We start from the raw sequence: 144,179 nt of genomic DNA on the forward strand, positions 1-144,179 counted from the left end.
AGTTTCATTTCAGAGGCGCAGAGGGGATTTTTCAAAGGGCAGAGGATTCGGGACCAATCTTTTAAACATCACGTAAAATTACAATATATAGATTATTCAAATGGAACTAAAATCAGTACAATTACAAAGTGGCGGCACTTTCCAAAAGATTGGTAAAGTGGGACTATTCAATAGATTTTAGTGCCATGGAATAGTGTCGTTTGAAATTGAAAATTTAAATCAATGAAAGAAAATCAAATTTGTTAAATACTTGCCTCAAAGAAGTCACTAGAAGTAAAACTCACGACAATTGTGCATCTATAGTGGCAGGTTTTAATGACAGTGTTGATGTCTCTGCCTGCTCTCATGGTTGACAAAAAGGGAAGCTTCCTGAAAATTGCTTGATAAATGAGGACTGAAAATTTCAATGCAAGGACATTGCCTTTGATGGTAACGTTGCCACCACCAAAGTCACTGAGGTGGGCACCTACCATGCGTAGTTGCATTGTGACAGTTGTAGCAATTTAGCAAATGCTCAGCCCGTTTCTTTAGTTACCACGAGACATTCACCTTCACGCATTTAGGTATCGCGTTATGACAGCACCTGCCAGTTTCCGGGTTTGCGTTCTGCTCAAGGTCATTCCGTTCTGTTCAATGTCAGCCTTATCTTTAAAACTGTCACGATTCGGTCTAACCGAATCAAGTTTTGGAACCCAAAAGTGTAGACGCCAGACAAGGTCTCCGAAGCAAAAAATATTTAATGTACAAAAATCGCACCGACAAAGTAGTAACATAAAGCGCTGGTCAAAACAAGGACCAGAGGGCACAAAAAACGAACAACAAAAAGCGCTTGCGCAAAAGGCAAGGGAGGAAAATAAGGATCGCGAAGACAAACAAAAACAATGTATCCAAAATACATGCAAGAGAAAGCCAATTCACAAAATAAAATCCAATACCGGTACTTACAAAACCATTGGTACCGAGAGTTCAAAAGCGAAACACGACGAGATCTATAGCAAGAATAGTCTATGGGCAAGGAGGCATCAAGGCATAACAATATTCCGACAACCAGCAGACAGATTGTTGGTCCTTAAATACATAGTTCCTTGATTGAAAGATTGGCAGCAGGTGTGCAGCCAGAAAGTCTGCTCAGTCTGCCACCTGGTGGCCAGGCTAAGGACAGGAACATGACAGTACCCCCCCCCCCCTCCCTCAACGGACGCCTCCTGGCGGACCACCCGGTTTTGAAGGGTGAGCAACGTGGAAAGCACGAAGAAGGGCCGGGTCCAAGATCCAGGAGCGGGGGACCCACTGCCGATCCTCCGGTCTGTAGCCCTCCCAGTCGACCAGGTACTGGAACCCCTTACCCCTGCGCCGAGAGTCCAGGATTTCCCTCACCGTGTACACCGGTTCACCGTCAACAATCCGCAGAGGAGGAGGCGAGGCGGGAGGAGGAGCCAGGGGACTGGTAGCCACCGGTTTAAGCAGGGAACCGTGGAAGACCGGGTGGACCTTCATGGTGGGCGGCAACCGGAGCTTGACCGAGACGGGGCTCAAGACAGACTCCACAACGAACGGTCCCATGAACCGAGGCCCCAACTTGCACAAGGTACCAGCCAGACGCAGATCCCTAGTCAACAGCCACAACTTCTGCCCCACCTGATAGCTTGGTGCCGGGCGACGTCTACGATCTGCAATCTGCTGGTTTCTGGTCGCGGTACGCGACAGTGCTGCCCTGGTCTCCCTCCACACGCGATGGGCCCGCTTGAGATGGTGCTGCACCGACGGGACTTCCACCTGCCCCTCCTGAGACGAAAAAGCGGAGGCTGATAGCCATAGGCAGACATGAAGGGAGACTGACCTGTGGCTGAGGAGACAAGAGTGTTATGCGCGTACTCCACCCAAGACAGGTGGACGGCCCAAGATGAGGGATGGTGGAGACATACGCATCGCAGAGCCACCTCCAGGTCCTGGTTCATACGTTCGGTCTGCCCGTTGGACTGTGGGTGGTAACCCGACGATAGGCTTGCTGTAGCCCCCATGGCACGACAGAACCGCTTCCACACCCTGGACACGAATTGGGGACCCCGGTCCGACACAATATCCAGCGGGATCCCATGGAGACGGAAGACGTGGTTGATGAGGTCAGCGGACGGCAGCTTGGACAATGGAATGAAATGGGCGGTTTTGGAGAAGCGATCCACAACGGTGAGGATTACGGACTTTCCCCGGGAGACAGGGAGGCCAGTGACAAAGTCCATTGAGATATGGGACCAAGGTCGAGGAGGAACAGGTAAGGGTCGTAGCAAGCCAGCCGGAGGCTGATGTGAGACCTTACTGCATGCACAGACGGAGCAGGCCTTGATGTAGTCCAAAATATCCCTTCTAAGCTCAGGCCACCAAAAACGCTGAGTGACTAGATGCAATGTGCAGTTAACCACAGGATGGCATGCCACCTTAGATGTGTGCCCCCACTGCAACACCTCCGCGCGCAGAGGTGGGGGCACAAATAGCCTTCCTGTGGGACATCCAGCCGGAACTTGGGTTCCCTCTTGGGCCTCCTGGACCCTCCGCTCAATCTCCCACCTAAGCGCTCCCATGATGCGGTGGTCCGGTAGGATGCTCTGGGGTACACTGCTCTCGGCCACTGGGTCATAGATCCGCGATAGTAGCGTGTAAACAGGAGCGCCTACCGGGCTTGACGTGGGTTCAGTCTTCTGGCCGAGCGAATGTATGCGAGGTTCTTGTGGTCAGTGAACACTGTGAAAGGCTCCTTAGTTCCTTCGAGCCAGTGTCTCCATTCTTGTAGGGCTAGCACAACGGCCAACAGTTCTCGATTTCCCACAACATAATTGGCTTCAGCAGGACTGAGACGACGTGAGAAGAAGGCGCAGGCTTCATCGCAGGTAGCCAGTTCATCTTTCAAAGAATGATTTAAACCGCAACAAAACAAACCACGAAGGGTGCGGTCCCCGTAACCACTTTGGGCGGCCAATATCCGAAAAGAAATGGCGTAATCGGCTACAGATTGCTTCCCTTGCCGACAATCTAATAACCGACCTTCAGCCTCTCTTCCCATGACCGGAGGGTGGAACACCCGACGGAACGCTGCCACAAATTCAGGGAAGGAAGACCGAAGCCCGGGTTGAGCATTGCTTACTTCCACCGCCCATGACGCCGCCTGACCAGTCAACAGGCTCATTATAAATGCCACCTTGGTCTGATCCTTTACATAGGTGGATGGTTGTTGGTCGAAAACTAGTGAGCATTGGTGTAGAAATTGTCCACACAACCCAGGTTCGCCACCATAACACGGTGGGTGTGGGATATCGGGTTCCCGCTCCACCGGTGAACCGAAAATTTCGAGTCGATGGGCCAGCAGGGAGACCGTGCCCCGGAGTTCCGCGAGCGCTTGTTCCTGCTGACCCACCAGTTGTCCTTGGCTGGTCAAGGCGGTCATAACCTTGTTGAGGTCTACGGGATCGATGTTGGTCGGAATATTCTGTCACGATTCGGTCTAACCGAATCAAGTTTTGGAACCCAAAATTGTAGACGCCAGACAAGGTCTCCGAAGCAAAAAATATTTAATGTACAAAAATCGCACCGACAAAGTAGTAACATAAAGCGCAGGTCAAAACAAGGACCAGAGGGCACAAAAAACGAACAACAAAAAGCGCTTGCACAAAAGGCAAGGGAGGAAAATAAGGATCGCTAAGACAAACAATAACAATGTATCCAAAATACACGCAAGAGAAAGAAAGCCAATTCACAAAATAAAATCCAATACTTACAAAACCATTGGTACAGAGAGTTCAAAAGCGAAACACGACGAGATCTATAGCAAGACTAGTCTATGGGCAAGTAGGCATCAAGGCATATTCCGACAACCAGCAGACAGATTGTTGGTCCTTAAATACACAGTTCCTTGATTGAAAGATTGGCAGCAGGTGTGCAGCCAGAAAGTCTGCTAAGTCTGCCACCTGCTGGCCAGGCCAAGGACAGGAACATGACAAACTCTTTTGTACAGTTTACCTCATCGGCGATTCCTTAAGCCCTCGAGTACAGGGTGACCCCAAAAAAAAAAAACGGCCCCAACTCTAATTAGGTCCTGTTTCTTAGTGCTTTGTCCGAATGAAATGAAACTTTGGCCATAACTAGTTTATTATATTCATAATGGTAATGGCTCTCATCAGATGGAGCAAGTTCTCACACCTCAAACCTGTCCCAAGATTGGCTGAAAGAGAACTTCGGAGGCCGAGTGATCAGTCTCAAGACCGATTTTGAGTGGGCACCCCATAGCCCGGACCTAAGCCCCCAGGATTTTTTTCTTTTTTTTCTCTTTGGGCCTATTTTAAGGACAGAGTCTACGCAGGGAAACCCAGAACCATCACGGAACTCAAGAAAGCCATTAGGGAGGAGACGAGAGCCATGACCAATTCAGTCTGTAAGAATGTCATGGACAACTTCGTGCTGCGCCTCAAGAAATGCACGGAGCTAAATGGAGGCCATCTAGTACATATGCTGTAGAACGGAGAAAAAAAGGCCAAAGACCGAAGTGTTTTGATGTGATGTTTTGAATATAATCAACTAGTTATGGCCAAAGTTTCATTTCATTCGGACAAAACACTAAGAAACGGGGCCTAATTAGAGTTCGGGCCCGTTTTTTTGGGGTCACCCTGTATATGACAAAACGTAAGTATAATGAAGTGTACTTGTCCTATTTAATCAGTTGCGGCTCATGTTCATGTGCAAGTAATTTCCCCATTGCGGGACAAATAAAGGATATCTTAAGTTTCCCACACTAATCCGTTAGCATCGGGCCAATGTCATCATGACATCAGCTGAGCAACGCTGTCTTGGGTGGCGATCGAGGGTCGGTCGAGTTAGAGACAGTGAGATGGTGGAAAGAAAAGCCACCGGGTCCAGGAAGTATTTGTTATTGTTAGATTCAGACGAGCATGGATGTTGCATTTCTAAAATGGCTACAAAACGGACCTTTGGCTGTCAAGCAGCTAAGACAAGAAGCGCTCCTACACTGAAGAGAGGGTAAAAGTGATCAAAATGAAAGACGGAACAAGCAAAATAAAAGACATTATCCAAGAAATTGATGTAAGTGAAAATGATTGCTGATCGCAATTTCTTTCCCTTTTTTTCTTTCTACTTTTCTTGTTTTGTGTTTTTTTAATAAGTTGGTACCTCTTAAATCATAGCTGCTTTCTCAAAGTTCGAAAAACTTCAGAATGTTTTGGCAGAGCAGGTTATTGTGTGCTTTGTCCATTAATTGGGCGATTTTAAAGTCAACCAGGTCATATTATTTCATCGTATTTAATTTGATAAATAGTGGATTTGTGGGTTCCGTATATTTTGATCTATTAATAATTCGAATTGCTTTTTTTGTTTGTTTGAGAATAGGGAGTGTGTTTGTTTTGCAGGCATTTCCCCATATTTCCACACAGTAGGTCATGAAAGGTAATAATAATGAAGTGTATAATGTGTACAAGGATCTCTTATTTAGCACTTCCTTGGTTTTGTAGAGGATCCCTACGGTCTTGGCTATTTTTCTTTTTACGTTATCGATATGTGGTTTCCAACATAGTTTTGAGTCTATTACTAATCCGAGAAACTTGGTTTCATACGCTCTATTTCAATTGAGTTTACCATAATTTTAGCTTGGTGTTTGATTGGTCTTGTGCCAAAAACAATTGACTTCGATTTTTTCAGGTCAAGTGACAATTTATTTCTGTCGAACCAGTTTTTTAATTTGTTTAATTCGTTTCCTACGGTTGTCAGGAGCTGTTTCAGATTTATTCCAGAACAGTAGAAAGTTGTATCATCAGCAAATAGGACACATTTAAATAGTTTTGAGACCTTGCAGATATCATTTATATATAAGATGAATAGTTTTGGACCAAGCACTGACCCCTGAGGTACTCCGTGAGTGATTTTCAGTTGATTCATTTTTTTTTATTGTTGAGTTGCACGTACTGATATCTGTTTTCTAAATAACATTTTATCCATTTATAAGCTACACCTCTAATGCCATATCTTTCTAGTTTTTTCAATAATATACTGTGATCTATTGTGTCAAAAGCTTTTTTTAGATCTAGGAAAACCCCAACAGTAAATTCTTTGTTGTCTATATTAGTGGCTATTGCTTCCACAAACTCCATAACTGCCATTGAGGTGGTCCGTTTTTCCCTGAAGCCATATTGATTCTCACTTAACAGCGCCTGCTTTTGTATAAAACTATCAAGTCTGCGAGAAAATAGTTTTTCTAATATTTTTGAAAATTGTGGTAGTGATATTGGTCTATAATTTGTAAACAGATGTTTTTCTCCACTTTTACAGATTGGAATAACTTGAGCAATTTTCATTTTTGATGGAAAGATACCAGCTTTGAATGACAGGTTGCATATGTGTGTGAAAGGTCGCACTACATATTCTATAATCTGCTTGATTATTGTCATATCAATATTAAAGCAATCAGTTGACTTTTTATTTTTAAAAGTTTTTATAATATTTGATACTTCTTCTTGTTTTACTGCAGTAAGGAACATCGTGGAGGAGTTTTTTTCTACGTATCTATCCACTTCAAACAGGTCTGTTGGATCAGGAATTTGTTTTGCTAGGTTACTGCCGATGTTGACAAAATACTCATTAAATTCAGTTGCTATTTCTGCAGTTTTTTCCAAAATAGTATTTTTGCCTTTGATAAAATACTCTGGATAATCCATTTTTTTAGGACTATTTCTGATTACTTGGTTAAGTATTTTCCATATTTCTTGTGTGTTACCTTTATTCTGCTCTAATAGTGCATGATAATGATCTCTTTTACTGGTTCTTATAATATTTCCTAGTTTATTTTTATTTTCCCCTCCGTGAGTCGTCACCTTACCGTGGTGGAGGGGTTTGTGTGTCCCAATGATCCTAGAAGCTAAGTTGTCTGGGGCTTTATGCCCCTGGCAGGGTCACCCATGGCAAACAGGTTCTAGGTGAGGGGCCAGACAAAGCACGGCTCAAAAGACCCCAATGATGATAAAAATAAATGGATCTAGGTTTCCCTTGCCCGGACGCGGGTCACCGGGGCCCCCCTCTGGAGCCAGGCCTGGAGGTGGGGCTCGTTGGCAGGTGCCTGGTGACCGGGCTTACACCCATGGGGCCCGGCCGGGCACAGCCCGAAGAGGCAACGTGGGTCCCCCTTCCCATGGGCTCACCACCCATGAGAGGGGCCAAAGGGGTCGGGTGCAATGCGAGCTGGGCGGCAGCCAAAGGCGGGGACCCTGGCGGTCCGATACTCAGCTGCAGAAGCTAGCTCTTGGGACATGGAATGTCACCTCTCTGGCAGGGAAGGAGCCCGAGCTGGTGTGTGAGGCAGAGAATTTCCGACTGGATATAGTCGGACTTGCCTCCACACACAGCCTGGGTTCTGGTACCAGTTCTCTCGAGAGGGGTTGGACTCTCTTCCACTCTGGAGTTGCTCACGGTGAGAGGCGCAGAGCAGGTGTGGGCATACTCATCCCCGGCTCAGTGCCTGTACATTGGGGTTCACACCAGTAGACGAGAGGGTTGCCTCGCTCCGCCTTCGGGTGGGTGGACGGGTCCTGACTGTTGTTTGTGCGTATGCACCAAACAGCAGCTCAGCATACCCACCCTTTTTGGAGTCCTTGGAGGGTGTGCTGGAGAGTACTCCTGCTGGGGACTCCATTGTTCTGCTGGGGGACTTCAATGCTCACGTGGGCAATGACAGTGATACCTGGAGGGGCGTGATTGGGAGGAACGGCCCCCCCGATCAAAACCCGAGTGGTGTTTTGTTATTGGACTTCTGTGCTCGTCACGGATTGTCCATAACGAACACCTTGTTCAAACATAAGGGTGTCCATATGTGCACTTGGCACCAGGACACCCGAGGCTGCAGTTCGATGATCGACTTTGTAGTTGTATCATCGGATTTGCGGCCGCATGTTCTGGACACTCGGGTGAAGAGAGGGGCGGAGCTGTCAACTGATCACCACCTGGTGGTGAGTAGGCTCCGATGGTGGGGGAAAATGCCGGTCCGTCCTGGCAGACCCAAACGTATAGTGAGGGTTTGTTGGGAGCGTCTGGCGGAATCCCCTGTCAGAAGGAGTTTCAACTCCCACCTCCGACAGAGCTTTTCCCATGTTCCGGGGAAGACGGGGGACATTGAGTCCGAGTGGACCATGTTCCGTGCCTCTATTGTTGAGGCGGCCAATCTGAGTTGTGGCCGTAAGGTGGTTGGTGCCTGTCGTGGCGGCAATCCCCGTACTCGCTGGTGGACACCAGCAGTAAGGGATGCCGTCAAGCTGAAGAAGGAGTCCTATCGAGCCTTTATGGCCTGTGGGACCCCAGAGGCAGCTGACGGGTATCGACTGGCCAAGCGGACCGCGGCTTCGGTGGTCGCCGAGGCAAAAACCTGAGCGTGGGAAGAGTTCGGTGAGGCCATGGAAGCCGACTTCCGGACGGCTTCGAGGAAATTCTGGTCCACCATTCAACGTCTCAGGAGGGGGAAGCAGTGCACCACTAACACTGTGTACAGTGGAGATGGGGCGCTCCTGACTTCGACTTGGGACGTTGTGAACCGGTGGGCAGAGTACTTCGAAGACCTCCTCAACTCCACCAACACGCCTTCCTTGGAGGAAGCAGAGCCTGGGGACTCTGAGGTGGGCTCTCCTATCTCTGTGGTTGAAGTCACCGATGTGATTAAAAAGCTCCGCCGATGGCAAGGCCCCAGGGGTGGATGAGATCCGCCCGGAGTTCCTCAAGGCTCTGGATGTTGTGGGGCTGTCCTGGTTGACATGCCTCTGCAACATCGCGTGGTCAACAGGGAGAGTGCCTCTGGATTGGCAGACCGGGGTGGTAGTCCCTCTTTTTAAAAAGGGGGACCGGAGGGTGTGTTCCAACTACAGAGGGATCACACTCCTCAGCCTCCCTGGTAAGGTCTATTCAGGGGTGCTGGAGAGGAGGGTCCGTCAGGAAGTCGAGCCTCAGATTGAGGAGGAGCAGTGTGGTTTTCGTCCCGGCCGTGGAACAGTGGACCAGCTCTACACCCTTAGCAGGGTCCTTGAGGGTATGTGGGAATTCGCCCAACCAGTCTACATGTGTTTTGTGGACTTGGAGAAGGCGTTTGACCGTGTCCCTCGGGGAGTTCTGTGGGGGGTGCTTCGTGGGTATGGGGTACCGAACCCGCTGATACGGGCTGTTCGGTCACTATACCACCGATGTCAGAGTTTGGTTCGCATTGCCGGCAGTAAGTCGGAATCGTTTCCAGTGGGGGTAGGACTCCGCCAAGGCTGCCCTTTGTCGCCGATTCTGTTCATAACCTTTATGGACAGAATTTCTAGGCGCAGCCGAAGCGTTGAGGGGGTCCGTTTTGGGGGCCTCAGTATTACATCCCTGCTTTTTGCAGATGATGTGGTGCTGTTGGCTCCTTCAAACGGGGCTCACCAACTCTCACTGGAGCGTTTCGCAGCCGAGCGTGAAGCGGTTGGGATGAAAATCAGCACCTCCAAATCTGAAACCATGGTCCTCAGTCGGAAAAGTGTGGAGTGCCCCCTCCGGGTCGGGGAGGAGATCTTACCCCAAGTGGAGGAGTTCAAGTATCTTGGGGTCTTGTTCACGAGTGGGGGTAGGAGGGAGCGGGAGATCGACAGGCGGATCGGTGCAGCGTCTGCTGTGATGCGGACGTTGTATCGGTCTGTCGTGGTGAAGAAGGAGCTGAGCCAAAGGGCGAAGCTCTCAATTTACCGGTCGATCTACGTCCCAACCCTCACCTATGGTCACGAGCTATGGGTCGTGACAGAAAGAACGAGATCCCGGATACAAGCGGCTGAAATGAGTTTTCTCCGCAGGGTGTCCGGGCTCTCCCTTAGAGATAAGGTGAGAAGCTCAGTCATCCGGGAGGGGCTCAGAGTCGAGCCGCTTCTCCTCCACATCGAGAGGAGCCAGATGAGGTGGCTTGGGCATCTGATTCGGATGCCTCCTGAGCACCTCCCCGGTGAGGTGTTCCGGTCATGTCCCACCGGGAGGAGACCCCGAGGAAGACCCAGGACACGCTGGAGAGACTATGTCACCCAGCTTGCCTGGGAACGACTCGGGATCCCCCGGGGAGAGCTGGAAGAAGTAGCTAGGGAGAGGGAAGTCTGGGCTTCCCTGCTGAAGCTGTTGCCCCCGCGACCCGGCCCCGGATAAGCGGTAGATGATGGATGGATGGATGGATGGTTTATTTTTATAGGTCTTATATTTTTTTTCTGCTTCTTCAGTTCTGAATTTTAAAAACAATTTATATAAATTGTTTTTCTTTTTACATGCGTTTTCTATGCCTTTCGTTATCCATGGCTTACTTGGGTCTTTATACTTTTTGGAAACTTTAGTTAATGGAAAATGTTTATCATATAAGGAGATTATGGTAGACTGAAATACTTTAAACGCTGTATTTGGGTCTTCGTTTGAGTAGACCTCGGTCCAGTTTTGTTTTTCTAGGTCTTGCTTAAAGGCATCGATGGAACGTTGGGTTCTTAGTCTTATTTCTGTTATACGAGTTGTTGATTTAGCTTTTCCATCGAAATAATTATGAAAAACTGCAAAAACAGGCAGGTGGTCACTTATGTCATTAATGAGAAGTCCACTTTCCATTTTATGATCAATCTTATTTATAAATATATTATCTATTAATGTGGCCGTGTCAACTGTTATTCTGCTAGGTTTCAGGATTACTGGGAAAAAGCTGTTGCTGTACATAGTATTTATGAAGTCTGTTGTTTTTTTGTGTCTATTTGGGTTTAATAAGTCAATGTTAAAGTCACCACATATTATTCGTGTTTTCTTATCGTTGTAGTAACTGAGCATATCTGTTAGTTTTTTATTGAATGTGTCAATACATGTTCCTGGTGTCCTATAGATGCAACTTATGATATTTGATGCCTTTTTATTGTGTATTTCAATGGTTAGACATTCCATTAGGTTTTCTATTGTGTTTGTCAATCTCTCGATTTTACTGCATTTAAGGGCTTTGTCTACATATATTGCAACCCCCCCTCCTTTTTTGTTTTCTCAATTAGTTGCAAACATTTCATAACCTTCTATTTCCATTTCAGTTGTTTTATCTTCATCAAGCCAAGTTTCTGATATGGCAATTATTTTAAATTTATTGAATTTAGTCAGGTATTCTTTAATTTTTGTGAAGTTTTTATAGAGACTTCTACTGTTTAAGTGTATTACCGAAAGTGCATTTTCCAATTTTATATTAGTGTTGAATTGTTCATCCAGGTAATAGTCAGAGTTTGTTACCCTTTGTTTGTTGTTGAAGAAGTTATTGTCTGGGTCCAAATTGTTCTCGGGATCGAATGGCTTATAGTCAATATCTTCAAAGGGTTGGAAGTTGATGTTTTTGGGATGTGAATTTCCCGCTCCCACACGGTCGTCGATGGCTCCCTCACGGCCGTCGTTGGTTTCCTCGCTGTCGTTGCTCGCTCTCTCGCCGTCATCACTGGGTCCCTCGTGGTCACTGGCTGCCTTGTGGTCGTCGCCGACTCCCTCACGCTCGCCGGCTGGCTGCCTCCCGGCTCTCTCACGCGCGCTGGCTGGTTGTCTCCCCGCTGCCTCAGGCTCGCCGTCTCCCGGCTCCCTCGCGGTCACTGGCTCCCTCGCGGTCACTGGCTCCCCTGCAGTCGTCGCTGGTTTCCTCTCGGTCGTCTCTGGCTCCCTTGCGGTCGTCGTTGGCTCCCTCACGGTGGTCGCAGGCTGGTTGTCTCCAGGCTTCTTCACGGTCGCTGGCTTCCCTGCAGTCGTCGCTGGCTTCCTCGCGGTCGTCACTGGCTCCCTCACGGTCGGTCGTCGCTGGCTGCCTCGCGGTCGGTCGGTCTTGAAAAAGTTATTGTCCGGGTCCAAGTTGTTCTCAGGGTCAAACGTCTTGTGGTCAGTAGGGTTGGAGGTCATCAAAGGGTTGGAAGGGTCATCAAAGGATTCAAAGTCCATGTTTTTTGGTATGTGAATTACCTGCTTCAGCAGGGTCAGAGTTTTTATTGTCGGGTGGTGAAAAATTCTCAGTATGCTGCTTGATGGTGTTGAACTCGAGCCTGTTGTGTTGGAGTACTGGTGCGGGGGTGGACAATAAGTTTGTTATGTCTTAAGATGATAGGTTTCTGATCACCGTCATGATTAAAAAAAAAACTGAAACGAGTGCATTCATATTAGCATTAGCAGCAGGCTTTGTTGCGTCATCGATCAGTGTGGGTTCACAATGGACGTGGTCATGGTCTGGGCCTGGACCAAACATTTGAATTTGGTCGCTGTAGTATTCTTAAGAAGGGTCTTGTATTTCTTTTTTAAATCACTTTATTGACAGCTCAGCACACCATATCCATCAGACATTATGCTTGATATCTTTCTTTTGAATTCTTATTTTCAAATCACAGTTTTACATGGTGCCCCCAAGGGTCCAGACTTAGACACCACAGTCGGATAAAAAGGTGCCTTTCCTACAGGGGCGCAGGGGCTACCTCTTGGCTACTGTCAAGGGTTACCAGTTTGATACACACTTCTGCAATAACACATTTGACAAATTTATCTTTAATGTCACTGCTATATTAACATTCATTAATTCATCTTCCGTACCGCTTGATCCTCACTAGGGTCGCGGGGGGTGCTGGAGCCCATCCCAACCGTCTCCGGGCAGTAGGCGGGGGACACCCTGAATCGGTTGCCAGCCAATCGCAGGGCACACATAGACGAACAACCATCCATGCTCACACTCACACCTAGGGACTATTTAGAGTGTTCAATCAGCCTGCCACGCATGTTTTTGGAATGTGGGAGGAAACCGGAGCACCCGGAGAAAACCCACGCAGGCCCGGGAAGAACATGCAAACTCCACACAGGGAGGCCGGAGCTGGAATCGAACACGGTACCTCTGCACTGTGAAGCCGACGTGCTAACCACTGGACTACCGGGCCGCCGCTATATTAACAATGAATCATAATTTATGTGATGACATTGATCATGTTATTGAGTTTTCACACGAACTGGGAAAAACAGATGAACATTGCAATGTCTAGAAATCTGCGCCAAATGTTGACTTTGTAAACTACTCAGTTGAAGAACATTCCGAAAAATCACAATGTCCCATCAGTGATGAGCTAGTTTCAGAACAAGCCCACAGGCTACTCATGTGGTCCTTGCAGCTACCTGGTGCCTCCTGGCACCACGTTGGTGAAGCCTGATTTAGAACTACCTGTAAATGACAAACCTTGGATAGTACAAGCCTGGTTTAACATTCAATGTTCCTAAATGTTACATGAAGAGACAAAGTTTATGCAGGAAAGTGGTTAAGAGTGCACGATTGTGTCTCGTGTTGTTTTTATTGTTTTTATTGTTAACTTTTCTTTTGATCGTGGCGCGGACACCCGCACCGGCTCCTCGTTTTATGTTGAGAGGGAAGAAATTTCATCTGTGCTGTATGTTACACATACAGTACATTTGACAATAAAGTTGATCCAATCCAAAAAAAACCAAAACACTGTTACATTCAATTGAACTCTTTGAACTTCACTTTTATTCCCTACAATCGCATACATAGTCTGATTGGGACTTAAGATATTAAGGTGGCAATTAACTCAAAATGCTGTATAGGGGCATACAAGGGACCAAAAAAAAGAAGTGATTTTATGCATTTTCTATTTTTTTTTTTTTTTATTTAATTAAATAGCAATGAATTAATCAGCATCTGTCTCAAAAAAATCTGTCGGGCCCTCATAATTACAGTAAATATTTGAAGGAATAACACACCTAAGACATGAATATAAAACAATCAAATAAAAAAAACATTAAATATAGTGGTAACTGAGCCACTTTTTGGTCTCAACAAGCCAGATGAAAATCACTGAGTTAGTGTGTTGCAAAGGCAACACACCCAGTGTGCAAAATGATGTTCAGTCAAAAAAAAAAAAAAAAAAAAAAACAGTGATGCAATAACATAATACACTGCTATACAAAGTACGCTGCTAATACAGCCATTTTGTCTTTAGGCTTTTTTGGGGGGCCACGACGTCCCCTGCCTCGCCCTCGTCTCGCACCTCCACCTCGGTGCATGGGGTGCCTCATGGTAGCGTGTTTAAGTTCCACAAGACCCTGGAAGACTGGATCACAGAAAACACAGCCGGTGTGTTGGGTCTCACCAGCAGGCAGTGGAGTGCGGGCTTTATTGAAGTCTACAGTGACCAAGGAGGCATTGCAGGCATTGCAATTCTCTTGAGCAACCTGCGCAAATAAGAAATGCAGTTTTCATCAAATCACAGGGACGACGCTCACTCGGCACCAAGGAGGAAAATAAGGCAAAATAGGCTATTTCTTCTCTATATCTCTGGATATAGAGAAGAAAAGACGATTCACAGGACAAGACAATATAAACACTTATGAAGTATATTACCTGCACTCTATGTGCATGTTCAAAGAAATGTACGACGACGTTGCATCTATTACAGGACATCTTCCATTTCGGCCCAGAGGTTGGATCCAGCACCAAAACTCCACTGTCACACTCTACACACTGGCCTATACCCAAAGAGTTGAGAGAGTGCTGGCAGGAAGGATGGGTGCATTCATTGCATCCTACATCTAGGCGAATGGGGTAGGAATACAGAAGATAACATGAATTAGGGACAATGTTCCAAATATATATATCCGTCCATCCATTTTCCGATCCACTTATCCTCACACGGGTCACGTTGGAGCGTATCCCAGCAGTAGGCGGGGGACACCCTGAAAAGGGTGCCAGCCAATCGGCCCACACTCACACCTAGGGACAATTTACAGTGTTCGATCATGCATGTTTTTGGAATGTGGGAGGAAACCGGAGTACCCGGAGAAAACCCCCGCAGGCCCGGGGAGAACATGCAAACGCCACACAGGCAGGCCGGAGCTGGAATTGAACCCGGTACCTCTGCACTGTGAGGTGTGTGTATATATATATTATATATATATATTATACTATACACACACAATTATTCATTCATTCATTCATCTTCCGAACCACTTTATCCTCGCTAGGGTTTTATATACATATATAAAACCTCAAATGTGAATATTTAAGAATCAGAAATGAAAGTCCTCCGGATTTTACCGGAATTCCGGATTTTCAAATTTTAATGAAAATTTCTCCGGAGAGTTGTGGAAAAAATGCCGACAATTAATCCGGATATTAGTTGACAACATTGAACGAACACGCGTTTGAGTTCGTTGTTTTGCTTTCACGAGCGTAGCTTTCACGTTAGTTGAGGCACGAACACTAGTAACAGAAAAGAGATTTTCGTCTCTTTATAAACACACTTGCAAAACCCCAGTGGAACGAATAAAAGACGCCATGGACAAAACAATAATAATAATACATCACATTTGTAAGCGCCTTTCACAACACTCAAGGACACTGTACAGCCAAAACCAATAGTAAAACACAGATAAAATAATAAATAAAGAAAGAAAGATTTAAGGCGGGTAGGCAAGTCTGAATAGGTGGGTTTTGAGCTGGGTTTTGAATAAGGAAAGAGAGTCAATATTACGAATGTTGGGAGGAAGTGAGTTCCAGAGTTTGGGGGCAGAGCGACTGAAGGCTCTGCACCCCATTGTACTGAGACGGGCAGAGGGTAGAAAAAGGTGGAGGGAGGATGAGGACCTGAGTGAGCGAGAGGGAATGGAGATTTGAAGATCTGACAGATAGGGGGGCGCAAGGTTATGGATGGCTTTGAATGTATAGAGAAGTATTTTGAAGTTGATTCTAAGTTTGACAGGAAGGCAGTGGAGCTGTCGGAGGATGGGGGTGATATGATGGAAGGAGGGGGTTCTCGTGATGATCCGGGCTGCTGAATCCTGAACAAGTTGAAGTTTATGGAGGAATTTTTGATGGACACCGAACAGGAGTGAGTTGCAGTAGTCAATACGGGAAGTGACGAGACTGTGAACAAGGATAGCGGTAGTGTGCGGAGTGAGTGAGGGACAGAGGCGGTTTATATTGCAAAGGTGGAAATCAGCGGACCGGGTAATGTTATTGATGTGGGAGTGAAAGGATAGTGAACTGTCAAGGATGACACCCAGACTCTTCACCTGGGGGGAAGGAGATATAGTGGCATTATCAATTGTGAGGGAGAAACTGTCGGCTTTGTTTAGAGTGGATTTGGTACTGACGAGTAGGAGTTCAGTTTTATTACTGTTTAGCTTGAGGAAATTGTGGGTGAACCAAGATTTGATTTCTGAGAGACAGTGAGAGAGGGACGAGGGTGGGAGAGAAGCGTCGGGTTTGCTGGAGAGATAGAGCTGGGTGTCATCCGCAAAGCAGTGAAAGTGTAAGCCAAATTTGCGGAAAATGTTTCCGAGTGGAAGGAGGTAGACAATGAAGAGGAGCGGACCGAGGACAGAACCCTGGGGAACACCAGAAGAAACGGGAGGGATTGTGAAGTAAAAGAATCAAGTTGAATGAACTGAGAGCGGCCAGTGAGATATGAGTGGAACCAATGTAGAGGGGTGTTGGTGATGCCTATGGTAGAGAGTCTATTGAGGAGGATGGGGTGAGAGATTGTGTCGAAGGCTGCACTCAGGTCAAGGAGGATGAGGATGGAGATAAGGCCAGAGTCTGCTGCCATGAGAAGATCGTTTGTGATTTTTATGAGGGCTGTTTCAGTACTGTGACGGGGACGGAAGCCGGACTGGAATTGTTCATAAAGACTATTGTCGGTGAGGTGGGAGTGGAGCTGAGAGGCGACAGTTTTCTCCAGAATTTTCGAGATGAAGGGAAGATGGGAAATGGGGCGTAGGTTATTGAAGTCATTGGGATCTGAACCAGTTTTTTTCAGGATTGGGGTGACAGCTGGAGTTTTGAAGAGCACAGGAACAATTCCAGTCGACAGAGAGGAATGGATAATGGCTGAGATGAAGGGAAGCAGAGAGGGTAGGCAGGATTTGACCAGAACTGTGGGGAGGCGATCAAGCTGACAGGAGGAAGTCTTGGATTTAATGATGAGGTCTGAAATTAATGAGAGATGGGGGAGTTCAAAAGAAGAGAACAGTTTGCAAGGGTTGAGAGGGTCAGATGAGGGGAAAGGTACAGAGGAGCCCAGATGCTGGTGGATTCTGTTGATTTTTTCATTGAAAAAGAGGAGAAGTGCGTTGCAGGTGTCACGAGAGTAAAAGTGAGGTGGTAGGGAGTCAGGAGGTTGAGTGATTCTGTTCCAAAGGGAAAAGAGAGTCTTAGTATTTCCAGCATTGGAGCAGATGAGTCCGGAGTAGTAATGTGATTTTGCTTGGGAGATGGAATCCTTGTTGAGGGATAGTTGAGCTGCATAGATGTCCTTGTGAGCAGTGAGGCCGGTTTTCCTATAAAGTCTCTCAAGCTGCCGGGTTTGGGATTTCAAGGAACATAGATGAGGGGTGAACCAAGGGGCAGACCGAGTAAAAAGGACAGAGCGGGACTTGACAGGGGCGAGTGTATTGAGGAGGCTGGTGAGACCAGAGTTATATTGGAAAACCAAATCATCAGGAGTGGAGTCAATGTCCGGAGTCAGGGTGGTCAGCCATGCAGTGAGAGAGTCAATGTTAATGTCTTTAATATTACGGTAAACAATGGTCCGGGGTGATTTGGCAGTTGAGAGCTGGAGTGTAATGTTGAATGAGATAAGGAAGTGGTCCGTTATTGGAAGTTCATCAGCAGTACAGTTGGAGGGGGAAATACCAGAGCAGATCAGATCAGATCCAGGGTGTGACCTTTGATGTGTGTGGGAAAATCTACAAATTGATCAAAACCAAGACTGTTAATTGAAGAAGTGAAGTCAATGGTGAGATGAAGAGCAGTGTTGTCCATATGTATATTAAAATCTCCCAGGATTATTATATTTGGTGACAGAGAGGAGAGATGGGTGAGGACAGTAGACACTTCATTTAAAAAGTCGCGGTGGGGTTTGGGGGAGCGGTACACTGTGGCAATAATCGTGGGGATGGGTCCGGATATTTGACAGGCAAGGCATTCAAAGGAGGAAAGTGGCGGGAGAGAAACCGGAAGTACTTTCCACTTCTCGCGGTATACTATCGCGAGACCTCCTCCGCGACCAGAATCGCGGGGCTTGGAAATGTAAACAAATCCCGGGGGAGTGGAATCGTTCAACTGTGAGAAGTCCCCGGGAGTTTGCCAGGTTTCATTCAAGCAAAGAATGTCAAGCTTACGGTCCGTGAGGATATCTTGAATGAGATTACCCTTCCCAGTAAGCGAAGGGATGTTAAGTAGCCCGAAGTTGACGGCGGCAGTCTCGCTGCTGCGGGGGCCGTTAGCCGACCTAGCCAAGCAGGCTAACGCACGATGGTCGATGGATCGGCCGGCGTTTCTGGATGGCCGACGGCAGGAAGACCAGAAGGAGATGATGGTGTTGGATCGGTTGAGGCAGAAGCCCCGACGAGACCCACGATGAATATATTTCCGGGAAGGAAAGCGAACGATGTCCGGGAGCCGGTGTAGAGCAGGAGGAGGGCCCAGCCATTGGAAGCGGAGCCAAAGGAGCTCGGCCAACGAGTACTGGAGCAGACCCTTGACAGGTCGATGGAGGAGCGACAGGTTGACAGGTAGGACACCGAGACGCCAGGACGAAACAGTCGAAGATAGTTGAGAGTGCGAGGCAGGCGTGAATGGGGGCTCGGTGGAATGACTGTGAGATGATGATCGTGATTCCATGCTAGACAGTAAAACAATCGAGCGTAAAAACACCGTAAAACACAAAAGTTTGTGGGAGAGCAGCGGCAGCCAAAACGCGCCAGCGTTCACTCTACCCGGAAGTCCCAGAATGCAACAGCACAGGTGTGTCAAGCATGTGTTGAACATGTAAGCCACAAAACAGTTGTTGTCATAAAAATATATATTTGGACAAAAAGGGAAACACACAGATTGACAGAAAAACGTGTCCGTCCGACTTTTGAGTGTTGTCTCGGCAAGCTTAGCTTAGCTGTTGTCGTGTGTGACGTCGGTTGCGTCGGCGCTAATTGGTTGAAATCAAAAGACGCACTTGTGTACATGTTCGTGCTGACGCACGCACAACAGAGAGCAGCGGACTATCTACTGCTGAGGCACGCTTCGCTCGAGTGGCGTCGCCACAACGTAATACCCTCGCCTCGCATTCTCATGGCCTCGCCATATCTCGAAGATTTCGGCGAGAACGGAAGCCACAAAGGGTATACGTGTGTACACAAAAGGAAGATTAATAATTGAATGTTGAGTATTTGAATAGTGTTTTTGTAAACTAATTCATGCGTGATCGGCCAGGTGTGTGAGTGTGTGTGTGTGTGTGTATACACATCTTCTTTTCAAGATAGAGAAATCTATGAACAAAATTGTATCGTGTTTAAAATTTCGGTTAATTTGGGCATACGTCATCAGGCGCCGACAGGTATGGCAGCCTCGGTCACACGCTCCCTAGTATTATCCCTGTTTTTGTCATTTTCGTTTGTTTTTGGCGACCCTGAGCGTCTTACTTACACGAGGGAAAAGTTGCTGCGCATTGGGGAGTCTACGCTCGGTCTTTTTTCACCAGCACACGAAAATCCACAAGGTTTTTCGGAGCTAATCGCGAGCGGAGCGGCTGCGCTGTACGGAGCATGGAGACGCCGCCGGAGGAGGGGGAAGCGAGCCGGCGTGCTCGTCAAGCTCAGGCAGCGCGGATTTCGAACCCCGCTCCCATCGATCCATCTTGCTAATCTACGATCTCTGCCAAACAAGATGGATGAACTTCTTCTCCTCACAAAGACCAACAAAACATTTGCACGTTCTGCTGCGCTCTGCTTCACTGAAACCTGGCTCAGTGACCGCCATCCAGATCCCGCGCTACATCTACCCGGCTTCCGCCTTCTCCGAGCCGACCGCGACACGGAGCTATCGGGGAAATCGAAAGGTGGTGGGATTTGCTTCTATATCAACGAAGAATGGTGCACTGATGTCACGAAGCTCGACGCACACTGCAGCCCGGACCTGGGGTCGCTGTCTTTAAACTGCAAGCCATTCTACTCGCCACGTGAGTTCACCTCCTTTTTACTAGTCGGTGTTTACATTGCGCCACAAGCTAACGCTAACACGGCGATACAAACGCTAGCCGAACAAGTAAACAAACTCGAACTAAAATACCCAGAGTCACCCCTGATCATTTTGGGCGATTTTAATAGAGCACATCTTAACCGTGAACTTCCCAGATATAAGCAGCACATAGACTGTTTCACCAGAGAAGGCAACATTCTAGATCACTGCTATACAACAATCAAAAATGCATACCGATCGGTCGCCCGCGCAGCATTGGGTCTTTCTGACCACAATTTAATCCACTTAATACCTACATACAGACAGAAACTCAAATGTGTTAAACTGGTTGTTAAGACTGTGAAAAAATGGACAGATGAAGCAAAGCTAGCTCTACAAGAATGCTTAGACTGCACTGATTGGGGCGTCTTTGAAACTTCAACGGGCACACTGGATGAATACACAGACACTGTAACATCATACATCAGTTTCTGTGAGGACATGTGTGTACCAACGAAGTCGTTCTGCTCCTTCAACAATAACAAGCCATGGTTTACTCCCAAACTCAGGCAACTCAGGAAAGAGAAAGAGGCCGCATTTAGAAGTGGAGATCGGGCACTGTACAAACATGCCCGAAACCAATTGACAAAGGAAATTAACATCGCAAAGAGAAGCTATGCAGAGAGGCTGAAAAACCAGTTCTCTGCTAACGACTCTGCATTTGTATGGAATGGCCTGAAAGCAATCACTAACTATAGAATGCCATCCCCCCAAACAGTGAACAATAAGGGTCTTGCTAATGAACTAAACATGTTTTTCTGCCGATTTGAAAAGGACACCCCCATTTCCCACACACACCCACCTCTACCAGAAACCACTCTACCTAGCCCCCCACCCTCTTTTTCTCCACTACAGATCCACGAACAGGACGTGAGACGGCTCTTCAAGCAGCAAAAGATCAAGAAAGCTCCGGGGCCCGACAAAGTGTCCCCCTCCTGCCTGAAAGTCTGCGCTGACCAGCTGGCTCCGGTCTTCACACAAATCTTCAACAGATCCCTGGAGCTGTGTGAGGTCCCATCCTGCTTCAAACAGTCTACCATCATCCCAGTTCCCAAGAAATCGGCAACATCGGAACTGAACGACTACAGGCCTGTCGCCCTGACGTCTGTGGTCATGAAGTCCTTTGAACGCCTTGTGCTGAATCACCTAAAGAACGTCACTGGACCCCTGCTGGACCCTCTCCAGTTTGCCTACCGGGCAAACAGGTCTGTGGAAGACGCAGTCAACATAGGTCTGCACTACATCCTCGAGCACCTCGACAGCACAGGGACCTACGCAAGGATTCTGTTTGTGGATTTCAGCTCTGCGTTCAACACCATCATCCCGGAACTCCTCACCCCCAAACTACTCCACCTCGGTGTGTCCCCTACGATCTGCCAGTGGATCCTCAGCTTCCTGACGGGACGGACACAACAGGTGAGACTGGGAGCAACAACATCATCAATACGCACTACCAGCACTGGTGCCCCACAGGGATGTGTCCTCTCGCCACTGCTCTTCTCTCTCTACACAAACGATTGCACCTCAACAGATCCAGCTGTCAAACTCATAAAGTTCGCAGACGACACCACGGTCATCGGTCTCATCAAAGACGGCGACGAGTCTGCGTACCGCCAACAAGTGGAGCAGCTGGAGCTTTGGTGCGGCCGACACAACCTCGGGCTGAACACGATCAAAACTGTAGAGATGATCGTGGACTTCAGGAAACATTCTTCTCCTCAGTTGCCCCTCACACTATCCAACTGCCCTGTGTCAACCGTCGAGACCTTCAAGTTCCTGGGAATCACAGTCTCCCAGGACATGAAGTGGGAAGTCAACACCATCTCCATCCTGAAAAGGGCCCGGCAGCGGATGTACTTCCTGAGGCTGCTGAGGAAGCATGGCCTGCCACAGGAGGTGCTACGACAGTTCTACACTGCAGTCATCGAATCAATCCTGTGTTCTTCCATCACGGTTTGGTTTGGGGCCGCCACAAAAAAGGACAAAATCCGACTTCAACGGACAGTTAGGACGGCAGAAAAAATCGTTGGCACCGCCCTACCCACTCTTGAGGACTTGCACACTGCAAGAATCAAGACAAGGGCACGGAAAATCCTCCTGGATCCCCCGCACCCTGCCCACCACCTTTTTCAGCCACTCCCCTCAGGCAGACGCTACAGATCCATGCGCACCAAATCCAGTAGACACTTGAACAGCTTCTTCCCTCTAGCCATTAACTCCTTAAACAGTCACTGACAGTCACTCTTCTTGCACCACAAAATGGTACTTCAAAACTAGTGGTTACTCTAAAATGGTTCAATGATTTTGTGGTTTACGATGATACTAGTGCAGCGTGTTACACCGGAGACAAATTCCTTGTGTGTTCTACATACTTGGCCAATAAAGATGATTCTGATTCTGTCTGGACATACTCAGCGCAGAGGTGTCGGCCGTTTGGGCGGAGGGCCTTTTCGCGAGTAATCACGTCAAAGCAAGGGGGGCGAAGGCTAGATTCATTCACAGAGTGGGAATAAACATATTGGGAACAAAGCCCAGGTGGACATTTGTCATCAGCAAAGTCTGTGACTTGTGTATTCGGGTAGATCAGATCACTACCGAGGGGCCGTACCGGGGGGCGCGGTATGCAAATCTGGGGGGCAGTGTCTTTCTTGTATTTTGCAATAAAAGTTCAAACCGGCGGAGAGGGAGCCGAATGTGTAATCATCGGAGCAACTAAACCGTCGTTCGTTCTCAGAGATCCGCTCCCGCCGATATTGAAGACAATTTTCCTGCGTGCCGAGTCATTTCTTTAACTTTGTCCGAGAAAATCTCTGACAATATATATATATACTAGCTGGTTCCCCGCCCTCCGGGCGGCTCATCAGCTAGTTCCTGCGGAAGGCTGGTAAGGTGGTGGTTCGCCGCCCTCCGGGCAGCTCATCAGCTAGTTCCTGCGGAAGGCTGGTAAGGTGGGCCTTCGGCCCACAAAAGTGTTGTTGCTTGGTTCAACTTTTTGTTCATCTTCATTGCTTATCGCGAAAATAAAGAGATGTTTAGTTCTACTAAATAACAATTTCATTGCAATGCTTGTGGGTAGACAAAATTTTTTCGCTAAGATGCCCGCGCGATCGTAGTGAGCCACTGCCTGTAGGTACGTTTTGAAAAGGGACAGACGGAAGGACAGACCGCGTGCGGGACGACGCGCAATATATATATAAAGATTTTTTCCCCCCCGGAATTTTCAGGAAAGTCCACTTTCATCTCTGAAGAATGTAAAAGTTTACTTCCAGAGGAGAATACCAAGTACGAATGCGTTTGACACTTGTCGTGTGAGAGCCACATTGAACCAGCCTAAGAGCCGCATGCGGCTCGCGAGCCGCGGGTTGGCCACCACTGACCTAAGCCCTCAGAAAACTTCTTCAGGTGTCATGATCCATACAGTGATGGATGTCAGGAGTGTACACGGTGAACATAATTTGAGAAAGACCAGTGCTCTTGTAATTGTGTTTTGTGTTGGGTCAAAGTGCTTTTGATTTTTGCAGTGCGACAGCACCCATTACATTCAAGATTTTCGAACTGAAATGATCCAGGAGTCCATCAAGTGAGTCCGCACTCACTATTGGTGACGTAACTATTAGCTTCTTTAAACTGAGCACTTGTTCCCTCATTACTGTACAGTACTTCTTCTTAACCAGCAGGGCAGAGGCTGTTTGAATACTCATAGAGATCAGTAATTCAAACAAAATACATAAAGTGGTCTGAACAAGGCTATGTCAGATTCGATTTTATTAAATGTTTTATTGTGTTCGGGTTTGAAGTTACTTTTGTTGAGTATTTATATAATTCAGGATGATTTTTATTCCTATTATTTCTATTTGGTTTTTTTGTTATAGCTGTTAACTGTTTACTGCGCATAAAGATTGTCAAATGGCATGTTGTAGTATGGTCTTGTATCTATGATTCATTAGGAATAAAGAAAGGTGGGGCAGCATGGGAGTGGGCTCCAAATAAAATCTTGCTTGGGGCTCCAATTTGTTTTTGGGCCGCCCGGCGTGGAGACATCATTCTTCTCCCATGTGCCAAGGGGTATTTCATGAAGGAATTGTGAAGTTGTTATCCTGTTGCGTGATTTGGTACAAGAGCGAGAAAAAAGTGATTCAACCCAATATGAAATTGATTCCAATTTTAGCCATAAATAACATGTATGTCCATGTCTGGAGCCATCGACCTGGAGAAGGACAGCTATTACTTATAGAAAAGGAAAACAATCAACTTCATTAACTCCACAGAATAAGCAATGCATATTCTTACTTTTTTTCATGTCCCTGAAAGGCGGGTTGCTAAAGCAGTAGGGGCACAGGGGGTAACTTTTGCCTCGGGTGCCAGAGGTCCACAGTACGAGCTCAAAGTCATCCAGCGGACAGCGAAGCTCCTTGTAGAGCTTGATGGCTCCATTCTGAGGTAGACTATATGTCTCATCACAGTGGGAGCAGTGCAGTCGACTGGGCTTGGCCTGCAAACATGTTAGGGCAATAATCAATCATAATACATTTTACTTCTGTCATGACTTTCGCTAGTCGCCTCGACACTTCTGTCATCATCATCAAGATGACACTGGTGTGCCTAAAAACGGAGCATGCAGTTTTTACATACACACACACACACACACACACACACACACACACACACACACACACACACACGCGCACACACACACAGACACACACACACACACACACACAGACACACACACACACACACACACACACACACACACACACACAGACACACACACACACACAGGTATCTACAATTCTGTTGACACACATTTATTGTCCAATGTGGCACTCTGCATCATTTAAGTTGACCACCCCTGGCCTAAATAATTCACCACATATTCAAATTACACAAATTACGGATATTCCCAGCAAGCCTGCGACCTTTTAAGTTGTTATAGCATCATGATGTCCATGATCATGATCATACCAGCTCACTTATGACCGTTGGAGCAAAAAATAACAGGGTTTCATTCAATCTTTCGTGACCTCATTTGTGGCAATGTCGTTGCAACCAAGGATTTGCTATTCTCTCTGAAGTATAAACCGCTACTTTTCCCACATTATGAACCCTGTGGCTTGTCACAGCTGACCAATGAAAGCGCCCGAATCCGCCCTGACATTGAATATCCATCCATCATTTGTGGTTGGAGTGCACACGTGTAAGGTAGGGGCAAGCTGCCTGTCAGAGAAATGCAGAAGTGTTTGTGCGAAGCGGTACGCGGCTGCGTAAGGAGCAATTGATAGCCAAGAGAATCATCTTGAGTTTAGTTTCATGATCATCAGGAATGAGTGCTATAAATACAGCCATCTCTGCACTGTAACACCGTCTCTCTGTTATTTGTTTGGTGATGACTCCCAACCTTGCTGGCAACGGACATGCTATCTCCAGGGGTACAGCAACTACGGCCACAGAGTGACATCCAAATCGTCTGAAAGATTGAGAAACGTTCTGGGATGCTACTGTATAACTAGTTGCCTTCAGCACTGTATTGGGAAGGGTCTTCTGGGAAGTGAATAAAAGTAAAAATAATAATAACAATTAACTTCGGATCGAATGTTTTTGTAATCTGATTCATCAATGAATGAAAAAAATAAGCGAGAGATCAATAGATTATTAAAATAAACCTTCATGAGCAGCACTAAAATTGAAAAATATGTGGCTAATCCATACCATTGGTATCGATCAATCTCACTCATGGACGAGTGCTTGAATTGGAAACATAAACCTCTGCAACTGAGCCTTTGCCACAGCCCTAGCTTTTTGGAAATGTGTAGCAAGAATCAACAAAATGAAGTATATTTGCAAATAAATAAATAAATAAATAAATAAATAAATAAATAAATTACCAGTCATCAATTTGAACATTAAGTAATTTGCCTTTGTAGTGCATTCACTTGGATATAGGTTGAAAAGGATTTGCAAATCCTTGATTTGTGTTTTATGTTAAACACAGAAATTGGGATTCTTACAACCTCAAACATTTTTAAATGACTACCTCTTGAACAGTGTCAATCAAAATTGAGTATTATGAGCTTTTTAGAGATCAGTTTTATCATAGTTAACCTATAGAATTCAGAAATAAACTCAGATATTATAATAATAATACATTTTATTTGTGGGCGCCTTTCTAAGAACTCAAGGACACCTTACAACAAGCAGTTAAGATCAAATAAAACTAAACAGAGACAACGGATTTATGGTTAGAGTGAATAAGCTTGTCTAAACAGATGTGTTTTGAGGCTGGATTTGAAAGGTGTTAATGAGTCTGTGTTACGAAGGTCAGCGGGGAGTGTGTTCCAGAGTTGGGGAGCAGAGCGACTGAAGGCTCTGTTTCCCATGGTGACGAGGCGAGCAGGGGGGACAGTGAGGAGGAAGAGCGAAGAGAGCGGACAGGTGTAGGAATATGGATGAGGTCAGACAGGTATGGAGGGGCAAGGTTATGGATGGCTTTGAATGTAAGGAGCAGGACTTTATATTGAATGCGGTGTATAATGGGGAGCCAGTGGAGATGTTGGAGGACAGGTGTAATATGGCTGATGGATGGTGTGAGCGTGATAATGTGAGCGGCTGAATTTTGGACCAGCTGAAGCTTATGGAGGTTTTTTTTAGGGAGAATGAGCAGGAGGGAGTGACAGTAGTCAAGTCAGGAGGTGACGAGGGTATGAACAAGTATAGCAGTGGAGTGAGGGGTGAGAGAAGAGTGGAGCCGGTGAATGTTTCTAAGATGATGATATGCAGAACGAGTGATGTTGTTGATATGTGAGGTGAAGGAGAGGGTTCTATCAAGGATGACTCCCAGACTCTTGACCTGAGGGGAGGGGGAGATGGAGGAGCTGTCAAAGGGAATGGAGAAATTGTTTATTTTGTTTAGGATGGATTTGGTGCCAATGAGGAGGAGTTCAGTTTTATTGCTGTTCAGTTTGAGGAAGTTTGAGGTGAACCATGATTTTAATTCCTGCAGACAGTTGGTTAGGGAGGATGGTGGAAGTATGGTGTTGGTTAGGGTCAGGTAGAGATGTAGAGCTGGGTGTCATCCGTGTAGCAGTGAACGTGAATGTGATGTTTCCTGAAGATATTACCAAGGGGGAGAAGATAGATTAGAAACAGCAAGAGGCCAAGGCCAGAACCTTGAGGAACACCTGAAGTGAGGGGAAAGGAGATCTTAAACATTTGAGCTGGATAAACTGGGTCAAGTTGACAAGTAGAGGTTTTGGACTTCTGAATTACGATGGAGATTTGGTGGACAGATGGGGAGGGGAATGTAGAGAACAGGTGGGTAGGAGCCGGGGAGAGTGGAGAAGGAGGGTTGGGAGCATGTGAGGGGGTGAGTTGCTGGTGGATAAATTGTATTTTGGATGTAAAAAAATGAGGCCAGAGTATTACAGAAATCGCTGGTATGGAGATGTGATGGAGGAGTGTCAGCAGGTTTAGTGAATTTAGAAATGAGTGAAGAGAGTGTTTTTGTGTTACCTTCATTGGAACTGATTAAACCAGAGTAGTACCGTATTTTCACGACTATAAGGCGCCATTAAAAGTCTTAAATTTTCTCCAAAATGGACAGGACGCCTTATGGTGCGGAGCGTCCTTTATATGCGCTGAGTTCCAAAATCTGACTGACAGCCGACACGCTGTTTATATAGAGAAAAGGCGGAAGTGACTGTGGCCAGGCATGCGGGAAAGAAGTCGGCCAATCAGGGAAGGGTGGGCGTGTATATATACATATATGGAGAGGGAGAGAGAGAGAGAGAGAGGGAGAGAGAGGACAGGCAAGCTAGTCCGCCAATGGTGAAGGGTGGGCGTGTAGGTGGACGCCTCAAGCCAGTACCAACACTTGTATAGAGTGTGGCAATGTGCATTGTTGCAAAACAACTCCGGTTTTGGTTTCTAAGAACCCCTGAAAATAAATTCGACAAAAAGACACGCCTACGAAGCTCAGTTCAAACTTAAAGCCACCGGTTATGCTTTTGGCATGCGTGCCCATCTCACAGCAGCGGTGAAAAACCAAGTCAAGCAAATGAACTCTGAGCTTGCCGTTATTCCCGGAGGCTTGACTAAAGAACTCCAACCGCTGGACATTGGCATCAACCGGGCGTTCAAAGTAAAGTTGCAAACGGCATGGGAACAATGGATGATTGGTGGCAAACACAACTTTACAAAGAGTGAGAGGCAGCGCTTGGCGAGTTACGCCACAATACGCAACAACGAGAGGGAACGCGGCGTTTTTGATGGATTACGGTACTTGCACAATTGTTCAATTCTTTCTACACACACACGTGCTGCCACCATGTTTCGCTCTGTTCTTTAATTTCAAATGTGGGAAAGCTTCACACGAGAGAAATGTTGACTTTGCTGTTGCTACTCCTTCTTTCCGCTCGGCAATGCGTAGCAACTCACACTAGCATGTGATGCGTTCAATGACAACTGGGATGTGCAGTCCTCTGCTTCTGATACAGAGGATGAGGACTTTGATGGATTTCTGGGTGATGATTGATCGAAAAACGTGAGAACATTGTACGATGGCTAAATAAAATACACCCGAACTCAGTTCTGCTTTCGTTGCCTTTTTAAAAACATGTTTTTATCTTATCTGTATGTCTTGGCATGCTACCGTATGCTTCAAGCTAACGTGTTAGAGTGCGCGCATGCATGCCGTATGTTTAAGCTGGCGTATGTTTTACCACTGTAAAACTGCGGCCATTCGTACGGTGCGTCCTGTGTATGTGTAAAATACAGAAATGTCACCCATTAATGAGACTGCAGCCATTAGTACGATGCGTCGAATAGTCGTGAAAATACGGTAGATTGATTTGGCTTTGGAAATTGAGCCCTTGTAATGGAGGAAGTGGGTAGTGTACATTTCTTTATGAACAGCGAGTCCGTTTTTTCTGTATAATCTTTCAAGTTGGCGGCCTTCTGATTTAAGTTGTCTGAGGGCGGGGGTAAACCAGGGTGCTGTTTGGTTGAAGGAGACAGTTTGGGTTTTGAGTGGGGGCAGGGTATTGAAAATTTTATGGAGGTTTGAGTTGTAGTACGTCAAAAACTCATCTGTTGTAGAAAGACAATCAGTACTGGGAAGGTTGTTGATAAGTGATACTAAATTGTCTGGGTTAATATCCTTGATTTTACGGAAATGCATAATGCGTTGTGGGTTGGATTTGAAAAAGGACAGGTTAACATTGAATGAAAGCAAGATCGATTTTACAGTTTGTTGGTGATAATCCTTAACAGCAGATTAAGTCCAGAATAAAAAACTGAAAGTGACTCACAGTAATTTATGTATTGTCGGCACATTGCACAAGCAAATGAAACTAATATTTCTGATACCAAATTGTTGATATATATTTGATACACTGTATATATACTTATACAGTATATCACCACAATATGATTAAAAGAACTACCGGTACAAATTACCGTATTTTCACGACTATAAGGGGCCATTAAAAGTCTTAAATTTTCTCCAAAATGGACAGGGCGCCTTATAATGCGGAGCGTCTAGTGTATGCACCGAGTTCCAAAGCCTGACTGAGAACCTTTGTCCGACACGCTGTTTATATAGAGAAAAGGCGGAGTGAGTGACGACAGGCATGCGGAAGTCCGGCAATGAGTGAAGGGTGGCCGTGTAGGAGGACGCTAAAGGCACGCCCGTCGCAGGTACCAGTCGCCAATGAGTGAAGGGAGGGGGTGCAAGAGGACGCTAAAGGCACGCCTCTCGCAGGTACCAGTCGCCAATGAGTGAAGGGGGGGCGTGTAAGAGGACGCTAAAGGCACGCCCCTAGCAGGTACCAGTCGCGTGAGTACATTGTAAAATGGCGAAATAAAGTACAACCAAACTCAGTTTTGCTTCCGTTGCCTTTCTAAAAACGTGTTTTTAGCGTGCGTGCATGCATGACGTATGTTTAAGCTGGCGTATGTTTTACTATACCTGGCTGCGCCCAATAATACAGTGCGTTTTGTGTATGTGTCAAATACAGAAATAGCACCCCTTAACTGAGACTGCGCCCAACAACACGGTGCGCCGAATGGTCGTGAAAATACGGGACTCTGGATTAATGTGAATCAAACACTACTTTCTAAGTATTTAACCTGGTGACATTTTTACTTCAAGAAATAACACTGGATCCTGAATTACATTCATTCATTCATTCATCTTCCGTACCGCTTGATCCTCACTAGGGTCGCGGGGGGTGCTGGAGCCCATCCCAGCCGTCTCTGGGCAGTAGGCGGGGGACACCCTGAATCAGTTGCCAGCCAATCGCAGGGCACACATAGACGAACAACCATCCACGCTCACACTCACACCGAGGGACAATTTAGAGTGTTCAATCAGCCTGCCATGCATATTTTTGGAATGTGGGAGGAAACCGGAGCACCCGGAGAAAACCCACGCAGGCCCGGGGAGAACATACAAACTCCACACAGGGAGGCTGGAGTTGGAATTGAACCCGGTACCTCTGAACTGTGAAGCCGACGTGCTAACCACTGGACTACCGGGCCGCCCATCCTGAATTACATTTCTGTGGAATTAAAAACAGTGGGCTTCTCACTTTACCTGGTCCCTACAAATAAGAGAGACAGCATCCTCTTGGCATGCAAGCACGACTAATATACAAACTATTTCTCACAATGAAAGCAAGTCGTCAAACTCCCACTAAAAAGCACATTCAAATCAACAATTTGGTATCAGAAATATTTGTTTCATTTGCTTGTGCAACGTGCCGAAAATATGTAAATAAATGACTGTGAGTCACTTCCATTTTTTTCCCCCCATGTCTTTCACAAAGCTTTTAAGCTACTTGACAATGACTACAAATGGCTATTCAGACCGGACATGTCCTAGTCAGTCAATAAGGACTAAAGGTACTTTAAATTCAAATGCAAGTGGCACAGAATCAATCTCCAACCAGGTCAGGGACACAAACTGAGTCAAATGTCCAGTTGTGTTTGAAATAAATGAATAAATAAATAAATAAATGACCATGAATTTATGTTTTGAAATAGCTCTGTTAAAATTATTGTCAGAGGTCCCACATTTGATTTCACATGGTTTGTGTATGCAAGTATGGAAAGTACAGAAAAGCATGGAATTTGATTGAATAAATATATCTGGAAAAGAATGGAAGCCTGTTACAATGGTTCTACCAGAGATTAAAATAGAGATTGATCTGTGTTTTTTGTTTTTTTTTTTTTGTTAATGTATACACTGCATTTTCCAGTTAGCAAGCTACCGGTCGCGATTGACGTAATGGGCACCCATGCGGTACAGTATCAATCTGCGTGTATAGTATCTATCTATCTATCTATCCATCCATCTATCTATCTATAAAACACATACACAGTGTTCCCTCACTTATCACGGTTGTTGGAGACTGGGATCTGCTGCAATAAGTGAAAAACTGCAAAGGAGGGTTGTGAATGTCTTCTCGAGGCTGGAGCAGAGAAAATTATTTTGTAGAACGCAACTGTTTTTTTTTTCGTCGTATGGGGGCAGTAGAATGGGAATGGTGTTAATGCATGAGGATTTTTTCACATTTGGGGTATTTTCTCCCATGTAGGTTTCGTTCTAGAGGAGTTTCACTGTAGTACTTCGGGGGAAAAAATGCGATGTAGTGAAGCCACGATAAATGAAGTGCGATATAGCGAGGGCTCACTCTATTTTGCTTACCTGGATGAATTTCATGAATCGACGGCACTTGCCACAGCGAGACATTGGCTTGCCTGCGTCCGCAATTGGTGAAAATGAGACTTCCATCAATTCATCCATGCCTGCAAATCAAGAGGACTTCATTGAATCAGAAAGTTTGCCTTGGTACATCAGTGCAATTGTGCACACACAAATTGCAATAAAATTATTGTGTGTCAGTCGCCTGTCTACAGTGACAAAATGTTGGAATCTGATGAAAAGCACAAAAAAATCCCAATATCACCGCCTTTTCTTTTTTGCATGGTTTTATATAGTAACAGAAACTGTGGTTTCAAGGCAGTCAATGTAGCATTTTTGGCTACGAAGGTATCCAAGAGGGGAGTATTTGGAACAACATTGAAATAACATTAATTTTGTTCAAACAATCTTGTTGCTAATCTTTGGCATGGCCAAACCTTTAAATACCACCAATATCCCATCACCTTAGTTTATTATATGGTAAATAATTGGCTTTTTGCATATTTTTCTTCAAGTATAAACATAGATTATTATTAGAGTTGTCAGTTTAGCGCTTTTTATTGGCATTAATTTAAATGAATTTTAACGGGATTACATTTTTTCTCGCAAGATTAACGCGGCACACGTCACAGCGGATGTTACGTTGCTCTAGAAATAAACCAGAAACAAAACAACAAGCGCGCTGCATAGGTCCACGCACGTTTGTTTTGCCAGCCACGGCAGCGCGAGACACCGAAAACTGATACTTACAGAGTTTATGAATGGAAAGTTTACTTTTAAAAAGTTGCCAGATTGTTCCACTGACAAGACCAAAGTTACCTGGATGATACAGGTACACGATGTATGCCACTGACTAAGGGTGTGGAAAATAATCGATATTAATCGATACATCGATGCGCACGGGCGCGATCCGAGTGCATCGGCTCTTTCACTGGGTACGACGCGATTGACGGGTAAAATCGCGATTCATCACGATGCATTGATGGGTATCGGTAAAATCGCGATTCAAGCGCCGTTTTATTCATGTTAAACGTCACATATTTGCCCTTTCCTATGCGCAATGAATGCACCATCATTGCTTTGCGTTTTGTGTTGAATACGGACGGTAGCCGTGCGTCACATACAGTCCAGTACACAACGGGCGAAACATTATGGAAGTTAGCGCACGCAGCAGCAAGGAAACTACTATATTTAATGCAGCCGCAACATTCAAATCTTACGTTTGGAAATACTACGGCTTCGAAAAGAAAGACGGAAAGCTTGATAAAACCTCCGTAATTTGCAAGGAATGTCGCACTAAGAAGCCATACAACGGCAGCACCACAAATATGCAGACCCACTTAAACCGATGGCACCAGATCACCGACAAGTTACCCTCCCGCTTCCCCGCCCAGTTCCTCGTCGGACACCGGAGAAACTCTTGGTAAACCAGGTCAGGATCAGAAAAAAATTGCCTCTTATTTTGGGAGTCCCCTTGCAACTCACCGTGACCGCGCAATGGCTATAACTAAGGCCACTGCTTATTTCATATGCAAAGACCTCCAGCCTTAGCGTGGTGGACAACAAGGGTTTCAGACAGCTCGTGCACGTTTTGGAACCCAGGTATAAAATACCAGACAGGTCTGTGTTCACTTACAAACATATTCCCGATGTGTACAACAAAGTGAGAAGTGAGATTACTGTGTCGCTGAACAGTGCGCAAAGAGTTGCACTTATAGTGGATGGGTGGACATCTTGCGCTATAGATTTATATACATATATATATATTATTATTATATTTCATATAAGACACTCAGTGAGAATAGTCTGTTTGTGTTTACACTATAGCAACAGCTGTGAGTCTCAGGTTCCAAATTGTTTACATTTTCTTTGCACAAAACCCAATTGTGAAAGGGCTTAAATAAGTTGTTTTACAAGTTCTACTCTTTATAAGGAATAAAGTGGCATCCTTTTTGTAATACCATACTGAATTCCATCTTTTTAAAAGCTTTTTTTCTTTGCTTATTTGCATCATGTTTAATTGCACAATATCGCAACAAATTGCATTGTATCGTATCGCATTGATTTGAACTTAATGTGTATCGAATCGTATCGCATCGTGAAGACGGTGAAACGTATCGCATCGTATCGCCAGAAAATTGCATGTATCGTTTAAGTATCGCATCGCTGGCAGTGGATCGTGATGTGTATCGAATCGTCCTCAGTGCTGAGATTCACATCCCTACCACTGACGCGATTGTTACTTGTTTGGAACTATTTTGTGTGGAAGGTTACAGTGTTCCGTGTCCATATAAATAGAGCGGGTGGAGCTTCTCTGTGTTCGTCTGACAGTGACGGTGAAGTTCAGTGATGCAGTGGTAGCGACCTAGCGAAAATAAAACGTCTTCAGTGTTGTCATCGAAGCAAGTGTAGTCATCCGAAATGATGTCTACACAAAACCGTAGAGAGACTTCCGCGCAAGAAGGACCAACAGAATCAACATAGCCTAAATGCTGTGCTCAAAGCAAACTTGAGAAAAACGAAAGATGCAACAATGGCTTAAATCCACTATAGGCTGAGTACTAGTTTACCTTAGATGTGCACTTTATAATGTTATATTGCTCTGTTTTGATTCCATAAAAAGAGCTGTTAAAGCAGCTGTTATGTGACAAAATATGTTTTTCACTGTTGTTGATGGACAGTAATATTGTGTGAGAGATTATGTGTGAATAACTGCTCCAAGTGAAAAATGTTCATGTAAAATTGAAAATCTAAATTGTTATTTCAGTAAATATTTACATTTTGCACATAGAAAACTGATTCATGATTCCATATTGATGAGGATTAAAATAGGGAAAAATAGGACAAAAATATAAAAACAACTTCAGAAACGATAAAAAATGCGTGAGTAATCACGATTATTTTTTCGTGAATTTGAGTTAATTATGACAATTGCATTTTTAATTAGATTAAATATTTTAATTGTTTGACAGCTCTAATTATTATACAAAACTTGTACTTAAGGGGATTAAACATGAATTCTTGTATTCTCCTTCTTCTCTCTGTTGCTCTAGTTCACATTTGTTACGTTTTCCACCCATAAAGAATATAAATAAATTTTAAAAAACACCAGTTTCAAACTCCAATGGATACAAAATAAATGAACTTCATCGGCATATTAATATCTAAGATAAAAGTGTACAAATTAAGTTAACCACTGTTAACATTAAATAATACAGTGAACCAAGACATAGTCATGATTCGGGATGCGTAAATTTGCCAATCACTGACTTTCCTTTAAAACGATCCTCCAGTCTTGAAAGACGCTTATAAATAAAATGTATTATTATTATTATTAAAATCACCTCCTGGTTGTTTCTGTGCTGTTTTTGTGACCCGGCCATAGCAGAGGCAAGCTGACCAAAAGGATATATTGTATTTTGGCGCTTGTGGCATCTTGGAGTCAATAAATAATATTAAGGTGCTGTGAGGAGTTTCACTGAGCCAAAAGTAGTGCTTTGCACATTGTTGATTATAAATCTTTTGGATACGGGCTTAGGGAAACACTTTAACACAGCAAGTCTCAAATTTAATAACAAAGCCATAACACGAAGATGAATTGTCACCAATGGCTTTAAGCATTTCACTTAACATTTGTCACTCAAGAGATAGATGACAGATACAGTAAAAGTTCTCATCCCATGAGCAAAAATTTATCATACTATTGATTAAATGACAATGAGAAAACAATACAATGTGGATAATTTTTTCATGTAAAGTCAGACATGGTTGGTTCAAAAATTTGGACAATATTTCTTTTTTTTTGCTTCCATGTGCAACTACAATGGATTTTAAATTAAATCAAGACGTGACTAAAAAGCATGCCTGATGGGAATGACATGTTTGTTCTGTATGATCTATTTGGTTGTTGATAAAACAATCCACCCATTTTCTGATCCGCTTAGCCTCACAAGGGTCGCAGGCATGCTGGAGCATATCCCAGCTGTCTTTGGGCAGTAGGCGGGGCACACCCTGAACTGGTTGCCAGCCAATCGCAGAGCACAGATAGACAAACGACCATTTGCGCTCACACTCACACCTCGGGACAATTGTGAGCATTCCATTAATATGCCATACACGTTGTTTTTGGCATGTTTGAGGAAACCAGAGTACCGTGGAATGTACAAAACCAATGAAGTGCTAAATAAGAGATCTTTGAACACATTATACACTTCATTATTATTACCATATATGACCTACTGTGTGGAAATATGGGGAAATGCCTGCAAAACAAACACACTCCCTATTCTCAAACTACAAAAAAAGCAATTCGAATTATTAATAGATCAAAATATACGGAACCCACATATCCACGATTTATCAAATTAAATACAATGAAATTTTATGACCTGGTTGACTTTAAAATCGCCCAATTAATGTACAAAGCACACAATAACCTGCTCTGCCAAAACATTCAGAAGTTTTTCGAAATTCGAGAAAGCAACTATGAATTAAGAGGTACCAACTTATTCAAAAAACTCAAAACAAGAACCAACATCAAGCAAAGAAGTGTATCTAGCAAAGGTGTTAATCTGTGGAATAATCTCGAAACGGACCTAAAAATGAGTAAATCGCTTGCCGAGTTCAAAAACAAATTTAAAAAAATAGTACAAACAACCTACCGGTACATCAATCAGAGTTAAAATGATAAATTCTACACATTAAATATAATGATAAATCAGAACTAAGTTGATAAATGGAGAAAGGTATTGAAATATCCATTATGAATACAAGAGAAAATTGACACAAGAGTGCCAGGGTGAGGATGTATATAATCCCGATACAAACCAAAAGTTGTAAAAATATCACGGTTAAGGGTAAAGTATGAGCCTTAATGGAGACTTCTTCTTACTTTTTCTTTTCTGATTGATATAAAAATGATTTAGTAGATATAAACACATAACGGGGTAGGACTAGATACGTTTTTTTACTTCATCCTACTCCCTTGAACATAACTGTGTTGAATGAAGACTGATTTCTTTCTTTTACTTTTTTATCTACCTTATTTTCTGTCAAATTATTACTGTTTATGTTCAATAAACAAACAAATGTGGAGGAATTGAACCCTGCACCTCTGTACTGTGAGGCGGATGTGCCAACTCGTCGACTGTGTGTGCACACACACACACACACTTCAAATGTGAGCACGGATGGTTGTCTATATGGAAATACTAGAAATGATTTGACAAATGTGATCATATAGTTATGTTACAACCAAACAAATCATATAGAGAGCAAAAAAACAACAGTTACGGTTCCTTTTAAATTTGGATTTTGAGTATTAAATTAAGCGTTAAACAAAAGCACTTTCACAAGAATGAGTACATGAATGGATACTGATTTTACACTTGCTGTATATTTTGTTCAGATCAGACCACATGTATGGAAGCACCATCATTTTTAACACGTGAATGACAATTCTTTGCACTCATCAACTGCCCGAAGTCTGGAATCTGAGAGCAATTTTCTACCGTGAAAAGTTTTATGTTATGTCATAGCAAACTTACCACAGATGGAATCCACAAAATAGTGAAACTTCCTCTTGAAGATATCCAATGCATGCTGGAGCACTTGCTGGAAGTGGGCTTTACCAAGTGCGATTAGATTGAGTTGCTTTTCAACAGCACTGCGAATGGTTGGTAGTACTAGTTCCGCATCTATGAATGAGATGCAAATGAATGACGACCATCACAGCTGCTGTTTTGAACTATTCAATGAACGACATAGATGCAATGTTTCACGTCTATCATGATGGATATGAGCCTCTGTGCAGTTTGAATGGTATGTAATGATGAGTGACAATATTTGACTAGACTCTTAATCTGCGAAAAAGACTTAAAAAAACAAAACAAACAACAAAAAATACAGTGCCGCTAAAAATTGTAATGCAATAAATTGCTTATTTGAAAAAATGTTAAATGGAAGTAGAAATAAACAAGTTACTTCTTTCTCCTCATGTTTGACCATTGCTACTTGGGTAATTTTAGTATTTGCTAGAGCCCAAACAACGACTGCTGCCAAGTTCCTATTGTTTTTTTTTTATTGTATAAAAAAAAAATTCTCTGCAATGGTTAACATTTTTGAGACCCTAAACATGCATGAAAACTCACCAAACTTCTCCACATTCATTGTCGGTGGTGAAAAATGTGATATTTTAAAGTAAAAACAGAATGGCTCTGTAGCACCACCAAATGCTGCCCCATTTTTGGCCTTTAATACATTTTTCACATTTTAACGCACTCCTAGTGATTTCATCGGTTGGTCTTGAAACTGTGGGTTCTTTGTCAAAAGACGTTCAAGATATGAAATAAAAGCAAATCCTTTTATTTCTGCTGCAGTGGGGATTTGAGCTCAGAAAAATGATGCCGATTTGGTGGTCTTAACATTTGTGAAAACATACGAAACTTGGCACACCAATCAATCTTTTGTGTCCACAAGAATTTTTTTAACGAAACAGCCCTGGTTGATTATTTCACCATAATCTAACCTAAAGTTGGAGGCATATGGACCAGCACTAGACATACTGTAATTTTTCACCTATTTGGTCTTCAAAATAAACTACAACATTCATTAAAAATTCAACGCAGAGCCCATTCAGTGAGACAACCAATCAAGCAAAGGCTCTCAATAAACCGAGGCCAGATACCTATCTTGTAATAGCCATGTACGAGGACAATTCCCAGGCTGGTCGGCTTCAACTTGCGTCCATTCTCGACTGTCACATAGTTTCTTTGACAGATGTTGTTTATGTGGACAGGAATACTGGCATCCGTACCTGCAAGAGCAAAAAAGGGGAGTCACTTGTCACGCCTTCATTTACAACGCCTGAATTTTAGTGAGGTGAGTACACACGCACACACACGCGCACACACACACAAAAACAATTTAATTGTGAGGGCGAAAGGTTGTCTATGTGTGCTCTACGATTGGCTGGCAACCAGTTCAGGGTGTACCGCTCCTACTACCCAAAAACAGTCAAGTTAAGTCAACAGTATTTATAGAGCACTTTCAAACAGCCATTGCTGCATACAAAGTGCTGTACATGGAGCAGTTTAACATGCACAATAAACAGTAAGACTAATCGGTAATAAAGGCGGTAGAAAGCACCAAACAGTAAAACCAAGAACAAATCTAAGTCATGCTGAGTCGAATGCCAAAGAATACAAGTGAGTTTTGAGGAGGGCTTTGAAGATGGGCATCGAGGAGGCTTGCCGAATGTTCAGTGGGAGGTCATTCCAGAGAGAGGGACCAGCATCAGAAAAGGCTCGATCCCCTCTAGGCTCCAGCATGCCCCGCGACCCTTATGAGGATAAGCGGATCAGAAAATGTATGGATGGCTCGACCCACGCTCCATTTCAGGAGGTGGCGGTAAGGCACCAAAAGTTATTTGCCGACGGCCAAAAAGAAGACCACAAAGACATCAGAGAAAAAGCACCGTCATGGCAACTTGGTTTCGGTTTGCGCAATGATTTAGGATGCACTTTAAACCACCAGGATTGTCCCGTTGGCAAATTTGCAATACGGGATTATGGTTAAGGTAAACAAAACTTTAAAGTAAACTTCTGTAAAAGTCTGCATTTTAGGAGTTTAAACGGTGGCAGGCAGCCACCTGCATGCTCCACAGTTCAATAGATTTGTCAAATAAGTATCCCAGTGATAATATTTGTTGGCTTTTTGCGACTAGATTATTGTCATGCTTCTGCAACAAATTGTAATTATTAGCAACATCAACAAAAGTCAACAAAGCTTATGTTACCATTTGTTAGAGCCAACGTCACACAAATGAATGAAAACAACATTTATCGCACACAGGTGGTTCTGAGATGTACCAATGCCGTGTTTCTCCATAAGAGTGATGAGTTCAGCCTCGGTCAAGTAGTCTGGAGGACTCGTCTGGTTTTCTACCAACCTGATCTCATCGACTGTAAAAATGTCTCCACTTTCACAGACGGGCAGGGCTTCTTCAAGCGGGATGCCCTGCCATGGCATCAAAGCTGTATAACCTGGGGATAAAACCATTTTTGTGTTTCCGGTAGATTTTTCAAACTAAGAGTCCAAGAGTCAAGCTGTCTTTGGTGAAAACACTTGTCTGTGTTGAATCTGTTACCTGGTGAGATCAGGGTTTTTCCACTGCAGGTGAAAGCTTCAGTTCCAATGCTGAAAGCAATGGTTGTCTGCAGATACTTGCAGTCCTGGCTGATTGTGGCAATAAAATGTCTTGTGATGTACTCATAAAGGCGCCAGCCATCACTTCCTTTGGAGAAAAAAAAAAAAAAAGAACATAGCTGATTCGCGAGGGGAAAACTGTTGAAAGCCGAACATGGGGGACAGAGCTCTTCGCTGATCTGCCACCGCTGATGGAACCCTTACCACCTAATGTAAGCAATGTGAATTACTCTTTCCAGATGCAGACCCAATACCTACTATTGAGAAAAGTTTATTCCATTTAACCTCATCCGTTTATTGTAGCTTAGCTTTGCTCACTTCAGCCTATTGCTAATTGTTTTTCACAGGCATTTATTGCATTATTTTGTTGTTTATGTTTTGTCCAGTGTCCTCGAGTACCCAGAAAGACCCCAATAAGTAATTGTTTTGTATATTGATCCAAAAATACCACAATATTCTGTAGCTTTTTAAGAATTTAAAAACCTGTAAATCAATCAAACAATTAAGTACATGAATTGATTTGAGTTTAAATTGTGGTTCGAATGGGTATGTGGGTCCCACATATTTTCATCAATAATTCATTAGCTCTGAGACTCACCCAATTCTTCTTCTGAGGCAGCACGCATGGGAGTTATAGGTGGATGATCGCCAACATCAACTCCTTTCTTGGGATGGTTTATTCCATTTGATAGAAGACTTTTCACCTGGTGATTAAAAACGCAGCCTCAATCAATTTGGATGACACAGTTATGTACAGTCGTATGAAAAATAACATACACATTTCACATTCCCGCCAGAAGCATAGGTAATTCCTTTAAATTTTCTGTAGACATTTTTATTTTACACAAATGATCGAGACATGACAGCTATGCAATGCGATATTTAGGTCTTTGTGTGTGGATCTGAGACAGAACAGTTCAAAGCATTTTAGCTGAGCAAACGTATTTGGAACAAACACTAAAAACAGATTTTCTTCCGCTCAGTTGGATCGCGAGGTAGCAGACTTCCTCTCCCTAGCCACTTCATCCAGCTCTTCTGTGAAAACCCCAAGACACTTCTTGGTCAGCCGGAAGATATATAGTTGTCTCTCCAGCGTGCCCAGCATTGTCCCCAGAGCTTCCTACTAATGAGATGTGCCCGGAAAACTTCCCCAGGGAGGTGTCCAGGGGCATCCTAATCAGACGAAGCAGCGGCTCTACTTCTGAATGACTGAGCTTTGGGGTTCAGCGGTCGCTCCGTAAGACTTTCTATAACTCGGTGGTGGCCTCGGCCATTGTCTGCTGGTCAGGCAGCATCTCTGCCCGGGACAGAAAGAGACTGGAGCGACTGGTCAGGAAGACCAGTTTTGTCCTGGGTTGCTCCCTTGACACTCTGGAGGAAGTGGGCAACAGAAAGATGCTCACTAAGCTAAAAGCTATGATGGCCAGTCCCTCCCACCTGCTCCAGCCCGCCCTGACAGCACTTGGTAGCTCCTTCAGCCAGAGACTGTTACACCCGCGCTGCAAGAAGGAGAGATACCGACGCTCGTTCCTACCGACTGCTGTCAGGCTGCTGAATAAAAATAACAACAATAATAATAATGATAATAATTAAATGATGTGAAAGACAATTGTAAATAGCACTGCGATTTATCCATTTTGTGTTTATATTGCACTTAATTGAACGGTGTTTGTTGTTTTTTCTTCTTTCTACCTACATTCTTGCTGCTGGAGGCTGTAAATTTCCCCAGTGTGGGACAAATAAAGGATATCTAATCTTCTTACGCTATCTTACGTTAACTCGTTTGAGTTGCGTGCATGCATACTTGTAGATTGATCATTAAAATTACATTTATTTCTAAAAAGCTCTCATATACATATTTTTTTTGTTTGTTTTATAGGAAAACATTGATACCCAGCCCAGATAAAGCTGAAAAAATGGATTAATGGACATAGTTTAATTTCATACATAAATATTTCAGCCTGAAAAAAAGTTTTGATCTTTGCTTTCATTCGAAAATTGAGTACTTATTACCGTAAATTCCGGGCTACAGACGGCACCTGTTTAACTCATTCACTCCCAAAGACGTTTTTAAACGTCTTTTCAGACTTGGTCTAAAATTGGCTGGTACTGAATGAGTTAAGAGCCGCATGCTCAGATTTATGAAGAAAAATAAATTTTGTCATTATATGCGCCGCGCCGCATCGTACTATAAACAGCTGGCCAATGAGAAGGCGGCGGTTCGCTTCTGCATCCCTGGCGCCGTGGGGCACCTCCGGGTGAGGCAAAATTTCTTGAGGTTAAAATAATCTCCATATTTCTATGAGCATGATAAATGCAATTGCACAACGAAATTACGCTGAGACACATATTAAGTGGCCAGACAAAGAGATCTTGATGTGCATTTGCGTAATTACGAGGAGAAATACTGCAGCCCACTAGGCTTTAAATTGAATAATGCAAATCATATTAATGGGAAAAGATGTATGAAATTATTTCAATAGTGAGCCGCTTAAAAATGATCATCGGTGGCAGCTTTAGGCCCGATGCTGCGCGGCTCAAAACACGGGTAAAATGTGTTCTTTCGTGGCCGCTTGTTTTCAGTATGACGGGGAGTCATCTTTTTTATTTACAGTCCGAGTGAGAGGCAAATCAAATGTCAGAGGGTCTTCGTCCATATTTATTATTTCATCTGGGCTGCTGGAATTCTCTATCTTTGTTTGTGTGAATGTGCAGAACGAAGCAAGTTTGTCCTCACAATTGGGAGGGAGCTGCTGACACAACGTCGTGCATGCCCTAATAGACAGGTTTCCATTTCATGAATCTATAACACCACGACGGCCCACCTTTAAAACCTTTGGTTGTCTTTTTACACTGGCTCAGTTCTTCTTGCCGGAGCCTCCACCTTCGCACCATCGACTCGTCTTTGCCAAGATTACGGGCAGCAGCTCAATTTCCTTCTTTAACTGCCAGAATGATCACTTTTAGTTTAAAATGCTTTTCGTCTAGTATTCTCCATGTTGATCAGGGTTAGAAGAAAGATTGAAATAAGGAAGTCGTGATTACCGGTAATCATACAATTTCATTGGACCCCTATGTACTACTCATTCATGTTATTGGTCGACTGTTGCATTGTAACGCATTTTTCCCCCGCTACGGCAAAAAGAGCGGAAGTTGTGATTAGTCATACAATGTCATTGGACCTCAGTGAAAGACTCATTCATTTTATTGGTCCATGTTTTTCACACGATGGAAAAAAAATATTAAAAAGCCCCTTCATATTACACGCCACAGTGTTGAAAGTGTGGAAAAAAAGTAGCGGCTTGCAATCCAGAATTTACGGTACTTTGTTATTATAGGTATTTTGGGGGCTGTTTATTCACCTCCACCAACAAACACGCTGGAGACACACTATTCATGTTTCCATCAGTCGTCAACGAAACAGGCATCCGTCAGTGACAGAGAGGTCTGTCAATACCTGACTGGGTTAGTGACAATTACACCAATGGCCGAAAATTCACTTCCATCATGCTTGGAAGTTTGTCTTCAATCAAATCGTCATTTGCCATCACCAAAATGGCCGTCCGTCAATGACGGACTGACGGACCTTCCGCCAGCACTGACGGAATGCCCACCTCTGTCTATATGTGGCCTTGAAATGAACATGTTTAGAAACCCTTGAGGTCGGACAAACTTGATCTTTCACCTCCTCTCCCCATAAATGACAGTTGGTCTGCTGCTTAAGGGTTCCCTTCAGGTCAAAGTTTTCTGGATAGTGGGTCGTTTCCGTCCGAGGATAGCTGATGTAGCCCTGCGTGTATAAACGCTCAGCAATCTGCATCGTGTACTGAGGACCCATGCCTATGAAATAAAAAAAAAAAGATATACAGTATATGTATCTAAGACCATTTATCTTCACATTTTTCTTTTAAAACCAAGCTACTTTGTTTACAAGCTGTCTCACAGTTGTCACTGGGGGGTACCACCGCACTACGGTTCACTTACATTACGAAATGTCTTTCCATACCTATTTGTCATGTCCTTGTTTATGATGATGATAATGCAGCGTGTTATACCGGGACAAATTCCTTGTGTGTTCTACATACTTGGCCAAAAAAGATTATTCTGATTCTGAGCTAAATCAGGGTTCCCACTCTTCCATTTGCTTTTTATTTCTGGACCTTTTAAGGACTTTTGAGGGCTAATTTAGCCATTTAGCCAAGGACTTTTCTCCATTCAACAGGGGATTCACTGTGGATTTAATGCACGCTCAGCAATATGCGGGCTGAACAGAAAGCCACCTATCACTGAGCTGATGTTCAAATCATTGCTACCAAAGGAAGGGCACATCTTTATTTTTAGGGGCAATCAGCTAACCCTCTATTTGACATACTGAATGTAAAATTGTCATTTTCCTAACTGTACCACAGGTAGGAAAATGAAGGAAAAAAAACCTGAATTCATTCTCAAATAAAGTACACTAAGAAAAAAAAATAATTTAGAAAACACAAAACGTAAATTTATTTTCGAATAAAAGTAATTTAAGGATTTTTATTGATTTTAGAAAAGCTTTCCCTGAAAATTAAGAACATAATTTTACAGCTTCTTTTTCTATGGATTTTTATGAACTTTAAGGACCAGTGGGAACCCTCTCAAAAAGTGTCAACATACCTAGGGAAGAGCTTGCCACTCTCAACATCTCGACAGTATTTAAAGCCAGAGGTCTCTGCTTAGTCTTCTCCTTCTTAGTCACTGACTCCACCTGTATTGGGAGTGAAGATTATGGTGTAGATCTGTACAAAGTTCTACCATAATTTAGCTCAACCTTAAGAGGTACATTTAGAGCAAGAAACACAATATAATGCATACTATTACAGGAAACATAAATTATAAATCACCTAGAATATGTTGTAGGTTTAGAAAAGTGGCAAACAGTGACCATAAAGCGCCAAATTTAAATGGACTATGTATGTTTATACTTGCCCGGGCTTCCTTGGATGTTTTGGCCAGGTTCACAAACATTTGGGCCACCTCTTTGTCGAAGACCTTTACCCGATTCCAATCAAGGGTCAATGGGTTGTCCTTCCCTTTGAACACCTGACAACAGAAAATGCTTCTCAATATACCACCACCACATTTAATAATGTTCAACGTTTGCAGGTGCCGTACCTTTGCATGTATAACCCAGTAGTTCTCTGGTTTGTAGGACTGGATTTTGTCATGGCGTTCCACACAAAAGCCAAGAGTTGGGGTTTGGCAGGGTCCAAATGATACTAAAGAAGAGTCCAGATTTCCATACTTTCCTTGGAAATATTTGGTTTGGAACCTAAAAACAATTTGGTATGCAGAAGGTAGGCTTAAGCCTCATATATTAAATTACTATCCTCAAAAGAGTGAAAGCACAAAAACAACTGCATTCATCAGCACATAGTGTTTTTAAATATATAGTAAGTCATGTAGTTAAAACAAATTTCATGTCAGATTTGTGTTATAGTTCATGTGTTAACCCTTTCATGCATGAAATAAGACAGTGTAGGTCAGGATTTTTGTTTTTGTCACTCTTCAGGCATGGCGAAAAAAAATGTTGAACAACAACATTTTTCACCATATATTTTTCGAGCAGTTTATGCCACGTCCACTAAGGTGGACAACAAGCGTTTACGACTGATGATTTGTTTAAACAGAAGATGGAGGCACACAAAGCAAAGCTCTATTGGAAAAGTGTACCGAGTGAAGGCGCAACCAATGCGTAAATCCAGTTCCTGACGCGCATCCACTGAAAGGGCTTCATTGCGGTTGGGCTCTCCAAGGTGATTCATAGCTTTCCAGATATCAGTGTCAGTAATGGAACTGAATTTGGCACGGTAAACGGTCTGCTCCCGAACGACCCCCTTCATCACTGGCTGTACAGCCTCCATAACCTTGAAAAAGATTTTCAAAAGTTAACTTTGTTCAAGTTACTCAACAATGACAGAAAACTATGTGTGCGGTCTCATTCACGGGTCATGGTTTTACAACAGAATAAAAACACACCTTGGGAGTGGCTCAAGCAAAACATTGTCCTATTCTAAAGCGGCCTTCTACAAAGTGTGAGCCTTGATCTAAATTCTATTGAACATCTGTCGGAGGACACATGCCAACTGGAGAAGGAACCTTCAAACCCGAGATAACAGGAGCAGCTAGCTCATGAAGAGTCGGACAAAATACCTGCTGAGAGGTTCCATTAATATCAATGAAAGTTTTTAAAAAATCATTTGATTGCAGTGATGATCTCAAAAGGACATGCAACAAGCATTTTTGTCCAGGTTACCAACTTAATTCATTCTGTGACGCCATTTGTTTGTTTGTTTTTGCATAATACTGGTGATACACAAAAAAACAAGTTTGGTTTTCAGAGATTAAAATTCATCACATTAGTTTTTTTTTTAAGTTTTGCTTTTGTAGTGTTTTCCCCCCCCCCTTCCTTAGCATAGGGGTACCAACAATTTCATTCATGTATGAATAGCAGACAACAAGGCTACGGAGTCAGTGCCACTTGATCCCATCAACTTAAGAAAGTGTCTGCAACAAAAGTGTGCATTTACTATACTGGCCCGAATATAAGACGCTGTTTTTGCATTGAAATAAGACTGAAAAAGTGGGGGTCGTCTTGTATTCGGGATCTAGACAATATAGCCATTCACGACGCTAGATGGCGCCAGATATCAATGAAGCGAATGCTGAACTTGACTCCCCAGGCCAAAGTGAACCCCTGCTACGAAGAATAAAAATAAAAATAGCGGTAACACAAAGAAGAAAAATAAAAAAATAGCGGTAAGAAGGAAAATAGAATAATAGAAGAGTTAACAGAAAATTGAGAAAGTAGCGACAATCTGGAGAAAGTGGGTCGAAGAACGGCCAGGTTAACCGGCAGCTGAGGAGAAGTTATGATGTAATTTACATTTCAAAAACCAGAAGCTATTCATTTACGAATGTCATTGCACTTTAGATTTGAATGAGGCAAAATAACATGCGTTTTCTCTCCAATATATTGTTAGAATCATTTGTTTCATATGTACTGTAATTATTTTCTGTATAAAAAGTGAGTTGGTGTTCAAAAAGTCTTTCTTCAAACTTGAGTCTTGAAAAAGAGGGGGTCATCTTATAATCAGGACCGTCTTATATTCGGGCCAATACGGTACTGTCGCCAGTTGAGACGCATTATTCCCGTACCTAAAATTCTAAATGCAAATCTACATTGAGTAGAATATTAAAAATTCACTTTTGAACAGGGCCGAGGTTCATCTAGTACAGAGGTTACCATCACCATGGCTGCAGGCTCCAGGGACCGCATGGGTAGTAAGGGTGTGGAAAATAATCGATATTAATCGATACATCGATGCGCGATCCGAGTGCATCGGCTCATTCACTGGGTATGACGCGATTGACGGGTGAAATTGCGATTCATCACGATGCATTGATGGGTATCGGTAAAATCCGATTCAAGCGCTGTTTTATTTATGTTAAATGTCACCTATCTGCCCTTTCCTAGAATGCACCATCATTGCTTTGCGTTTTGTGTTGAATACGGACGGTAGCCGTGCGTCACATACAGTCCAGTACACAACTAGCGAAACATTATGGAAGTTAGCGCAAGGGGAGGCGAGGAAACTACTATATTTAATGCAGCTGCAACATTCAAATCTGTTCAAATGTTTGGAAATACTACGGCTTCGAAAAGAAAGACGGAAAGCTTGATAAAACCTCCGTAATTTGCAAGGAATGTCGCACTAAGAAGCCATACAACGGCAGAACCACAAATATGCAGACCCACTTAAAACGATGGCACCAGATCACCGACAAGTTTCCCTCCCGCCCCCCCGCTTCCACGCCCAGTTCCTCGTCGGACACCGGAGAAACTCTTGGTAAACCAGGTCAGGATCAGAAAAAAATTGCCTCTTATTTTGGGAGTCCCCTTGCAACTCACTGTGACCTCGCAATGGCTATAACTAAGGTCACTGCTTATTTCATATGCAAAGACCTCCAGCCTTAGCGTGGTGGACAACGAGGGTTTCAGACAGCTCGTGCACGTTTTGGAACCCAGGTATAAAATACCAGACAGGCCTGTGTTCACTTACATATTCCCGATGTGTACAACAAAGTAAGAAGTGAGATTACTGTGTCGCTGAACAGTGCACAAAGAGTTGCACTTACAGTGGATGGATGGACATCTTGCGCTATAGATTCATATATATATATTATTATTATAGGCCAGTGGTTAGCACGTCGGCTTCACAGTGCAGAGGTACCGGGTTCGATTCCAGCTCCCTGTGTGGAGTTTGCATGTTCTCCCCGGGCCTGCGTGGGTTTTCTCCGGGTGCTCCGGTTTCCTCCCACATACCAAAAACATGCGTGGCAGGCTGATTGAACACTCTAAATTGTCTTTAGGTGTGTGTGTGAGTGTGAATGGTTGTTCGTTTCTGTGTGCCCTGCGATTGGCTGGCAACCGATTCAGGGTGTCCCCCGCCTACTGCCCGAAGACAGCTGGGATAGGCTCCAGCACCCCCCGCGACCCTAGTGAGGATCAAGCGGCTCGGAAGATGAATGAATGAATTATTATTATATTTCATATAAGACACTCAGTGAGAATAGTCTGTTTGTGTTTACACTATAGCAACAGCTGTGAGTCTCAGGTGCCAAATTGTTTACATTTTCTTTGCACAAAACCCAATTGTGAAAGGGCTTAAATAAGTTGTTTTACAAGTTCTACTGTTTATAAGGAATAAAGTGGTATCCTTTTTGTAATACCATACTGAATTCCATCTTTTTAAAAGCTTTTTTTCTTTTCTTATTCGCATCATGTTTAATTGCACAATATCGCAACAAATTGCATTGTATCGGATCGGATCGCATTGATTTGAACTACGAATAAAGGATATCTTATCTTAATGTGTATCGCATCGTGACGACGGTGAAACGTATCGCATCGTATCACCAGAAAATTCCATGTATCGTTTAAGCATCGCATCGCTGGCAGTGCATCGAGATGTGTATCGAATCGTCCTCAGTGCTGAGATTCACATCCCTAATGGGTAGCCCATTCTAAACTAGCTTATCAGTGATTACTTTACATGCAGTCGATAACCCTTTTAAAACTGTAATATTGGCAGTAGTCAGGCATAAAGGCCATGTAAATGCGTGCAAAAACCTGAATATTGGAATATGAAAACGCAAACATGTTCACGCGTCATCCTTGCCATAGAAAGTAGCAAGCGGAAATGGTGTCCATTTGCGTCACGACCCTCGTACGTCGTCAAATGCAGGAGTAACTCTGTCTGGTCGTTGATGCGAATGTGTCAGAAATCAGAACTGACCCGTATACTGACTGCAGGTAAAGGTAGTCGCTGGTGGGACAGTGACTGTGTAGGAATGTTTTAGAATGGATTATTTGATAACGTAAACACTGCAGAGGTTAAAAGAAACAAAGTGTTGTGTTGTCCGTTTCCTAGCATTCTGATAGTGTCTTCACATGAACGAATGTCATTCATCTTTAACATTATCACACAATAACATTAATAAAGGTAATTTGAGCAAATTTGTTCATCAAACTGGTAGCCCTTTGCATTACTCGTCCCCAAGAAGTAGCTCTCATTTTCAAACAGATTGGTGACCCCTGTCCTTGTGCCAGCCACGAACGCGTATGTTTTTCTCTACCGCTCCAAGCATACGATGTGAAAGAGCACAGAAAAACTGAACTGTCGCAAAAGAGTTTGTGGGATGAAGATGTTCTGACCTCAAAACAGATGTTCTCGCCTTCTTTATCACAGTCCAGCCATAAAACCAAGTAGTCACAGCCTCTGGCCTCAACCTAACATCAGGAGAATATGGCAAAGCGTCAAAGACACAAGGTGCAATACCCAGTCTCGAGTTTAAGAGCAGGATCCCACATTGAACATACCTGGAGGAATTTCACCATGTTGAGCTTGGGGTTGACCTCCTTTTTTTCTGTTGGGGCTTTGCTGAAAAGTTCTGCGGGGTCCACTTTATCCCAGTTGTTGTATTTAGCTGGAAAAACAAGGATTTTATTTTCAGTAGATGTTATCCTTCTCCCTAAAACACGGTCATTCTTGTTAACCCAGGGGTGTCCAAATATTTTCGTTTGAGGGCCACATGCACAAAAGTGGATGGACACAAAGGCCATTTTAATGTTATTCATTCATTCATTTTCCGATCCGCTTGATCCTCACAAGGGTTGCGGGGGGTGCTGGACCCTATCACAGCTGTCTTCAAGCAGTATGAGGGGGACACCCTGAACCGGTTGTCAGCCAATCGCAGGGCACACAGGACGAACAACCATCCACGCTCACACTCACACCTAGGGACAATTTGGAGTGTTCAATCAGCCTACCATGCATGTTTTTGGAATTGTGGGAGGAAACCGGAATATCCGAAGAAAACCCACGCAGGCATGGGGAGAACATGCAAGCTTCACACAGGAAGGCCGGAGCCGGGATCGAATCCACAACCTCTGCACTGTGAAGTCGACGTGCTAGCCACTGGACCACCGGGCTGCCCCACTTTCACATTATTCACCTTTAATTTATTAATCAATCATGCAAGTGTGTATTTTATGTTAATTTGATAAAGTGCCATACAACAGCCTTCTGTTGAAGGTTATAAGGCGAATAGTTTCCCCACGATTCTGGGGGACCCCACGAGACTAGATCCACCCTTGCATTGACATCCATTGACACGCTCCTTTCTCACTTTGACCATCTCCCGACATTTAACTTTTTATCTAATCTTGCGGGCACGTCAAATGTCAATCATAGGACGGGCTGCTCCTGAGCCATACATAGTTTGAGCACCCATGCGTTAACTGCACGCTAAAGAGCTGACCGAAGGAGTTAAACCTATAATCTTTAATACTAGGGCCTGTCAATCATAATGTATTAGGCAAACTTGTAAAATCCAATGCATTGCCAGAAGCAAAACATACTTGGGAAGCACCATGACCTTCAAACAAATTGGAGCTCTTTGAAAAGAGGGAAAGTATTCTCGCTACTTGGAAATAAAATAAAGAGAGTCTTCATTACAATGAGAATACATGTTGCAAGTCTGCTCAAATGAATGTGTTGTGACGATGCCGTAGAGAGCTGCACTCTTCTCCAGAAACACGGCTGAGATGGTAAAGAAGTCTTTCATCCGACACTCAAAGTTGGGCGGAGCAGTGCAAAACAGAGTTCGCAGATGCTGCATTAAAACGTCAAAATACAGCCGAGATCATAAATTGCAGCAAATGCATCACCCATGTCACCCATCTCATGCAAATAAAACAGACCCTCTCTGTCAGTGAGTTGCGCCAATATGAGCATGGGTTTGTGTAACTATGACAACGACTGATCTCAACTCCTGGGAGAAAAATGGCTCTATGTGCGGCACTCCTGCCAAACACAGAATGTTTGAATCAGAGTCAACCTAAGTGAGTCTCAGTGACAACTAAATTTTTAGTTTTGAACTTTGTCACTTTGCGGTTTATTTTAGAGAGTTGATATAAAAAGTCAGAAAAACCCCTGTCCAGGAGCCACATTGTTGTAGTATAAAACAAAAGAGATAAATTATTTGAACACGTCTTTCATCATTTTTGCGATCTACACTTGGATAACTTCAAATGGGAAGAAAAGGGACACCTTTTTGAGAGGGAAAGTAAAAATAAACAACTTCAAAAATGTGGTCGCCAAAGGGTGCAATCCCTCCCAGCTTCTAAATGGGGATGTTGCTGTGTCTTCATAATCAAACAATTACATTTCTACACACTGAATGGGAGTCATCTGCTGCCATTTGGAGTTATTGTACCATTCCAAAATGATGCCATTTTGTTTTCTTCTGTGGTGACAAAAAGAAAATGTCAACTAGATTGAAATCGTCTCCATTAAAATAGACGGTAACTAATAATATTTAAAACATCCAACGTGCAAAATAATGACAGATTTGTGATGATATCAGAACGAATAGCTTTTTTTTTTTAATCGTTTGATGAAGTAGCAACATCAGTGACCAGCATCCGTATTTCACCTTCATTTTTCCAGACTTCTTGTCAGACTTTTGTAGTTGGTAGGAGCCATCTGATGCTACCAATGTTGAGTCAATAATGCCAATTTTTAGGCTCCAGTAACTGGGACTCTGTAAACACTGTCCCAAAGTGTGCCCTTAACACTTCTACAAGAAGATTATCAGGTCAAAGGGCACAACTTAACGGTGTCTATAACTGTTTGACATAAATAAAAGTATAGCGGCTCTTCTGATGCTGGACTCGACAATGTTGCTTATGCCTCTAACGAATGAGTCAGTGATACATGTACACTCACAAACGTGTTTGAAACAGGTGGGTGTTAAAGTTTGTTCATTCATTATCCACGAACAATAAATAAAAGGCATCAATTTGAAATAATAAACGGATTTGGCACGATACAATAGGAATAATTACCCACCAATGAAATCCAGACTCATCACATGTCCACAAACAGAAGTCATCTTATAACGTGCTGTTTGGCCTTGGAAGCTGCCAGTGAACTCATGCACAAAGCATGATGCATTGAGCCCCTTTCGGCTTGTACAAGTTCCTGAATAGAGAAAAAGAGAAAGAACAGGCGTTGGTCTATTAATCAAAAATGCATTTTTGATTTTATAATGACGACCATATAAAGTATATTGACATGGTGCACTTAAAACCCCCGTTTCAGACAGGACAGTAAATGAAGTTAAAAGGCAACTACAGGCTATTATTTTTACGAATTACATTCATACAGTGTCGGGATTCTATTTGGTCGTAAAAATTTGCAATGTATGTAGCATAAGCATCCTCATTTTATGGACAGGGCATGCATTGAAGTGTTGTTTGATTCACATAGCACATTCTTGATCATTTATCATCTGAAACATGCATTCTCAATGTGACATTTTTATGCCCTTTGCATTTGAGCAAACGTACAAAGCAAATCATGCGTGTCAACCTCTGTGATCTAGTTAAAATCTGTCCTGAAAGCTAAAATTGTCATGTGTAAAAAACAAATTATGTTGGATTTCTGCAATCATTTTGTTATTTCCACACACTTGAACAACAATTGAGCAAACAACAAACAGTTGACTTGAGTGATTTCAAAACGAGTAACCCGTCAAATTGTTGTGTACAAGAAATAATGTGATAATTAAACATTTATTCGGTTTCACTGTTGTAACGGGCCTCCAAGGGAAGATGTAAATCCAAAGTGGGCCATGACAAAAATGAGTTTGACAGCCCTGTCATACAACACTGTAAAGGAGTCGCCATAACACAATTTAGCAAGAAAAAGATAGATAGGTGGATGGATAGATAGGGAGTCCACAGTCAGAAGTTGTTTCAGGTTCCAAGTATCAATCTTCCCATCAACACGGATTGGCTTTCAATTTAAATCATCATCCAACATGAAAAGTAACTGCCACCTCGTCACAGAAAAATTACCACAATAGGAACCTATGAACTAAACGACACAACCACATTTCTATTTGGTAAACACGTGTTGACTTTTAACAACGTAATGAAAAAAATATTTTATTGTACCTGTATATTAAGAACAGATATAAAATGGGTGATTCATTTGTAATTATTCGTGAGTTAACTGCGGAAATCATGCAATTAATTACAATTAACATCTTCAGCAGTGTGTGTGTGTGTGTGTGTGTGTGTGTGTGTGTGCGCGTGCGTAGTATGACGTGGTCATTAATTTTACATTGCATTAAGAAGTATTAGATTTGCTGATGCTAGGAGAAGCCCTGAGATATACACACACACACACACACACACACACACACACACACACACACACACAAACACACAAATGAAGTGACTCCATCGTCCCTCATTATGATGAACCAAGGCTGTTTTAGAGGTTTTTCAATAGATACTGCATGCGCGTATACTCGTTTCCTGGGTTGTGAGGGAGCAGTTGAAAGTGCTCTTTCCTTTGCTGAATTGTTGCATCCTCTGCGAATCAAATTATTCCCTCAAGGTTGACTATTAATTTACAAAGGAAGCAAAGATAAAATAGAGTGGCCTGTGTGTCCACTTCACCGCAATTTCAAACTTACTGAAGACAAATATGTTTTAAAAATTCATGCGGGTTGCACACATGTGCGCACGCACGCACACAGACAAATAAAAAGGGGAACAACAAGAACAGTTGTCAAAACTCCAGCCAAAGGATGCAGTGAAGACCAAAGAAACAACAGCATAAGGAACAAAATAAAAGCAGTTTTCAACATCTTCAACAAGGCTTAATCTTAGAGTGCCTTGTCCTGCCCCTGGAAAACACAAATGGAAAGGATTCAGGTATGTGACATTCATGTTTTCAACGATAAATGTTATTCTGTGCAGGCTTGTCGGACACTACAGCTAATACCGTATTACTAATCGACAAACCCAAATCTCGCTTCTATTTTTTTCTGTGTCCAGCTGCTGCGAGCATTTTTGCTCTGCCTGCTGTCTGTCCACTGGTGCCTGGCTATGCCCCTGCAGAGCCAATGTACCGATGAATCATTCTGCACATATAGCTTACATGATTACCACAGCCAGTTGGTCAATATGCCCAGTCACATCAATGAGCGCAGTCTTGCCCCCTGGAATTATATGTGAGTATTGGTCTCATCATGAAAGACTAAACTGATTTCTAACATTGGTCAACAAACTTTTCTTTTCCCTCTGTTTTTGCGCAAATTCCGAATGGGCGCTCGTCAAGACAGTTATTTTAAATCAGCGTCAAAAATACATTGAAAGCCATTAAAGACGCATAAAGCCAACTAATTCAACTTTGCTGTTGACCAGTGTAATTAACGACAGTGTGTGCAACATGCAATGGTATACAGCAACACAATCGAATGAGATGTGATGTGGCATTTGCATCTAGAACCCTGCCAAAGAAGATGCTTACTTTTGTTCTGGTTTCAGTGTTAGTCTCTTCGTTCTTACTTAGAGATCTGTCGTGTTGCATAAGTAAACACACCTGTATTTAATTTTTGGCTTTGCGGGTATGCCTAATTAAGTGGCTGACAGAGGCATGCCTGTGAGTATGCGAATGCTCACTACCTATTTCTGGTCTTACTCTGCTCCCTATACATAGTGAAAATATTGACTTGGACCGGGTACCTCAAGTGATACATGAAGCCAGTTGCCACACGAGCCACTCCTGCAGAGGGCTGGACAACGCTTTTGGTCTTGAGACCATACCTGTAGCCGTGAGAATGCCCGTCCTCAAGAAGAACCCCAACTGTTTCCCGACGGCAAGCTACTCCTTAGAATTTGAACTCATCACCATAGCATGTATATGTGCTATTTCCAGGCACAGTTAAACAGGGATGGTATTGTATTGTGACGCATGTGTCTGCTGGGAAGACACATGCAAAGTATGAAATTGACTTAGATTGAATTTATATTCATTAAGACATTCCAATTGACACTGAAAATATCAATTACTGTAAGTTCTTCATTATTTTCTCACACTTTAGTCCATGCCTATTGTCTGGTGTCAACCAGAAAAAAAAATAAAAATCTCGCTCAAACGTCTCACTTTTCTCTCCCTCAAAACAATGATTCCGCAATGGGTTACGGCAAATGTCATTACTCCTGCTGTCAATCATTTTTTCGATCCTGTATTTAACAGGATAAGCGCCGAGAAGTATAGAAAATGGATAAAAAATTTCATGACACAGGTACATGATCACAATTAATCAATAAAATGATACAATTATAATACCATAATCGATTAACAAACACAAAATTATTGTATGGATCACTGCATGTTGGGAGGGGGGGAGAGAGAGAGAGAGAGAGAGAGAGAGAGAGAGAGAGAGAGAGAGAGAGAGAGAGAGAGAGAGAGAGAGAGAGAGTACGAGAGAGATCGAGAGAGAGAGAGAGAGAGCTCAGTGGACCCCTGCTGGGCTAGTCTGCAAATAGCAAAAATCTATGTATACTTGGTCCTTATTGCACACTGGGGCAAAATTATTGTCCCCTTACCTAATGGAGGAAAATCCCACAGTGGTAACAGAAATAACATGAATCTGACAACATAATTAATAAAAAGATAATGAAAATTCATTAATTGTGGTTCAATTGAATTATTTCAAAATAATTTTTGAAATTTTTTAAACAACCTGAATAAAAATTATGGTACTCTGAGAAAAGATTGAAAAGAATTCAACAAAGGTGTGTCTTCTAATTAGCATCACGGGTTTCTTCAAAATTGTAAGCAATTAGATAGCGTATTTATGACCACGGGGAGCCGGGGGTTGTCTCGGTAGATCAAAAGAAAAAGTATAGACAGAGGCCTTAAAAGTAAAGACTACATGACAATCTCCATGCAGCATTATGTTCCTGTGACTGCAGTTGCACATATTATTCAGAAATTTAGGATTCTCATGAATGGAGTCAACATCCTTGAACGTAACAAAATTGAAGAGACCGAAAATGTGAATATTAACAAAGATCCCAGAAGAACCTCCAAATATATTAAAGGTAAACTATGAAATCAATGTACATCAGTATCAGATTGCAGCATTTGTCATTCGAGCCAAAGAGGAGATTATGGGAGATGAATGTTGAAAATAAGTTATATTAAAAAAAAATATTACAATCTGGGGCGGTCCGGTAGTCCAGTGGTTAGCACGTCGGCTTCACAGTGCAGAGGTACCGGGTTCGATTCCAGCTCCGGCCTCCCTGTGTGGAGCTTGCATGTTCTCCTCGGGCCTGTGTGGGTTTTCTCCGGGTGCTCCGGTTTCCTCCCACATTCCAAAAATATGCATGGCAGGCTGATTGAACACTCTAAATTGTCCCTAGGTGTGAGTGTGAGTGCGAATGGTTGTTCGTCTCTATGTGCCCTGCGATTGGCTGGCAACCGATTCAGGGTGTCCCCCGCCTACTGCCCGGAGACAGCTGGGATAGGCTCCAGCACCCCCCGCGACCCTAGTGAGGATCAAGCGGTTAGGAAAATGAATGAATGAATATTACAATCTGCATGTTCCCCATGTTGACAAGACACAAATCTTTTGGGATAATGTCTTATTGATGAGACAAAACTATAACTATTTGGCAAAACACATTTTCACAGACATAAAAATGAGGCATACGTTTCATACTTATCAAGAAAAGAGCACGCACGGTTCCAACAGTGAAACAAGGAAGAGGCTCGGTCATGTTCTGGGGCTGCTTTGCTAAATCTGGCACATGGTGTCTTTTATCTGCTCAGGGTACAATGAAATCTCAAAAATATCAAAGTATTCGAGAGAGAAATGTCCTATCCGGTGTCATAAAGCTTGGCCAGGGTCGAGCTCACATTTAAAATCCAAAATATTGTGCAGATCCCCTTTATATTATCACAGGTTTAAAAGAACAAGAAGAGGAATGTGCAGATGAATTTTGGTGGCAATGAATGACCATTTCAGACAGTGAGTGAGCCGAGATTGGGGGGGAAGGGGTGTCATCACAAAAAAGCTCTGACGGATTGTTGTAGGGGGTTGAATTTTAGTGTTAACATAATTTTTACACACAGACCGATTATAAATTCCAATGTTCAGTCCATTCTAATGTCCCTTTAAGGTATGTTACACGTGATTAAAATATGTAGGCCCACGCCTGGAAAAAAATGAAGCCATTCCTGCAAAAAAAACAACAGAGTACAAAGCTCGGAAGGCAGGTTTGCGACTAAATGTGATGCATGCAAGTGCACTTGCACCATGAACACAATTGCACCATAAACAAAACCCCTCTGAATCGGTGGATGATGCAAGTATGATGCAAGCATAGATAACGTTGATGCTTCAAAATGAAGTCTTCGATCGAGAACACGTTACAATCGTACGTTTCAAATCAAGTACTGAGAGAACAGAAAACCCGTATTTTCAGATTTTAGTCACATGGCGCATGGTACAGAATTGTAGACTTGTGTTCATTCAATATGAAACGCCTAACTTTGTAGCAGGAGACAAATTATGAAAACGTACCGACCTTTAGAAAGAATTTTGGCAATTGACTGAGCCAGAGAAGGTTTTTCTGCCACCATCAAAACCGTCTTCATTTTGTTGTACTCAGCACAAATTAAAATAAGTGCGATACAAATAGTTACTGGTTATATGTCATTACATCGAATTGATGGCTCTTCTTCGTCCCGTTCTTCCTCTAACTTCACTGGCAGTTGGCAGTTTCCTTAAAGATACATTACTTCCATCTGGTGGTCTGGAAGTATGGTACAATCTTTTTATTATTATTATTATTAAGACAAGATAAGATATCCTTTATTCGTCCCACACAGGGGAAATTTACAGCCTCCAGCAGCAAGAATGTATGTAGAAAGAAGAAAGAGAAAAAACAATTATCATCATCATCGAAAAATTATACAGAAAATAATTATAACACATGTCCATCTGTCGTGATGTATTGATTATTTACGAGGATCAATTCAACCCCATGCACTTAGGAGTTATTAAAACAATCCTTTCACCAAACAATAAAATTTTCAATTGGAGTGTTTTAGCAGAATTTCCATCCACGAACTCTCAAAACGTCCATTATCTGGCTGCATTCGAAAATACGCTCCAGGTTCACTACAACCGTGAGGAAAGTCAGTGTATTGCTCAAATTTCCCGTTCGGAAATTCATAGTGCCTGTGCGCGCACTAGGCGCTTCGACCCGTGACATGTTGCGCCAGTGCGTCAGGAAGATGGAACCATTTTAAGCAAGAGCAGCTGACTGGTTGAGACCATATCCTGATCTCGGAAATTACTGGGAACCCACTCTGCCTCTCCGAACAGCGACCCCCCCCCCCCCACACACACACACACACACGCGCGCAATGCACGGACGTCAGAGTTTGATGAAATAATACGAATACCGACACAGACAGCCTATGATCCCCACTCCGGCTTCTTGCCCCATTATTTGCATCCCGTGCACATTCTGTGTCATATGCGCATAGGTTCACTTCGCAAGGCAATTACACCAGGATAAAATATGCACGTGACTTGAAAAAAAAAGCTGGAATTGCAACAAATAAAATATATAAAGTATGTTAAATTTGCTATTTATTCGAAAAGGCGTTTGGTGCATTTAAAGGAATTCCACCGAACGTCGTCAGTTTCCCTATATTTGGGTCAAATCCGGATTGAGTTGTGGGTAAAACACTGCGTTTGAAGGAATTATGAATGAGGACGTCCAAAATTCACCGGATGTGTCCTCCGCAGGCCACATTTTCGGCCGCGCGACGCCAATTTCGGCGCAATTTGACGGCGCGTGGTTTCCAAATTCTACAAAGACAATTCGCAAGCTGGGTCCTTCCATACCTAAAATGGCTCCTTATCGTGTAGCCTCCATACATCGCATGAACCGTGGCGAATTAATGTGAATTTGGACACCATGTGCGGTCGAGTCGCTACAGAAGTGACATCATCTGGTCGAAACTGCCGCCTTCACAGTACTATTTGTGAATTTGGACACAGCCCAAGTGTGTAACAAGGGCTCAAAGGGGCTGGGCGACAAACACTTTGGAGAATTGGGACACCTCTCGTCACAGCTTCGACGGGAACACGACGTAATTGAGAGGTGGGCAGAGTGTGGCTATTGGGATTGGGCCAGAATGCCCGAACGCGTGCTGTGTTGCTGTAATGTAGCGCTCACTTCCTTGTTGTTGCATGTCACGCCAGGATTGGCTAAACCGAGCTATGATGTTTTAACTTGGTTGGTTTACGCTTTCTTGGCATTGGGCATTCGACTGTCGCATGAAGATGGAGAGTCGCAACGCAGTTCTTCTTAAACTTCTTGTATTTTTTGTGTTGTGGTCATATTTTGAGGGAAGAGAGACTGAGTATAAAGATGTCACCTGCGGTTCACTGGTAAAACTGATGAACACCAGACATAGCGTTCGTCTCCATTCCCACGATGTCAAATACGGGTCAGGTAATTGTTCTTCTTTATTGAGTTAAAGTACATTTAAACACAAAACATATTACACGTGAAAGTATATGGTTGAATTGCAGTTAACCCCGCATTTACTATGTTTTTTTAATTATTTAAATGACCGGTTGTCATTTTAAGATTACGATAGTTCATGATCAGTGTAACCAAGATTATGTTGTCTATTTCAACTCTTCCGTACCGTATAAATTCTACAATGTATCGATAATAGAATTAGATCCACCCCCCATTTTCTATTCTATGTTCAGTGTCACGAGTGGAGATCATAAATAGGTACATCGACGAGGTGTATTGAATGTTGCATATGATGCTGGAAGAAAATACGATATATCATAGCCTACTTCCTGCAGTTAGGCCAGTCGTCCACTCGAAAAGAGTCAAGCCAGGCTCACCAAAGGTTGATATCTCTCCCCTCTGTATTGCGGTAACACGGCGCAAATGCATAATTTGGAATGATACCAGTTCGAAGTACAACAATTTTAAAGTGTTTTAATTTTGAAATGCAAGATAAGATCTGAATGAAACTTTCCCTGTGGTGTCCTGCAGTAGACAAGTTTCTCAAAGGGATTGAAAGACTGTGTGATAAGAGGTATTATTTTTTTGTGATTTTTTTTTTTAATGAACTGTAAAAAGAATCAATTAAGCACATTTTAGAGGGCCATTATTTTGAAATGCAACATCACATCTTCATGAAACCCCATAGGTGCAAAACTGGGATAGTGTATGTAGTGTCTGTCAGACACGGACTGGTTGTGTGAATAAAGATAAGATGTATATTATGTTTCAATTTTGTTTTTGAAATGACAGTAAATGTAACGACAATGAAATGAGCAGATTTCAAATAACTATCATTTTGAAGTTCAACTGTGGTTCTTTATGAAACTTCATGGGTGGAATCTGAGATCTGAGTCTCGAAATAACACTAGTTGTGCAATGGTGGATTATTAGGGTGTTTTTTTTAATCAGATGTTAACCCATCTATTGTTTTTAAATTTAATATCAGGTTTGAACGAAACTTCCTGCGTACAATCCTTGGATAATTTAGTTTCTCTCAGAAGTGCAATGGTTGCTTGACAAGAGGAGTATGATTGATATACTTTTGAATACAATGCGTTTATGTCTAAATATTTATGGTTTAGGCATTTAATTTTAAATTGACAATCTTTGGGACTCGAGATTGGCCTGACCCCAGTACATGCTGTAGCTTCATAGTTCTGGTAGAAGTTTGTGTCGCACCATGGTCGTTACAGTTGTGCTTGTGTGTGTGTGTGTGTGTGCGTGTGCGTGTGTGTGTACGTACATGTTAGGAAGCGGACAGCAGTCTGTCACTGGAGTTGAGAACTCAGATGATGGCAACAGTTATTGGCAGATACGAGGAAAGGCCAACCATCCGTGTCAGCGTGGCACAGCAATTAAGTGTGGTCAGCCTATACGCTTCACACACATGAAGACTGGCCGAAACCTTCACACACACCACTTCAGCTCCCCCTTATCTAATAATCAGGTATGTAAAATGTGCACAAAGTCAGTAGCAGTGCTCTGTGAGATACAGTATATATCCATCCATCCATCCATCATCTACCGCTTATCCGGGGGCGGGTCGCGGGGGCAACAGCTTTAGCAGGGAAGCCCAGACTTCCCTCTCCCTAGCTACTTCGGCCAGCTCTCCCCGGGGGATCCCGAGTCATTCCCAGACAAGCTGGGTGACATAGTCTCTCCAGTGTGTCCTGGGTCTTCCTCGGGGTCTCCTCCCGGTGGGGCATGACCGGAACACCTCACCGGGGAGGCGCTCATGAGGCATCCGAATAAGATGCCCAAGCTACCTATATCCATCCATCAATCCATTTTCTGATCCGCTTACCCTCACAAGGGTTGTGGGTTTGCTGTAGTGTATCCCAGCTGACTTCAGGCAGTAGGCAGGGGGACACCCTGAACTGGTGGCCAATTTCGATTTTCAATTTTACATGAACATTTTTCACTTGGTGCAGTTATTCACACATAATCTCTCACACAATATTACTGTCCATCAATAACGGTGAAAAAAATTTTGTCACACAACAGCTGCTTTAACAGCTTTTTTTATGAAATCAAAACAGAACAATATAACATTATAAAGTGCACATCTAAGGTACACTAGTACTCAGCCTATAGTGGATTTAAACCATGGTTGCATACTTCGTTTTTGTCAAGTTTGCTTTCAACACAGCAGTCTGTTTCTGTATGTTTGTTGAAGAATAACGAGACACCGGACACCAGTGTTCATTATGTGCCGCTGTATTCGAAACTGATGGCCGTACAAACACACGCACTTCCCCCGTGTTGCAGGGGCAAACCATTCTGAAAGGGGTGGGGCAGTCAGGCTATGTTGATTGTGTTGGTCCTTCTTGCGCGGAAGTCTCTATAAGGTTTTGTGTAGACCTCATTTTGAATAACTACAATTCGTTCGATGACAACACTGGAGACGTTTTACTTTCGCTAGGTCGCTACCACCGTAGCGCACTGTCACTGTCAGACGAACACAGAGAAGCTCCACCCGCTCTATTTATATGGACACAGAATACTGTAACCTTCCACACAAAATAGTTCTAAACAAGTAACAATCGCGTCAGTGGCATACATCGTATACCTGTATGATACAGAGAGAGAGAGAGAGAAGAACAGATAACTTTGGTCTTGTCAGTGGAGCAATATGGCAACTATTTAAAAGTAAACTTTCCATTCATAAACTCTAAGTATCCCTTTTCGGTGTCTCGCGCTGCCGTGGCTGGCAAAACAGACATGGGCGTGGACTTCTGCAGCGCGCTTGTTGTTTTGTTTCTGGTGTATTTATAGAGCAACGTAACATCCGCTTGTGCCGTGTTTTAATCCCGTTAAAATTCATTTAAATAAATGCCAATAAAAACGCGCTAAACTGACAGCTCTAATATATATATATATATATATATATATATATATATATATACACACACACACACACATTTTCCTTGTCTCACCCCCCCCCCCCCCCTCGGGTGGTGTCCATCCCTCATTCAGCTCGGGTCCTCTACCAGAGGCCAGGAAGCTTGAGGGTTCTGCGCAGTATCCTTGCTGTTCCCAGCACTGCACATTTCTGGACTGAGATGTCCGATGTTGTTCCCGGGATTTGTTGCAACCACTCATCCAGTTTGGGGGCCACTGCCCCGAGTGCTCCGACCACAACAGGCATGACTGTCACCTTTACCTTACAGGCTCTCTCCGGCTCCTCTCTGAGCCCTTGGTAGTTTCTCGTGTTCCTTCTTCATGATGTTTCCATCACTTGGGACCACGACATCCACTACAACGGCTTTCCTCTGCCCTTTAGCTATGATCACGATATCTGGTTGCTTTGCCATTACCGTCTTGTCAGTCTGGATCTGGAAGTCCCACAGGATCTTCGCTCTGTCATTCTCCAATATATAATATTAAAATATATATATATATATATATATATATACAGTATATACTGTATTTTAGAGCTGTCAGTTTCGCGCGTTTTTATTGGCATTAATTCAAATGAATTTTAATGGGATTAAAAAAATTGAGAGATTAACGCGGCACACGTCACAGCGGATGTTATGTTGCTCTATAAATAAACCAGAAACAAAACAACAAGCGCGCTGCATAGGTCCACGCACGTTTGTTTTGCCAGCCACGGCAGCGCAAGACACCGAAAACGGATACTTAGAGTTTATGAATGGAAAGTTTACTTTAAAAAAATTGCCATATTGCTCCACTGACAAGACCAAAGTTATCTGTTCTTCTCTCTCTCTCTCTGTATCATGCAGGTATACGATGTATGCCACTGACGCGATTGTTACTTGTTTGGAACTATTTTGTGTGGAAGGTTACAGTGTTCCGTGTCCATATAAATAGAGCGTGTGGAGCTTCTCTGTGTTCGTCTGACGGTGAAGTTCAGCGGTGCAGTGGTAGCGACCTAGCGAAAATAAAACGTCTTCAGTGTTGTCATCGAAGCAAGTGTACCGGTAGTCTACAAAAACCGTAGAGAGACTTCGGCGCAAGAAGGACCAACACAATCAACATAGCCTGACTGCTGTGTTCAAAGCAAACTTGAGAAAAACGAATGCAACCATGGCTTAAATCCACTAGAGGCTGAGTACGAGTTTATCTTAGATGTGCACTTTATGATGTTGTATTGCTCTGTTTTGATTCCATAAAAAGAGCTGTTAAAGCAGCTGCTGTGTGACAAAATATTTTGTTGATGGACAGCAATGTTGTGTGAGAGATTTTGTGTGAATAACTGATCCAAGTGAAAAATGTTCACGTAAAATTGAAAATCGAAATTGTTTTAGTAAATATTTGCATTTTGCACTTAGAAAACTGATTCATGATTCCATATTGATGAGAGCATTAAAATGGGGGAAAATAGGACAAAAAAATATAAAAGGAAATTCAGAAACGATAAAAAAATGCATGAGTAATCACGATTAATTTTTCGTGAATTTGAGTTAATGACAGTTGCATTTTTAATTAGATTAAATATTTTAATCGTTTGACAGCTCTAATATATGTATATGTACAGGTATATATAATCACCAGTGGAATAATAATAGTCATACCTCGGTTTTCTACCATAATCCATTCCAGAAGGCTGTTCGATTACCAATTTGTTCGAAAATTGAAACCACGTTCTTTATTAAAAAAAAATCTTTATTGAACACGTCTGTTCACAATGGAATGCGACATGAGGAGGCGTCACTTCCTCATCTACCCGAGGAAGCGGCACTTCCTCGTGTAAAGAAGGCGGGAGGAGTCAAGTGACGCATTCAAGGGCGCTCAGTTTGTTCGAGAAACGAAATTCGGTCGTCATCCGAGGCATAAAAAATTGAAATTTTTGGTCAGGAACAGAGATGTTCGAAAACCGAGGTTTGACTGTATTCAAAATATCTGGTTGTCTAATTCAAATTCAAGTACGCATGCTGCAGTATTGTAGACCTTCATTCACTGTAGATACAATGTCATCGTCGCATCCAATGTAAAGAGCATCTCATTACTTTTTCGACACAAAAACTCACAAAGTCATGCACATTCAGAGGGTGAGTGTAAGACCCGATCCATCAAAGAATAGCCAAAAAGTTCTGATTTTTGGAAACTGAGATGTTTATTAACCCTTCCATCAAAATCCACAAAAATATTTTTGCTATCATGTTTTTTATGAGATTTTTTTGGGTGTCACATTATATTAAGCATTATGTAGATTACATGTGAAATGACAAGTTGGGGAAATCATATTTTAAACCTGCCATATCAAATTTGATAGATGATTTAATTGTGATATCAAGAACGAGTTAATAACTATGCATGTAGCAAAAAAGCTACGAATGGCATTATATTGTTTTGAAGTAGCTAACTGATAAGTATTTTCATTTTGTGCTAGATAATTCTTGTAACTGCTCTCTCTGCAGGAGGTCAGTGCATTCGGAGAGAATGGCGAGGGTGATGACCTGGACGTTTGGACAGTGCAGTGTGATGGTGTCCACTGGGAACGCAATGACGCCGTGCGATTCAAGCATGTCGGTACCAATGTTTTCCTGAGTGTGACGGGTGAGCAGTATGGCCCTCCCATCCGTGGCCAATGGGAAGTACACGGCATGACCTCACCAAACCAGCATAACTGGTGGCAGGTGATGGAAGGCGTCTTCATCCAGCCAAGCCAGGATCCACTCCACCAATCAGCTCATCACACTGAACTCTGAAATCAAAAGCAGTGAACTTGTCCATGGCTGTGCCGTGGTAAATTATTTCATTTGAGTGATGATTGATATCTTTTTGTCGGTTTTCTCAAGGAATTAGTTGTAGGTGGGGATCGTAGAGATGGGTTATCCAAAAGCGATACATTTTGACATTTTTGGTGATGTGGCCGCTGTATATGCTACATGCAAGGATCCATGAAAATTAAATTGATTGGGGGGGGGGGGGGGGTCATGTTTTTCTTCAGCTTGAGTGTTTTTTTTTCTTAGAAAGTACAACAGACTTGAGGATTGAGAACAGGTGTCCACCCCCTAGCTACGCCTCCGGTCGCCCTGGTCGCAAAGTCATGATTACGTTGACACACCAAGAAGTGGAGATGGGTAGATGAGCAGCGACTCGCTTTACATCAGCAAGGGTAGTCGGGTAAATCCCCACAAACATATTGCCGGCATCGGCTGAGACATCTATTTGTTGATATGCGACCTCCAACCGATGTGAGTAGGCCAGTGATGTGAAAAGTCCACAAGAGTAGAAAAGGTTCTGATACAATGAGTACTTGAAGTGTCACTGAAAACGGTTTGCTGCTCAGAAGGAAAAATAAAGCCCCAGTTTGAATGAGCAAGACTATGTCCCATTTATTTAATCTGTTTGAAGTCACTGGATCAAGTTCGCAGTTCGCCACGAACTGCAGTTCGGAGCTGATCACGCTGATTGAAAAAAGTAACAGGTCTTTCAAATGAGGATCTTCTGTTAACTAATTCTTGAGCCTTGGTATGTACTGCCTGATGCATGTTATAGTCACTTTATTAGGACACCTGGGAACAGAAAAAATGCTAACAGTGTGATTCTTTGGTGTGGACCTCATTTGCGTGTGTTTTAGAAAAATGAATAAACCTGTATGTAAATTTCAAATAGAACATCCATAGCTTATAAATGGATAAAAAATTATTTAGAAAACAGATATCAGTACGTGCAACTCAACAATAAAAAAACGAATCAACTGAAAATCACTCGCGTAGTTCCTCAGGGGTCAGTGCTTGGTCCAAAACTATTCATCTTATATATAAATGATATCTGCAAAGGCGGCCCGGCAGTCCAGTGGTTAGCACGTGGGTTTCACAGTGCAGAGGTACCGGGTTCGATTCCAGCTCCGGCCTCCCTGTGTGGAGTTTGCATGTTCTCCCCGGGCCTGCGTGGGTTTTCTCCGGGTGCTCCGGTTTCCTCCCACGTTCCAAAAACATGCGTGGCAGGCTGATTGAACACTCTAAATTGTCCCTAGGTCTGAGTGTGAGTGCGAATGGTTGTTCGTTTCTGTGTGCCCTGCGATTGGCTGGCAACCGATTCAGGGTGTCCCCCGCCTACTGCCCGAAGACAGCTGGGATAGGCTCCAGCACCCCCCGCGACCCTAGTGAGGATCAAGCGGCTCGGAAGATGAATGAATGAATGAATGATATCTGCAAAGTCTCAAAACTATTTAAATGTGTCCTATTTGCTGATGATACAACTTTCTACTGTTCTGGAATAAATCTGAAACGGCTCCTGATAACGGTAGAAAACGAATTAAACAAATTTAAAAACTGGTTCGACAGAAATAAATTGTCACTTAACCTGAAAAAAATCGAAGTCAATTGTTTTTGGCACAAGACCAATCAAACACCAAGCTAAAATTATGGTAAACTCAATTGAAATAGAGCGTATGAAACCAAGTTTCTCGGATTAGTAATAGACTCAAAACTATGTTGGAAACCACATATCGATAACGTAAAAAGAAAAATAGCCAAGACTGTAGGGATCCTCTACAAAACCAAGGAAGTGCTAAATAAAAGATCTTTGTACACATTATACACTTCATTATTATTACCATATATGACCTACTGTGTGGAAATATGGGGAAATGCCTGCAAAACAAACACACTCCCTATTCTCAAACTACAAAAAAAGCAATTCGAATTATTAATAGATCAAAATATACGGAACCCACAAATCCACTATTTATCAAATATAATACGATGAAATTTTATGACCTGGTTGACTTTAAAATCGCCCAATTAATGTACAAAGCACACAATAACCTGCTCTGCCAAAACATTTAGAAGTTTTTCGAAATTCGAGTAAGCAATTATGAATTAAGAGGTACCAACTTATTCAAAAAACTCAAAACAAGAACAAACATCAAGCAAAGAAGTGTATCTAGCAAAGGTTATCTGTGGAATAATCTCGAAACGGACCTAAAAATGAGTAAATCGCTTGCCGAGTTCAAAAACAAATTCAAAAAAATAGTACAAACAACCTACATCAATCAGAGTTAAAATGATAAATTCTAAACATTAAAAATAATGATAAATCAAAACTAAGTTGATAAATAGAGAAAGGTATTGAAATATCCATTATGAATACAAGAGAAAATTGACACAAGAGTGCCAGGGTGAGGATGTATATAATCCCAATACAAACCAAAAGCTGTAAAAATATCACGGTTAAGGGTAAAGTATGAGCCTTAATGGAGACTTCTTACTTTTTCTTTTCTGATTGATATAAAAATGATTTAGCAGATATAAACACATAACGGGGTAGGACAAGATAAGTTTTTTACTTCATCCTACTCCCTTGAACATAAAAACTGTGTTGAATGAAGACTGATTTCTTTCTTTTTACTTTTTTTATCTACCTTATTTTCTGTCAAATTATTACTGTATATGTTTTATGTTCAATGAACAAACAAAACAAACATAAAACAATAGTTTGTGAGATCATCTTATATTTTTTCCCAATTATGAAGCCAAAACTACGACATTTTCATTCTGTCACAATGATTTTTAGAATTTGACCAATGGCATGCAGTCAAGGCTTTCCATGCTGGGCAGAAGCATTGACCTCCATGAAAAATACAATACATCCTGATTTATAAAGTATTTTAACAACAGCTGCAGCTATAACAAAGCGCTTTACAAAACTGAACCTAAAATAAAATAACAAACACAACCCCTAACATCAAAACACGGAGAGGCGTGCATTCTTTTCCCTCATATGAAATGATAATTTATTTCCTGCAGTATTTGGTCTTAATTTAATTGTGCGTGCATTGGATGTGCAGATTCCAGTCGTTTGTGGCTTATTTTATTTGTCTTCTTTGTTTCCGTCCGGGGCGGCCCGGTAGTCCAGTGGTTAGCACGTCGGCTTCACAGTGCAGAGGTATCGGGTTCGATTCCAGCTCCGGCCTCCCTGTGTGGAGTTTGCATGTTCTCCCCGAGCCTGCGTGGGTTTTCTCCGGGTGCTCCGGTTTCCTCCCACATTCCAAAAACATGCATGGTAGGCTGATTGGACGCTCTGAATTGTCCCTAGGTGTGAGTGTGAGCGTGGATGGTTGTTCGTCTCTGTGTGCCCTGCGATTGGCTGGCAACTGATCCAGGGTGTCCCCCGCCTACTGCCCGAAGACGGCTGGGATAGGCTCCAGCACCCCCCGCGACCCTAGTGTGGATTAAGCGGTTCAGAAAATGGATGGTTGGATGGATGTTTCCGTCCGATAAGATTTTCATCTACTGTGTTCCTGTCATGATACTGTTCTTGTGCGTCTCCAGCAGGTGGCAGTCGAAGACCCTCCCTTCACTGCACACCTGCTGCCAATGTTTCGATCAATTGCTCTGTACTTAAGGCAAGGGTAGGGAAATCTGATTCCTCTTAAGCAGGGGTCGGGAAACTATGGCTCGCGAACCAGGTGTGGCTCTTTTGATGATTGCATCTGGCTCGCAGATAAAACAAAATATACTTACTTGTTTAATCCACCCATCGGTTTTTCACTGCTCATGTCCTGTTCAGGGCGGCATTTGGCGGCAGGAGCCATTTTAATTGGATGATACTGGACTACAGTTGCTGTTGCCGTGGAAACAGGTCAACGCCCCCTTTTGAATCAGTCCGCTCGGTCATTAGCTCAAAGCTAATCCTTCGATGAATAAGATGGTGAAAAGAAAAATAGATGACTAGTAAGGTACACTTCAGGATGAATGGAACGAAGCATTCGTCTTTGAGAGAACAGGTTCTGTGGTGTCTAATTTGCAATGACAAAATACCATCGATGAAACGGTCGAATATAAAGCTCCACTTTGACACGCGTCATGCTACTTTTGCAACAAAATACCCTGCTGTAGACAGCAGAAAGGAAGTGTGCAAGCTACTGAGCAGGGTGCAAGCTAACCAGCAGCAATTACGCGTATGGATCCGGCAAGCTTCCGCTCGCTTTGCTGAATCTTTTGCAATCGTGAGGAACTGAAAACCATTCCCATTAATGGTGAGTATTACAACTAAATTATTTAAAAGAATACTTTCAGAGGCTTAAATTTTGTTGAATTAACTTTTCAAATAGTTAAATGTGTATATATATATATATATATATATATATGTATGTATATGAGCACTCTCCCCACTGCTGTTCTGCATAGGACCGAACCCCCTAAGCCAAGTAATCCCCAAGACAGGCTATGGATACCGCCTCAGAAATGGAGCTACAATCAGTCACCTCCTCTACATGGATGACATAAAGCTGTATGCTAAGAGCGAAAGGGACATAGATTCCCTGATCCACACAACCAGGATGTACAGCAGCGAAATAGGGATGTCATTCTGGCTTGAGAAATGTAGTCGGATGGTGACTAAGAGAGGAAAGGTAGTCCGCACTGAAGCGGTTTCACTCCCTAAAGGAACAATAGCAGACATTGAGGACAGCTACAAGTACCTTGGTATACCACAAGCCAATGGCAACCTCGAACTGGCAACAAGGAAAGCGGCTACGGCCAAATACCTCCAGCGAGTGAGGCAAGTCCTAAGAAGCCAGCTCAATGGCAAGAATAAGACCCGGGCAATAAACAGCTATGCCCTGCCAGTGATCAGATACCCTGCAGGAATAATAAGGTGGCCAAAGGAAGAGATTCAGACCACGGACGTTGTTCAGTTATTTCCGTTTTTCACGGCCGTCGGAAAAGGGATCGTTGGCCAGCATGGAAGGATCACTCTTTCTGTACTTTCTTGATACATTTGAACATTTTGCAGCAAAAGTAGATGAAATGAAAGTAGTTGCAGTAGCAGTATCAAAAGCAGTAGCAGAAGCAGGTAATAACCTAAAGCACACAAATGCAGAATATATCTTGATAAGCACACATAAATGCAGAATATATCTTTCTGCATCACGGTGTAAATAAGTATAGAATTTACATAAATACTTTTATTTTAACAATACATTTAATAAATACTTTAATTAACCGTGATCTCACTATGTATCATTTTAAACGTAAGAAACCATATATCACAAACATATCAAGTCGACACGAACAAAAGAACTACAACTCCCAACGGCCCAAACCGGAAGTGGAGCGCCGGCATGATTAAGCCCAGCTGCAACGCGATGTACTTCGCTCAAAACCAAAGTACGGCTAGACAAACATGAAAACTGTGCATAATGACTTAAATAAAGACACCATCGTTTTAGCAACACTTTAGCCCACGCCGTTTACATTGCCGATTGCGAGCGGTAACTGACTATGATTACAAACAAAGCAGAACGGACATAATGCAAAGCAGACAAACAAAGCAACCGATCATGATCAATCTAAAGCTAACTTAAGATATCTGGTTAATAAAAGTACAAGCGTAGCTTACCATTCGGCCATGCCGACGACGAAGCGAGTGTATTCACTAACGCAACATAATGCGATTCTGCTTTTTATACCTCGCGCGAACGGTCGCCTGTCAGTGGCAGCCCCGCCCCTCTTAAAGCGCCAGGTGAATCCAACAGACGTTAAGACCCGAAAGCTCATAACCATGCATGGAGGGTGTCATCCCAAATCCAGCACCCTGAGACTGTACGCAAGCCGAAAGGAAGGAGGCCGGGGACTAGTGAGTGTGAGAACCACTGTCCAGGATGAAACATCCAAGCTCCATGAATACATCAAGGAGAAGGCTCCAACGGATGACGTACTCAGAGAATGTCTCAGACAATGGGGAACAGAAGATGAGGCGCTGGAAGAGGGACCATCATGGGAGGACAAGCCCCTACACGGGATGTACCACCGGATCAAAACTGAGGTGGCCGATCTCAAGAAGTCCTATCAGTGGCTAGAGAGGGCTGGCCTGAAGGACAGCACAGAGGCACTCATCCTGGCTGCTCAGGAGCAGGCCTTGAGCACCAGAGCCATTGAGGCCCAGATATACCACACCAGACAAGACCCAAGGTGTAGGTTGTGCAAAGAGGCACATGAGACGATCCAACACATAACTGCAGGGTGTAAGATGCTGGCAGAGAAAGCCTACATGGAACGCCATAACCAGGTGACTGGCATAGTCTACCGAAACATCTGTGCGGAGTATGGACTGGAAACCCCAAGGTCAAAATGGGAAACACCTCCGAAGGTGGTGGAGAATGACAGAGCGAAGATCCTGTGGGACTTCCAGATCCAGACTGACAAGATGGTAATGGCGAACCAACCAGATATCGTGATCATAGATAAAGGGCACAGGAAAGCCGTTGTAGTGGATGTAGCGTTCCCAAGTGATGGAAACATCAGGAAGAAGGAACATGAGAAACTCGAGAAATACCAAGGGCTCAGAGAGGAGCTGGAGAGAGCCTGGAAGGTAAAGGTGACAGTCGTGCCTGTGGTGGTCGGAGCACTCGGGGCAGTGACCCCCAAACTAGATGAGTGGTTGCAACAGATCCCGGGAACAACATGGGACATCTCAGTCCAGAAATGTGCAGTGCTGGGAACAGCAAGGATACTGCGCAGAACCCTCAAGCTTCCTGGCCTCTGGTAGAGGACCCGAGCTGAATGAGGGACGGACACCACCCGAGGGGTGAGATGAGGATTTTTTATATATCTACAGTATATATTAGTGATGGGTCCAGCAACACCGATGCGTCGACGCTGGTGTCAAGCTCACAGAGCAATCCCCGCATAGTGTGCTTACTGCTTCAAGACAATCACATGACCGATGTATGAACTGCATCGATACAGTCCAGGGGGCGTCGACGCCGCAAAAGCCCGGCAAACTGTGTTTATAAGGAAGTGCAACTGTCGACGCGATGCGCCTGCCGACGCGATGCGCCTGCCGACGCGATCCAAACCTCACCCTTGCTTGTGGAATTGCATACATATTATGGAGCAGCTCCTGGGGAAATGCAAATTGTCCGCTGTGTGGGACCATTTTGATCTGCTTTTGTAGAATAACGTATTTATTCATATCTCCTTGTCTCACAAAGTGCCTCTCAGATTTTTGACATGTCTTGTTCCATTCTAATTAAAATTAATTTCAAGGTAACTCTTAGATTACTATTCACATATTTTATTCAAGATGAGTTGTTGAATTTGCCATACAGAATTATCTTTTACCAACAAAAGCACCTCCTTTATGGTGAGGCATTATCGAGCCAAGCATGAGAATGAAGTTCCCATTACACCCAGGACAACTTCAGGTATAGAGCCATTCCCTTACCTTTTCACATTTGCTTTGTTGATGATTAATTGGCAATCAGTAATTATTGTTGGTTTACTCTCCACTTAATGTTTGACAATCAAACTTCCAGGAAGCAGCTGCTCGATCAGGCACTGCTGAACATCATTATCAAGGACTGCCAGTCCCTCAGCATTGTGGAGAGTGAAGGGTTCAAGGAACTGATTCAGGTCCTTGAACCCTCATATGTTTTGCCAACAAGAAAGGTCTGTGTGAAAGTTCCATAAAGTTGTAGCTGATGTAGATGAGCTGAATCGCCTATAATTTAAATGTATTATTTGCTTTTGGTTTAGTTTCCAGACCATCAAAAATGGTGTCCAACAAATACCCAGAGGAATGGGAAAAAGTGAAAATGGAAGTACAGCAAGCTGTGGCAGTGAGTATAACAACTGACGTGGACCTCTGCGAACATGGAGGCTTACTTGGCATTTACCTGTCACTACATTAATGCGAATCTGCAGTTGTGTTCATCAGTGTTGGGAGTACAATACTTTCCACAGAATCACCCTGCTGACAATTTGGCTCAGGTCAAAAGGGGCATGATGGAGGACTGGGCTTGTATCTACCCCGGTCAAGGATGACGCCTCGTACTGATGTCCAAAACGTTTAATCATGGAACACCGTGAAAACTAAAACACATTTCGAACAACAATCAAAATTATAATATCTTGAACAGGACATTAAATAAATAACACAAATGACATACCGTGTGCACCTTGGTAAACCGAAAGTAGATCAAATAACGATAAATCACGTAGATCACACGGTATCGTAGTTCTCTGACTCTCTCTCTCTCTCTCTGTCTCCCGTTGTCTTCTCGATCTTTCTCTCATTCCTCGCTATACACGGCACTTGACCCGGAAGTGATTATTAACAAACATTCCGAATAACATATTCAGAGGATTTAAGGAAAAACAAATATGAAAGTTCACATAGAAATATGAAATACTTTAGCTAAACAACAAGCCTAAAATAATGGCAACCAACAACTCAGTCTTGGCGCCAGTTACACTCCCACCAAATTACTGTTGGAGTAACATTTGTAAATGAAAAAATACTTTACACCCTTGAAAATAATCAACAGTAATTTCACCCTTGTTCTGATGTGTCCTTAAACGAGACAAATTTAATGTCATTCAAACAAACAATGGAATTTACATATTCCAAAAAATTGACCTATTCTAGGTTGAATATTTGACACCTTAACTTACAGCATCTGATGCCTTCTCCCTAGTTGCCTTCAACTAGAACCACTAACTTCTGTACGGCTCTTTGAACAACGGAAGGCTTATTGAGGCGCTCTCCCTTTCTCCCTAACTTTCGTTCTCCTATCTGTACGGTTACTTTTCGCACCAGTCCGTCATCATCTTGATTTGCTTCAATAACCTTAGCAAGTTTCCATTCGTTGCGAGGGACATCATCCTCTTTGATGATCACAACATCACCAACTACCATGTTGTGCCTTGGTGTAAGCCATCGTTGCCTCAGGGTAAGGTTTGCAAGGTATTCCTTCCTCCACCTGTGCCAGAATTGTTCGGAAAGATATTGAATCCTTCTCCACCGTTTTTTGGCGTAGAGATCTTCCTGGATAAACTTCCCAGGTCGGGGAAGTGGTAAAGAAGACTTCATTGTAATCAAATGATTTGGCGTGAGAGGTTCCAAACTTGTGGGATCACTGATGTTGTCAACAGTTAAGGGCCGGTTGTTTACAATGGACGTAGCTTCATAAAAGTCCTTAGGGAAGAGTCATTTAACCTTCCAGCGCTTAGGGCCAAGACAGTGCTCAGTACACTTCTCACTGTCCTGATTTGACGTTCCCATACCCCGCCAGTGTGACTAGAGTGTGGCGTGTTCATCTGAAAATCACATTGTTTGTCTGCAAGGTAGGAGGCTAATCTTTCTTGATTTAATTCTTTTAGCGCCTTTGCCATCTCATTTCTTGCTCCCACAAAATTAGTGCCTTGATCAGATCTTATATGTCTAACGGCTCCACGGACAGCTACAAAGCATCTCAAGGCATTGATGAAGGCATCGGTTGTCATATCTTCAAGCATTTCAATATGCACTGCCCTGGAGCACAGACACGTGAAGAGCAGGCCATACCATTTTTGCTCCTTCCTTCCCCGTTTGGTGTGGAAGGGGCCGAAGCAGTCCATACCACAGTAAGCGAATGGTGGTGTTGCATCAACACAGTCACTGGGTAAGTCTGCCATCCGCTGTTCCTCTGGTGGTGCGCGAATTCTTCTACATTGTACACACCGTCTGATGTGTTGAGCTACAGCTTTACTTCCACCAACAATCCAAAATCCATTACTCCGTAACTCATTGAGAGTTTGTCCTCTGCCTTGATGTTGTATTTTGTTGTGATGATGACTAATAATGAGGTTTGTGAGCGCACCGTCTTTAGGGAGTATGACTGGCTGTTTTAATTCAAGCGACACAGCTGCTTTTCTTAGTCTTCCTCCTAATCTCAATATGCCGTCTTGAAGGCACGGGTCAAGCTGATAAAGTTGATGGTTACAAGGCAGTTTTCCTGATTTCTCGCTAAGCATGCTCATCTCCTTTTGGAAGACATCCTTTTGTGTCAGTTTAACAAGGGTCAGTGTAGCTTGCCTTTTTTTCTTCTACGTTTACAGGTTTTGTGGTTTTGATTCTCTTGGCTAGCCGTTGGATGCGAGCAATGACGTTAAATGCTGTTGCCCATTTTGAAATCCGTGACAGAAGCTCTTGAATGTCAAATTGCCTTACAGCTTCTGTCTTTAACACTTCTACACACCTCCGGATCTCCCACCAGTAGCTCAGGTGTCACCTCGTTTATGGCTATATCTCTCTCCCATAAAAACCTTGGACCGGTGAGCCAATTTGAGTTGATGAGACCTGTCACGTTCAGTCCTCTGGAGGCATGGTCTGCAGGGTTGTCTACTTTCTCTGCATCACCATCTTTAATGATGCCCTCCATAAACTTCAGATAGTCACCTTTGAACTTGTGATCTCTGTCCAACTTCCTTTTCAATTGTTTCAGTCGCGCCAAAGGCAGGACCTTATTGTTTGGGAGGTGAGGTCGTGCTTTGAAAGGAAGTGGCATTTCGAGGTGACTGTGTTCATTTAGTTGGAAGCCTCCTTTTAATATTTGCAGAAAGAGAATGTCATCTTGAGATATGCTTTTTTCACCTGCTTTTGTGTCTGCAAAATCAGACTCAAGGGCTTTAATGACGGCTGATGGTGTTACAGGTGGCAACTCTTTGACAGATACTCGAAGACAAAGTCCAGTCACATCGCCTGCATTTACGCATTGTGCTACACCTCCCACAATACTCCAGCCAAGATCGGTTTTGACAGCGTAAGGCTCGTAGTCACCTCCAGTAATGACCTCTCTTGGAATCAAGGCTCGGGAGCAGTCACAGACAATCAATAATCCAACGCCACAATCCATTGGTGGGGGTATCTCTTGAGTTATGTTAACAAGATGTTTCCATGAAGTGGCTGTTTTGCGGGTAGGAATATGTGTCTGGTCAAGAGGAATGAAGTCTCTTGTGTAGGCCGGAGGTAGGTCAATTGAAATATTTGAGGAAAATCCTCTTACTTTAAGTCCACAAACTCTTTCGCCTTTTATCACCGAGTCCTTTCCCATCATCGTGGAGAGTTTCAGTTTAACTGGGTCCATGTCTACCTTAAGCTTTGCGCACAATTCTTGATCAACAAACGTGTGGCTACTTTGTGTGTCCAACAGCGCATAAGCTAGGGTCTCTGTCTCAGGTGCATTAGGTGCTGAGATCCAGACGGGCACAATCATTGATGTACTCACAACATCACTTCCCTTGACACAACAAGATAGTGAGGATGTGATTTCTTCAGTGGTGTTCTGTGCTGAGGCTGTCTCCGTTGGAGAACGATCTTCATGTAATGCGGTTGGATGACTCTTTAGGCATACTCCACACATGGCTCTATTTCTACATGCCTTAGAATTGTGACCCTTTCTCAGGCATGCAAAACATAGTTTATTTTCATAGATGTATTTTCTCTTTTCCTCTGAAGACATTTTCATAAGCTTCTTACATTTATGTATACAGTGTTCTTCTCCACAGCATAAACATATGCCTGGATTTTCGGCATCTCGTAAATCGTTTTCATTGGGGTCTTGATCGGCTGTAGAGGTTTGCGGATCTGGGATCCTCACCTTTGTAGCAAATGTGTTTGCTTTTGATTGCCTACCTCCCTTTACTGTCATCTCAGTAGATTGTCTTAATGCGTATAGAGACGACACCGGATTGCAAGCGATGCGTGCCTCTTTAGATATAAATGTTGCAAAGTTATGGAAACTTGGATAGTCTTTACCTTCATCTAGCTGCTCTGTGACATGACGGTTCCACCTGGATGTCACCCAATCTGGTAGTTTCACCAGCATTTTCTGGTTCTCCTCACAGTCGTTCAAAACTTGCAGACCCTTTATGTAAGGCATAGCGTTGCTACAAGTTTGTAGGAAATCGCTGAATTCTCTCAATTTGAAATATTCCCTCCCACCAATCTTTGGCCATCCGTTGAGTTTTTCTCTGAAAGCCCTCTGCACAATGAAGGAATTACCATATCTGGTGTTGAGTCGATCCCATGCTTGCTGATAGGCTTCTTCATCTCTTCTATAAAAACTGCCTTCAAGAGAAGATTTTGCCTCCCCTGCTATGTACTTTTGTAAATAAAACAACCTATCTGCAGGGTTTGAGCATCACCTCTCTATCAGAGCTTTGAAGTTTGTACTCCACTCTATAAAGTTCAGAGGATCACCTGAGAATACTGTAGGCTCTGGGTTTGGAAGGCGACTGAGTGCTAATGATTCCTGTAATATCTGAACCAAGGTTTCTCATTTTGTCTCATTTTGTACAGTTTGCTGTTCGTGACGTGGGGCATGGTGAGAAGAAGGAAATGCAACATTCTCTTTGGTGTGTACGGGGCTGCTCGTACCATTCCTTTCCTTAATTTCCTCTTCTTCATATACACTTAACTGTGCCTTAATTACTTCCATGTCTCTCTGATTTTCAAGTTTTTTCAACTGCTGACGTTGAGCTTCAATAGCCTCTTCCATGTTAATCTCAGCTTCTTTCGCAGCCAGAAGAGCAGCCATTTCGGCCCGCTTAACTGAAATGCTTGGTGATTCGGACGGGTGCCCGGAAGGCTTGGCACTGGGTGCTGTAACTATGGAGGCGGTGGAACCATATATGGACCTGGCATATTCGTTATCTAGCAGCATGTGTAATTTTGCGTTTTCTGCCACAGCATCAAAATCTTCTTCATCTTCTGTTAGACGGATTCTCATTACTTGCAGTAAGTCTGCTGTTGCCGCTACACATGAATCAACTTTTCGCCGTAATTCTTGACTTGGTGTTGTCCGGCTTCGGACACTGTCGTATATTTCTTTTATCTCACCCTCAAGCTTCTCAACTTCATCCATCATGTCGTACATGTCTTGCTCAGGGCACCATTGTTTTAACTTTCTTCGGGTTTCTCTAACATGACTTTTCCATTTCTCATAAGTTACATTCAACTTGCCTTCCTTTTGAATGAACTCTTTCTCCTTTAGTTCCTGCATTTTAGGTGTCAAATGTCTTAAACGAGAGGATTTTCTTATTTTTGCCTCAGCCTCCCTTTCCACATTTTCATGCTCTTGCATCTCATCACACTGTCACTATTTTGAGACATTTTTGGAGCTTTCAAACTTCAGAACCGGAGTTTTACAGAGCAATAATAACAATGATGCGCTTGTCAAACATTCAACAGATATTTTCACACATTCAAGAACTCACATTCATTAGTTCTCATTTATGATAATCTTCGCCTATGTTCTATCCATCTACTTTGTGAGCTACTGGAAGCTGTATAGGCCTTTGCCAACTCTGGTTAATGTCCACCGAAACCTTTTAGCTGCTACTGGATGAGAAGCACCGTTGCACGTTGAAATCTTGCCTTACTGTCGGTTGAGGAGCGACGATGCATGCTGAGGCCTGTAGCTTACTGCGGGTTGAGTGCGACGACGTTCGAAGTAGCTCGTGGATAGCTGCGTGGCACGCGGGTCGAGTGCGACGACGCTCGATGTAGCTCGTAGCTTGCTACGTGATGTGCGCCGAAGCCGATAGCTTGCCGTGGGGGAAGCACCTGCGCGCCGAAGCCTCCAGAAGGATGGATGAGGACACGTTTTCACTGTTTCTACCCCGGTCAAGGATGACGCCTCGTACTGATGTCCAAAACGTTTAATCATGGAACACCGTGAAAACTAAAACACATTTCGAACAACAATCAAAATTATAATATCTTGAACAGGACATTAAATAAATAACACAAATGACATACCGTGCGCACCTTGGTAAACCGAAAGTAGATCAAATAACGATAAATCACGTAGATCACACGGTATCGTAGTTCTCTGACTCTCTCTCTGTCTCCCGTTGTCTTCTCGATCTTTCTCTCATTCCTCGCTATACACGGCACTTGACCCGGAAGTGATTTTTAACAAACATTCCGAATAACATATTCAGAGGATTTAAGGAAAAACAAATATGAAAGTTCACATAGAAATATGAAATACTTTAGCTAAAGAACAAGCCTAAAATAAATTTTTTTTGTTGTCATGGCAACCAACAACTCAGTCTTGGCGCCAGTTACAGGGCTATAACCAACAAGTAAAGTGTCTTGTGAGTGACGCAGCACCAAATAATGATCGCATCCATTAGACACCTCCAAATTCGCCACTCAATTTGCATTGCACACAGTCTTAATTTATTAGTTAGAAAATCATGCGATCAGGCCCCTGCACTTACGGACATATGAAGAAAAGCTCGACACCTCGTCACATTTTTCCATTCAAGCACTACAGCCAAGGAGAAGCTCGCTCAGGTGCAGCAACAGATGGGACGGCCAACCAACCCTGAAACTCATCAACAAGGTGCCAACACGCTGGAACAGTATTTAAGAAATGCTGTCAAGGCCGCATAATGAGAGGGAACCAGTGTGGGTATCTTTGGCCTCCTTAAAGATAGATTTGACTCCACTGACAGCTGATGAGTTCACCATCATAAGAGAAACTGGTGTTTTCTCCATTCCATCAAGCTACAGCGGAGTTGTCTGAAGAGAGGCGAGTGTCTGGTTCAAAGGTCATCCCGATGATGAAAATGCTTTAACATGCAATTGAGCGTCACGCTTCAACCTTGCACACACAGGCAGCCATACAACTCCACAAACACTGAAAGCGTCGAATCACAGACACTGCTTCCAGTCTGGAGTTTATTAGTGTGTTCACCTTAGCAACACTTCTAGACCCCAGATTCCAATCACTTGGATTCCGCAGCGCCCCCAGGTGCAGGGAGGCCATATCCAGACTATGGTCTGACTGCGTGTGTCATCGGGTGCACAATTGAGGCGCAGCCCGGATCATCATCGCAGCCCTCTGCAACTACATCTGGCATGTTACTCATTATTACCGTAGTTTGTTTGGGGAAATTGTTCTAAATGCCAATTTTGTTGGATTTAGTTTTTTCGATGACCTGTGGCAGCATTTGGATGATGAGGTGGGGAGACTGGGAAGAAGTGCAACAGCAGATGCTCTATCTGAGGTCCAGCGGTACCTGGCAGAGGGGAATATTGTACGCAGTCGAGACCTGCTGTTGTATTGGAAGAACCAACACACGATTTTTCCTAACTGCCCTAGCAAATAATTATTAACCGAAAAAGCTGGGACAGGTACCAAAAAAAAAGAGTTTTAGGAAAATATTCCTCCGCATACAATTGCAAGGAATGTACGGATTTCATCATCTATGGCTCATAATATAATCAAAAAGTTCACAGAATCTGAAGAAAATGAAGAGGCAAGGCCGACCCCCACCAACCCCCATTAAATGCCCATGACATTTAACCCCTCAGGAGGCACTGGATTAAAAAAAAATAACGGCATCAACGTGTCAAGTCAACAGTATTTATAGAGCACTTTCAAACAGCCATCGCTGCATACAAAGTGCTGTACATAGCGCAATTTAACATGCACAATAAACAGTAAGACAAATCGGTAACAAAGGCGGTAGAAAGCACCAAACAGTAAAACCAAGAACAAAACTAATACAAGTGAGTTTTGAGGAGGGTTTTGAAGATGGGCAGCGAGGAGGCTTGCGAATGTTCAGTGGGAGGTCATTCCAGAGGGAGGGACCAGCAACAGAAAAGGCTCGATCCCCTCTGAGCCTCAGTTTAGTTCTTGGTACTTCTAATAATGTCTGGTCCACAGACCTGAGGCGCCGGGCAGGTGTGTAGGGGCGGATGAGCTCAGAGAGGTAAGGAGGTGCGAGATTATTCAGAGATTTGAAAACAAAGAGGAGGATCTTGAAAATAACTCTAGTTAGCTTTAATAAGGTCCGACAGATATTCTCTTTTGGCCTCTTTTACTGTGAGCTGGTAGTTACGCCAGCAGTCTTTCCAAATTTGATAAGAGACATGCAATTTGTCTTTTTTCCACTTGCGTTCAGCTTTGCGACACCCCTGCCTAGCTGCACGGGTAATGTCGTTAAACCATGGCTCGGGTTTAGGTTTTGGGAGCACAGTTTTTGAAGGAGCCACCAAATCCAGGATGGCACGGCATGACGAGTTGAACCAAGAGTGTCAAGGATGTCACCACATGGGCTCAAGAACACCTCAAAAAATCAATGTCAGCAAACACAGTTCAGCGTTACATCCATAAGTGCAACTTAAAACTTTACTGTGTAAAGCAAAAGCCATTTTTTACAACACCCAGAAATGTCACCATCTTCTATGGGCTATAAAACATCTAAGATGGTTGGTTGGAGGTAGTTTGAAAAATTCGGAGGAACGGATCTTAAGCCACGGGGCTGACCTTCCAAACAAGTGTGGATTTTTAAGGTGCAATCATTTAATATGCGGTGGCAAGGCATACCACCTGGATGTGGACTCGGAAAAAAGTCAGTCAAGCGAATTCTTCAAGATTTAAATTTAATCACTAACATCCTAGGAATGCATTGTGTTCATATCTTGGGGACTTATCGAATAAAAACAGACAGTATGCAGATAATTTAAAGTAACAGCTCATTTCCTCATAAGTGAGCAACGGCGAGGCTAATCAGTGTGGTAATTTCAGAAGTTGAAGTGGACATAAGTAGAGATGTCCACATAAATCTTGGTGCTGACTGATTGGCTATTATGGAAATTATTAGTGCTGTAAAAATTGTGCCCCAGACTTCATGCTTGGTTTGTAACATGCACCATCAGATGCATTTGCAAAACTGTGACCAAAAAACAAAACAAAACAAACAAACAAAATTTTCAAGTTCGTAAAACGGTATGTTGTGTGACACTGATAGACATTTGTCATCCCGCTCGTGTGTAGTTGCCATCCTGCTCACGATCTCTATATTAAATAATTTCAGGTTCCAGTTTCCAAGACCCAGCTCACGCTACAGAAGAGATTTGGTGGTTTAGGAAGACTTGCAGATGGCTGGCCTGAGAGCAGAAGATGCAGGGGATCAGGAATGAGAGAGGAGGTTGATTCGCTGTGACAATCCCTTGATAGGGTTAAGCCAAAAGGAAAAAGTAGATTAAGAAAATCAGCTCTTTAAACCTTTTCCAAAAGAAATGATTAGACCTTCCTAATGTGTGTCACATTGGCCTTCTATTCATACATTCTCTTCTTATAATTTATTTTCTTAACAATAAACAAGTACAGGGTGTGAAAGCTTAGATTTAGGCTGTATGATTAAAAATCCGAGTTCATGACAGTCAATGCAACAAAATTTGGAGGAACATTTTATTTCAGCGTAGTTAAAAATTACAATTAAAAACACATACAGTTGTCAAACAAATACTGTTTACGTGGGTTAAGCCATAAGGAAATGAAGGTAGAGTAAGAAAACCAGCTCCCTAAATCTTTTCCCCAAAAAATGATCTGTCGTATTCCATTTGCACATTCTATACTCATAATTTGTTTTCTTCATATGAGTTTTCTTAGTGGTTTTTAAATGTAATTTTCTATGAGTGTCAGTAACAAAAATAAAGGCAGTAGGCAGTAAAAACAAAGCTGAGAGCGAGCCAGTAAAAATCCAAGTTTATGACAAACAATACAACAAAATTTAGTGAAAACTTTCAATCCACTTCTGTTAAAAATGACAATTAAAAAACATGTACAATTGTAAATCAAATATTGCTTACAAGAGCTGGTCACTAATTTTAAATGCTGACTGCTTTTAAGAACGAATATTGCCTAAAAAAAGCATTATTCTTTAAATGCTACCTGAAATAAAATCGAATATCATCTTTGTACAGTCCATGCAAAATCTACATCTTATTGTTCTTCAAAGTTCATTAATTCAAAACACACAAAACCCAGCTACCTTAACTCTTACAGTATATTTTCTTTGTATAGGCTTGTGGCGAGTCTTGAAAAATGAGAAAATACACTGCGGACTTGCATCATTCCCTGATGAGCAACTTGAGATTCAAAGTCGATGGTCATAGTCACTGATCATCCTTTTGATGTGGGACAGCTTGGACCTGAGATATTTGCACCGCTTCCTATTGATCTGGTAATCTGAGGACTGAAATGAAAAGAAAGGCGACAATAAAAGCGAAACGTCATGTTATAAACAAAAAGCCCATCCGTGACATGTTAAAGGACTTACTTTCTTGAGATTCTTCAGTCCGGTGTACTGTTCCATGGCATCCTGAAAATAAAATTTGAAGAGCAAATGAATATAAACGGCAAACATAAGGAAAATAATTTGCGATTGGACAATTACACAAAAGTGTGTACAATGAAATTGCCAATTAACTAAAGTGCAGTATAATACCATGCACTAGTCAACATCATTCTCTTCATACACAAGTATTGCGCAACTGTATTTTATAATGGTAATTTTGCAGTAGCTACATTTATGGCTACTTGAATTTATTTCTATTTTGTGTGAAAAGAGGCTGCCTTTTTCAGCCACTAAGGTTCACTGGCATGATTTTCCTTTTTCAGTCCCCCTCAACCTTCTTTAAAAGGTATCGTACAGTGGCACCACATTGCGCACTGTACATTGCGCTGATGAACAAATTAAAAAAAAAATTAAAATTCACAAATGTACTACTTGTATTCAGGGTGAGTTACGAAATTTCTTGAGCGACTAAGCCCCCAACATTTGATCTTCTGTAGCAATGTTCCCTCAAAGCTACCCAACTGCACACTGGTTGCACACTCAGCGCACAAGGAAACCTATCCAGTCCAGTGAAAGGACGGCAAATGAATTAGATGTATAACTCTTTTTCTGTATCATTTTGCTGTGTAATTCAGTGAGTGACAGTTGTCCAGTCAATCATAAGATACGATGCAATGACGGTGTGCAGCCAATCATGGCTGCATAGCGTCCAATGACGGTACTTGCACATGTACGTCCAATGACGTACCAATGACGGTACTTGCACATGTGTTCTGCTCATACACGCTCCATAACAATAACAGTGCGGCAGAGATAAGTGACGCGAACGCTAACCCTTTATCACTGTGAAACGAGCGGGCAGTGAGTGTGATACTTCGACTCCCCAAACCAACAAAAATGAACTCCGGTTCATTTCAGTTGGAATGGCTGTCGGAGTACGTGCAAATAAAAGAACAAGCGGTGAAACATCCATCCATCCATCAAACAATCCACGCTCACACTCACACCTAGGGACAATTTTGAGGATTCACTTGAGCTACCATGCATGTTTTTGGAATGTGGGAGGAGACCCGAGTACCCGGAGAAAACCCACACAGACATGGGGAGAACATGCAAACTCCACACAGGGAGGCCGGAGCTGGAATCGAACCCTGCACCTCTGCACTGTGAGGTCGGCGTGCTGACCAGACGACTATCGGGCCACCGACTAATTTTCTCTTCTGGGTTCAATCAAAATACTAAATTATGGTAGTCCAGTTGGCAATGGCAGTGTTAAAAATGACTAACTAAACAAGTTGAATCTCTGGGAGAGTATGAGTCTGTTAATTAACTTGCTAATTTGGAGTAGTGTCTTGTGATTTACTAAACGGCATGTTATGTCAAATACCATAGCATTGATTAATGTTATGGCAGTGATGTAAGGTAAAATAGATTTCACCGTCTATTTACCCGGAATATCGTAATTATAGTCCAAAATAAAGCGTGTGTAAGAAATGTTCATCAAATCACATCAAATTAGAGCACGGTTCAGATGAAATTAGCATTGAATCCTGATTTTGAGAAGGACTGCAGTCGCCTTATTTTCACTCTCACCAGAAACTGTGGACTGCTATCTGGATATTTGTCCAATTCATCATCCAGATGAGCAAGTTTCTGGTTTATGTTGTCCAGCTCAGCTTGAATTCTCTTGTACTCATGGTAATCCCGTTCAAACTCTTGTTTGTAGGTCAGACGCTCCTCCTCATCCACAATGGAAGGAAACAGTCTACAGAGGGAAGGAAGTAAAACTATCTATCACATGGAAAGTAAACTGGCAATACCAAGAATAGGCTCCAAGCAATATCATTACTCGCAACAGTAAAGAATCAAATAAAAGCCATATTAACAGAGGTGGGCATTCCCTCCCGGATGGACTAAGCAAGGACAGAAGTGGGTTTTCGTATATCCATGTAATCGTCTCGACAGACACACATTTCACTGATGCCTGACAGAAGCATGGCCAACCTGTCCTGTGTAGGTAATCCGCCAATACACTACTTCAGACCGAATGTGTAATATCACGATGCGCTGCGTGTCTCGTGCCTGTTCACCGTGTTTGTATGCAGGATGGGTTGAATTAACTCTTCCTCTTCCCCCATCCAAAAACGTTTACACATTGCCACTTAGTCTGGTGAGTGACAGTGGTTGTGTTAGCAGCTAAATGCTATCTTGGTTGACACTTAAATAGTTGTGTAACAATTCAATCCAGCTGGAAAAAAAGCTGGCTGTGTTGTATGCCTCTCGGTCCCATCCCACACCATGTGTGCGTGTCTGTGTATGGATGTGACGTATTACATAGGTTTTCGACGCCGACGCAAGTTGGCCAAAATTTTATTTTAATGTATTCGAGCGAAATGGGCTTAGGACAAAAACTATCTTGGAACGTTTGAGACGAGCCCCTGGTAGCCTACCGCATGTACTGTATAGGGAAAGTCACCATTTTTTTTCAACAAATGGTGACATCACCCGGCCAAAGAGGACTGCCCTGGCAACGCCATCTTTGACAAGCTGGTCTTCCTCAAGAGGAGCATGTCCCAAATGGGGTGTCCCACCTACAAGGTGTAGTTTGAGGAGGAGAAGCAGCCGAGGGCCGATCATGGAAAAAAAGAACACATTTTTTTTAAGTTGTCCAAGCTGTTGGTCCACACTGTTTCACAACATATCCAATTTTGTGCCAGGTCTTCAAAGGGACAGAGGATGATTATTTTATGAATCAGGACGGAGGGACGTTGGCAGTAGGTGCCCAGGTCGCAGACAGAGGACGGCAAAATAGGAAGTACCCATCTCTGCATATTAACCAACCTATCAAAATAGAGTGTGATGTATGTACTTGCTGAAGTTCTCTTCCTCAAGGTCATCTCCTGAATCTGCTCCAGGGTCATAATCTTTGAATCTGCCGTTTAGCCCATCCAGGGTGCTGAAGATATCAGAACTCCTGCAAACAAATTTTACATGTACAGTATCTTTGAGTTTTCCACCCATCGCATTAAGAGAGTCATTTAAGCTTAAATTCTATTTGCGTTTGCCCCTATTGCCTCCTTAATCTGGATTGTTACTCATGAACATTGATACAAACATGCATGAAAAATTATGTTTACTATATATTGTATTGTTGGCGGCCCGGTAGTCCAGTGGTTAGCACGTCGGCTTCACAGTGCAGAGGTACTGGGTTCGAGTCCAGCTGCGGCCTCCCTGTGTGGAGTTTGCATGTTCTCCCGGGCCTGCGTGGGTTTTCTCCGGGTGCTCCGGTTTCCTCCGACATTCCAAAAACATGCATGGCAGGCTGATTGAACGCTCTAAATTGTCCCTAGGTGTGAGTGTGAGCGTGGATGGTTGTTCGTCTCTGTGTGCCCTGTGATTGGCTGGCAACCAATTCAGGGTGTCCCCCGCCTACTGCCCGAAGACAGCTGGGATAGGCTCCAGCACCCCCCGCGACCCTAGTGAGGATCAAGCGGTTCCGAAGATGAATGAATGAATGAATGTATTGTTCAAAATGTTTCTCAGAGTAAAAAAATCTATTTTATTATATAGCCAGACTAAAACATGAGGAGGTACACACGCTTTTTGACAGACTTTTGAAGAACTAAACCATGATCTGTATTGGATATACAAGGTCTACACACTGTTGTTCAAAGGTCAGGTTTTGATGATAAATAATTTCTAAACATTTTTCCACGATTAATGTGACCTATTACCTGTACAACTCATCATATTTCTCTCTTTGGGTCATTCGAAGTTGAGTCACGGGAAAGAGAAGACCTGGTACACCTCATTTTGACTGCTTGTAACTGGGATCTTATTATTTTAGTCACGACCCCCAGCTCGGGACCATACATGAGGGTAAAAACTGTCACGTTCTGCCCGAAGCGATAACGGATCGCTCCGTGCAGAACAAGGAAGTAAAGGGTTGGATCCCCGGAAAGCAGACAACGAAAAAATCTTGTCCAACAAAAGGTGTCTTTAATTGCAAAAAACAGAAAGAGCCCGACAGGGAAAAACGGTAACAAAAAACGCTGATCAAATAAGGACCAGGAGTAACAAAGAAGGAAAAAACAACTGAGAACGCTCGCGGAAAACAAAACACGAGGAGGGCCTGAATTGGCGAAAATACGATAAGTACAATTGTAGAGTCTAAACGCGAAATCACAAGAGTCTCGGCCGTAAGGCAAGGAGGCAACGAGTCAATAACGAATAGCGAAATAGAGCACGAGAGAATATGGCACGGCGTGGAATTCTCCGGCAGAGAATGAGCTGCCAGAGCCACTTGATAAAGGCCTGATAATCACCCTCGAATTAAGAACAGGTGTGCAGTAGGCAGAGGGAAAAACCCGCCACCTGCTGACAGTCACGGAACGTGACAAAAACAGATCGACCGGTAAATCGAGAGCTTCACTTCCCAGCTCAGCTCCCTTTTCACGACGGGGGGGTCGAGGGGTGGGGCAATACAGAGTCCAGATTAACAGTGTTGTTCTCGTCAACAATCTAACGAAATTATTTAATTAACACCCCTTGTTTTCATAATGATGACGAGCTAAACATGGCTCCTTTGATGACAAAAATATGTCATGATGTATGTGAGCTTTCCTTGACAAGATGAGACTGGACGAAAATTGTTAGCGTGTGGTCTGCCAGATGTTCAAAATACATGACATCTCTTCCTATTGTAATCTGTCTGTCAAAAAATATCAGCAATGCTTCTGCAACCTCTCCTTGTTTGGTCACGCCCATCACCTGGCTGACACACAGTGCACACGCACACACTGGCACAATACAGCACTTCTGCAGTCAATCGTCACACACACGGACACATTTTCCATTGATGGACCATGCTGGCAGAGTTAATTAAGAGGTTTGATGGTCGGAAACGAAGAAAAGACTTTCTGTACAACCCAGCTGAAAGAACAACACAATGCATTGCAGATGGTGGTAACCCAGAGGCTCACTGGAGCTTTTTCAAAAACTTTTGAAAATGGAAAAAGATGGGGGAGTGAAATATATATTTTTTGTTTCATTATGGTTTCAATTAGAGGACAAACATGACACAAACATTATTAATGTTTTCCAATGCTGTAAAAAAATGTGTCAAATAAATATGAATTCATTCACTCCCAAAGACGTTTTTAAACGTCTTTTCAGACTTGGTCTAGAATTGGCTGGTACTGAATGAGTTAAATTTCAACATTTCGTCAACGAGGATTTGCGTCATAGCCTGCGACACACGTTTCTATTTTTCTAGGGCGGGATGTCAGTCAGGAGGCTGTTGTGTTAGCACGCTGCAAAAGTGCGTTCCGTGCCTCATTCGTTTTAGCGGCCATTACGGCATGCGTGTGTAAGTGTGTGCGTATGCGCGCGTGTCTGGTAATGGGTCGATCGTGGGAGGTTGGTTGATCGAAAAGTAGATCTGACGTCAAAAAAAGGTTGGACACCCCTGCTCTACAGAATGAACTGCAGGGGGAAAAACATTTTATCATGAATGCTTGTGTATTTGTAGCTAACTTAGTCATGTTGATAGTAGGCTAATATCACTAATATAGATACATAAGCATGTGTTGAGTTCATAATAAGGCTTTTAATTTTTTGCGGCTCCAGACATGCTGTTTTTTTGTTTTTTGGTCCAATATGGCTCTTTCAACATTTTGAGTTGCCGACCCCTGAACTAGATGGAAAGAATACTACGAATCACAAGCGGCATCTTAAGGCTCACCACTCTGATATTTTTTCACAGCTAAGGAGCAACTAGTCCTGTTAATGTAACATACTGTAACTGAAACAAATTTATCGCCTTGAATGTTACTCGAGAGTAGGCTTGGAAGAAATTTCATTGTAAGCTTAAACTTTTCCAAGTAACTCCTGGCGCAAATGGGCCATCTTAAGGTTTAAGTTATTTTGGTTGAGCTAACGTTGTGGCTAATGTCAATGTCAAGGCTATGAACAGATTTGGCTCAAAAGGGCAACCTTGGTGGAGTCCAACGCCCACTGTAAACAAATGCGACTTACTGCTCGTAACATGGACCTAACTCTGATATTGGTTATACAGGAATTGAACAACCCGTACTATTGCATCCAATAAAGGCCTTCTTCCAGTCCACAAAAAACATGTACCGGTATATTGGTTGGGCGAACTCCCATGCACCCTCGAGAATCCTGCCAAATGTAAAGGGTTGGTCTACTGTTCCATGTCCTTGACGAAAACTACAGTGCTCCTCTTCAATCTGAGATTCAAGCACCCAATGGATCCTCCTATATAGCACCCTGAATAGACCTAACTAGTTAGGCTGAGGAGTGTGATCCCTCGCCTGTACAACTCAATTAAAAATATATTTCTGAAAGAGGAGATAAAAAAGAAACAACAGAATTACTTTTTATTTTTATCCAGACATTTTCTTCCGCTCATCAGAAGTCAGGTCATGGGCGCAGCAGCTTTGGCAGACTCTTCCCAACCACTTTGTCCAGCAGGGGCACCTGAGGTTTTCACATGCCGACCGGGAGACAGTCTCTTCAGCTTGTCCTGGGTCTTCCTCATTGCATCCTACAGCATGGCCGGAACACCTCACCAGAGGTGTCTAGGAGGTTTCTTAATCTAGGAGGTTTCTTAATCAAATGCCCGAGCCACCTCATCTGGCTTCTCTCACTGCAGTGGAGCAGCAACTCTACTCTGAGTCCCACTCCGATGACCAAACCTTTCTAAGGGAAAATCTGGATACACTGCAGAAAAAACTCATTTTGGCCGCTTGTATCCAGAATCTTGCCCTTTCGAGTCACAACTCACAGCTCGTGACCATAGTTGAGGGTAGGAACGTAGATCGACCAGTAAATTGAGAGCTTCACGCTCCTTATTCCTCACAGACTGATACAGAGTCCACATCACTAAATTGCAATAATCTGCCTGTCAATCTCCTGCTCCATTCTTTAGTCACTTGTGAACTCAACCGCAAATACCTATACTCCTCCAGTCGAGGCAGGATCTCCTTCACGATCTTGAAAAGGCACAACACTATTTTTCAACTGATTGACACAGTCTCAGATTTGAAGGTGCCAACTCACATCCCAACCCACTTCACACTCGGCAGCTAAACACTCAAGTGAGAGTTGGAGATCATGAGTTGATGAAGCTGACAGAGCCATCTCCGAAAAGCAGAAATGTAACCGTGAGGTCACCAAACCGAACCCCTCAACACCTTGGCTGTACCTAGAAATTCTGTCCATAAAGGTTGTTATCAGAATTTGTGCCAAAGAACAGCCTAAGCATAGCCCACTGGAAAGACATCCAATTTGCTGCCAGCAATAGGGACCAAACTCTGACAGCAGTCATACCGGGACCAAAATAGCCTGGACTCCAGAATAGCTCCGCTCCAGTCGTTACAATTCTTCTACGTTTCGATGCGATGATCTACACGACGTAAGTGAATAAAGTTAAAATCCTTCGCAATTACAGTAAAACGCACGCCAATAAAAAGTCGCTTACACGTCTTCGTTTCGAATCTGATGAACGAAAACGGCGAAGCGAACACGTTTCTTCGGTGATGTCGAGTGGGTGCTGCTTTTAAGCTAGTGCCGCGTTCTCCAGGACGTAAGTGAATAACGTTAAATTACACAATTACAGTAAAACGCACGGCAATAAAAACTCACCTGCACGTCGTCGTTTAGAATCTGATGATCGAAAAACGCGAAGTGAAAACTTGTTTCAGCGTTGTGTCTTTTCCATCGCATTGGGTGGGCGTTGCGTGTATTTAAGCTCCCGCGGCATTACACCTCCATCCGGGTCACGGGTAGTGGAATTTCCGCTTACGCAAATTCCAGTAACACGTAATATCGTAGTCAAAATGTTAATGCATAGGTTTTTATTCCGGGTGAAGGATATTCCTTTCCATAGAATTCCAGGAATGGGAAAAAAATTTCCACCATGATTTGCAATTAATTCTTTAAAAATCAAACAATGTAATTTTCTGAGGTTTTTTTCCCACATTCTGTCTCTCATGGTTGAGCTTTACCCATGTTGACAATTACAGGCCTCTCCAATCTTTTCAAGTAGGAGAACTTGCACAATTGGTGGTTGACTAAATACTTATTTGCCCCACTGATACATATCTGCATTGTAACAAAACCTTTCAAACATGGAAAAATAAATTATGGTACAATGAAACCCAAGTGGAACTTTTTGGCCAAAATTCCAAATGGTAACATTTGCATTATAGAGTTAACTGACAATGAGTAAAGGCTTGATTTTTAAAATTTATTTTCATATGTACATGGTTGATGAATATGAATTGGAATGACTTAAATATTTACATCTGATGATACATTTTGCTGGATGAAAATAAAAAAAACAAGAATTATAAATGGGAAGATAGGCAAGTAAAGTCCATCGTGATCTATAACATACGTCTTATTTTTGTTGCCACAACGTTTTTTTTTTCAGTTGAACACCAATATTAAATAATTATGGGGTGCTTCAAGGTTACATTAACGTGTACTTGCATGTTAGGCTGGAGGCATGATTCTTACTCACCATTCTAGTTCTTCAGCGCATCAACAGATTTAATATGAATCACTGATACCATTCGGATATGGAAAATATTGTTTGCCTTTTCACTTTGTTCATGATGATGCATGGCTTACCCCGGTATGTAAATTGGCTTGTTTTGGTCCATTTGGTCTCTGTAGCCCTGAGGTGCTCCAACTTGATCGTTATAATCATTCACCAGTGTTTCTGGCTCACCAGACACATTTTTTACCTGTTGAAGAAGACAGTGTCACACACTTGTTGATACTACAGCATTTTTTTTCCTCAGAAGATGTTAGAAAGGTTGTTCGGCAAGTCAAACTTGTTCGACTGCTCCCTGCATGCCTGCATGCCTCACAAAAAGGTAGCCAAAGACAGCCATTACAGAAATGCGAATGTCAACTTTTAAGTCTTTGGTTGGGGATGACAAATCAACCAGTAAGAATGATTACATGAATGGAAGGTTTATACTTGCTTGGAGCAATATGTTTTACACAGTTACGAGACACTTGGATTTATTTACATGCCCACACACTTAACAAAAATAATTCTCAATTGACCACACCCAGAAACTACTCCTGAAACTCAACTTTTACGTCACTGTGTGAAAAACAATTGCGTTTCACAAAACAAAGCATATTGTCTGGACCGAAAAGTATCACAGAAATATAAAAGCAGTCTGAAAATTTGATATGATATGTGAATATACCTGACTGAATCAAAAAACATTTAAGACATAAGAAATGGGTTTAAAAAAACAACAACAACAACAATGTCACTGTATAAATTCTCACTAAGAAATGATTTGAATTTAGGCCAGGAGGAAACAAATACAAATGGGTTAAGATCACGAATAGATACATTGGTCTTCAATGCAGAACAGAAAATAAGATAAAGCACAAAATCCTTCGACAATTTTTCTCATTTGGTGTACACGTTTATTTTCACCTTCACCAACAAAAAAGGTTGTGTCTCCGGTTTGGTTGTTGTACAATAATCACACATTGTTTACCTTTATTCATTCCTTTGTTGATGTTATATTGGCATTCTACATAATATCATTTCCCATTTCAAACTATAAAGTTCAAAATAAAAGTACTCCGCTCCTGACACATAACAGTAATACAGGCATTTATTTGTTGTGGAAATATACACCCTTATATTAAGGAATGTTTTTTGATTAATACTCATCAAACTTGTTATTTATATTTTAAAATGAGGTGTCTGCTTTTTTTTTAACTGACTATGAATGTTATCTTGCCACACTATACTGTATGCCATTCAGAATCTACCATATGAAAATATGCACTCACCCACTCTCCAATGCTGCGACTATCGTTGATAACCTTAACCTCCTCCCACAGAATACGGTCTCTGCCCCAGCGCCTGATACTGGAGCGTGTCTTAACAGCAAACACCAGAAGAATGATGAGGGCTATAAACACCAGGAAGCCCAAGACGATTGCAATGGCCTGTAAAGAACGGAAGACCAATTGTCAGTGTTGTGCCGATTTTAGGCCACAAACCAGAAATTCTTAAGATCTTGCACAACATGAAATATCTGTATTCATCAGTATCAGTGAATAACTTTTCTGTTCACTTTCATAGGATGTTCTCTCAAACCAGTATTTGTATTTTATTTTATTTTTTTTGTTTTCTAGTGACCAGAGGGGACGATATACTCAACTACTAGACAGGTAGAGTATTCAAGGGAGGCCACTGATTGAGAAAAGGCAGAGCCACACAAATTCCAAAAAGCACAAACTCTAAACTAATAAATGGGGTGGGACTTGATTTTAAAAAATCATTTTATCAATTAGTGGCTTTGTAATGAATTAATCTTTAGTAATCACATTTTAATCAACACATTTTTAAATTATGTAAATGTATTTTAGTGGACAATTGAAACAAAGACTATTTTTAAAAATGCACTTCACGAATAGACAGTAGAAAATAATACTCATTTATTTAAAAAATATATTTTTGGTTTCCTTATTGTGATTGTACAGCATTGTGTGCATCAATGTCCAAGCATCCAAGTGTCATTTCAGTATTTGTGAAGTCCACAAATGGTGAAATGTGCTGATACGCTTCAGTGGGGGCAACCACTGAGGTTCGCCTACATAGCTCAAGGAGGCATGTCTTGTTTAATTATTCTTCATGTCTATTGTACCAGAGGGTTGAACCACTCCAGTGGAATGCAAACTCCTTTTTGCACAAAACCACACTTTTATTAAGGCTTCAATCAGGTAGTTAAATTTAAATTTGCCTCCCATTAATCCTACCACTGCGGTTTGATCTGATTCCTCCATTTTAATAGCCGCTGGTTGCATGTTTAGCTGTACGCTGATGTGTGCATTAGTGTATCAGGGAATTGGCTCTGGGTCAATTAAAATGCCTTATTTTTTTTCAATCATTGATTCTTTTGTAATTAATTGATCATAATTAACGCATTAAAGTCCCACTCCATCATTTTAATACTAATGTGAATTTTAAAAAATGTAAGCAAACATATTCAACAAAGAATATGAGGGTATTTACAAAGGCTGAAGCTCAATGCCACTAAGGTTGGTATCTCACCTCTTGGGGTTCCACCACACAGTAATGGTACAGGTATTGGTTGAGGAAGATACCCTGGGCCTGGTTCTGGTTTTGATACTGAGCACACAGCTGGCGAACTTGATTGTAGTAAATGGACCCTGAGGACTGGGCGGTTGGGTTTACGGCTACCAGGTACACAATAGTGGCGATGATCATTAAAAATGCCAAGATGGCACAGATGATGATTGTTGCCAAGTAGAACTTTGATGAGCGGGCAGCACGTTGTCTTGACACAACCAGCACAAAAATGATGAGCACAGCTATGAAGGTGATGGCAGCAATGGCAATGATGAAGCCTTTTCCAGCTCGAGGATCCAGTTGTGTTGTTCCTCCATAGCCACCGTAGCCACTATAGGAACTGCCAATGCCTCCATATGCACCACCATAACCGCCACCGTATGCGCTTCCATATGACCCACTATAGGAGCCATAGCCTGGTACCAAGCCGGAGCTACCACCCAGACCGATGGCATTGATATCATAGTCCCAGGCAAGTGTGGAGGCCACACAGGCAAACACAGCCACACACATGATGATGATCAAGATACAAAGGATCTTCATCACACCCGGTGGTGAACTCCAGCGATAGAAGTGAAGCATCTTGTCTGTTGGGTGGTATGAAAACGCTGGATTGGACATTAGCTCGCTATGCCTGTGTCTGCTGTGACTGCAAAAAACAACAACAACAGGAATTTAGATTTAGATCTTTGTTTTATTAAAAACTCAGGGTTTATCTCACACACGCACCAGAAAAGTGAAATGCCTACGTCTACCGACACACGTTTCGGACAGTGAGTGATATTAACAGTACAGTATTTCTTTTTTTTATGTGTCACAGTAAAAAGGAATCCATAACCGTTGTCCTCAACTTATGTGGGTCTGGGTTTTTGGGGCAGCAGTAGATGGATTCATCTATTTGGACTGGAATGACGCCTATATATCCATCCATCCATTCATTTATTATCTGAACCGCTTGATCCTCACGAGGGTCGCGGGCATGCTGGAGCCAATCCCAACTGACTTGGGACAGTAGGCTGACATTGAACCGGTTCATTTGAATGAGGTGTGGTGCAACAGGGAGACTAGGAAAACATGCAGGACAGCGGCCCTGCAGGACCTGAGTTTGACACCTTTGCTCAACATCATTAGAATTGAAATTCAAAGTATGTCAAAACCTCCGGGAAAAGACGAGATCGTCAAATGTGACCGTAGTCGGACGCACCAGCAAGAAAGAAACCAGAGACCAGTGATGAGATGATACACACCACCACAATAATGATGGACGGGAAGCGAATGCATTTTATCATCAAATTCAAATCTATAATACTTGTCAAGTTGGTCCCAACCCTCATCAATGGTCACGAGCTATGGGTCGTGACCGAAAGAACGAGATCCCGGATACAAGCGGCCGAAATGAGTTTTCTCTGCAGGGTGTCCAGGCTCTCCCTTAGACATAAGGTGAGAAGCTCGGTCATCCGGGAGGGGCTCAGAGTAGAGCCGCTTCTCCTCCACATCGAGAGGAGCCAGACGAGGTGGCTCGGGCATCTGATTAGGATGCCTCCTGAGCGCCTCCCCGGTGAGGTGTTCCGGTCATGTTCCACCGGGAGGAGACCCCGAGGAAGACCCAGGACACGCTGGAGAGACTATGTCACCCAGCTTGCCTGGGAATGACTCGGGATCCCCCGGGGAGAGCTGGAAGAAGTAGCTAGGGAGAGGGAAGTCTGGGCTTCCCTGCTAAAGCTGTTGCCCCCGCGACCCAGCCCCGGATAAGCGGTAGATGATGGATGGATGGATGGATGCATGGATGGATGGATGTGTTAGCACTACCTCCGTGCTAAATAGTTAGGTCTGTCTCATTCAAAGGCCGACAGCTTCGGAGCACCTGGACTATAGCTTGAATACACATGTAAAACACGGATGTAAACAATCTGCCGCTGCTCCTTCTTTCGTGCTGCTGAATACACATTTAAACAGAGAAACAACACGCCAGTGTGACTGTCATTGCAGCCTGTACTTTTTTTCTGTTTTGAATAAAACTGATATTTTGGGGGAAATACCTGATGCAGCCCAGCCTCACCCTGACCCTAGCTGCAGTGGCCCTCAGGTAAATTGAGTTTGAGACCCCTGCCCTAGGGCATGCAGCAGGGGGTTTCGAAGGGACGGTGGTCCTTGGTAGCCCCCACTCCCGTGTAAAAAAAAATTGTCATTGGGCAGCAAAACATCTTTGGCCAGGTATTACGCCCGAAGCATGTGTATCAACTAGCCAAATATTCCATCTGCACCTGCCACCCCCAGACTCAGGGCATGTGTCTTCAACGACAAACAAAATTCCATCATAATATATTAAATATAAGTACACTCACTGTTTGCTGCCACTTGGCTGGTATGGAGGGATGCTGTTTTTGTCACGCGGCATAGTGAAGTCCACTTAGAATGGAACTCTACAACAAAATCACACATGTTCACTTAAAGGGTAACTCAGGACAAAACTTTTCTTCACAAAAACATATTCTATTTTATGTGCCCACACTAGTCTAAACACAGTTTTCTCATTAATATGGCATTTATGGAATAAAAATTAAGCAGATTTTTGTCCATTTTCATTAGTCCCAGGGCTTTGCCTTTTTATTCAGTACCGCTCTCTGCTGTCAAGTGAAATTGATGTCACATGACCAAACCCAGAAAACAGGTGAGCAGTGACATCAAGAATAAGAGCCTAAGGGCACTTATATGTCAGTTTCAGGTACATAGGATATATCGTTGCAATGATTCTTTTTTGCAATGAATTCCCTTTTAAAAGATGAAAAAACAAAGACTTTCACGACATCGAACAAACTAGTTGATGAGCGTCTCCACTATTAATGAGCTATGCTCTACATGTCCCTTTTGTCAACAAATGAATAGCCATAAAATCAGAGATAAATGGCTGTTGTTCAATATTTTGACTCTCATCTAACAAACAGAAAAACATCATATTAAATAGAAGTGTCAATACAATGCAGCCCAGTTTGACACTCATGTAAACTACCACCTCAATAACAAACCGTTCCAAGACTGTGAAACCATACAATGTGAGTGACGTAAACCAATACAATACAATACAATACATGCTGATTTATATAGCGCTTTCACAACAGCGGCAGCTGTAACAAAGCGCTTTACAAAACAGTTAACATAAAGTAAAATAATAAACACAACACATAACATAAAACACGGACAGTCATGTAGGTCTAACCACTTTTCCATCACACGCTTTGTTGTTTGAAGCCGTTTGAGATGAAAGAGGAGAGAATCAAAGTGTCCTTTAAGCAGTGGATCAGAGACGTCATGCTCAAAATGAGCAAACGTCGGCTATAAGCTAAGTTTCAAAGTCAACAATCTTTGGTAGCGCAGATTAATCATCACAGGTTCATGCCCTATTTTGACTTTAAGTAGTGTCAAGTCAAGTCAAGTCAACAGTATTTATAGAGCACTTTCGAACAGCCATCGCTGCATACAAAGTGCTGTACATGGAGTGGTTTAACATACACAATAAACAGTAAGACGAATCGGTAATAAAGGCGGTGGAAAGCACCAAGCAGTAAAATCAAGAACAAATCATGCCGAGTCGAACGCCAAAGAATACAAGTGAGTTTTGAGGAGGGCTTTAAAGATGGGCAGCGAGGAGGCTTGCCGAATGTTCAGTGGGAGGTCATTCCAGAGAGAGGGACCCGCAACAGAAAAGGCTCGATCCCCTCTGAGCCTCAGTTTAGCTCTTGGTCCCTCTAACAAAGACTGGTCCACAGACCTGAGGCGCCGGGCAGGTGTGTAGGGGCGGATGAGCTCAGAGAGGTAAGGTGGCGCGAGATTATTCAGAGATTTGAAAACAAAGAGGAGGATCTTGAAATAGTGTTAGAATAGTGTATAGCATTATTTGATGATGCAAAGCACAAATTAATGTTAGGTCGTTTTCCCCAATTAGTCTCTGGAATTTGCTTCATTGCAATCTTTTAACATGGACAACAGACTTATGTCGAGATTTTAATTTTATTTTACTAGGTTTAGCAGGGATGAAAAGAGAAAGAAGATTTGGGGGACGGGGAGGTTGAAACTGAGGTTATCAAACAACGGTACCTGAAGCATGTACATTATTTGAATGAATGGTTGGAATCCATGGCTGACTGTTTTGCTTTCTCGCAACGAATCACACATTCCAGTTAATGGTAGTCATGTCGATTTGGTGTCTTACTGCCAATTTTAAAATGATGAGACAAAGCAATGGTTCGTGTTCTGTATACAGGGATGTCACCATCCTTTCAAAACTGGGGGAGGGACTGGGTATTGTTCAGCAGTCAGCCAACTTTAATGAGAAAACAACCATCCGCTCACATTCAACTGCTCCTCTTGATTGTGAACCAACAAACAAAATAAACAAACTGTCAAACTCAAGTTGAGGTAAAACACTGACAGTAAAGCATGAATAGGTCATTAAATGTCCAATGGAAACACTGTATATAAAAATTGAGGAAAACATAATTCTTGCCAGCAAGCTTTCTGGACACGAAATGAGAATGAAGTGAAAACGTTTGAAACCCCACAAACAAAACAAACAAAAAAAAACAAATTTTGTTTGCGAAAGTCAAAATGTTCTAGTTTTTGTCTCTCAAACGTGAATACCTTTTGATTTCCCAAGTCCTCCATGAAAGCAGACAAATTGTCTTTTAAGCAAAAAAAACAAAACAAAACAAAAAAAGCCATTCATGGACATCAGCTTTGACTTTGAAAAATGAAACGTTTTAGCCTTTCTGACATTTTACCCTCGTCAGTCCTAAAACTCAGAGAGTCCCATATTCCAGTCATAACTCGGAAAAATTTGAAAAATTTTCTGAAGCCCATCAAAACCTCAAACCAAGAGACTAGGGTAAAAAAAAATCCCAAATATATTGTTTTCAATGTGTCTGAACACGGGGCAATAATAATAATAATCAACTTTGCTGCTTCCAAATTCAAGTTGAGAGTTTTCTGCTTGGCTCTCGACGAAGGCGGACGCTTTTTGCACAGCTCCCCTGCCCTCCCACCTTTTTCCCTGCTCGCCACTTAGTCTTTTGTGCTGTCTTTGTCTAACTTTTTCCCTAGCCTCCTACCGTGTTTTCATCCGAAGAACTAACCATGGAATTAGTTGGGTGGTCTCTCGATGTAATCGACAAAATTTTTTCGACGAAAAGAGCAGGCAGTGGGGAGCCTGCTTGCCCTCCGGGGACATTTACTGACGGATACGCCCTGGATCCATGGAGAAAGTGGAGACCGGTGTGCCTGCCAATACTGTCCGTGGAGGATGTGGAAGACATCTACATTACTGGACTTTTGATTACAGGTATGCTGCTGTTTGGTGTTGGCAGCTTTCTGTTCTATCGCAAAATTCGACCGACGGGAGCGGCTTTATTGGAAGTGAAGTAGCTGCCGGTCATCCTGGATGGTTTGGCGCGAATGTCCAACACTCAGACTCAAGCGCTGACTTAGCTCAAGCGCAAAATTGATGCGGTTTTGGAGCGACTCCGCGCGATTAACAACACCATGGAGAGGTTGGAATCCATGCTGCGGAAAGAGTTTTTGAATTCAGCTGATGGGCGCCAGTGAAGACATACAGGCCACGGACTCAAGGCTGTCTGAAATTGTTGGCGGCCGTCCCTTCAAAACAAACAACGCTATCTGGCCTTTCCCCTGGATGGAAGTACGCATGGAATCTAGGGCCCCCACCATGACCCCCTCCTTCTCAGCCATGGACTGATAAGCCAGGACTGTCTTCATGATGAGCAGACCTCGACGAAGCAGCTATGACCTGTATACTCATACACATACACAACTGGACAACCACACGCGCAAACACATCCTTGTTATCACCGTCTTCAGCGCTCCGATTCTTTTTCCCCCGTGACGTGGTCCGATATTCAGAGCGCAACGGGGACCGTGCAGCTGGTCATTTCGGCCGCGGTTACCGCCCCCCCTACCACCTTCCCATTCATCCTCCCCCCTTATTACATGTTATGTCTTGTGACTTGTTGTAACTGTCATATGCTTATTATGTGCTGGGGTCTTTTTTATCCTGGACTTAAATTATCCTTGGAAGAGGATAGTTTGAGCGTGTTTTTTTTCCCCTCTCCCTACACAGCGTTTTCCTTTCTGAATTCTGATTGTAATTTCCCCATTGCGGGACAAACAAAGGATATCTTAAATGAAAACGTATTCATGGATGTGCTTTTATCAACCAACATAAATGGACTAATAATTAAAATATTGAAATACAGTACTGTACTACGAACTAGAAATATAACCATTAATTTACTACAGATATTTCAAAACATCATTTTAATATTTTCCAATCAATCACAGTCTTATAATTCTTAGACCACAGGTGTCAAAGTCAAGGCCCGCGGGCCAGATCCGGCCACCCATGTCATTTTATGTGGCCAGCGGGAGCAAATCATGTGTGTCAACAATGATCCTTGCTGGAATCTGTGCCGAAATGTCAAATTGTCAATGGTAATAAATAACGTTAAGATTTTAAACTGGCCCTCCGAGGGAAGCCGTAACTCCGAAGTGGCCCGCGCCAAAAAATAAGTTTGACACTCCTGTCTTAGACAAAAAAATGGTGGAAAGTACATGCTCTTTAAATACTAGATTAAAAATGTGCAAACCAATGAGCACAAATTCCAATCAGAAAATTATGATTGGATTAAGATAGTGAACTCACACTTTCGTTTTGCCATTTTATCCAGGTGGTACATTTTCACTTGGCACGTACTAAGTATAGACTTGTGATGTCTTATTCTTATGCACTGTAGGAATGTCTAATCAATAAACAATTACGCAACTGCGTGAAATACTTAAAAGTTCAATTTCCCACAATTTTAATTTTTTTATTCTTAGTACAACTATCTATGCAACATCCAACAATGGTCCTTGTCTTTCTTCACATGACCGTTAGCCGAGACGAATGAGTAAAGATCAATCATTTTGGAGGCGTTCACCTAATCCTAAATTAGCAAACAGCTGATTAAACAATCTACGAAGAGCCCGTTCAACAAATTGACTATCGCCTGCTGATACGAGTCGCTTTATGTTTCTGTGAAGTGGAGATTTTCTGCGGGTAACGTCATCTAACAGGTTTGAAAATATGATTGTAAAACTCACCTTCCGCCGCTCTATATCCGAATCCCAATGTCGTCGCGAAGAATGATACTTCTGCTGTGTACCTGGGGGAGAAAAAAAGCGGGTTTAAAGGCGTGTACTCATGACACTTGCTCCTCCTTAATGCTACTGGACTAACCTGTTCATCCCTGTCTCATCGACACAACAGCACAGTGATCCCTGTTTGACATGAAACAGAAAAGTCAATGTGATGTTTTGCATTCCACCCACTGTTCTATTGTTCACGTTTTGTTTTGTTTTCCCCACAAAACGGTTCCCAATAATTGAGGTCTATTAAAAAAATAACGACATAATCATCAACAACAACAACAACAACAACAACAACAACAACAACAACAACAATGCCTCATTTGGCATTTGTTGTGGACAAATACTTGAGAACATCAACGCAAAATTTGAAAAACCAGGAAGAGGCTCGATTAAAAAATTATAATACTGAAGTCAGCTAGATATACAACCAGTACTAAGGGCCAACCTCTAGTGGTTGGAGATAAACAAGCCGTATGATAGTCATCAAGCTACATTTTTGTTTTTCAGTTTTTCTTTCTATATCATCCAGTAAAAACCAATTTGTTGTGACTGGTTGTTCTTTGATGTGTCAATTGCTGTGCAGTTGCTATGCAGTTGCTGTGGGCCTGCTTTGGTCCTCCCAGACTATTTTCTACAGCTTATCCGGGGAGGTCACGGAGGCAGCAGCTTTAGCAGGGAAGCTCACACTTCCCTCTCCCCTGCCACATTTTCCAACTCTTCTGAGGGACCCCAAACCTCACTGGGAACGAACCAAACTTTGACAGCAGTGGTTGGAATAGCCCATATCAATGGGTTCGGGACCCCATTCTCCCGAAGCACCGTCCACAGAACTCCCCGATGGATGGACGGATGGATGGATGGATGGTGATTTAATGTTTCCAATTTCTACATATTGGTATCTATTTTGTAAGTAGCTAGTTATCTTTGTCAGTGCTGTCCATCGAATGCCATATATATATTTTTTTTTTCAGTTTTCGGAGTAATATTTTGTGATTTAAGGTATCAAATGCTGCTTTTTTTGTTCTAAAAATACCCCTATTGTGTACCGGTACTTTTTGTTTTCTGATGCAGTTGGGATTTCTATAACAAATACTGCTTATTTTGTTATTATGTTATGCTTTTAACAGTTGTCATATCAAGATCAGTATTGTATGTTGACTTCTTACTCTTGAGATTTCTTTACAGTGTCAATGATTTCATCAGTTCCTCCTATGGTTATTGTTTATTTGACATATACTGTATATCCCCATATATATTCCTCCCACATTCTTAAAACATGCGTAGGTTTATTGAAGACTCTAAATCATAGGTATCAAACTCAGGTCCTAGAGGGCTGCCGTCATGGATGTTTTCCAAGTCTCCCTGTTGCAACACACCTGATTCAAAGGAACGGGTTCAATGTCAGGCTTCTGCAGAGCTTGCTGATGATCTCATCATTTGAATCAGGTGTGTTGCAACAGGGAGACTTGGAAAACATGCAGGGCAGCGGCCCTCCAGGACCTGAGTTTGACACCTATGCTCTAAAATCTAAAATCTAAATTGTCCCCAGTGTGACTAGTATGTCTACGATTGGCTGGCAACCTGAAACAGCTGGGATCGGCTCTAGCACGCCCACAACCCTCTACTGGTCGTAACCTCAGAAATGATTAACGCTACTTTACTTGCTTTTCTTGGAGTTAAATCCAAAGACCGACTCATTTCCTATCCTTGTGTTTAGCGCCCTCTCCCGTGTTGTCTGGGGGTTTGTCTTGTTTATGTGCCTTCGAAGCGGAGGGGAATCTCGTTTCGCAGTTCACGTTTCGCACGGACTATAAACATGAAGCACCAATTGTTGAACTGAATGAGCACGCTCAAGAAATGGACAGGAGATGAAAACACACTCTTGGATTTAGGCGCTTTGTCGGATTGTAGGTACGTTCGTTGTTGTGTTTTTTCGTCACCAGAAGGAATTGAATTACAATAGATGGAGAAATTCTTTAGTTCGAAGACAGGGATTAAAATGTTCAATATCTGAACAAGCGACTCCAAAGATTCACCTTACCTAATTACTTACAAAAGGCTTGCTTTTTATTTGGCTCTATAATTTTAGTGGCGCAGCACTGCTTGAATTTATAGTTTAGCATCAGTGGTAGCTTACTCCGGGACTTTTTCACTTTAGGATATTGCAAACCAGCACAACATTGAATAGCCAGAGAGGCATATGATTTTCAGTGATGGAGAAACTGCATTGCATCACCCTGAGAGGTGTTAATAAAGCTTTGACAACTCAGTTGAGCTCTGTATGAGGGAAAAACATATGATAAGCCCCTCGCAAATACATATGCAACTGTACACATTGGTTTGTTTTTGTGTGTCCAAACTGTTTTTTTTTTACTCCAAAATTATTGATACGTCTCCTGAACTGGATTGCTGTACATTGTGCATGTAAGTGCACCTCTGACACCTTATTAAAGATGAGAAAAATAGTTGAATGACAGCTAAAACATTCAAATAGACTTATCAGGGTTGGACATTAACAGTGGCCTGATGGTCCGTGGCCACCAGTAAAAATTACCGGTACTAGGCAAATTTATTCATTGACCTGTTTTATTACAGTTATGTATTTCAACCATTTACAGCAGCCCAACCTTTAATTATTTGCCTAAATTGTTAATTATGATTAAGTCATACGTAGCTAATAGTATAATGACATATCGTTGATTTGATCAATCAATTATGTCATTCAAGACTCGGTACATCTTTTTCAAAAGCAATGCAAATTGATTGGAACCCGGCTGCCATTATTTTACACACAAGCTAGTCAAAAAACATATGTTAAAGATACCTGTCAACCATTCAAATACTGGTAACACAAACACACATGACAACTATTAATGCTTAGAGAGATTAATAAAGTATCTATCTCTCTGTCTGTTGTCCGTCTGTCAGTGGTCAAATGGTTGTGTTAAACTTTATAAACATCAAAGAACATTCATTCATTCATCTTCCGAGCCGCTTGATCCTCACTAGGGTCGCGGGGGGTGCTGGAGCCTATCCCAGCCGTCTCCGGGCAATAGGCGGGGGACACATCAAAGAACAGTCTTGATAATTTGGAATTTATTGCAAGTAAACATAATATTTACAGAGAAGTGTCAATTTCACAATTGCGACTGCTTTTTTTTTATTTTTTTTTTAGTGAGAATATCAATCATAATGGATGAAGAACCAGAGAGAACTAAACGCTGGGAAGGTGGTTATGAGAGGACATGGTAAGACCTACATTGGGAGACAATTTTTCAATAGGTTTGTTCATGCTTTTTTTTTTTTAATCCAGGGAAATTTTGAAAGAGGATGAATCGGGATCACTCAAAGCCACAGTTGAGGAGATCCTGTTCCAGTCCAAAAGGGAAAGGTATGTTTTTGAGTTCCACTGACCCACCAAACCTTTATGCCAATTGCAAAATGTGTTTTATATTAACATTTGCGAATGAATTTTAGTATGACTCACAGTGAGTCTGTAAATTTTGCCGGGCAGTCATTATTTCAGGCCGGCGCAGTCCGTCAGTCTGTCATTCTGTCATTGTTGTTTTGACTGCTCTTCCGTCATTGCTAAATTACATTTTGTCATCGCTATTTTAGGACCGTCACAAAAACAAACTTGACATGGGTAGAAGCGCATAATTGTATTCATTCGGAAACAGTTTGAACCACTTGAAACAAAAAGACAAAAAAAACCCAGATTCAACCTAATGTCATTTTGCTCTGCTCCTTTTTGTTATTGTTGATTTTTAAAATGTAATTTATTTATTCAATTCCTTTTTTAAAGTTGTTTGTTTAAATATAGTTAACATATTGTATGGTGTCTTTGAGTGCCAAGGAAGGTGCCTTTAAATGAAAATCATTATTGTTGTTATTATCCATCCATCCATTTTCCGATCCGCTTATCCTCACAAGGGTCGCGGGGGGAGTTGGAGCCTATTCCAGCCGACTTCGGGCAGTTGGCGAGGGACACCCTGAACTGGTTGCCAGCCAATCGCAGGGCACACAGAGACGAACCACCATCCCCGCTCACACTCACACCTAGGGACAATTTAGAGTGTTCAATCAGCCTGTCATGCATGTTTTTGGAATGTGGGAGAAAACCCACGCATGCAAACTCCACACAGGGAGGCCGGAGCTGGAATTAAACCTGGTACCTCTGCACTGTGAGGTTGACACATGAGCCATTATTGTTTTATTATTACAGTGAAACTCCTACAACGAAACCTACATGTGCAAAAATACCCGCAAGTGTGAAAAAATCTTCACGCATTAGTCATTCCCTCTTTTCTGCTTCCCCCTACAACGAAAAGCCCCTCTGTTGCATAATACAAAGTCCTTTTCTCCATCGTTGCCTCGCAATGAGGTTCACTACAAAAAAAACAATCCTTCCGTAAAAGTCTAAGCTAACCTCAGCCTGCCACCGCTACTGCTTTGCTTCGAAAAAAGCAACCACCACTCTTGTTTACACATTTGCAGTCGTAGAGAAAGTATTTGTTATTGTTAGTGACAGACGCAGCACGAACATTGCATTGCTAAAATGGCTACAAAACGGACCTTTGCAGACCAAGGAGTTAAGAAAAGAAAATCTCTAACGCTGGAAGACAGGATAAAAGTAATAAAAATGAAAGATGGAGGAAGCAAAGTAAAATACATTATGCAAGAAATTGATGTACCGTATTTTCACGACCATTCGCCGCACCGTATGGTTGGGCGCAGTCTCATTAATGGGTGCTATTTCTGTATTTTACACATGGAGAAAACGCACTGTATTAATGGCCGCAGTTTTAAAGTGGTAAAACACACGCCAGTTTATAAACATACGGCATGCATGCGCGCACGCTAAAAACACGTTTTTAAAAAGGCAACGGAAGCAAAACTGAGTTCCGTTGTATTTTATTTAGCCATCGTACAATGTACTCACGTTTTTCGATCAATCATCACCCAGAAATCCAAAGTCCTCATCCTCTGTATCAGAATCGAACAATTGTGCAAGTACCGGTAATCCATCAAAAACGCTGTGTTCCCTCTCGTTGTCAGAGTCACTCTCATTGCCATGTGGCTCCACGGAAATGTGCCGGCTTTGCCAAAAACTCGAACAACAGTGCAAGCAGACACGTTCGTCCAAGCAGTCACAATCCATTCGCAAATTGTGGCATAACTCGCCCAGCGCTGCCTCTCACTCTTTGTAAAGTTGTGTTTGCCATCGATCATTCATTGTTCCCATGCCGTTCGCAACTTTACTTTGAACGCCCGGTCGCAACTTTACCTAAGAACGCCCAGTTGATGCCGATGTCCAGCGGTTGGAGTTCTTTAGTCAAGCCTCCGGGAATAACGGCAAGCTCAGAGTTCATTTGCTTGACTTGATTTTTCACCACTGCTGTGAGATGGGCACGCATGCCAAAAGCATAACCGATGGCTTGAAGTTTGAACTGAGCTTCGTAGGCGTGTCTCTTTGAAGAATTTATTTTCGGGGGTTCATAGAAACCAAAACCGAAGTTGTTTTGCAACAATGCACATTGCCACACTCTATACAGGTGTTGGTACCTGCTTGGGGCGTCCCTTTAGCGTCCACTTACACGCCCACCCTTCACCATTGGCGGACTGCTTCCCAGCTTGCCTGTCCTCTCTCTCTCTCTCTCCCTCTCCATATATGTATATATACACGCCCACCCTTCCCTGATTGGCCGACTTCTTTGCTGCATGCCTGTCCACATTCACTTCCGCCTTTTCTCTATATAAACGGCGTGTCGGCTGTCAGTCAGATTTTGGAACTCGGCGCATACACAAGATGCTCCGCATCATAAGGCGTCCTGTCCATTTTGGAGAAAATTTAAGAATTTTAATGGCGCCTTATAGTCGTGAAAATACTGTAAGTGAAAGTGAATGCTGATCTTTTCGCAATTTCTTTCCCATTTTTTCTTTCTACACTGGTTATATTAAGTGTCAAATAGGTGTATGCTCATGCTTATGCACTACAAGTATTGGAATAAAATTAAAGAGGACACACGTGCGTATGCGTGTGCGTTTACATCTGAGATCAAATTTGCTAGAGTGAAAAGTCCCCTGTGGTGAAAAATTTCTTGCTGCAAACATGATTTCGTTGTAGAGGAATTTCACTGTATAATTATTAAAGGGGAAGCCCCCTCCTGCAAATTTCTACAATAATATGTACTAAACAGTACCACTAGTCTAAGCATTCTGATTAATGTTGCATTTGTGGAATAGGGGTTAAGCAGTAAAATTCAACCGTTTTTGTACCACTGAGAAGGTGGCCATTTTGCCCCTTGCCGTCGACTGAAAACAGTTGTTTTGGGCTCAGATAACAATCTATCATTGCTTAGCTTCAGAAAACAGGGTGTGATTGGTTGTTACCTGAGCCCTGCGCAACTGTGCTGTCATTTTCAGTTGACAGAAAGTGGCAAAATGTGCCCCCACCCCTTCCAAACAAGTACAAATGGGTGGATTTTACTGTTAACTTGTATTCCACAAACACAATATTAATCAAAATGCCCTGTTTAGACTAATGCACCAAGAACATATGTTTGTTCCGTATTTTCCACACTATAAGCATTCATTTTTCTCAAAAGCCGACAGTGCAAACTATAATCCGATGCGCCTTATATATGGTCTCTTTATGTTCCTCATTGAGTTGTTTCCCTGTTCATGTTGCTATCTAGTGGTGATTATTAGCAGGAAACAATTGTAATGTAATAATAATAATACATTTTATTTATAAGCGCCTTTCAAGACACCCAAGGACACTTTACAATAACAATGTAAAAGGCTTCTGCCCAACACCAATCGCCAACACACATTCAAACAACTACCGTATTTTCACGACTATAAGGCACCATTAAAAGTCTTACATTTTCTCCAAACTGGACAGGACGCCTTATAATGCGGAGCGTCTAGTGTATGCACAGAGTTTCACAGAGAAAATGGATGTGTGATCGCCTGTTAGTGGAACAAACAAACCAAACCAGAAACAAACATACCAAGGAGTGTTACCCGAGTAGAGTGACTAATGAGCACACCTGAGCCCGGTAGCTCCAATCAAGAGGCCGAGGGACTGCCCCAGCAGGACACGGGAGGGGCCGTGACACCCCCGCCTTAAAAAAATGGTTCACCCCTCCGCCCAAATAAAGCCAAGACTACAAAGAAACTGAACTAACTGTCTCCATTCGTCAACCAACTATCCATCTGCCACCTTACAGCTTTGGTACCTGAGGAACTATTTAAGAGAAGGAGGAATAGACCATGGCAGAGGTTAGCATAGCAACAACAACAACTAACATGGTGGATCACAGGAAAGGGCTTCCGCAGTAACATTATATTTACCACTGATGTGTTTTATGCCTAGGTTGTAAGGCTGCCAAAACGGAGCCCAACCCATTAGCTGTTGATTGGAATTCTGTACTTCTTATTTTATTTTATTTTAAGAGCACAACTCCAAAGCCAGTTTGACTACCATTGACCTTTAACTTGAAAGAACACAAGAGTGCCTTAACTGCCTCAAAGGTTGCCTGGCACCGTGTCGACCAGATTATCTCCACCTTAGCCTTTACTAGATCGGTCAGGGTGGTATACTACATCGGAAAGGTTTTGACAGAAAGCACAATGGTACCCAGCCATGCCCAGGAAGCGTCTAAGTTCTTTCTTTGTGGATGGCTGCGAAAATTGCATCAATCTCTGCATCATTGCTCCCACTGGACAAACAAAACTCTGACCTACAAAGTTGCTGGGGAGGGGTAAGTCTGGGGTTCCTTGTGATCCGGCCCCATATAAGCAATAGAAAGTGGAAAGGTGACTAATTGAAGTGGTATTTATTTTAATTACATCCAATTTATTTCTTCACAGGGTAATAAAAAGCTCTGGCCAAATAAGACTTGGTATGGTGAGTTCACCCTTTTCATTATATTTTTATGGTTCATGAGAATCTTTCAAATTAAGATGGACATTATTTTAACTTTTTGATAACATAGTGTCTAGTCGTGGAACTTCTTTACGGTTCTTCACAATTGCAAATCTTGTTCATGCCTTCAATTTTAATTTTAATTTGTTTCTCCTTTGGCAACATAACTGATATTTCTTCGTAAATGATGCCCTTTTTTTTTTTTACATCTGAAGGGTGAGTGGCAGTCTGATATAGCTTTGAAGTGATGGGGGGAAAAATAATTGATTCTTAGACCATTATGCATTATACTCGCTGACATCCAAACAATGTCTTTTTCATGGACACTCTGCTTAGTTCAGCAAGAAAATGCCAAACCACATTCTGCATGTGGTACAACAGTGTGCATGTATTAGACTGGCCTGCCTGCAGTCCAGACCTGTCTCCCAGTGAATATTTGTGGCGTATAATGAAGCCTAAAATACAACAACGGAGACTCCAGACTGTTGAACAGCTGAAGCTCTACATCTTGCAAGAATGCGAAAATGTTTTGCCTTCAAAGCTTCAATCATGAGTGTTCAGTTCTCCAACGTTTATTGAATGTTAAAAGAAAAGGTCAGGTAACACAGTGGTGAACGTGAATCTGTCCTAGCCTTTTGGAAGGTTTGCAGCCATAAATTTATAACTTAATGATAAACACAAATAAGTGTTTATCATTGATCATTACATATTTTCTCTTTGTCGTGTATTCAATTGAATGTAGCTTCAACATGATTTGCAAATCATTGTATTGTTTTTGTTTATATTTAACACAATGTCCCAACGGTTCATTGTAAGAGGTTGAAGACGACCAGGAAAAGCAAATCTTTTTATTTTGCCGAATGTAGTTGATGTGGCGACGCTGATTTTGATGGGCTTACTCCCCACATTTGAGAAAACCTGAAACTTGGCACACTCATCACACTTGGCCCATTAGTATTTTGAGTTAATTTTGCTTGAAAAGGCTCAGTTGCCCCCTCTCCAATTTTTATGGAAATAGCCCCGATTGAACATTTCACTGAGACCTACCGAAATTTCTTCTTTAATCTGACGTACTTCATTCCAATCCCAACATGACATATATACTTTTTCTTTCTAAAGAAAAACAGCACTAGGTTAGCCAATTAATGGGTGTTCATGAACATGCTTTACGCACTTGATGCATAATTGTATTTTCTTGAGGTTTTCAAAAATAAAACTTGTGAAAAATTCAAAATTCTATTTTTAACCAGTCTATGAAGGTTTGACATTCATACACAGGTTAAAAATACATTTGAGAAACTCATTGTAAAGTTCACAAACGGTAAAAAGGTCATGAAATTTAAAAAAGTTCATACGATCTCATCCCAGAAATGTCTCTGGTTGACTCCCTGTTTTTAATGTATTTTTAAAGAATGGGAATGAAGGATTGCAAGGAACTGGATTCGTCCAAATTCAAATCATGCCCAATATTCGTAAATGAAAATGAAAGTGTTTTAACTGAAAATTATTAAATAAACAATTCCTCACTGGTAATCGTTTTGTGTTTTTATGATCCAAATGTATCTCTTGTCTTGTAGATGCGGCATCTTTTTGTGGTGATTGACTGTTCTAGAAGTATGGAGGATCAAGACTTAAAACCAAACCGCCTAAGTGCAACTCTAAAGGTTGAGTAATGGTGATGTTTTCTTCACACATTTCTCCAGTGACTCAAATGACTCATTTAACTTCATGTCCTTCTTCTTGCTTCAGCTGATGGAAGCTTTTGTTGATGAATATTTTGATCAGAATCCCATCAGCCAGGTGAGTGGTGATGATAAAATTGACAGCTCTATTAAAATTATATATAATATATATATATAATTTATATTTTTATAATTATAATATACATAATAAAACATTAAATTAGGAAGGTCAACCAGTACATAACAATTACTACAACTATTGCTGACAACATGGCACTGTGAGAAGCGGCAGCTTGGAGAAAATTTGCTCACAACAATGTTTAGATTTTTATTTTATTTTTTTACGTGCACAGAACGCTATGGTAATGTGTTCCGTGTCTGTGTATCAAATGACTATTGGGCAAATGACTTTCCAACTATGACTTGTACCGTATTTTCACGACTATTCGACGCACCGTACGGTTGGGCGCAGTCTCATTAATGGGTGACATTTCTGTATTTTACACATAGACGGACCGCACTGTACCAATGGGCGCAGTTTTACAGTGGTAAAACATACGCCAGCTTAAACATACGGCATGCATGCACGCACGCTAACACGTTAGTTTGAAGCATACGGTAGCATGCCAAGACATACAGATACAAGCTAAAAACACATTTTTAAAAAGGCAACGAAAGCAGAACTGAGTTCGGGTGTATTTTATTTAGCCATCGTACAATGTTCTCACCTTTTTCGATCAATAATCACCCAGAAATCCATCAAAGTCCTCATCCTCTGTATCAGAAGCAGAGGACTGCACATCCCCATCATTGAATGCTAGTGTGAGTTGCTACGCATTGCCGAGCGGAAAGAAGGAGCAGCAACAGCAAAGTCAACATTTCTCTTGTGTGAAGCTTTCCCACATTTGAAAGTAAAGAACTGAGCGAAACATGGTGGCAGCGCGTGTGTGTGTAGAAAAAATTGAAAAATTGTGCAAGTACTGTAATCCATCAAAAAGGCCGCGTTCCCTCTCGTTGTTGCGTATTGTGGCGTAACTCGCCCAGCGCTGCCTCTCACTCTTTGTAAAGTTGTGTTTGCCATCGATCATCCATTGTTCCCATGCCGTTCGCAACTTTACTTTGAACGCCCGGTTGATGCCAATGTCCAGCGGTTGGAGTTCTTTAGTCAAGCCTCCGGGAATAACGGCAAGCTCAGAGTTCATTTGCTTGACTTGGTTTTTCACCGCTGCTATGAGATGGGCACGCATGCCAAAAGCGTGGCTTTAAGTTTGAACTGAGCTTTGTAGGCGTGTCTCTGTCGAATTTATTTTCAGGGGTTCTTAGAAACCAAAACCGGAGTTGTTTTGCAACAATGCACATTGCCACACTCTATACAGGTGTTGGTACCTGCTTGGGGCGACCCTTTAGCGTCCACTTACACGCACACCCTTCACCCATTGGCAGACTGCTCCCCAGCATGCCTGTCCTCTCTCTCTCTCTCTCCATATATGTATGTATACACGCCCACCCTTCACTGATTGGCCGACTTCTTTCCCGCATGCCTGGCCACAGTCACTTCCACCTTTTCTCTATATAAACAGCGTGTCGGCTGTCAGTCAGATTTTGGAACTCAGCACATACAAAGGACGCTCTGCACCATAAGGCGTCCTGTCCATTTTGGAGAAAATGTAGGACTTTTAATGGCGCCTTATAGTCGTGAAAATACGGTACCTCCGTTTTTTTGCACAACTGTTTTACGAGGATTTGCGGCACAGACACTTCGTGCAACCAACTGTGACTGTGGAATAATGGTAATAATAATAATAATACATCACATTTGTAAGCGCCTTTCATAACACTCAAGGACACTACAACCAAGAGAAATAGTAACACAGATAAAATAATAAATAAAGAAAGAAAGATTTAAGGCGGGTAGGCAAGTCTGAATAGGTGGGTTTTGAGCTGGGTTTTGAATATGGAAAGATTAATATTACGAATGTTGGGAGGAAGTGAGTTCCAGAGTTTGGGGGCAGAGCGACTGAAGGCTCTGTACCCCATTGTACCTGAGACGGGCAGAGGGTAGAAAAAGGTGGAGGGAGGATGAGGACCTGAGTGAGCGAGAGGGAATGGAGATTTGAAGAAGATCTGACAGATAGGGGGGGCGCAAGGTTATGGATGGCTTTGAATGTATAGAGAAGTATTTTGAAGTTGATTCTAAGTTTGACAGGAAGCCAGTGGAGCTGTCGGAGGATGGGGGTGATATGATGGAAGGAGGGGGTTCTCGTGATGATCCGGGCTGCTGAATTCTGAACAAGTTGAAGTTTATGGAGGAATTTTTGATGGACACCGAAGAGGAGTGAGTTGCAGGAGTCAATACGGGAAGTGACGAGACTGTGAACAAGGATAGCGGTGGTGTGCGGAGTGAGTGAGGGACTGAGGCGGTTTATATTGCGAAGGTGGAAATGAGCGGACCGGGTAATGTTATTGATGTGGGAGTGAAAGGATAGTGAACTGTCAAGGATGACACCCAGACTCTTCACCTGGGGGGAAGGAGATATAGTGGCATTATCAATTATGAGGGAAAAACTGTCGGCTTTGTTTAGAGTGGATTTGGTACCGACGAGTAGGAGTTCAGTTTAATTGCTGTTTAGCTTGAGGAAATTATGGGTGAATCAAGACTTGGTTTCTGAGAGACAGTGAGAGAGGGATGAGGGTGGGAGGGAAGCGTCGGGTTTGCTGGAGAGATAGAGCTGGGTGTCATCCGCAAAGCAGTGAAAGTGTAAGCCAAATTTGCGGAAAATGTTTCCGAGCGGAAGGAAGTAGCCAATGAAGAGGAGCGGAACGAGGACAGAACCCTGGGGAACACCAGAAGAAATGGGGAGGGATTGTGAAGTAAAAGAATCAAGTTGAATGAACTGAGAGCGGCCAGTGAGATATGAGTGGAACCAACGTAGAGGGGTGTTGGTGATGCCTATGGTAGAGAGTCTATTGAGGAGGATGGGGTGAGAGATTGTGTCGAAGGCTGCACTCAGGTCAAGGAGGATTAGGACAGAGATTAGGCCAGAGTCTGCTGCCATGAGAAGATCGTTTGTGATTTTTATGAGGGCTGTTTCAGTACTGTGACGGGGACGGAAGCCGGACTGGAATTGTTCATAAAGACTATTGTCGGTGAGGTGGGAGTGGTGCTGAGAGGCGACAGTTTTCTCCAGAATTTTCGAAATGAAGGGAAGATGGGAAATGGGGCATAGGTTATTGAAGTCATTGGGATCTGAAACCGTTTTTTTCAGGATTGGGGTGACAGCTGCAGTTTTGAAGAGCACAGAAACAATTCCAGTCGACAGAGAGGAATGGATAATGGCTGAGATGAAGGGAAGCAGAGAGGGTAGGCAGGATTTGACCAGAACTGTGGGGAGGGGATCGAGCTGACAGGAGGAGGAAGTCTTGGATTTAATGATGAGGTCTGAAATTAATGAGAGATGGGGGAGTTCAAAAGAAGAGAACAGTTTGCAAGGGGTGAGAAGGTCAGAGGAGGGGAAAGGTACAGAGGAGCCCAGATGCTGGTGGATTCTGTTGATTTTTTTTCATTGAAAAAGAGAAGTACGTTGCAGGTGTCACGAGAATAAAAGTGAGGTGGTAGGGAGTCAGGAGGTTGAGTGATTCTGTTCCAAAGGGAAAAGAGAGTCTTAGTATTTCCAGCATTGGAGCAGATGAGTCCGGAGTAGTAATGCGGTTTTGCTTGAGAGATGGAATCCTTGTAGAGGGATAGTTGAGCTGCATAGATGTCCTTGTGAGCAGTGAGACCGGTTTTCCTGTAAAGTCTCTCAAGCTGCCGGGTTTGGGATTTCAAGGAACGGAGATGAGGGGTGAACCAAGGGGCAGACCGAGTAAAAAGGACAGAGCGGGACTTGACAGGGGCGAGCGTATTGAGGATGCTGGTGAGACCAGAGTTATATCGGAAAACCAAATCATCAGGAGTGGAATCAATGTCCGGAGTCAGGGTGGTCAGCAATGCAGTGAGAGAGTCAATGTTAATGTCTTTAATATTACGGTAAACAATGGACCGGGGTGATTTGGCAGTTTAGAGCTGGAGCGTAATATTGAATGAGATAAGGAAGTGGTCCGTTATTGGAAGTTCGTCAACAGTACAGTTGGAGGGGGAAATACCAGAGCAGCAGATCAGATCCAGGGTGTGACCGATGATGTGTGTGGGAAAATCGACAAAGTGATCAAAACCAAAACTGTTAATTGAAGAAGTGAAATCAATGGTGAGAGGAAGAGCAGTGTTGTCCATATGTATATTAAAATCACCAAACGTAATAATCTTACATTTGGTGACAGAGAGGAGAGATGGGTGAGGACAGTAGACGCTTCATTTAAAAAGTCGCGGTGGGGTTTGGGGGAGCGGTGCACTGTGGCAATAATCGTGGGAATGGGTCCGGATATTCGACAGGCAAGGCATTCAAAGGAGGAAAGTGGCGGGAGAGAAACCGGAAGTATTTTCCACTTCTCGCGGTATACTATCGCGACACCTCCTCCACGACCAGAATCGCGGGGCTTGGAAATGTAAACAAATCCCGGGGGACACCAAAAAGCAGGCAGGAGGGAGGAGCAGGGTATATTTGAAGAATTGTATTTAAAACAAAGAAAACTAAATCCCAAACACACAAAGTATCAAACAAAAACCATGACTAAAGCTAAAACATAACAATGAACTAAACATGACAGAAACTAAGAGCAAACAGCAACACACCTGACAGTAGCAAGAAGCAACAATGACCCGACACTGAGTGTTCGGGCTGGCAGTCCTTTTAAGGCCCTAATTACTTATGACCAACAGGTGTGCAGCTGCTGGGGGAGCCCTACAGTGCCACCTGTTGGTCCCTAAACCAAATCATGACAAAAATTCACCGTCATTTTGAAACCAGCATGCACAATATTGTATACTTTGTACATCGAACGAAAGACTGCTTAAACTGAGATAAATTGTACTTCGGGTGCCATTCATTCACCCTCTGCATTGGAATTGGCCAATCATTGGAGCTGATAGTCAGGTACTGCTCTTCCTGCTCGGATGCAATTGGACATCCTACCTGGATGCACCATCCAATCATATTGCTGCGGGGTAGATGCAGCAGCCGATCATATTGCAGTGAGGCTTGTCCTGCAACTCAAGTAGCCCACCCCTGAGCACCAAAAATATGCTGGCAGCTGTGACGGTAAAGTGCATGTAGATGGAGCTAATGGTGTCAAAATGCCTGAGGGGGTAAATGACAGTGTTGTGTCCAAGGACCTGCAACGCAAGGCCAAGGACTTGACTCCGAGGCCAAGGCCAAGGACCAAGGATTTGCCTCCGAGGCCAAGGCCAAGGACCAAGGACTGATTTTGAAGCTGAGGCCGAGCCGAGGACATGTATAAAACAATGCTATCATACCACTTGGCAGGTCTTCATGATTTGCAACACCCCTCCATCATAACCGCATCCACTCCCTAACGCTTGAATGAAGTGTTTTTATTCAATGAGTAGAATAGTCAGGGTACGTGTTATTTATACTGAGAAAAACAAAATAAAAGCACATGATATACAGTACATTTATGAATCAATGTTTTAGTGCAGTAGTTTCTTAATATGAAGTAATTCAGCACTCAACAGGCATGACATGGCACGGAAGACAAGTTGAGAAATGACTTTGCATAGAAGTCAATCACTGAGTGCAGAAAAAGCGGTAATCTCTCAGTGATAATTTTACAGTTTACCGGCAGCGAGGACTCGCTGATCAGAAAAGTATGAGTCCTGTTATGCATTGAGAGAGTCCCAAATTTCGAATTGTGAAATGGTCTACCTATTCAATTGCATATGATAATAACGCAAACAACAACATATACATACAATTATAAACAAATGCTGCAAAAATTTAAATAATTCAGGAGCAGGCCTGAGGATTTCGGAAATTCATGGTAACCGTTTTTCCGTTCCGTCGGATTACCCAATGGGAAACCACGTTAACTAATGTTGGGTTCCGTAAATGTTCATCATGGGAACCCATTTTTCTGTTTTGACTGATATTCATAATCAAAATTCTGACACTCAAAAGGATAATGTTTTACGGGTAAATGTTTGAAAACTATACATTAACAATGAACATTACATCAGCAGCTGTGTACTCCAGGTTTATACCAAAAAATAAATGGATCAACAACTGGTGTACTCATGTGGCATCATCAGAGTATTTTTTCCAATCTCACACTGCAAAGATTAATTGAGTGGTAATCATTAATACAGGTAAGTATTGATGTGGCTTGACATCTTCTTCCCAAGACGATGCACGTGTAATCTACGATCAATTTGACGAAAGAATTTAACACACGTCATCATGAGTTCTACCAACAGTTAACATTAGCCTTACTACACCTTGTGACGAATGTTTTATTCATAAAGTTACCATGCTACAACCAGTCGATTATAGAATAACCAATACTGTTTCATAATATTTTTCATAACGATTAGCCTACAAATCTAATGACCAATTTGCCTCGTAATCGTGACTCTCGTCGTATCTCGCTCTCGTGTTCTGTGCATACGTCACAGGTGAGTTTAGTGATACGCCCTTTGGACGATTCATATGAAAAATCAGACTGGCATTCCCATTTCTTAAATGTCGTAATTAGTAGACCTTTGTGAGTTTTTTTTCGCCGCCATCCACACGATTCCTCAGTTTGCGGACTAAAATAACAACCCGCATGCGCACATAAATCTGTTGCAACCCCCCGCCCCCCAAAAACTGAATCCAAAACAAAATGAAAGTAAATTAGAAGTAAGGCACTCACACACCACACCGCAAACTCGCATACAGGCACAGTGAAATCGCGTTGATCACACAGTCAACTAGTGTGCGGTGACTTTTATGGTTAAACTATTTTTCGGTACTGTTAAAATGACGCCACGGAAATGACACGCTACCGGTAACTATTGTTACCGTGAAATCCTCAGGCATGCCGTAGTTTTTTTTTTGTTTATTTGTTTTGACTGAGAAATTTCCTTGCGTCCCAAAAACGCACAATATTTGGAACTGTGCGTCCCGTGGGAAAATTATGCGTCGAGGACGCGGGACGCAGAGGTAACGAGATGGCTGAATCTCTAAACATTATCCGAGTACTACAATGATTACCACTACCACTAATACTACATTAATTAATTTAATACCTAAATACCTAATACATAACTTCAAAATAATAATAAATAATTAAATCACCCATGATTTAAACGTATCAATATTCATTATTCCAAACATGAGAAAGCATTTAGCAAACATAACTGGAATCGAGCAAAAGGACTCCAAATCCCAAAGGCCAAACCCGGAAGTGAACTGCCGACATTATTGACTCCAGCTGTAACGCAAATTACTTGGTTCAAACAAAAATTCTAGTGCCACCGCACAAACGTGACGACTGCAAAAATAACAAAATAAAAGACACCACTGTTACAGAAAGGCTTTACCCGTTATTTAAACTGCCGATCATGAACGGAACGAACCGTGATTGAAATTAACTGTGATGCTGCTCTTTACACGTTGTACTGACTGTCAGTGGAAGCCCAGTCTCTCTTAAAGTCATCAACATGGGTTTCCCTGGATGGATCTTGTTTGATTTTGATTATTTTTGCGGTCCTCTGGCCCACCTTATATCTCTGGGATATCTTTAATCCCTTGTTATGTCCGAGGCCCGGCAACCCGAGGCCAAGGCCAAGGCCAAGGACTTGACTCCGAGGCAAAGGCCCAGGACCAAGGACCGCCCTTCGGTCCTCGAGGATCGGCTCGAGGAACACATCACTGGTAAATGACAAGAAAATGTGGGCAGCAATGAGTATTCGTTTATTATACTTTTTTTTTTAATGGCTTAGTCACACCTTCTACAAGTTTTTAACAAAACGGCAACGTTTCCCCAAAGTTTTACCAAAAGTTAAAGGCACACGTAAAAGGCCATGACCTACCAAATTTCTCTGAAGCACTATTCTACACTCAACAGGAAGTTGGCCATTTCACATTTCCTTCCAAATGTTGCCCAATTTCTGGCCTTTTATAGTAGTCAAATTTGATCAAACTAGTTTTCAATCTGATGTACGGTACTTTGTTTAACAGAAATTGCATTTCCAATGTACCGGTACCCCAACGTGGCCAAGGCTGCTCGCTGCTCTGGTTTTTGATAAATCAGCAGAGAAAAAGAAAAATAGGTGATTGGCCCTCTTAGATGTTTCCTCTAACGATTAGACTCTAACCGTTAGAGTATAACCAAAGTAAAGTTCTCACTCCTTGCTTGTCCTGGTTGTCAGCAAGACTACCGGTAATTATTTTCAGATGACACTGCTTACTACTTTGCTTTCCTCATGGAAAATGGAAATAATTTTTTCTCAGCATTTTATTTCACCATAAGGCACGCACACAAAAATGCCACTGTCCACTTTGGAAACAGTTGAAGAGCGGTATCGCTGCAATTCCTAGTTCTTTTTTGAAATATTGTTCATTTTTCATGGCAAGGTGCAACTTTTCTATTTGCGGTAAACTGTTTAAACCAGGGGTCTCAAACTCAAGTCCCGAAGGGGCGCTGTCCTGCATGTTTTCCAAGTCTCCCTGTTGCAACACACCTGATTCAAATGATGAGATCATCAGCAAGCTCTGCGGAAGCCTGATATTGAACCTGTTCATTTGAATCAGGTGTGTTGCAATGGGGAGACTTGGAAAACATGCAGGACAGCGGCCCTCCAGGACCTAAGTTTGTGACCCCTGGTTTAAACAGTTTACTGCAAATAGGAAAGTTAAACATACCCACCAATATGTGTGTTATTGCTTATGTGTTATTTCCAGGTGGGAATTATCATTACAAAGAATAAAAGAGCCGAGAAGCTCACTGACCTATCAGGTAAGGCCAGCGTGTGTGCAAAGACGCCAAGTGTAATTTGTTCATTTGATGAACAATTGGGGATTAAAAAAAAAAAGTAAAAATGAAAAAAATCTTGGCTTTTATAAAATTATGAATTTCAAATGAAAAACAAAAATTTCTTGATTTTAATATTTCATGATTCATGCAGTTTTAAAAACTGAGAGAGCATCTACCTGTTACATGGCATAAGTGATCCAAAAGTGATCCACCTACTTTCGCTATCGTACACCCAGTAAATCAGGAGTGACCAACATGGTGACCGCGGGCACCTTATAGCCCCCAAAGACTACATGAGTAGGCTGTTCTAATCATCGCTCACCAGTGATGGGACATAGTGAGTTTCTAGGAATAGTGTAGAACAGGGGTGTGAAACTCCGAGTGTTTTGTCGCGGGCCATGTTATACTGGTGTTTCCCTTGGAGGGCCATTATGACTGAAATTTGTGAAACCATATAAATATTTGACCACCTCCACATATTACATACACAGACTTTAGCAAGCATCATGGAAATTGACATGCTTGAACAGCTTACGCGGGCCACATAAAATGATGTGGCAGGCCAGATCTGCCCCCCGAGCCTTGATTTTGACACCGGTGTTGTAGATTGATCATTTGAAAAGGTAAATAATGGTCAAGATTTATGGGAATAGTGTTGCATGTAATGTTATCTGTGTGTTAATTATTGTGAGAAATCATTAACATGATCAGTGTCCACATACAAATAAAATTGAACCCCAACGAATACCACGGTCAAAAGGGGTGTTCACACGGCACACATTTGCTCCGGTGCTGCACCAATGTATTTTGTTCCGATATATCTTACACCGGAGCAAATTGTGGGGTGGGTTAAATTTGCTCTGGAGTAAGCTGTTTTCAGGGGATACACCGGTGTAACTTTGCATGTGTAAACGCTCTACTGGGGTAGCCCGGTGGAGCACCGGAGCAAATATTGCTGTGTGAACACCCCGTGTGAAAACAGCCCACAACAGGGTCTGCACGATGTACACTAAACAACCTAAACGGGTAGCGCTCGTAACAGGCTGCTATCTCAGAGGCGCCAACTTGAAAATATTTCATTTAAGCATGTAATTAAAAGTATGAAAACTAAACACGTTTTTTTTTCTCCAACCGACATTCCTGAAGTTTATTCTGTGTACACTTTTTCTTTGTATATCTAACACATTTAGATTCTAAGTACATGCTTTGATTGAGATTTTTTAAAAAAAGTTTTCCCAGCACAGTGTTATTCTCAACAGACTCACAAACACAAAGGTTGGGTAAAATTTAGACTGAATCACATACAAAAGTATTTCTACAATCAAAAGTTGGCATTAAATTTTTCCCACTCCACTTTTGGAGTTTTGGGATAAATGTCAGATTATATTTTTTCCCCTCTACGTTTATCCAAACAAATTAATTTTTGGACATGACTAAAAGGATACTTGTTACCCTGTGTGAAAATGGTCTGCTTAATTTTGGGTAAAACTGTTCATTACTTTCATTTATGTTCTCAAGCCAAAACAGATCTTGATGTGAATGGACAACTGACTTGCCATAATTTATATATTTGATCAACAAACAGGGAACCCAAAGAAGCATATTGCTGTTTTGAAGAAAGCAGTGGACACTGTGTGTCTTGGAGAGCCATCCCTGTACAATTCCCTGAACCTGGCCTTACAGACCCTGAAGTAGGTTGAGTAATTCTATGTGTGTGTGTGTGCGTGCGTGTGCATGTGCATGTGCGTGTCCGTGTGTGTGTGCGTGTGTGTGTGTGTGCGCGCTCGCATGTGTGAGTGTGAGAGAGAATGAGATCTTGTGATGTAATTTATAAATTAGCACCTTTTTTTTAAATGAAGACACATGCCTGGACACACAAGTCGGGAGATTTTGATCATCCTCAGCAGCCTTACCACGTGCGACCCAGCCAACATCTATGAGATGATTCAGGTGATATCATACTGTACACTTTGCTCTTTAAGTGTCCTCAGTTATTCCCAGCTGATGAGCACTTTAGTTCTTAATCAACTTGTACCATGTTTTCTGCACTATCAGGCACTCGTGATTATACGGTCCACCTTCAATGAATGACCTATTTTAAAACCTTTTTCATATATAAGGTGCACTGCATTATAAGTTGCATAGAATAGAAGATACAATAGAGGCTGTGGTTGCATCCACTAGATGGACCTATGTTAAAGGGAATACAATACAGCTTTATTTCCATAGAGCCTTCAAAACTGCTGCAGCTGTTACAAAACCATGGGAACTGGTTACCAACACGCACATGAAAAATATCAATACAAATGGCATTACAAAACAGTAAAAGACAAAAGTTATAAAGACAATTGAAAAAGGTACACAAACTTTGTTGGCTCACATCCACAAGGGACTAAATATCATAAGAGGTCTTGCTTGCCTCCTTCCTTCGTTTAGTCAGTAGTTAACTATGCTTTTAGTATTATCTTCGCTTCATAATGGCTGTGCAGTGCTCACAGAGTGGTTGTCTGTTTGAGTCTGTCATGGCGAATGCACCTGTCAATTAATGTCGGGTAGAACCCTATTATGATACAATTGTTTCCTGCTAATGATCACCACCAAATGGCAGAAGAACACTAACAGGTAAACAACTCAATGGGGAATATAAAGAGACTGTAACGCCACATATAAGGCACATCGGATTATCGGGTGAACTGTTGGATTTGGGGAAAATTGACTGCTTTTAGGTGTGCCTTATACTGTGGAAAATAGGGTACTTTTATAGTGAAGGGTTGCATTTACATCTGCATTCACTTAATGTAATTTTATGTAATAAAACTCAATACAACACGAGGAGAACTTCATGAGTGGAGTACGAATTGAATCTATAAACTGTAAATGTCAAGCGCACCCCACGAAAACTCCTGTTTTTTTCCCCATCACAGTTTTTAATTGCTGTTTCTTGCAATTGTCAGACCATGAAATCATTGAAGGTGCGAGTGTCTGTAATCGGCCTTTCTGCGGAGGTTCGGGTGTGTACCATGTTGACCAGGGAGACTGGTGGGTCGTACCATGTCATCTTGGATGAGAGCCATTTCAAAGAACTGCTGCTGACGCTGCATGTGAAACCTCCCCCTGCCAGCTCCTCATCTGAATGCTCTTTAATACGGATGGGTCAGTATGTTGATGTTTACCTTTGTTCATCATCAGTCTTGTTTCTTTGTTGCAAATGCCAATATGTAGTCCCAGCTAAGCAATCACTGATGAGCAGTGAGGACAATTTGTAAAGTATATCTCAAAGTCCCTTACAGCAGTGCTTCTCGATTATTTTCTATTACATGCTGCGACTATAAATATAATTTGTCTATAAAATTGGGCTGATATTTTCTCTTTTTTTTCCTCTTAAAAAAAAATTCTCATAATGAAGAAGTCAGTATTAATGGCGACAATGAGCACGTTTTGCAGCGCACAACTTTTCCAGCGTGATTGAAGTGTAATGTCTTTAACTGGCGCCTCGATGTATTTGGCTTCATGCTGTCCGATGCCAGCATTTTTAGATGCACTTAACGCACCGGTTTCACCTCGTCTGCCACAGTGAAGCCAAGTGGTACATATGACTCGTCATATTTCCTTATCTTAGCTTGCGGGTGACTTTCTTTTTCTCTCTCTGCCTTTATTTTCATCCCTGTTTAAAAAAAAAATGTCTCCTGAGACTTTGTTTTACTGCACTTCATATCGCCTGCTCGGTGCAAAAAACTAAACTAAACTAAAAAAAAAAAAGAACAACACCATCAAGCTTATTCTGCACATTCTCTGACAATGACGGCAAACTGCTGTAGTGGAATGCAATTAAACTTTATTCTAGTTTCTTCTGTCAACCCCAAACCCCCAAAAAACGAGGCACGTTCCCCAGAGTCTTATGCGCCCCGCCTGGCATCGTATCCCTCCCCCACACCCTCTCCATCACCACCACCAATATTTTAGGACTGCCTTACAGTGAGCAAGATTCTTCTTTAATAGGAGGACACTCATTAAAATTAAACACTGATTGTGTGTGAATTCTGAAAGTCCAAACGGAGTTTTACATTAACAGTGGCCAGGGGCCATTACGTGATTGTGCCACCCAAATTTCACTGATGCTGGCGTGGCTCAGCCATTACAAATTTCACAAATATCTATCCATCTTTCGCTTGTCTGGGATCGAATTGTCATCGTCATGGAAGCCCAGATTTCTCTGTCCCCAGCCAAGTGATAGATGCACAGACAGGTGTGACGTATTTCTGGTAAAATCTCACAAGGCTTTGTCCTTTGCAATCATAGGGCCGATAGTCCAGACAATTTCTATTGGCAACATTTTGGAGTACTTCTTCGTCATTGTATGTATGCAGTTGTGTGTATTCGTCATGATATCGAAGAAGAGGAGAGAGGACAGTACATGGAGCTTTCACTGCTTTGTGCCTGGCCAGTTTCCTCATGGTGTACAGAGTAGCTAATCTTGTTTTTCTCCCCCTTCCTCTTCCCTACATTATAGACATCGGGGCACAAAACAGCGAACCGACAGGCTTGAACAGAATATTTTTTTAATTCACATTTTTTTCTCTTTCTCTCTTCAATCAGGGTTTCCCCAGCATACCTTCAGCTCTCTGACTGACCAGAATGCCAAACCCTCTTTCAGCATGGCGTAAGTAAACCACTTAAAACAAGAGTGTACAAGAGAGCATGTACTGTATCTCTATCAAAACTGTTTGTTTTGTTGTCCATGAAATGTATATCATGTCCCAATTTAGGGTATGCACCTTTCAGTGAACTGTTCCTACATGGTCAATGGAGTTAATCTTCAGCCATGGAAGGCTGCAAAGGATACATTTAAATATTTGGATCGCCTTTCTCCAGCCTTATGACTTCTTTCTTCAAACGCTGTCTCCATGGAATATAGGCCCTAAATGGGGATGTAGCTAATGAGTGAGCGGCTGTAAAAAGTTATCGCCAATACTGTTGTACCCGGATGTGACTCTAATGCCCCTTTTCCACTGAAATTAATGGGTAGTAGTGATTCGTGGCGACACGCAACCAATTGGCATATTGTCCCTTTCCCATTGACCAACAGAAGGTGATTCCTATATTCCAAAAACGTCCTGACGGCACTATTGATAAAGGTAGAGTGTTGCGCCTAATTTGTAAGGAGTTTGCATACCATTGAAGCAGCTGAAGTTTAGCCTCCTACATCAATGCAAAGCACCGAGTTGCGTGCAGCCACGGCTAACGTTAGGAGGGAAAGGGTTAGCAATTGAGGGAGCTATAGCAAAGCAATGGAGGGAGCTATAGCAAAGCTCTTGGCCAAACTAAACTCGAGAAGAACACTCTGCGTACGAGGCATGAAGTCAGCATAGCTGCTGTGTCCTCTGTAGCCTATTAGAAGTGGTTGATGTTTATTTCAGCACTTTATTTTGTCATGACGAACTGTGTCATTTGTGAAGTGCTAACTTAGAGCACTGTGCTTTAAGGGTCTGTTTTGTTTATTATCAGAAGCATGTTCCATGTTCATTACTTGTGTTCTTCCTGTTTTTAGGGTGTTCTCACGGCACACATTTGCTCAGGCGCTACACCGATGTATTTTGTTGCGATATATTTTACACAGGAGCAAATTTTGTGGAGCAGTCACACCAACAAAGCCGTTGAGCGTGTCAGCCCACCGTAGCGTCGGTGCTGCTCCACTTGCGGTCACACGGCAGTTTCTGCAGCGGAGCAAAACGACAGAAAACAAATGAGCTGTCGTGTTGGTTCTTTTTAAAACTTTTACACAACTCAAGCGACGACTGTAGCAAAATGACAGAAAACAAATGAGCTGTCGTGTTAGTTCTTTTTAAAACTTTTACACAACTCAAGCGACTACCGTACAGGCACGTCCTTCTCCTTCTCGGTCTCCGTGCCTTCAGCTTGAGAGTGACCACCCAGAAAACGTAAATCAACGATGACTTCAATGACACTCAGAAAAGCAAACACGTAATGCACCAAACAGAAAATCAAGAGAGGAAATCACGAAATAAATTCTACAGGGACGGGGGGTTGTGAACACACAACAAAGGAACAAACTACACAAACAACTCCGAAACAGTCCAGTCTCCTACAAAAGTAAAAATGACGTTTGGGGACACGCATGACGGAAGTCCGTACGTAATCAACTCTTCTCGAGCATTTGCTCCAGAGCAAATTGTAGAGCTCACACATGCAAATTTACATCGGTGCTGTTCCACAAACGAGCATTTGCTCTGGAGCAAATTTTTAAACCACCTCCCTGAGGTGGATCACATTTGCTCCGGTGTAAGCTGTTTTCCGGGGCTACCCCGGAGCAAATTTGCATGCGTGACTGCTCCACTGGCGCAGTGCCCGGCGTAGCACCGGAACAAATGTTGCCGTGTGAACACCCCTTTTGATATGTTAACCTAAGCACTTTTTATGGACCTGGTGTTATCTTTTATTTTTATTTTGTAATTATTTGGAGATTTACAAAAACAGTGATATTCCCCCCAGTGGTCGATTGCAGGTATGATTTGGGATTAGTCTCAAATACGGCAGAAAGTAAATGGCTTGGACTGCATCTGTTCAAGTCTGTTTAAAAATAAATACTTTATAATACCACTTTTTTGTGGTGTGAGTCTTTTGATCTGCCTCAATGCTGAATAATGTAATGAATTTAAAATGAAAATAGGGGTTATATCAGCAATTTTTCAAAGACATCAAAATATAGATTAGTTAGATCAATTCATTACAGATCATCATTAATTAATCTTGCCTTTTTTAATCTTTTGGCAGCACTAGTTAACACACCAGAATTGAAAATCTTTTAATGTCCATTGTTTGTCTCAGTCTGTTAGATGGCACCAATGATCCAGGTCTCTCTCTGGGAGGATACTTGTGTCCGCAGTGCAATGCTAAGTACATGGAGCTTCCAGTGGAATGTAAAGTCTGTGGTATGTCTGGCTGGATGCGTATGATCAACTTTGCATGATATAAATGTTACACTGATGACACAATACCAATGCTAATGTTAAAGATAAGGCTACTGGGCTAGCATTATAAAATCACAGTGGAATGTCCAAAGTCAAACACAATGGTATTGCTAATATTAATACGAGCAATACCATTGTGGGCTTGTTGCATGTCCGTTGGCAGGCTGCGTGGGGACACCTGCTGCCTTCGATGGTTACCATTACACCTTTCCTTTTAGCTATCACAAAGTAACCTTTATCAGAAAACGAAAAATGTGGAGCTTGCACCGCATATGATGATGGACTTGGGACGATGCAAAACTCCAAACTGCACCACCTTTATGGTGTTTGACTTTAATGATTCCACTGTAGCTACTGTACATATTGCTTTCAATATGTTTAGGTTTAAAAAAAAAAAGCACAATCTTTTAATGCCATGTCATTTTGTCACCAAGGTTTGACTCTTGTGTCGGCCCCACACCTCGCCAGATCCTTTCACCACCTCTTTCCCCTACACATGTTCATTGAAACACCAGTTGAAACCCTCCCAGAAAAAAGGTTAGTTATGAAATGCTATAATTAACATGTAAATTCACCCCATGTGAGAATGTTTGTGTGTTGCAGATATTCTCATTCATTCTGGTCATTTAATTCTCTGGGTATTGAATCAGTTGCAACTAGACTGCAACTGGACTGAAAACATTTCGCCTCCCATCGAAGTACCGTATTTTCCGCACGAAAAGGCGCACCTAAAAGCCTTGCATTTTCTTAAAAGCTCATAGTGCACCTTAAAATCCGACGCAACATGTGTCTGGTGATTACGGTAATATGTCGACCCCAAAATGGCTCCTTGCTAGAAACATGCTTACAACGCAGAGTTCAAACTTAAGGTGATCGGTTACGCAGTTGAACACGGAAATAGAGCAGAGGCAAGAGAGTTCAACGTTAATGAGTCAATGTTATAACTTGCTGTTAGTTAAGTGAACTGTGTCACTGCTTTATTAAATATTTTAACTGACATCTGATCGTTCCGTAGCAACGCCTCTCAACAACTAAGATAGTTTAGCTGTTGTCGTTTGTTCAAAGCTTCTTTGATCAGTGATGTGGGTTGTGTCATCGCTGATTGTCAAGTCAAGTCAACAGTATTTATAGAGCACTTTCAAACAGCCATCGCTGCATACAAAGTGCTGTACATGGAGCGATTTAACATACACAATAAACAGTAAGACGAATCGGTAATAAAGGCGGTAGAAAGCACCAAGCAGTAAAATCAAGAACAAATCTAAGTCATGCTGAGTCGAACGCCAAAGAATACAAGTGAGTTTTGAAGAGGATGAACCACGTGTGCGTATGCGCTCATGCTCAAGCACGCACAGCAGAGAGCAGCGACTATGGACTGCTGAGGTGCACTTCACTCGAGTGGCATTTCCTTGAGCGTAGCTCTAGCTAGTGGATGCATTGTAGATTGCGTCTTGTTGTGGGGTGCGTCCAATATATTAAAAAAATACAAAATAGGCCATTCATTGAAGGTTCGCTTAATAATCCAGTGTGTCTTTTAGTGTGGAAAATTGTTACCAGCTAAGCTCAAACATAATCAACTAAATGTTACACTTCAAAGACTGTATATTCCTCTTGATATGATTACTTTGATTCTATTTTTAATAAGTTGGCAGATTCATCATTTTTATTATTATTATTCTAATTATTATTATATTAAAAACATTTCCATATTATCATTATGGAGTGTTTTGTCGAGAGAGAGAGATCCATCGCTCTCTCTCCACCAACTGAATGTTTGACTTTTGTATAGACTCTGTCTCACTTCAGAGGCCAGCGTAGGGCTAAAAGACTCTTGAAATGTATCTTCACCATCCTCACAAAGTGATTTTTGTTTTGAAAATATGTCCATGTACTGTATTTGTGGAGTAAAGGACTGAAAGGACAACTGTTTCTTTCTTCATAGTATGTAAATAATATCTGTAGTGGCAAGCATTGGATCAAGAAGTTTGTCTTTGCTTGAATGAATACATCTAAGACACAGTTATGCTCCAGGCATCCCACTTGTTCAAGTCTTCACTACCATTTTGGAGCAATTCTAAGCATTTTACGACTAAGGAGAATCTAACCTCACCATTTATCTTCTGAATGAATCATCACATACAGTACAGCATACATTCCGCAGAAATACACCAATATTTTCTAGAAACCTGTCACAGAAGTGCTGAAGTTGTTCTTGCAAAGGAAAGACCGAATTCACCCCCATTTCCAGTTCTTATGGGTGACACAATATTGTATGCATTTAGCGTCATCTTATATGATTTGTGCTGTTCTTACTTTTTCAATCTTCTCTGTAGAATTTTGTGAGTATACAACAATGTTCCAATGCATTTCTCATCCTGCCGTGGTCGATTTCAGGTTCTGTGGGTCTTGTCAAGGAGAATTAAAAGATAAAACGGTAAGTGCGGCTTCTCTATTTTAATGTCCAGCTTTTTCCCACAGTATTGATGGTTGTCTTAGGACAATGGCGTGATTCAACTTCAATATCAGGGGTTTTCCTGGCTCAAATTAAGGCAGTGATGGTATCATCACATGTGCCATGACATGCATGTATTCTATAAAATCCACAGGCTCACTCTCTTTTACGGGAAACAAACTTTAAGTTAAGAATTCCAATAAGAACATGACTATTATCATGTTAAAGCATTCATCTATTAAAACCCGCAAAGGAGAATGATGGACTCATAGTTTGTGTGGTGGGGCCACTCTGAGATTATTTTGAAGCAGCCTTCTCTCTGTGGTCCATGTCCACCTGCACGGCACTTGCAAGCTGCAATGTTTTCTGTCGAAACAAAACAACAAAAAAACATTTTATAAACTATAACTAAACTATAACTAACTATCTATATAAAGTGTATAGTTTTTGTAACTTGATTAGTTGAGTGTTTTTAGGTCCTACCATCTTGAATATAGTTCTTCTCTTTTGCTGCTTTGTGAATGACCGTCCCCTCATGACTTTTTAATGTGTCCTGCCTGTAGTTGGTTGATGGCTGTCTCACAAAGGAGGGGGCACTTTGCTACCATAAAAATCCTTCATCGGCTTCATGAGTATTTACATGGCTTATCTTTGTCTTACGTTCAAATGACTGATGAATAAACAATAAAAATAATGCAACAAACAAGTACATGAAAAATACCATGTCACTATCTTGCAGTTCATATGCATGAAAAGCATTTCTCGTCAATCTCTCTAAAAGCGCGTTGCCAAATGTATCTAGCAGTATTTTGAATTTGCTATACTTGCCTCTTTTCTGTTTCTAGATGTTCACCTGCCCATCCTGTCACAGTGTCTTTTGTGTCGAGTGTGATCATTTCATTCATGACACACTCCACTGCTGCCCTGGGTGTGTTCACAGTCAGCGCAGCCCTTAAAGTCACAGCCAGAGGAGAGCAGTGATCATAAATGTCAGGGCTCATGACCGCCCAGTAAAATATCTAAATCTGTGGTTCTTAAACGGGGTTCGATCAAACCCTAGGGGTTCGGTAAATCGGTTGCAGGGGTTCGACAGAGCCTCTACCATGGAGGTTAAATTAGTTTGTCCATCAAAAAAAACTACTTTTTTTTTTTACTATTTGATGTTGATTAAAGAGTAGAGGCACGTCGGCTTCACAGTGCAGAGGTACCGGGTTCGATTCCAGCTCCGGCCTCCCTGTGTGGAGTTTGCATGTTCTCCCCGGGCCTGCGTGGGTTTTCTCCGGGTGCTCCGGTTTCCTCCCACATTCCAAAAATATGCATGGCAGGCTGATTGAACACTCTAAATTGTCCCTAGGTGTGAGTGTGAGCGTGGATGGTTGTTCGTCTATGTGTGCCCTGCGATTGGCTGGCAACCGATTCAGGGTGTCCCCCGCCTCTGCCCGGATTCGGCTGGGATGGGCTCCAGCACCCCCTGCGACCCTAGTGAGGATCAAGCGGTACGGAAGATGAATGAATGAATGAAAAATGAATAAAGAGTAGAGTTTACATACAGTATATCTGGTGTAAAATTGTACCCCAAAAAAGTATGTACCCCCAAAGATTGTTCTGTGACATTTTTTTTAAATTATGTATTTATTTTGGGGGCCTTGTTGATAATATGACGACAATTTGACTTAATCACATTTTTTAATGGCGGACTCAGCCATTTGTTCACTAATAGCTATGGTATACCTTCTTTATACCATAAAAAGTGTTTAAAACATTTCATCTGAGCTTCCATACAACGGTAGATTGAGGAACCAGCACTACTACGACTACTACACCTACTGTTATTGTGTTGGGTGACATCAACTACAATGGACAATAAAATGGAAATATTTTAATTCCTCAGAATTTCTTGCAGTCTTATTTTAAGATGGTTTTTTTTCCTGTCTCGTGCCAAAAGAATGATGTGTTCAGATCAGTGGCATCTGGTGCATTTTGGACCTGGGCCATGAATGGAGATTTAAATGACCTAATCTACTTCCTAATATCATCACTATCACATCACAATTTTACAAAATACAAAGACAGCTGGAATAGGCTCCAACATGCCTGCGACCCTCGTGAGGGTAAGCGGTTTGGATAATGGATGAATGGAATATACAAACATGGAATATAACTGCGTGGCATTACAGAGAAAGAGAAGCATTTCACATATTTGGATGATTATCATTATTACTTCAGCAAGAAACACATCGTTTATTGTCCAATACATCACCTCCAAACAGGTGGAGTGGCACTCGTTTTCAGCTCTGGATTTTCATGACTCATACTGGTCAGCTTTAATTCTTCTACCTTCATTTTCATGAAGATAGAAAATTTTACCCTTATTAGAAAATCAATCTTAAATAGATTATCATTCTTTCCAACAATATTAATATTGCATTTGATCAAAAAATTGCAATTGAATGTGCTAACAAGATCACGAGGAATGTTTCACAATTACACCTGCGGACAATATCCAGTGTTCACTTTAAAGAAAGAAAAATCAGATTAGAAAATCAATAGAATTAGAAAATCAATATATTGTTCGTTTATTTTGTGATTAAAACAAATGAAAAAAAATCTAAATCATTTTTTCTGTTTGCTGTACAGTGTAAAAAATATCCCCCTAAACGTGCTATGAAAAATGAAACATATTCAGAGCATGTACTGTATTTATTTTGCATGTACTGTATCCATATTTAAAATGAAGTGTCTGGTCCCATTGTGGGCCCCTAGAAGCACTGAAATGTGTGGCTGCAGTCATCATTTAAGTTACCTGTCCCTGCTATAGTAAGTGGTTAATGAAATGAAGAAAAAAACTTTTAAAGCTGATAATGACACGCAGTTCCATTCGAGAGGAGCCAATGGCCTCTCTATCCCCAATTAACACCCAATCCTCACGGTGGCGGTGATGCGCCAAAATGTTGTTTGCCAAGTGTTGCTTTTCTGAAGAAGACTAGAGAAGAAGTATAAAACCGTCTGCGAACACGACAACTGTAGATACGGGAGTAATGAGTATGGCTCGAGTTTTGAATGGCATCGTTGCAATGTGTCCTGATTTGGGAATAGGCAGAGACGGAAATCTCCCATGGCATCCCACAAGACTAAAGTAAGTAAACATTTTTGTAGTATTAAACGTGTTCACAGATCTGTGAAATCATGCTCAATATGGTTTTTAATTTAAGAAAGAAAGGAGATGGTCATTTTAATGAGATAGTCTTTACGGACACGCGAACTGTCCGATAGAAAACATTTCTTTAGCAAGCTCGATGCACTTTAGTCCCATCGCCACTGATTCACTTTGCAATAGTGTAATATCTGTTTCTTGTATTTGTGTGACATCATAGGGAGCGGAGGAGCCAGGTTGGGGGGAATATTGGCTCCGGGAGTTAGTCTGAGTGTGGAGCGCATGGGCGTGAGTTGTGGCGAACAGCACCTCCTTGAATGCGTGTGTTTATTACTTATTTTGTTATTAAAAATGATTAAGAGTATCAGCGACTGCGAGCATCCTTCTCTCCGCTACTGAGGGGCATTACATTGGTGTCAGAAGTTTTGGATTCACCCGTCGCACTCCTGTTTTTGCGTAAGGATGTTCGGCGACTCCGTTACTCGGCGGAAGGTGAAGGAAGAGGCCGTTCCGTGCGGCGATCCCGTTACCCAGCGGACGGTAAAGGATGAAGCCGTACCGTGCGTGATTGATATGCCTGAGTCGAGTTGCAACGGGCGCGGTCGCCATGCAGCTGTTGATTCGCGCCAAAATGAGCGCGGGCCCGCCAAAACGGAGTTAGGCCATGACGTAGCGGCAGGTGCCGCCGCCATCGCAACGGACGTAAACATGCATGGCGGCGCCCTTGGGCTCGCGTGGCCCTCCATCAAAGCTCTTAAATTCTCTGGGAAAAGGAGTTGGGAGGCTTATAGAGCACAGTTCGAGTTGGTGGCCGACTCAGCGGGTTGGTCGGACAAGGTGAAAGCGGTGCAGTTACCACTTTCGCTGACGGAGGAGGCTACATCCTGTCTGCTGCTGTTGAGCCCCGGAGAGAGGCTCGATTACAGCGCCCTGGTGGGTGCTTTGCAGAGGCGCTTTGGGGAGTTTAATTTGAGGGACTCTTTGCGCTGTGAGTTCAAGCAGCGTGATCGACATCCCGGTGAGCCACTCCGTTGTCTTGCTCATGAGATCGAGAGCCTGGGTCGGCGCGCATATGCTGGAATGCCAAATGAGATCCAAAATGAACTGATAACGCGATCAATTCATCCAAGCTCTCAGACCGGATGATCTGCGCCTGCACGTCCAGCTTGCCCACCCGGCAGCCCTGGGAGAGGCACTCTCTCTCGCTATAGAGTGGGAGATTGCAACCAAGGCGCTACAGACATCCGCCTGCCCCGTTTTGGCCACCTCGTTGTCGGAAGGGGAGGAGCCCAGGCCAGCTTGGTTGGAGGAGCTGGTGTGCGCAATAAAGACTCGCCCAGCACAGCAGGAGGAAAGAAGCGGACATCGTGCACGCCCCGCTGTCTCCTGGGGTTGTGGACAGCCAGGTCATCTGCTGCGGCGCTGCCCAAAGTTGTTGAACCAGCAGGGAGACGGAAAAGGGTCCGTGTAGCCCCGACAACGCGGACCCCTTCAATTGTTAACCGGGAACTGCAACCTGCATTCGGAGAGAAAGCTATAACGGTGGGCTGGACGGATGTGGGGGACCCCAGTCATGTTCGTGTGCAGATTGGGGACGTTTCCTGTACAGCCCTGGTGGACACTGGGTCTTCAGCCACAATTATGAGGCCTCACGTTGTTCCAGTAGGGACCGTCTTAACATCGACCTTTACAAAACTGAGGACAGTCACCAGTGAAACAGCCGAGATGAGAGGCAAAGGGACATTTTTGTTCATCCTGGGGGGTCTGTCGACAACCCACTCAGCTTGGGTAGCTGATGTGAGTGATCCCTGTATTCTTGGACGGGACTTTTTAAAAGCTGCGAAATGTGTGGTGGACTTGGGAGCTGGGGTGCTCACCCTGCCGAGTGGTCAGCATGTAGGGCTGATCCTGGCGTCTAGGCAGGGTACTCCGGGGGTGGCCGTCATCAATGCAGACCCTGGAGCGGAGAACACAGATGTGCGGATGACCGGAACCAGCCTGTCCAATGCAGCAGCAGCGCTGACTCCTCGCCAGTCGACGGTAGATCGGGTAGAGTCCGCTCGCCCCGAGATGGACTGCTCACTGGCGGGGCCAATGACATCCAGCCCAGCCACGCCAGTGGAGTTAACCCCGGGTCGGCCAACAGAGAACCGGACTGGGGCTATCAGGTCCATTTGGGAGAAGAACTGTGACGGCTTGGATGTCGAGCAGCGCGAGCAGCTGTGGCAGGTGCTGTGGGAATTTGAGAACATCTTTGCCCTCAGTGAGAATGAGGTGGGCCTCACTCACTTGGTTGAGCACCACATCGACACTGGTGACGCGCGACCAGTAAAGGTTCGGCCCCGACGCCTGCCTCTGGCCCTGCAGGAGGCCGCGGATCAGGAGATCCGTGCCATGCTCAAGGCAGGGATCATCGAGCCTTCCAATAGTCCGTGGGCGTCTGGCGTAGTCATGGTCCCCCGAAAAAAGAGCACCAGACCACGGTTCTGTGTGGACTACAGGCCGCTCAATAAGGTGACAAAAAAGGACTACTACCCGCTCCCACGGATAGACGAGACATTGGATTTGGTTTCAGGCTCCGCGTGGTTCTCATCACTCGACCTGCGCAGTGGCTACTGGCAAGTCCCCATCACCGCGGAGTCCAGACCCAAGACGGCATTCTGCACCACCCGAGGACACTGGTAGTTTAAGGTCATGAGTTTCGGACTATGCAATGCCCCAGGAACATTTGAGCGTTTAATGGACACAGTGCTCTCAAACATTCCGAGGCAAAGGTGCCTGGTGTATTTGGATGATGTCCTCGTCCATGGTGGGTCTTTTCAGGCTGCAATGGAGTCTCTGAGACTGGTGCTGGGAAGAATTGCAGCGGCTGGGCTGAAACTGCACCCAGAAAAGTGCCACTTTATGCAGCGGGAGGTGGAATTCCTGGGCCACCGAGTGAACGGTGAGGGCATCAGCACGCTGGAGGAGAAGGTCCGCACCATTAAAGATTGGCCAGTACCAAGGGACCAGAAGCAGTTGAAAAGCTTCTTGGGGCTGGCCAAGTACTACAGACGGTTCGTGAAGGGATTCTAATGCATCGGGGCGTCCTTATTCCACCTCCTTAAAGACAACCAACCCCTCCTCTGGTTGCCGGATTGTCAGGAGGCGTTCTGCAGCCTAAAAAGAGCCCTCATGAATGCTCCTGTTCTCACCCCGCCAGATCCAGCCTTACCTTTTGTGCTGGACACAGACGCAAGTAATGTCGGCATGGGGGCGGTGTTGTCTCAGGTGGGGCCGGAAGGTGAGCGAGTGGTGGCCTATTTCAGCCGCACTTTCAACAAGAGTGAACGACGCTACTGTGTTACCAGACGTGAACTGCTAGCAGTTGTTTTGGCTACACGCCATTTCAAGTATTACTGTACCTGTGTGGCGTGCCTTTCACCATCAGGACAGATCACACTGCACTACAGTGGCTGATGTCATTCAAGGAACCAGAAGGCCAAGTAGCACGGTGGCTGGAGGAGCTGCAGGCGTTCCACTTCACTGTGGTAAATCGGGCTGGGTCTCAACACGCCAACGCTGACGCCCTTTCCCGGCGGCCATGTTCTGTTAGTGGCTGCAGCTACTGCGACCGGCGGGATGCCAGGGAGTTGGAGCTGCGTGGGGAAGCGACTGCTGCTGGACCGTCATGCTGCACCTTGGAGGCTGTGGACACTACAGAGTGGGCTACCAAGCAGGAAGAGGACCGTGATCTCAACCCTGTGCGACAGTGGGTCCTGAGTGGCAGGAGGCCACCCTGGGAAGGAGTGATGGGACTCTCCGCTGCCACCAAAGGCTTTTGGAGCAAGTTTGCTGTGTCACGCATGAAGGACGGCGTGTTGCAGCGTGCCTGGAAGGAACCAGCCACCGGGGAGGAGAGATGGCAGGTGGTAGTGCCCGGAGCTCTTAAAGAGATGGTGCTGAGAGCATGCCATGGGAGCACCGGCTGAGGACACTTTGGCATCACCAAGACCCTCCAACGGCTGCGCCAAGGGTTCTATTGGGGTCAGCATCGACGGGACGTAGAGGACTTCTGCCGGCGCTGTGATGAGTGTACGGCCTACATGGGACCTCAAGACCAATCGCACGCACCGCTTCAGCAACAGAGGGTTGGGGCGCCCATGGAGAGGGTTGCTATGGACATTATGAGCCCTTTCCCTGTGATGGACAGAGGGGACCGTTACGTGCTATGTGCGATGGACTATTTTACTAAGTGGCCCAAGGCATACGCACTGCCAGACCAAGAGGCGGAGACAGTGGCGGATGCACTACTGGAGGGCATGTTCTGTCGGTTTGGGACTGCAGATATCCTCCACAGTGACCAAGGTAGAAATTTTGAGTCCAAAGTTTTTGCTGCTCTTTGTAAACGCCTGGACATGCAGAAAACGCGCACCACACCTTTGCATCCGCAGAGCGATGGTCTTGTGGAACGATTTAACCGCACCATGCAGCAGCAGCTCGCCATCCTCACCTCCAAACACCAACGTGTTTGGGACCAGCACATTCCGCTGGTACTGATGGCTTATCGTTCAGCGGTCCAAAGTTCCACGAGCTGTACTCCTGCTCTGCTGATGCTGGGCCAGGAAATTCAGACACCGGCAGAGATGGCGTTTGGAAGACCTCTCGGCAGCTCAGAGGACCAGCCGGGGCTGGAGTATGCCCGGAAACTGCAGGATCGGCTGGAGGCAGCGCATGCATTCGCACGGGACCAGCTGGAGAAAGCCGGCGCACGTCAAAAGCGAAACTATGACATGCGGAGCAAGGGGAGGAACTTCCAGACTGGGGAACTGGTTTGGGTGTATACACTTAAAAGAAAAAAAGGGCGCTGCCCCAAGCTAGACAGCCATTGGGACGGTCCATGTAGGGTACTTGAGCGGGTGGGGGAGGTAGTTCATCGGGTGGCAGTTCCCCCCAGGGGCAGAAAGGTTGCCCTACATCGGGACAGGTTGGCCCCCTACCGGGGCAGCGGTGTTCCTGTATTTGAGGCGGGGTCCGCTTCATCCGTCAGTTCAGAACATGTGGATCCATGTTCCCCAGATCCCATCAATGTTGTCCCGAGCTAGCCAGCTGAAGGTGCTATCGACTCAGAGCCAGGCCGACCACAGAGGCCGAGACGAAGACCACGACGGCTGGAGGACTTTTTTTGTTGAACCCTCGGGGCGAGGGTTTCATAAAGGGGAGGGCAGTGTAATATCCGTTTCTTGTATTTGTGTGACATCATAGGGAGGGGAGGAGCCAGGTTGGGGGGAATATTGGCTCCGGGAGTTAGTCTGAGTGTGGAGCGCATGGGCGTGAGTTGTGGCGAACAGCAACTCCTTGAATGCGTGTGTTTATTACTTATTTTGTTATTAAAAATGAGTAAGAGTATCAGCGACTGCGAGCATCCTTCTCTCCGCTACTGAGGGGCATTACAATACTGTACTGTGTATGACCATTCAAACTTGGTGAACGCAGATCAACAGTTGGAAAACGTTAAGTTCCCTATGGTGGGTGAACTTTCAAGGTTCAAAAACGACTTTTCATATGAAATTCGGCAAAAGAAAAAAAACTATACATAGTTTAACTACACGTGTGTGTGTGTGTGTGTGTGTGTGTGTGTGTGTGTGTGTGTGTGTGTGTGTGTGTGTGTGTGTGTGTGTGTGTGTGTGTGTGTGTGTGTGTACACATTCATCATACATGGCCCCATGCACTGAAATTAACTAGGGGTATTATTTTGGCAAAAACACAAAAAAGGGAACACCAGATATGTAATTTACAATACTGCTCCGTTTCCCCATTAATACCTTGAAATGGGCCACCAGAGGTATACTTTTAATAATAATTAAAGGTTGAAATTGTAATACAGTACTAAACTGTAAACTCTTATGTAAATGACACATTAAAACGATTAAAAAATATAGGAAGTGTGTTTCTGGAGCAGTTGGTGCAATCTGTGAACTTTTTTAAAAAATGTGTACAAATAAACCCCATAAATGTTTTTCTCTTCCAGTAATGAATTCAAATATTTCCGGAAGATGACTACCACGGCATTTGTGGAAGGTAACTGTTCAAGTGTCCACAGTTTTAAGGGATAATGCGAGGGACACAAACGTGTTGGTACAGAGACCAATTAATGAAAGGTGCTCGGTGTATCGTAGCAGTGAAGGTCCATGGGATATTTTCTAAATCTGGTTGATGAGACAGCAGAAGTAACTGCGCTGCACATATAACATCACAGGTGGGCATTTTACAAAATGTTGCCATTCTGTCATTCGTCATCTGCCAGCGGTCTGGTTACCTGTCCATCGTCAGGTCATCATTTTCATGCCGAATCAGACTGTAATCATCAGTCTGTCAGTTCTTCATGCTATATTTACTGTGCTAAAGTCTGCAAATTTCCCAGGTGAATCAGTCCGTCAGTCAAATCAATCCGTCCAAAACAAATGAATAGAAACAATCATTCAAAAGATTAAAAATCTAATGCGAATAAAATGGGAAATGGATTGCATTCTCCATGAGTGTATCGACATACATTGTCTGCCCAAACGCACATTACTCACAGCCGCTTATTTGCAATCCATTGAACCGGCAGCTTTAACTCCTAAACTCCCCAAATAAGATTTACATTGTGGCCAAATCCAATCCAAGTACCGTATTTTCCACAATAAAGGCACACTGGATTATGAAGCGCACCTTCAATGAATGGTCAATTTTTTTCGTACATTGGGCGCACCACAATCTCAATAAGACACAATCTACAATGCCTCCACTAGATAGAGCTACACTCAAGGAAATGCCAACAGAATGATCAGATGTCAGTAAAACTTATTTAATAAAGCAGTGACACAGTTTACTTAACCAACAGCAAGTTATAACATTGACTCATTAACGTTGAACTCTCTTGCCGCTGCTCTATTTCCGTGTTCAACTGCGTAACCGATCGCCTTAATTTTGAACTCTGCGTTGTCAGCATGTCTCGAGTAAGGAGTTATTTTGGGGTCAAAATATTACCGTAATGACCATACACAAGGGACATCGGATTTTAAGGCGCGCTGTAAGATAATGGAAGGCTTTTAGGTGCGCCTTTTAGTGCGGAAAATACGGTAGCTTGTGCACATATATCTATCTGTATACTGTACATCATAGGTGTCAAACTCAGGTCCTGGAGGGCCGCTGCCCTGCATGTTTTCCAAGTCTCCCTGTTGCAACACACCTGATTCAAATGATCAGATCATCAGCAAGCTCTGCGCAAGCCTGACGTTGAACCTGTTCATTTGAATCAGGTGTGTTGCAACAGGGAGACTTGGAAAACATTCAGGGCAGCGGCCCTCCAGGACCTGAGTTTGACACCTATGCTGTACATACATAAACACACATGCATGCATACATACGTACATACATACATACATACATACATACATACATGCATATATGACGGCCATTGCTGTCCTGAAGAATGCAGTCATGATCTCTTGTTTTCTGCAGGTAAGCAGAATGTTGTGATCATGGGCAGGAAGACATGGTTTTCCATCCCAGAAAAAAACAGACCTTTAAACAATAGGATCAACATCGTCCTAAGTCGACAACTGAAGTATGTCTTACGCCGGTCTCGCACACAGTCTCTCACACACACACACACACACACACACGCACACAATATTTCATATGTATTGAGTTCAGAAAGCCTGTATCTCACTGAGCGGCAAAGGTTTACAAGTGTGTCCAGGCATAGCAAATGTATGTATTTATTTATTTATTTGGGGGGGGGATCAAGGTTGGTTCAATGCTGCAAACAGTTGCAAATATATTTGCTAGTCATTACCAAACAGTTTTGATGTTTTTAAAACTAGTTTTTTTTAGTTTTTTTTGTGTGTGTATTATTGGCATTGGAGGCCCAGCAAAGTTCACATTAGAACTGGGGTCACCAATCTTTTTGAAAGTAAGAATGAATTCTCGGCTCTTGATTAAGGCGAACAGCTACTTATCTCATACACACTTCTGAAATTTGTTGAAATTACCTTGAACTAGGTTATTATTATTATTATTATTATTGTTTTAACAAAAACTGATTTGTCACAATCTCAATGTCCCTTTACTGGCTAGCTTTTTTTTAGAACAGGTCATTGGGCTACTCATGTGGTCGTTGGGGTGGGCGGAGGGGGATACCTGTTGCCTGCGGACTTGTTGTTGACCCCTGTATTCGAGGGTTAGGCATAGGTATCTGATGCAATTATGCAACAATGGATTGTTGTAGTTTGGTTTAAAAGAGTGCATTTCAACTTCCTGAACGTTTCTGTTGTTTAACAATGGTTTTGCTTGACCGACAGAGTTCCCCCTCCTGGCGCCCACCACTTGGCTCCTGATTTTTGCTCAGCTCTCAGGCTGATTGACACAGAGCTGTCAGACCAGGCTGATCAGGTCTGGGTGATAGGAGGTAGCTCACTCTATAAGGTAACCATTTTTATTTGTCGGGTTTAAAAATTTACAAAGCAGTCAGGTAGCCACAAGATACACTGTACTGTGGGTCCAAAAGTCATGGTTTCCAAACCCTCTGCTGTTTGCTTTTTTCTTTTTCTTTTTTTTTTTTTTGGTTAGTGCAGGCAGAGTCAATTACGGTACCTTAGCTTTGTAATTAAAGGATATCAAATTTACGAGACCTCTACTCATTTGACTCAGAGTGATGATAATACCTGTATATGCATAGGTACGGTGTCATTATCACACTGTCATGAAATGAACATTTGCAGCCAGAAACGAGAGTTAACGTTCTACATTTGGTGTAATAAATACTATAGACTCACAAATTAAGCAGATAACTAGGTAACTAGCATTTCCCCTCTGACATTACATAAATGTAGCTACCGGTACTTATTTTCTGAGAAATGACTACCGGTCATTTTGCAATGTAACCATGTTAATTTTTCTGGTTTTAAAGTTGTATGAGACGGTCAGCATTATGTTAAAAGTGAAAGAAGTTGCCTTATGCTGTTTAGCTTTCAAGAACACTCTTGTCAGTGCACTGTGGAATGTACTGTACTATATAATGTTGCCTTACTGTCTATTGTTGCTTTTTATAAAATTGTTGATGTTTGTAGGAGTTGATGCAAAGCCAAGGCACCAAAAGGTTATTTGTCACGCAAGTTCTGAAACAGTTTCCATGTGACACATTCTTCCCTGAATTCTGCCCAGACAAGTACAATCTGCTACCTGGGTAAGAACGGCGTGGTTGTAATTGTGATTGTAAAAGGCCATGTTGGTAGGCTCAGGGACATCACTGGTTTCCAGTCACAATATCAAAAAAATTGATTTAGGGAAGAAAAAGATGAGTGTTTTTTCTGAAGTAATTTTGAGAATTAATGCATTGTGCAGACCTCACTTGTCAAAGTCAAAAACAAACAACATTACTGCTATTAAAAATATATATAATAACATAAAAACACTATATTAATATACTTTTAACCTTATAAGCCACTACTGTCTGACGCACGCTGTAACGGAGCTCAGCCGAAGGTAATTGCTAGAAAAGTCTCTTTTTTTCATTACAGAATTGTATCGTTTTTAATCTCACACCTGACAAAAAACTGTTAAAAACGAGTTGAAACAAAACTAAAGCTCAGAATTTTTTGGCGAAAAACAAAACAAAAAACAGCAAACCCACTTCAAAACCACAAATTAATACTAGCTGCATTCAAATACAAAGTAACAGCTAATTGCAATGAAAAATTTCTAACTGTAATGATTCACTTCAGACATCTGAAGAATATTGTTGAACTGAAATAGTTTTGTCGGGCAAAATGGTTCAGAATTCCTGTTGACTGTTCTGCAGGTGGGTGGTTGTTAGAAGGTATGGTCCAAGAGTGTGACATGAGAGCCCAAAAATAGTTGTTCAAAACCAGGTAAAAACATTTTTTTTTAAAAAGTCTATTTTTGAAAATGTGGAAAGAAGGAAGCAAAAAGGAAGGAAACTAGGAAACAAGACAACAAAAAAGCAAATGATTGATTGTCAAGGGAAGAAAAGAATGATTCCCGAAGGGAGTCAGCATTGAATCATACGGTTGGACCACATTTCCTGAGAAGCGCCCTGAAACACCTTTTCCCCCAGTCAATTAATTCCGCAAAATTGTCTTGGTCAATACATTTTGATTTCTTTATTTAATTAAACCCTTTGCAGGCAAAGGTAAGTTGACAATAAAAAAAAGTGTTACATCCCAAAGTGTTGATCTGAATTTGTGATTAAAGCACAAGTACTGTACACTGTCTTTTCTGCACGATAAGGTGCTTCGGATTATAAGGTGCATCTTCAATGAATGGCCTATTTTAAAACCGTTTTCATGCATAAGGCGCACTGCATTATAAGGTGCATAGAATAGAAGCTGCAATAGTGGCTGCGGCTGTGCTATGCATCCACTAGATGAGCTACGCTAAGCGAATACAATACAATACAATACAGCTTTAGTTATAAAGAGTATAGCCATGCAGAACTGGTTACAAACACTGAGACGAAACATATAAACACAAAAGGCAGTACAAATAAATTTATGAAAGACAAAAGTTATCAGTCCAGTGGTTAGCATGTCGACCTCACACTGCAGAGGTCCCGGGTTCAATTCCAGCTACGGCCTCTCTGTGTGGAGTTTGCATGTTTTCTCCGGGTACTCCGGTTTCCTCCCACATTCCAAAAACATGCATGGCAGGCTGATTGAACACTTAAACATGTCCCTAGATGTGAGTATGAGCGTGGATGGTTGTCGGTCTCTGTGTGCCCTGCGATTGGCCGGCAACCGGTTTAGGGTGTCCCCCGCTTACTGCCCGAAGATGACTGGGATAGGCTCCAGCACCCCCCGTGGCC

At 42.9% G+C, this 144,179-nt stretch overlaps 6 protein-coding genes and 2 long non-coding RNA genes across 11 annotated transcripts in view; 5 read left to right on the forward strand and 3 right to left on the reverse strand.

Annotated features, from left to right (window-relative positions):
* Nucleotides 1-12,307: 12,307 nt before the first annotated feature.
* On the reverse strand, nt 12,308-58,171 carry top3b (DNA topoisomerase III beta). The gene is made up of 18 exons (XM_052068219.1): nt 57,988-58,171; nt 52,445-52,576; nt 49,912-50,018; nt 49,747-49,821; nt 45,702-45,895; nt 45,144-45,300; nt 44,958-45,071; nt 44,646-44,736; nt 43,681-43,835; nt 40,594-40,699; nt 39,937-40,083; nt 39,659-39,832; nt 38,476-38,604; nt 37,337-37,486; nt 31,794-31,894; nt 24,380-24,581; nt 14,420-14,607; nt 12,308-14,250 (listed from the first exon to the last, which is right to left on the reverse strand). The coding sequence occupies exons 1-18, from the start codon at nt 58,055-58,057 to the stop codon at nt 13,978-13,980; spliced, it is 2,565 nt and encodes an 854-aa protein (XP_051924179.1). The 5' UTR covers nt 58,058-58,171; the 3' UTR covers nt 12,308-13,977.
* Nucleotides 54,163-55,347, forward strand: il17a/f2 (interleukin 17a/f2). The gene is made up of 3 exons (XM_052068391.1): nt 54,163-54,321; nt 54,445-54,620; nt 55,109-55,347. The coding sequence occupies exons 1-3, from the start codon at nt 54,307-54,309 to the stop codon at nt 55,335-55,337; spliced, it is 420 nt and encodes a 139-aa protein (XP_051924351.1). The 5' UTR covers nt 54,163-54,306; the 3' UTR covers nt 55,338-55,347.
* LOC127602339 (uncharacterized) lies at nt 56,393-87,369 on the forward strand. The gene is made up of 3 exons (XR_007962763.1): nt 56,393-56,670; nt 66,806-66,955; nt 87,200-87,369. It is a non-coding gene; the product is annotated as an uncharacterized LOC127602339 (long non-coding RNA).
* On the forward strand, nt 59,648-66,294 carry sdf2l1 (stromal cell-derived factor 2-like 1). Of its 2 annotated transcripts, XM_052068362.1 has the most exons (4): nt 59,648-59,931; nt 61,257-61,453; nt 65,391-65,718; nt 65,946-66,294. In XM_052068362.1, exons 1-3 carry the CDS (start codon nt 59,754-59,756, stop codon nt 65,679-65,681), a joined length of 666 nt encoding a protein of 221 aa, XP_051924322.1. In that variant the 5' UTR covers nt 59,648-59,753; the 3' UTR covers nt 65,682-65,718; nt 65,946-66,294. The 2 variants fall into 2 exon arrangements, with proteins under 2 accessions (XP_051924322.1, XP_051924321.1); XM_052068361.1 differs by having other exon boundaries at nt 65,391-66,294.
* oclnb (occludin b) lies at nt 82,947-97,499 on the reverse strand. The gene is made up of 8 exons (XM_052068270.1): nt 97,356-97,499; nt 94,972-95,659; nt 93,705-93,863; nt 92,508-92,623; nt 86,719-86,823; nt 85,443-85,614; nt 83,832-83,873; nt 82,947-83,747 (listed from the first exon to the last, which is right to left on the reverse strand). The coding sequence occupies exons 1-8, from the start codon at nt 97,406-97,408 to the stop codon at nt 83,649-83,651; spliced, it is 1,434 nt and encodes a 477-aa protein (XP_051924230.1). The 5' UTR covers nt 97,409-97,499; the 3' UTR covers nt 82,947-83,648.
* A 6,459-nt stretch (nt 97,500-103,958) lies between these two features.
* On the forward strand, nt 103,959-131,355 carry gtf2h2 (general transcription factor IIH, polypeptide 2). Of its 3 annotated transcripts, none has more exons than XM_052068289.1 (15): nt 103,959-104,121; nt 105,386-105,458; nt 105,524-105,601; nt 110,089-110,125; nt 111,721-111,807; nt 111,893-111,943; nt 120,663-120,717; nt 122,321-122,426; nt 122,595-122,685; nt 123,690-123,888; nt 125,332-125,395; nt 127,582-127,685; nt 128,159-128,261; nt 130,119-130,158; nt 131,022-131,355. In XM_052068289.1, the coding sequence occupies exons 2-15, from the start codon at nt 105,403-105,405 to the stop codon at nt 131,130-131,132; spliced, it is 1,182 nt and encodes a 393-aa protein (XP_051924249.1). In that variant the 5' UTR covers nt 103,959-104,121; nt 105,386-105,402; the 3' UTR covers nt 131,133-131,355. The 3 variants fall into 3 exon arrangements, 2 of the variants coding, with proteins under 2 accessions (XP_051924249.1, XP_051924248.1); XM_052068288.1 differs by having other exon boundaries at nt 103,975-104,117; XR_007962731.1 differs by lacking the exon at nt 127,582-127,685 and having other exon boundaries at nt 103,973-104,117; nt 131,022-131,127.
* LOC127602337 (uncharacterized) lies at nt 107,422-113,585 on the reverse strand. Its single transcript, XR_007962759.1, has 2 exons — nt 113,226-113,585; nt 107,422-107,790 (listed from the first exon to the last, which is right to left on the reverse strand). It is a non-coding gene; the product is annotated as an uncharacterized LOC127602337 (long non-coding RNA).
* Nucleotides 131,356-133,128: 1,773 nt separating the features above from the next.
* The window catches only part of dhfr (dihydrofolate reductase), an 11,911-nt gene continuing 860 nt past the window's right edge, over nt 133,129-144,179 (forward strand). The window contains exons 1-5 of the mRNA XM_052068374.1: nt 133,129-133,312; nt 139,341-139,390; nt 140,816-140,921; nt 141,658-141,781; nt 142,426-142,541. Coding sequence (XP_051924334.1) covers nt 133,215-133,312; nt 139,341-139,390; nt 140,816-140,921; nt 141,658-141,781; nt 142,426-142,541 — 494 coding nt within the window. The 5' untranslated portion in view covers nt 133,129-133,214. The remainder of the gene's footprint in view (nt 133,313-139,340; nt 139,391-140,815; nt 140,922-141,657; nt 141,782-142,425; nt 142,542-144,179) is intronic.

This window comes from Hippocampus zosterae, chromosome 6, assembly GCF_025434085.1.
Source record: "Hippocampus zosterae strain Florida chromosome 6, ASM2543408v3, whole genome shotgun sequence".
NCBI classification, from domain to species: Eukaryota; Metazoa; Chordata; class Actinopteri; order Syngnathiformes; family Syngnathidae; genus Hippocampus; species Hippocampus zosterae.

Excerpts from the sequence above, each read along its gene's own strand:
- il17a/f2 (XM_052068391.1), top strand. Across the intron at positions 54,621-55,108 it reads CTTGCCCCCTGGAATTATAT|TGAAAATATTGACTTGGACC; the intron begins GTGAGTATTGGT and ends CCCTATACATAG.
- gtf2h2 (XM_052068288.1), top strand. The coding sequence starts at position 104,051 with ATGAGCACGCTCAAGAAATGGACAGGAGATGAAAACACACTCTTGGAT. Across the intron at positions 105,602-110,088 it reads TTCCAGTCCAAAAGGGAAAG|GGTAATAAAAAGCTCTGGCC; the intron begins GTATGTTTTTGA and ends ATTTCTTCACAG. Across the intron at positions 122,686-123,689 it reads ACATCTATGAGATGATTCAG|ACCATGAAATCATTGAAGGT; the intron begins GTGATATCATAC and ends TGCAATTGTCAG.
- sdf2l1 (XM_052068361.1), top strand. The coding sequence starts at position 59,754 with ATGAAGATGGAGAGTCGCAACGCAGTTCTTCTTAAACTTCTTGTATTT. Across the intron at positions 59,932-61,256 it reads CGATGTCAAATACGGGTCAG|GAAGCGGACAGCAGTCTGTC; the intron begins GTAATTGTTCTT and ends CGTACATGTTAG. Across the intron at positions 61,454-65,390 it reads CCCCCTTATCTAATAATCAG|GAGGTCAGTGCATTCGGAGA; the intron begins GTATGTAAAATG and ends CTCTCTCTGCAG.
- top3b (XM_052068219.1), bottom strand. The coding sequence starts at position 58,057 with ATGAAGACGGTTTTGATGGTGGCAGAAAAACCTTCTCTGGCTCAGTCA. Across the intron at positions 45,301-45,701 it reads ATTGGTTGCGCCTTCACTCG|GTTCCAAACCAAATATTTCC; the intron begins GTACACTTTTCC and ends AATTGTTTTTAG. Across the intron at positions 45,072-45,143 it reads ACTGGGTTATACATGCAAAG|GTGTTCAAAGGGAAGGACAA; the intron begins GTACGGCACCTG and ends TTCTGTTGTCAG.
- oclnb (XM_052068270.1), bottom strand. The coding sequence starts at position 97,408 with ATGCCGCGTGACAAAAACAGCATCCCTCCATACCAGCCAAGTGGCAGC. Across the intron at positions 92,624-93,704 it reads GTCGCAGCATTGGAGAGTGG|GTAAAAAATGTGTCTGGTGA; the intron begins GTGAGTGCATAT and ends CTTCTTCAACAG. Across the intron at positions 85,615-86,718 it reads GAGGAAGAGAACTTCAGCAA|ACTGTTTCCTTCCATTGTGG; the intron begins GTACATACATCA and ends TTCCCTCTGTAG.